General features: G+C 46.7%; 1 protein-coding gene, 1 long non-coding RNA gene and 2 other non-coding genes across 4 annotated transcripts; 3 read left to right on the plus strand and 1 right to left on the minus strand.

Annotated features, from left to right (window-relative positions):
- Positions 1-13511: 13511 nt before the first annotated feature.
- LOC137346913 (small nucleolar RNA U3) lies at positions 13512-13729 on the plus strand. Its single transcript, XR_010968818.1, has one exon. It is a non-coding gene; the product is annotated as a small nucleolar RNA U3 (small nucleolar RNA).
- An 803-nt stretch (positions 13730-14532) lies between these two features.
- LOC137346910 (small nucleolar RNA U3) lies at positions 14533-14750 on the plus strand. The gene has a single exon (XR_010968815.1). It is a non-coding gene; the product is annotated as a small nucleolar RNA U3 (small nucleolar RNA).
- Positions 14751-26613: 11863 nt separating this feature from the next.
- Positions 26614-68882, plus strand: LOC137346799 (heparin cofactor 2-like). Its single transcript, XM_068010673.1, has 4 exons — positions 26614-27539; positions 42547-42820; positions 60729-60876; positions 64106-68882. The coding sequence occupies exons 1-4, from the start codon at positions 26729-26731 to the stop codon at positions 64295-64297; spliced, it is 1425 nt and encodes a 474-aa protein (XP_067866774.1). The 5' UTR covers positions 26614-26728; the 3' UTR covers positions 64298-68882.
- LOC137346800 (uncharacterized) lies at positions 58821-73955 on the minus strand. The gene is made up of 4 exons (XR_010968785.1): positions 73869-73955; positions 73473-73527; positions 64741-65041; positions 58821-64283 (listed from the first exon to the last, which is right to left on the minus strand). It is a non-coding gene; the product is annotated as an uncharacterized lncRNA (long non-coding RNA).
- Between the last annotated feature and the right edge of the window lie 29118 nt (positions 73956-103073).

Consider the following 103073-nt stretch of genomic DNA (forward strand, 5'->3'; position numbering starts at 1 on the left):
GACCTGCGCCACGTAGAGCAACAACGTGAGCGCCTCGCACCTGATGACCAGGTTCTTACCCACAATGGAGAGAGATCGCTGCCCCCACATGCCCAACTTTTGTCGTACCTTGGCTACTCGCTCCTCCCAGGTTTTGGTGCACGCCCCGGCCCTTCCGAACCATATCCCCAGCACCTTCAGGTAATCTGACCTGACGGTGAAGGGGACAAAGGATCGGTCAGCCCAGTTCCCAAAGAACATGGCCTCGCTCTTGCCGTGGTTAACTTTGGCTCCCGAGGCCAGTTCGAACTGGTCGCAGATGCTCATCAGTCTGCGCACGGACAGCGGATCCGAGCAGAAGACGGCGACGTCATCCATGTACAGGGAGGTTTTGACCTGAGTGCCTCCGCTGCCTGGGATTGTCACCCCTCTTATGCTCGCATCCTTCCTAATAGACTCAGCAAAGGGTTCAATACAGCAAACAAACAAGACCGGGGACAGAGGACAGCCCTGTCTGACTCCAGATTTGATCGGGAAACTTTCAGATTCCCACCCATTGATTGAGACTGCGCTACTGATGTTTGTGTAGAGCAGTTGGATCCAATTGCAGATTCCCTCCCCAAACCCCATTTTGGAAAGCACGTCCATCATGTAGGTGTGCGATATCCTGTCAAAAGCCTTCTCCTGGTCCAGGCTGATGAGGCAGGTGTCCACCCTCCTGTCCCGTACGTAGGCGATCGTATATACTTCCAGCAGGTCCGGGCCGACCCAGTCCCACAGGGCCGAGTACAACTCGACCGGTAAGCCGTCGCTCCCGGGGGTTTTACTCGTCTCGAAAGACTCGACGGCCTTTGTCAGCTCGTCCAGAGTTAGCGGCTTGTCCAGTCTCTCCCTCCTGCTGTCATCTAGGACCTCTGTTGATAGATGACAGGAAGGACTGGGAGGCTCTGCTGTCTGTGGGCTTCGCGTCATACAGCCCAACATAAAAGGATTTGCTGATCCTTAGTATGTCGGACTGCGAAGACGTTACCGAGCCATCTTCTTCCTTCAGGCTGCTGATAACAGAGCTCTCTCTGTGTACCTTTTGGAAGAAGTAACGCGAGCACGTCTCATCCTGCTCGATGGAGCGGACTCTGGACCGGAAGATGATCTTGGAGGCCTCCTTGGCAAAGAGCGAGGCCTGCTGGCTCTTCACCTCTTGGAGGTCCTCCTTGACCTCGACCCCCATTGACTGCAACCGGAGTAGATTTTGCATAATTTTCTGGAGTCGGGACAGTTCCCTCTGTCTCTCTCTCGCCTTCTGAACACCTTTGTGGATGAAGAACCTCTTGATGTTCTCCTTAATCGCTTCCCACCAGTGAACTGGAGACTCAAAGAGGGGTTTCACGGTCCTCCAACCATTGTAATCCCTTTTGAGTTCCTCAACGTTCTCTGGGGTCAGCAGTGTCGCATTGAGCTTCCACGTCCCTCTGCCAACCCGCTGGTCGTCCTGTAAGTGACAGTCGGCCAGTAAGAGGCAGTGGTCGGAGAAGAACACCGGCTTGACGTCGGTGGATCCGACCGTGACAGCACGGGACACAAACAGGAAGTCAATCCTGGAACGGGCAGACCCGTCCGATCTTGACCATGTGTATCTGCGCTCCCACATGTTCAGTTTATGTTGTACCTTGGCTACTTGCTCCTTCCAGGATTTGGCGCATGCCCCGGCCCTTCTGAACCACATCCCCCACACCTTCAGGTAGTCTGACCTGACAGTAAAGGGAACGAAGGATCGGTCAGCCCAGTTCCCAAAGAACATGGCCTCGCTCTTGTTGTACATTACGTCTGCTACGAGGAGGCAACCACCCACCACCTCCTTAACTTTAGAGACGGTGAAGTTCCCTCCACACAGCAGAATACTCAGGCCAGAGGAACAGGAATCATTGCCCCTTGACCAGATCGATGGCCCATGCAATCACCAACTTGACCATTGCCTGTATGTGCTGAGGTGTGGTATCGCACACTCCTGCAAAAATAGCAGGTCAGCCGTGACTTTGACCGGTAACTTAAAGTCGAAACACTTTGCGTAGTGGATTTAATGCTACGCACATTAACACAGGCAATTTTCAAACCCGTTTTAGAGATTTTAGATTATACGTTCGAAAGTCTACACAAGTTTCAGTTAATGAGTGTACTCCTGCATACCTGTGGTGGTTATAAAATTGTCCACAGTGGTTGGATTGCGAAAACAATCCTGCTGTGCCACAGGGGCGTTGTACCATCTGGTGACATCGTGGGGCTGGGGGGTCGTGTACTCGGGAAGGGTTTCCTTGTGTTCAGATGGTGTTGTATTTTCATTTTGCTCTTCGTCGAGGATATTGCCGCTCTCCGTCTCCAGGAGTTGGGGGGGTCACTGGTTGCATTGCCACTTCAGGTGTCCCGAAGTAGGTGTTCCCTGCACCCACACCGATTTTCTTTTGAAGTGCTGAGGTGCAGTAAGCCACAATCCTGCAGAAATATTAGGTCGGCTTTAACCTTGGCGAGGTAACCCAAGGTCGAAACACATCACCTAGTGGATTTAACGCTACGCACGTTAATAGAACCAATCTTCATACCCATTTAAAACTGGATGTTGCTTACCACACCAGGTGTCCTTAATAGATCCAGTCCTTGGGTATGTTCCTGAATACCCATAGTGTACACAAGCTGTTGCACATTCGTTGGGCTCAGAAACCCCTCCTGGTTACTCATGGGGGGTTTGTCCCGCTGGGGTGACATGGGTGGGGGGGGGGCGGATCTTATAGGCAGCAAGGTTTGGACTGTCCTCTGCTGGTGGTGCCTTTCCCCTCTGTTCCTCCTCGAGGACGTTTCTGCTCCCGGCTTCCCGGTGCTGGAATGCGCTGGGCATCTCGCTGGGTTCAGCGCTTTGGGGTTGGGGCATGCTGGGCCCATCGCTGCTTCCAGTGCCTGGTGGCTGGGGGACTTTCTCTTCCAGCTCCTTTGAGTTCTGCCGCTTCTTTTGCAGGTGCTGTCTTTTTGGCAGTTCCTCGTCCAATGAGGAGCAGCTGCTATAGGCCGCCTCAGATGGTAGCCTCCTCTTGCCACTGGTTTGGGTGGTGACCTGTACCTTTTTATTGGGGCTTCCTCTTTATGGTTTTCCTGTTGACCACTTGCCAATCATCCTATTGTCCCACTGCTGCCTCCTCCTCTATGGATTCTGTGTGTCGAGGAGGAGTTTCTGGGCACGGGGTAGGTGTTGGGTTGCTTGTTGCAGGAGCCTCCCCTTTCCTCTCCTTCTCAGATGGATTTTCCTCTCTGCGGGAAGGGTTGCTGGTCTCCTTTGCAGCACCAGACGTATTCACCATTCCTTCCCCCAGCCTTTCCTTGGACCTTGCCACCTATGTGTAACTGAGGCAGCGTTTGGGGGAGGTCTTGTAGAGGTGGCTTGCCCCACCACACAGGTTGCAGCACTTAAGGGCAATTAGGGATGGGCAATAAATGCTGGTCTGGCCAGTGACGCCCACATCCCATGAATGAATTTTTAAAAAACTTACTCTGTTTATAGTCCTTGGTCTGATGGCCTTCCTTCTTGCAGTTCTTGCAGATGACTGTGCTGCAGTTGGCCACCACATGACCAGATTGCCACAGGTGTGACAAACTCTGGGCTGCCCAGCATAGACCAAGAAACCTCGACTTCCCCCGATAGCGAAGCTGGAGGGAGGGTGGATGATGGCTCCATTGGCGTCAACCTTCAAGGTGACCTTGACCTGCCGCTTGCTGGTCCAAATCCCAAATGGGTCCTTGACCTCGGTGCTGCTGCCGGCCACCTCGACGTACCTGGTGAGGAAGGTGAATACATCGGAGAAAGGGACACAGGGGTTATAGAGGTGGATTGTCACCACCCGGTCGCGTTGCCATGGCAGTGTGAAGAGTGGCTCCATTGTGAGGATCGACAGCGGCGCCTGGTTTCCCTTCTCCTTGAACACCTTCAGGAATTTGATGCATCCCGCCATGTTCTTGAACGTCATGTTGAAATATCCACTGCTGGGGAAGTCCTGCAGGCAGAAGATGTCCACAGGTTGGAATCCACAGCATTCAATCAGGATTTTCTCAATGAAGAAGGCGCGGTCGATTGGTGCACCTCCTTCTCTATCTTTCACCGTCACCCTAATGGTGTTACGCACCCCCTGGCCTGAAGCTCTGGTGTTGATTGCAGCCATTTTTTGCTTGAAGCTTTCCCGGGACAGGCACTAAAACCCCAACCAACAGGAAAATAACAACCACAGTAAACCTCCAATCACAAGGGGCAAAATGCCATTACTATGGCGCTGAACCCCCCCCCCCCACCAAACACAAAAACCTTAAAAAAACCACAACAGCACCTGCAGGGTCAAAGGCCACTGAGCATGGTGTCTCCCCTGCCAGGTGACAAAGAATGCTGCTCTTTTTTTTTATTTCCAAAATATACTTTATTCATAAAAATCTGTCAAAAAATACATTACAAAACAGGTCCAAACAGCACCGAGTCAAAAAATGCAAACAGTGCAAAGGAGCTCAGTTTCCTTCAATACAGGAGTGAGTTGCCTCACAACCCTTCCATTTCCTTTTTCATGCCATGTACATTTTACAGCAAACAAAAATTTTCCCGATACAGCTCAAGGGGTTTTCCATGGATCCAGCCCCTCAGTTCAGCTTCGTGGGGGGACCTTACACAGTGGTCTTTGAGGGCCTTGAGGACATTCCGTGCAGACCACTGCCTGATGGATTGGTGCTCAAAGGTCTTTCCCCATTGAGTTTCTGTTTTACCATGGCTAAAGGCTCCTTCCATGTTTTGGTGCACGCCCCGGCCCCTCCAAACCATATCGCCAGCACCTTCAGGTAGTCTGACCTGACAGTGAAGGGGACAAAGGATCGGTCAGCCCAGTTCCCAAAGAACATGGCCTCGCTCTTGCCGCGATTTACATTGGCACCCGAACTTTCAAACAAGCACCAAGATGCAGCTTGGCTGGTGGTGAGAAGAGACCTCCCCGTCAGATCCTTCCTGCACGCCCGAAGTCTCACCCCACCACCCCGCCACCCCCCCCCCCCCCCCCAGCACAATGCCCCCGCGGTGGCTGCGGTGGGGAAGAGACGGTTGCCCACCTCCTTCTGGAATGTGTCTTTGCAAAGCAGGTGTGGAAAGAGATGCGGTGATTTTTGTCGAGGTTCATCCCAAGCAGCTCTGTAACACAGGAGTCTGTGCTCTACGGGCTGTTCCCAGGGACGCACACCGAGACAAACATCAACTGCTGCTGGAGGACTATCAATTCGGTGAAAGACGTCCTTTGGTCTGCCCGAAACTTGCTGGTCTTCCAGCGTAAAGAGTTGTCCATGACCGAATGTTGCAGACTGGCACATTCCAAGGTCCAGGACTACGTGCTGAGGGACGCACTAAAGCTTGGGGCAGCCGCAGCAAAGGCTCAATGGGGAAAGACCACTGTGTAAGGTCCCCCCACCAAGCTGAACTGAGGGGCTGGGTCCATGGAAAACCCCTCGAACTGTATCGGGAAAATTTTGTCTGCTGTAAAATGTAAAAATGTATCTGGCACGACAATGAAATGGAAGGGTTGTGAGGCAACTCATGATTGTATTGAAGGAAACTGATCACCTTTGCACTGTTTGCATTTTTTGACTTGGTGCTGTTTGAAACTGTTTGGTAATGTATTTTTTACAGATTTTTATGAATAAAGTATATTTGGGAAGAAAAAAAAAATACTTTGGTTCCCGAGGCCAGTTCGCTTCCGGGGGTTTTACTCGTCTCGAAGGACTCGACGGCTTTTGTCAGCTCATCCAGAGTTAGCGGCTTGTCCAGTCTCTCCCTCCTGCTGTCATCTAAGATCTCTGTGATAGATGACAGGAAGGATTGGGAGGCTCTGTTGTCTGTGGGCTTCGCGTCATACAGCCCAACATAAAAGGATTTGCTGATCCTTAGTATGTCGGACTGCGAAGACGTTACCGAGCCATCTTCTTCCTTCAGGCTGCTGATCACAGAGCTCTCTCTGTGTACCTTTTGGAAGAAGTAACGCGAGCACGTCTCATCCTGCTCGATGGAGCGGACTCTGGACCGGAAGATGATCTTGGAGGCCTCCTTGGCAAAGAGCGAGGCCTGCTGGCTCTTCACCTCTTGGAGGTCCTCCTTGACCTCGACCCCCATCGACTGCAGCCAGAGCAGACTTTTCTGGAGTCGGGACATTTCCCTCTGTCTCTCTCTCTCGCCCTCTGAACACCTTTGCGGATGAAGAACCTCTTGATGATCTCCTTGATTGCTTCCCACCAGTGAACTGGAGACTCAAAGAGGGGTTTCACGGTCCTCCAACCTTTGTAATCCCTTTTGAGTTCCTCAACGTTCTCTGGGGTCAGCAGTGTAGCATTGAGCTTTCACGTCCCTCTGCCAACCCGCTGGTCGTCCTGTAAGTGTCAGTCGGCCAGTAAGAGGCAGTGGTCGGAGAAGAACACCGGCTTGACGTCGGTGGATCCGACCGTGACAGCACGGGACACAAACAGGAAGTCAATCCTGGAATGGGCAGACCCGTCCGATCTTGACCATGTGTATCTGCGCTGCGCTCCGTCTGCAGGTTTGCTGAAGACGTCGTGCAGTTTGGCATCCTTAACTGTTTCTATTAGGAATCTGGACGTAGCGTCCAGTTTGCTGTCGTCACTCTGGATCGTCCAGCCGCATCGATGATGCAGTTGAAGTCACCGCCTAGGATGACCGGCCTGGGCGTCGCCAGCAGCAGTGGGAGCTGCTGGAAGACGGTCAGCCGCTCGCTGCGTTGTAACGGGGCGTACATGTTGATCAACCGGAGCGGAGCGTTGTTGTACATCACGTCTGCTACGAGGAGGCGGCCGCCCACCACCTCCTTAACTTCGGAGATGGTGAAGTTACCTCCCCGCAGCAGAATACCCAGGCCGGAGGAACGGCAATCATTACCCCCCGACCAGATCGATGGCCCGAGGGACCACCATCGCGACCACTGCCTGTAGGTGCTGAGGTGTGGTATTCCACACTCCTGCAGAAACAGTAGGTCGGCTTTGACCTTGGCGAGGTAATCCAAGGTTGAAACACATCGCGTAGTGGATTTAATGCTACGCACATTAATGGAAGCAATCCTTACAGCCATTTTTTTTTAAGTTGGTTGTTGCTTCCCATACCATTTGTCCTTGCTAGTCCCAGTCCTTCGGGATGTTCCTGCATACCCATCGTGTGAGCAAGCTGTTTCACATTAGTTGGGCTCAGAAACCCCTCCTGGTTTTTCGTGCAGGGTTTGCTCCGCTGGGGTGACATCGTGGGGGGTGGGGGGGGGATCTTGTAGGCAGCAAGGATTGGGTTGTCCTCTGCTGCTTCCATCTGTTCCTCCTCGAAAACATCACTGCTCCTGGCTTCCCGGAGCTGAGGTGCGCCAGACGTGTCTTTGCTCTCGGTGTCCTGGAGCTGGGTAGCGCTGGCCGTGTCGTTCGGTGTGGCGCTTTGGGGTTGGGGCACGCCAGGCCCATCACAGCTTCCAGTGCCCGGGGGGCTTTATCTTGCAGCTCCTTTGGGTTCTGCCGCCTCTTTTGAAGGTGCCGTCGTTCCGGCACTTCCTTGTTCACTGAAGAGGAGCTGCCATAGTCTGTCTCAGAAGATAGCCTCCTCTTGCCACTGGTTTGGGTGGTGGCCTGTTCCGCTTTTGGAGGTTTTTTCTTTGTAGTTTTCCTTTGTACCACTTGCCACTGACCTGTTTATCCATCTGCTGCCTCCTCCATTGATTCTGTCTGTGGAAGAGGGGTTTCCGGGCGCAGGGTAGGTGCTGGGTCGCTGGTTTCAGCTGCCTCCCCTTTCTTTTCCTTCTCAGGTTGAAGTTCCTCACTGCAGAGAAGGTTGCTGGTCTCCTTTCCAACACCGGACGCCTTCATCGAACCTTCTCCCGGCCTTTCCTTGGACCTTGCTGCCTGAGCATAACTGAGGCAGCATTTGGGGCAGGTTTTGTAAAGGTGGCCTGCCACACTGCACAAGTTGCAACACTTAGTCTGCTTACAGTCCTTGGTCTGATGGCCTTCCTCCTTGCAGTTCTTGCAAACAACCGTGCTGCAGTTGGCTGCCATGTGACCAGATTTGCCACAGGTTTTTTTTTTCCAAAATATACTTTATTCATAAAAATCTGTAAAAATTACATTCCCAAACAGTTTAAAACAGCATCAAGTCAAAAAATACAAACAGTGCAAAGGTGATCAGTTTCCTTCTATACAATTATGAGTTGCCTCACAACCCTTCCATTTCACATCTGTCCTGTCAGATATATTTTTACAGAAATTTTCCCGATACAGTTCGAGGGGTTTCCCATGGATCCAGCCCCTCAGTTTAGCTTGGTGGGGGGACCTTACACTGTGGTCTTTCCCCATTGAGCCTTTGCTGCGGCTGCCCCAAGCTTTAGTGCGTCCCTCAGCACATAGTCCTGGACCTTGGAATGCGCCAGTCTGCAACATTCAGTGGTAGACAACTCTTTGCGCTGGAAGACCAGCAAGTTTCGGGCAGACCAAAGGGCGTCTTTCACCGAATTGATAGTCCTGCGGAAAACTCTGGGATTTTTTTTTTTTTTTTTATTTCCAAAATATACTTTATTCATAAAAATCTGTAAAAATTACATTGCCAAACAGTTTCCAAACAGCACCAAAAAATACAAACTTTGCAAGGGAGATCAGTTTCCTTCAATACTGTCATGAGTTTCTTCCCAACCCTTCCGTTTCTCAATTGTCATGTCAATTACAGTTTTATATTTACAGCAATTGAGAATATTAACGATACAGTTCGAGGGGTTTCCCATTGATCCAGCCCCTCAGTCCAGCTTGGTGGGGGAACCTTACACTGTGGTCTTTCCCCATTGAGCCTTTGCTGCGGCTGCCCCAAGCTTTAGTGCGTCCCTCAGCACGTAGTCCTGGACCTTGGAATGTGCCAGTCTGCAACATTCGGTGGTGGACAACTCTTTGCGCTGGAAGACCAGCAAGTTTCGGGCAGACCAAAGGGCGTCTTTCACCGAATTGATAGTCCTCCAGCAGCAGTTGATGTTTGTCTCGGTGTGCGTCCCTGGGAACAGCCCGTAGAGCACAGACTCCTGTGTTACAGAGCTGCTTGGGATGAACCTTGACAAAAACCACTGCATCTCTTTCCACACCTGCTTTGCAAAGGCACATTCCAGGAGGAGGTGGACGACCGTCTCTTCCCCAGCACAGCCAACGCGGGGGCACTGTGCGGAGGGGGCGAGACTTCGGGTGTGCATGAAGGATCTGACGGGGAGGGCCCTTCTCACCACCAGCCAAGCTACGTCTTGGTGCTTGTTTGAAAGTTCTGGTGATGAGGCATTCCGCCAAATGACTTTGACGGTCTGCTCGGGGAACCATCCGACAGGATCCACCGTTTCCTTTTCCCGTAGGGCCTTGAGGACATTCCGTGCAGACCACTGCCTGATGGACCGGTAGTCAAAGGTGTTTTTCCTCAGAAACTGCTCCACGAAGGATAGGTGGTACGGCACGTCCCAACTGCACGGAGCGTTCCGCGGCAATGTGACCAGGCCCATCCTTCGCAACACCGGGGACAGATAGAACCTCAGCACGTAGTGACACTTGGAGTTTGCGTACTGGGGATCTACACATAGCTTGATGCAGCCGCACACGAAGGTGGTCATCAGGATGAGGGCCACGTTGGGTACATTTTTCCCGCCCATGTCCAGAGATTTGAACATCGTGTCCCTCCGGACCCGGTCCATTTTAGATCCCCAGACGAAGCGGAAAATGGCTCGGGTGACTGCCACGGCGCAGGAGTGGGGTATGGGCCAGACCTGCGCCACGTAGAGCAACAACGTGAGCGCCTCGCACCTGATGACCAGGTTCTTACCCACAATGGAGAGAGATCGCTGCCCCCACATGCCCAACTTTTGTCGTACCTTGGCTACTCGCTCCTCCCATGTTTTGGTGCACGCCCCGGCACTTCCGAACCAAATCCCCAGCACCTTCAGGTAATCTGACCTGACGGTGAAGGGGACAAAGGATCGGTCAGCCCAGTTCCCAAAGAACATGGCCTCGCTCTTGCCGTGGTTAACTTTGGCTCCCGAGGCCAGTTCGAACTGGTCGCAGATGCTCATCAGTCTGCGCACTGACAGCGGATCCGAGCAGAAGACGGCGACGTCATCCATGTACAGGGAGGTTTTGACCTGAGTGCCTCCGCTGCCTGGGATTGTCACCCCTCTTATGCTCGCATCCTTCCTAATAGACTCAGCAAAGGGTTCAATACAGCAAACAAACAAGACCGGGGAAAGAGGACAGCCCTGTCTGACTCCAGATTTGATCGGGAAACTTTCAGATTCCCACCCGTTGATTGACACTGCGCTACTGATGTTTGTGTAGAGCAGTTGGATCCAATTGCAGATTCCCTCCCCGAACCCCATTTTGGAAAGCACGTCCATCATGTAGGTGTGCGATATCCTGTCAAAAGCCTTCTCCTGGTCCAGGCTGATGAGGCAGGTGTCCACCCTCCTGTCCCGTACGTAGGCGATCGTATCCCTGAGTAGCGCGAGGCTATCAGAGATCTTCCTGCCGGGTACAGTACAGGTCTGATCGGGGTGAATCACCAGCTCCAGAGCAGACTTGACTCGACTGGCTATGACTTTGGACAGAATCTTGTAATCAACATTAAGCAGTGAGATGGGCCGCCAATTTCTGATTTCTACCCTCTCCCCCTTCTGCTTGTAAATGAGGGTGATGATGCCTTTTCTCATGGATTCTGACATGCTACCGGCCAGGAGCATACTCTCGTATACTTCCAGCAGGTCCGGGCCGACCCAGTCCCACAGGGCCGAGTACAACTCGACCGGTAAGCCGTCGCTCCCGGGAGTTTTACTCGCCTCGAAAGACTCGACGGCCTTTGTCAGCTCGTCCAGAGTTAGCGGCTTGTCCAGTCCCTCCCTCCTGCTGTCATCTAAGACCTCTGTGATAGATGACAGGAAGGACTGGGAGGCTCTGCTGTCTGTGGGCTTCGCGTCATACAGCCCAGCATAAAAGGATTTGCTGATCCTTAGTATGTCGGACTGCGAAGACGTTACCGAGCCATCTTCTTCCTTCAGGCTGCTGATAACAGAGCTCTCTCTGTGTACCTTTTGGAAGAAGTAACGCGAGCACGTCTCATCCTGCTCGATGGAGCGGACTCTGGACCGGAAGATGATCTTGGAGGCCTCCTTGGCAAAGAGCGAGGCCTGCTGGCTCTTCACCTCTTGGAGGTCCTCCTTGACCTCGACCCCCATTGACTGCAACCGGAGTAGATTTTGCATAATTTTCTGGAGTCGGGACAGTTCCCTCTGTCTCTCTCTCGCCTTCTGAACACCTTTGTGGATGAAGAACCTCTTGATGTTCTCCTTAATCGCTTCCCACCAGTGAACTGGAGACTCAAAGAGGGGTTTCACGGTCCTCCAACCATTGTAATCCCTTTTGAGTTCCTCAACGTTCTCTGGGGTCAGCAGTGTCGCATTGAGCTTCCACGTCCCTCTGCCAACCCGCTGGTCGTCCTGTAAGTGACAGTCGGCCAGTAAGAGGCAGTGGTCGGAGAAGAACACCGGCTTGACGTCGGTGGATCCGACCGTGACAGCACGGGACACAAACAGGAAGTCAATCCTGGAACGGGCAGACCCGTCCGATCTTGACCATGTGTATCTGCGCTGCGCTCCGTCTGCAGGTTTGCTGAAGACGTCGTGCAGTTTGGCATCTTTAATTGTTTCTATTAGGAATCTGGACGTAGCGTCCAGTTTGCTGTCGTCACTGCCGGATCGTCCAGCCGCATCGATGATGCAGTTGAAGTCACCGCCTAGGATGACCGGCCTGGACGTCGCCAGCAGCAGTGGGAGCTGCTGGAAGACGGTCAGCCGCTCGCTGCGTTGTACCGGGGCGTACACGTTGATCAACCGGAGCGGAGCGTTGTTGTACATCACGTCTGCTACGAGGAGGCGGCCGCCCACCACCTCCTTAACTTCGGAGATGGTGAAGTTACCTCCCCGCAGCAGAATACCCAGGCCGGAGGAACGGCAGTCATTACCCCCCGACCAGATCGATGGCCCGTGGGACCACCATCGCGACCACTGCCTGTAGGTGCTGAGGTGTGGTATTCCACACTCCTGCAGAAACAGTAGGTCAGCTTTGACCTTGGCAAGGTAATCCAAGGTTGAAACACATCGCGTAGTCGATTTAATGCTACGCACATTAATGGAAGCAATTCTTACACCCATTTTTTTCTAAAAATTAGTTGTTGCTTCCCATACCATTTGTCCTCGCTAGTCCCAGTCCTTCCCCTTCGGGATGTTCCTGCATACCCATCGTGTGCGCAAGCAGTTTCACATTGGTTGGGCTCAGAAACCCCTCCTGATTTTTCATGCAGGGTTTGTGCCGCTCGGGTGACATCGGGGGGGTCTTGTAGGCAGAGAGCATTGGGTTGTCCTCAGCTGCTTCCATCTGTTCCTCCTCGAAAACATCACACTCTGGGCTGCCCAGCGTAGACCAAGAAGCCTCGACTTCCCCCGATAGCGAAGCTGGAGGGAGGATGGATGATGGCTCCACTGGGATCTACCTTCAAGGTCACCTTGACCTGCCGCTTGCTGGTCCAAATCCCAAAGGAGTCCTTGACATCAGTGCTGCTGCCGGCCACCTCGAAGTACCTGGCGAGAAAGGTGAGTACATCCACCACCGGAACATGGGGGTTGTAGAGGTGAATCGTCACCACCCGGTCCCGTTGTGACGGAAGCGTGAAGAGCGGCTCCGCTGTGAGGATCGACAGTGGCGCCTGGTCCCCTTTCTCCTTGAACGCCTTCAGGAACTTGATGCATCCCGCCACGTTCCGGAACGTCACGTCGAAGTATCCACTGCTGGGGAAATCCTGCAGGCAGAAGATGTCCATAGCTTGAAATCCGCAGCAATCGAAGAGAATTTTCTTGATGAAGAAGGTGCGATCGACCGGTGCATCTCCTTCCTTGTCCTTCACGACCACCTGAACGGTGTTCCGCACTCCCTGGCCCGAAGCTCAAAGATTGGTTATCGCCATTTTACTCAAAGTCTACCCAGGATCAAAAGGCAATGATCATGGTTTCTTCTCTGCCAAGTAAGCACTGATAAGAACAGATACTACACTTGATCTTAGCCAAAAGGCCGCTGCCTGAGATTGTCACCCACATCCTTCCTGATAGATTCAGCAAAAGGTTCAGTGCAGGAATCGCTTCAACTATTTAACCATGAATAGCAGCGCCCGAGTTCATCAGCGCCGCCCCACCACACTCATATCCTGTTTTGATTGCACGAACTGTCCAGTATTCAGATTAGCAATTGAATTTGAATCTTGTTACAGTTCATTTCTTTTACTCTTCTGCTTCTTTTCTTGTTTAAATATATGTATTCTTTATAGATTTATTGAAAATCCTTCGGATTTATTATGGCTGTGAATTACACATGTGCACTGTGATGTGTATCTCTGGTATTGCCAGGCGAGCTTGGGGTCTTATATTGTTAAGACTATACTCTTAGGGATCATTTCTATAGTTTTTTCCTAGAGAAATGTGTTTCTAAAGTGTTTGGTCTCACAAACCACGAGGAGGATTTATAGTGTTCTCTTCTGAGCAGGAAGTAGACATTGAGTGTTGCTTTTTAGCAGCTGCTCTCTGTCATTGATGAGTGTTCCTTCTCTCTCTTGTGGAGAGCTGGAGGAAGAGAACACAGTCTGAGTGGTTTGCTTTTTAAGGTGCAAAAGATAGTTTTATGATAAGAATTGACACTGTTCCTCTACTCCACTGTAGCAGTGTTGATAGTACTAGAGTAAAAGTTTAGTTTCAAACATAGTTTGGGCCAGTGGTGCCAAGGCCCCTCTCCATCACCTCATTCCTGCATGCTCAGAGTCTCGTCGCCAGGGTACACCATAAACTGAGCATTATGGGTAAGAACCTGGTCATCAGGTGCGAGGCGCTCACGTTGTTTGCTGTACGTGGAGCAGGTCTGTCCCATACCCCACTCCTGCGCTGTGGCGGTCACCTGAGCAATTTTCTGCTTCATCTGGGGATCGAAAATGGACCGGGTCTGGAGGGACACGATGTTCAAACCTCTGGATAAGGGCGGGAAAAATGTCCCCAACGTCGCCCTCATCCTGATAACTACCTTCGTGTGCGGCTGGAAAATTTTTGTTTGCTGTCAAATGTATATGGCATGAAAAATGAAATGGAAGGGTTGTGAGGCAACTCACTCCTGTATTGAAGGAAACTGTATTTTATGACTTGGTGCTGTTTGAAACTGTTTTGTAATGTATTTTTTTACAGATTTTTATGAATAAAGTATATTTTGGAAATAAAAAATGCAATTGAATTTGAATATTGTTACAGTTCATTTCTTTTTCTCTTCTGCTTCTTTTCTTGTTTAAATATATGTATTCTTTATAGATTTATTGAAAATCCTTCGGATTTAGTATGACTGTGAATTACACATGTGCACTGTGATGTGTATCTCTGGTATTGCCAGGCGAGCTTGGGGGCTTACATTGTTAAGACTATACTCTTAGGGATCATTTCTATAGTTTTTTCCTAGAGAAATGTGTTTCTAAAGTGTTTGGTCTCACAAACCACGAGGAGGATTTATAGTGTTCTCTTCTGAGCAGGAAGCAGACATTGAGTGTTGCTTTTTAGCAGCTGCTCTCTGTCATTGATGAGTGTTCCTTCTCTCTCTTGTGGAGAGCTGGAGGAAGAGAACACAGTCTGAGTGGTTTGCTTTTTAAGGTGCAAAAGATAGTTTTATGATAAGAATTGACACTGTTCCTCTACTCCACTGTAGCAGTGTTGATAGTACTAGAGTAAAAGTTTAGTTTCAAACATAGTTTGGGCCAGTGGTGCCAAGGCCCCTCTCCATCACCTCATTCCTGCATGCTCAGAGTCTCGTTGCCAGGGTACACCATAAACTGAGCATTATGGGTAAGAACCTGGTCATCAGGTGCGAGGCGCTCGTGTTGTTTGCTGTACGTGGCGCAGGTCCAGCCCATACCCCACTCCTGTGCCGTGGTGCTCACCCGAGCCATTCATTTTCCGCTTCACCTGGAGATCCGAAATGGACCGGGTCTGGAGAAACACGATGTTCAAACCTCTGGATGAGGGTGGGAAAAATGTAAAATGTCGCCCTTTTCCTGACGACCACCTTCGTGTGCGGCTGCATCAAGCTGTGTGTAGATCCCCAGTACGCAAACTCGTGTCACTACGTGCTGAGGTTTTTTTTCATTCATGGGATGTGGGCGTCGCTGACCAGGCCAGCATTTATTTTTTTATTTTTTTATTTCCCAATATACTTTATTCATAAAAATCTGTAAAAATTACATTGCCAAACAGTTTCCAAACAGCACCAAAAAATACAAACATTGCAAGGGAGATCAGTTTCCTTCAATACTCTCATGAGTTTCTTCCCAACCCTTCTGTTTCACAATTGTCATGTCAATTACAGTTTTACATTTACAGCAATTGAGAATATTAACGATACAGTTCGAGGGGTTTCCCATTCATCAAGCCCCTCAGTCCAGCTTGGTGGGGGGACGTTACACTGTGGTCTTTCCCCATTGAGCCTTTGCTGCGGCTGCCCCAAGCTTTAGTGCGTCCCTCAGCACGTAGTCCTGGACCTTGGAATGTGCCAGTCTGCAACATTCGGTGGTGGACAACTCTTTGCGCTGGAAGACCAGCAAGTTTCGGGCAGACCAAAGGGCGTCTTTCACCGAATTGATAGTCCTCCAGCAGCAGTTGATGTTTGTCTCGGTGTGCGTCCCTGGGAACAGCCCATAGAGCACAGACTCCTGTGTTACAGAGCTGCTTGGGATGAACCTCGACAAAAACCACTGCATCTCTTTCCACACCTGCTTTGCAAAGGCACATTCCAGGAGGAGGTGGGCGACCGTCTCTTCCCCACCACAGCCAACGCGGGGGCACTGTGCGGAGGGGGCGAGACTTCGGGTGTGCATGAAGGATCTGACGGGGAGGGCCCTTCTCACCACCAGCCAAGCTACGTCTTGGTGCTTGTTTGAAAGTTCTGGTGATGAGGCATTCCGCCAAATGACTTTGACGGTCTGCTCGGGGAACCATCCGACAGGATCCACCGTTTCCTTTTCCCGTAGGGCCTTGAGGACATTCCGTGCAGACCACTGCCTGATGGACCGGTGGTCAAAGGTGTTTTCCCGCAGAAACTGCTCCACGAAGGATAGGTGGTACGGCACCGCCCAACTGCATGGCGCGTTCCGCGGCAATGTGACCAGGCCCATCCTTCGCAAAACCGGGGACAGATAGAACCTCAGCACGTAGTGACACTTGGAGTTTGCGTACTGGAGGTCTACACACAGCTTGATGCAGCCGCACACGAAGGTGGTCATCAGGATGAGGGCCACGTTGGGTACATTTTTCCCGCCCTTGTCCAGAGATTTGAACATCGTGTCCCTCCGGACCCGGTCCATTTTAGATCCCCAGACGAAGCGGAAAATGGCTCGGGTGACTGCCATGGCGCAGGAGTGGGGTATGGGCCAGACCTGCGCCACGTAGAGCAACAACGTGAGCGCCTCGCACCTGATGACCAGGTTCTTACCCACAATGGAGAGAGATCGCTGCCCCCACATGCCCAACTTTTGTCGTACCTTGGCTACTCGCTCCTCCCAGGTTTTGGTGCACGCCCCGGCCCTTCCGAACCATATCCCCAGCACCTTCAGGTAATCTGACCTGACGGTGAAGGGGACAAAGGATCGGTCAGCCCAGTTGCCAAAGAACATGGCCTCGCTCTTGCCGTGGTTAACTTTGGCTCCCGAGGCCAGTTCGAACTGGTCGCAGATGCTCATCAGTCTGCGCACGGACAGCGGATCCGAGCAGAAAACGGCGACGTCATCCATGTACAGGGAGGTTTTGACCTGAGTGCCTCCGCTGCCTGGGATTGTCACCCCTCTTATGCTCGCATCCTTCCTAATAGACTCAGCAAAGGGTTCAATACAGCAAACAAACAAGACCGGGGAGAGAGGACAGCCCTGTCTGACTCCAGATTTGATCGGGAAACTTTCCGATTCCCACCCGTTGATTGAGACTGCGTTACTGATGTTTGTGTAGAGCAGTTGGATCCAATTGCAGATTCCCTCCCCAAACCCCATTTTGGAAAGCACGTCCATCATGTAGGTGTGCGATATCCTGTCAAAAGCCTTCTCCTGGTCCAGGCTGATGAGGCAGGTGTCCACCCTCCTGTCCCGTACGTAGGCGATCGTATCCCTGAGTAGCGCGACACTATCAGAGATCTTCCTGCCGGGTACAGTACAGGTCTGATCGGGGTGAATCACCAACTCCAGAGCAGATTTGACTCGACTGGCTATGACTTTGGACAGAATCTTGTAATCAACATTAAGCAGTGAGATGGGCCGCCAATTTCTGATTTCTGCCCTCTCCCACTTCTGCTTGTAAATGAGGGTGATGATGCCTTTCCTCATGGATTCTGACATGCTGCCGGCCAGGAGCATACTCTCGTATACTTCCAGCAGGTCCGGGCCGACCCAGTCCCCCAGGGCCGAGTACAACTCGACCGATAAGCAGTCGCTTCTGGGAGTTTTACTCGTCTCGAAGGACTAGGCGGCCTTTGTCAGCTCGTCCAGCGTTAGCGTCTTGTCCAGTCTTTCCCTCCTGCTGTCATCTAAGACCTCTGTGATAGATGACAGGAAGGACTGGGAGGCGCTGCTGTCTGTGGGCTTCGCGTCATACAGCCCAGCATAAAAGGATTTGCTGATCCTTCGTATGTCGGACTGCGAAGACGTTACCGAGCCATCTTCTTCCTTCAGGCTGCTGATAACAGAGCTCTCTCTGTGTACCTTTTGGAAGAAGTAACGCGAGCACGTCTCATCCTGCTCGATGGAGCGGACTCTGGACCGGAAGATGATCTTGGAGGCCTCCTTGGCAAAGAGCGAGGCCTGCTGGCTCTTCACCTCTTGGAGGTCCTCCTTGACCTCGACCCCCATTGACTGCAACCGGAGCAGATTTTGCATAATTTTCTGGAGTCGGGACATTTCCCTCTGTCTCTCTCTCGCCCTCTGAACACCTTTGTGGATGAAGAACCTCTTGATGTTCTCCTTGATCGCTTCCCACCAGTGAACTGGAGACTCAAAGAGGGGTTTCACGGTCTTCCAACCTTTGTGATCCCTTCTGAGTTCCTCAACCTTCTCTGGGGTCAGCCAGCCAATCAGGTCACAGCTTTCCTGTGACGTCACTTTTTCAGTTTTTTTTCCCCACCCTGCCGAAGCTACCGAATCATGAGGTAAATACTTTATGCTGAAACTTACCTTCCCAGCTGCCCCCTGGCTCGCACTCTCACTGCTACCGTTATTCAAAAAGGAATTGGGACCTGCACGGACCATGACAGCTGGATCCTCCCCCTCCCACTCCAAGTCCCTGTCCAGCCCTGAGCAGATGTCCTGAACCGTGGCACCAGGTAGGCTACACAGCCATTTGGACTCACGCTCTCGGCTGCATAGAACGGTGTCAATCCCCCTCACTATACTATTCCTTACTACCACTACATTCCTCTTTGCTCCCCTACTTGAATGGCTTCCTGTACCACGGTGCCATGGCTAGTCTACTCATCCATCCTGCAGACCTCGCTTTCGTCAACACAGGTTGGGAGCACCTCAAACCTGTTTGACAATTGCAAAGTCTGAGGTTCCTCCACCGCTATCTTCTCGGTTCCTTTACCTGCCTTGCTCACGGGCACATCCTCCTGTCCCTCACTGCTGACCAAAATAGATGACCCTGTTCAAAGAGATGTGACAGTCTTCTGGAACAAAGTGTCTGGGTATTTCTCCCCCTCCCTTATGTTGCGCAGTGTTTGCAGTTCGGCTTCCAGATCAATAATCCTGATCCGGAATTCCTCTAGCTACTTACACTTCCTGCAGACATGTTTGTCCTGGATCGCCTTGGCATCAAAAAGCTCCCACATACCACAGCTGCAACAGAACACCTGTCCTGTCATTGTTAGTTATGCTATTAGTTAATTTACTTTAATTACTTTCTTAATTAACTTAGAATAATTCCTATGTATAGTAGAATTTACTGTGTTTATGATACGCTAGTAACACCTACAACAGAAGTTATACTTTTCTTGAATATACAGGTATATAAACCTTTCTACTGGTAATAAACCTTACCAGTGCTAATAAAGCTTTGCCAATACTAATAAACTTTATTACCATTAGTAAACTTTACGAATACTGATAAACCCTACCTGTTACGACCAGGTGAGATAAGGGTCTGGGGTTCCCTCTCAGCCTTCACCTGGTCCTACCGTAACTGGGTTTAATTTTAAACACACCATTTTTTAGCTCCCCTTAGTGAATCCTTGTTCACTAACTTCCAATTATAAGGCAAATAAACTGTCCAAACCAGGTTTTCTTACGTTTAAAGAAAAAAGGTTGGACTTTATTAAACTTAAACTTTAATTTGGTTAACGCCTACGGACATGCGACGTGCCCATACTAGCATGCATACGTGATACACGGATGTAGATAGAATCAGAAAGGAACAGAAGAAATAAAGTGGAAAAGTTTGAGGCAATATCTGAAGATGGTTTTGGTTACTGTTTTCGAAATCGCTGTAAAATTCTTGATTGTAAGTAGGTCTTGCTTTTTGTTGGGGCCCAGTATTCTTCTTAAACCTTGTTCGATGTAGGAGACTTTTCTCTCTTGAAGTTCATGTGTCCTCAGTGGGACCAGAGGCTTGTGAGATGAGAGCAGACAGGAGAGGTCTTCTCACTCCAGGAGCAAACAGTCTTCCTCAGTTCAAAAACTCTGTGGCTAGTTCAAAAAACCCTGGACCAGCCAGTTATTCATGTGACCAGCTGGTTTAACCAGTCCTGGCTTTTGTGGATTGTATCACCTTAGCAGTCTCTGGAATGCTCTTCCTTACACGGCACAGTGGCGCAGCGGTTAGCACCGCAGCCTCATAGCTCCAGCGACCCGGGTTCAATTCTGGGTACTGCCTGTGTGCAGTTTGCAAGTTCTCCCTGTGTCTGCGTGGGTTTTCTCCGGGTGCTCCGGTTTCCTCCCACAGCCAAAAGACTTGCAGGTTGGTAGGTAAATTGGCCATTATAAATTGTCCCTAGTATAGGTAGGTGGTAGGGAAATATAGGGGCAGGTGGGGATGTGGTAGGAATATGGGATTAGTGTAGGATTAGTATAAAATGGGTGGTTGATGGTCGGCACAGACACGGTGGGCCGAAGGGCCTGTTTCAGTGCTGTATCTCTAAACTAAACTAAACTAAACTACACCTTCAATGTCTGGTGATCAAAATCCATTGTGGGTTGAATGTGTCAGGGAATGGTCCTTGTGTCTCCACAAGCACTGTCTGTTAGTATGCAAATGTTTTTCAGCTAAGTGTCTGGCAGCCCTTGTAACAGGCCTTCTCTTCTTCCCAGCAAGTTTAAAATCAATGTTCATATGACAAAATTAATATGCCTCATTCTTGGCAGGTGGGGGCCTGCATGACACTAATAATACTTATTACAGCTTTTGTATGTCAGTCTTCATCGCCATCCTTGCCATACTCCCCTGTCACTCTGTGGCCTGACTCACTGAATTCAAAATCCTTATCATTCACAAATACCTGCATGGTCTCATCCCACCATAGCTCTTGTGCCTCCACCAGCCCTACAGCCCACCTCATTCACAGTCCTCTAACTTCTAACTTTGTCTTTCCCCTTTCTACTCTTCATTTTAAGTGGCAGAGTCTTCAGCTGTTTTGGCCTTGCTGTCTGGAACTTCCTCTCGAGGTGCCTCTCTCACTCGCTTCGAAAGCTTCCTCTAAACTTCTATCTCTTTGACCATTCTATCGTTCATATCCTTAAGCTGTCATTGTTACTCAGAGTCTCTTTCTCCTGTATGAAGGGACTCTTTCTAAGTCATAACTTGCATTTAAGTAGCACATTTCATGACCTCAGGATGTCCCAAAGCACTTTACAGCCAATTAGGTACTTTGCAAGTGTAGTCGCTGTTGTAATTTTGGAAAGCACAGCAGTTAATATGCTCACAGCAAGCACCCAGTAACAGCAATGAAATAAATGATCAGATCACCAGTTTTAGTGATGTTGGTTGAGGGATAAATATTGGCCAGGACACCAGGGGGAATTCCCCTGCTCTTTTTGAAATAGCACCGTGGGATCTTTTATGTCACCTGAGAGGGCAGACGGGGCATCGGTTTAACGTCTCATCCAAAAGGCAGCATCTCTGACAGTGCAGCACTCCCTGGGAGTATCAGCCCAGATTTTGTACTTAAGACGCCAGAGTGGGACTTGAACACACAGCCTTCTGACTCAGAGGTGAGGAAGTGCTATCCACTAAGCCTTGACTGAAGCAGCCAATGGAACCATTTTAGCTGTTGACACATTGCTGCTACAGCAACTGTTGGATACCATAATTAGCCTCTGTGTCTCCTGGATAGAGAGTAAAACAAAATCATACCAGGTTCCCATTGCCAATGTCTGTCCAGTGATTCCTGCTGAGAATTGTGCAATGACGAGGCAAAACATGGAATCATCACCCTTTGTGGGGACAGAGTAGGTTCCTTTCTGGACTTCAGTACTGCTCCCATGAGAACCTGGTGATAAATTTATTCATGTGATTACATTGCCAGATTCCATTAGCAGCAGCCAAGTAGTACATCTGGCGGAAAAAAAGTCATATGCAGCAGGCTAAGAGGGGAACAAAACAGAAGAATCACTTTTCCAATGAATTAACAGTGATCTCAAAACAGCTTCAGAAAAAAAGTGTATTGACCATCTGCACAGTTCATTATACAGTAGTATTTTATCAGCTAGGATCAATAATCTTTTGAGTGCTGGACAGATAACACTTATCTTGCAGCCCATGCATCTTAAGTTGCTAAGCTTCAGAGCCCATTTTTATCGAGAGTAATGGATATGTGGAGAAGATACTACATGCAGCTAACACGCACTCTGGAGACCGACACAAGGCAATATAACACGTTGAAGGGTTGCGATGATGTCTACTTTGTACATGGGATCTCAAGCTTAAGATTTATTATGGTCATTGAACACAGCTTAGAGTGTGCTGTTATTTATAGCACAAGAAATAGAGGGATTTTACCGTCCCTCAATTTTCTCTCTTCATTTCATGAAGACGGTTTTCTGGGCACTTGCCTTATTTAGGTGCATGTTGTTGGTGTGTGAACCCTGACATTAAGTAGGTGGGCAGGGTGTGGGGTGGGACATCACAGTCATGCCTGATCATAGCTACACCCAGCACTCATACATATACACACTCACACAAACATACAATTACACAAACACTCACACATACGCACATTTTATGACAGGATGTCAGTCACCAGTGAATAATTAGGAGTGGGAATCCTGGCTGATTCTTCCCTCACTCGTTCTATCATCCTTACCAAGGCTTCAGCTGAAATCAGTTAACTCAACCCAAACCAGGTATCAGACCTGGGCTCTCCCATTCCTGAGTAATATACCAGGTGATGCATTCACCCACTAAGGCAGGTAGAGAGAGAGCAGGGAATTATAGACCAGTCAGCCTGACGTCAGTAGTGGGGAAAATTCTAGAGTTCATTATCAAAGATTTTATAGCAGAGCACGTGGAGAACAGTGGTAGAATCGGACAGAGTCAGCATGGATTTACGAAAGGGAAATCATGCTTGAAAAATCTACTGGAATTCATCGAGGATGTAACTCGTAGAGTTGATGAGGAGGAGCCAGTGGATGTGGTTTATTTGGACTTTCAGAAAGCTTTTGACAAAGTCCCACATAAGAAATTAGCATGTAAAATTAAAGCGCGTGGGATTGGGGGTAGTGTATTGTGATGGATAGAAAATTGGTTGGTGGACAAGAAACAAAGATTTAGAAACAAATGGTTTTTTTTCCGAATGGCAGGCAGTGACTAGTGAGGTACCGCAGGGATTGGTGCTAGGACCCCAGCTATTTACAACGTACATTAATGATTTAGATGAGGGAACTAAATGTAATATCTCCAAATTTGCAGATGACACAAAACTGGGTGGGAGGGTGAGTTGTGAGGAGGATGCAGAGAGGCTTCAGGATGATTTGGACAAGTTGAGTGAATGGGCTAATGCAATATAATGTGGATAAATATGAGGTTATCCACTTTGGTAGATAAAACAGGAAGGCAGATTATTATCTGAATGGCTATAAACTAAGAGAGGGGAATATGCAGCGAGACCTGGGTGTTCTCGTACACCAGCCGCTGAAGGTAAGCATGCAGGTGCAACAGGTAGTAAAAAAGGCAAACGGAATGTTGGCCTTCATAGTGAGAGGATTCAAGTACAGAAGCAGGGATGTCTTGCTGCAATTATACAGGGCCTTCGTGAGGCCACACCTGGAATATTGTGTGCAGTTTTGGTCTCCTTATCTGAGGAAGGATGCTCTTGCTATAGAGGGAGTGCAGCGAAGGTTTACCAGACTGATTCCTGGGATGGCGGGACTGACGTATGAGGAGAGATTGAGTCGGTTAGGATTATATTCGCTGGAGTTCAGAAGAGTTAGGGGGGGATCTCATAGAAACCTACCAAATTCTAACAGGACTTGACAGGGTAGATGCAGGAAGGATGTTTACGATGGTGGGGGAGTCCAGAACCAAGGGTCATAGTCTAAGGATACGGGGCAAACCTTTCAGGACTGAGATGAGGAGAAATTTCTTCACCCAGAGAGTGGTGAGCCTGTGGAATTCACTACCACAGAAAGCAGTTGAGGCCAAAACATTGAATTTTGAGTTTTCAAGAAGGAGTTAGATATAGCTCTTGGGTCTAAAGGGATCAAAGGGTATGGGGCGAAAGCCGGAACAGGCTACTGAGTTGGATGATCAGCCATGATCATAATGAATGGCGGAGCAGGCTCGAAGGGCCAAATGGCCTACTCCTGCTCCTATTTTCTATGTTTCTAAGCCAATAGGGGGAATCTCACTCCAATGCTATTTCATGGAACAGAGAATTACTGGACAATATTATCATTAACCCCTGTTACTGAGCTCCATTGGCTCCCATAAAATCTCATGAAGAACACAAATTCACAAAAGAAAGGGTTTTTAAAAATAAAAATGAGGAACACTTGTTCTCTATCCAATGAAACACAATTTATGAACGCTTTTCCAAATTAAATTCCAAAACAGCCGCCCAAGGCTTGGCTGCAGTAGTGGAAACAGCTGGGAGTGGCCCAGAGTATGGACTGACCCGACTATGAACTTCTCTGACTTGTCAATCTAATAAGGACCCTGTCTGGTTAAATATAGTGGTCACATTTCACCAATCTTTTTAATGGTGAGCTATTGGTTATGCAATAGCTGCGACTCAGTGGGTAGCATTCCTGCCTCTGAGTCAGTAAGTCATGGGTTCAAGCTCCACTCCTGAGACTTGGGGACATAATCAAGGCTGGCAGTCCCAGTGTGGTACAGAGGGACTGCTGCACTGTTAGAGGTGCAGTCTTTCAGATGAGTTGATTAAACTAAGACACTGGTTGCCCTCTGAGATGGATGTAAAAGATCCCATGGCACTATTGCAAAGTTATCCTTGGTGTCCAACACAATATTTATTCCTCAACCAATATCACTAAAAACAACCAGATAATCTGCTCATCATCACATTTGTGAGACCTTGCTGTGTTCAAATTGGTTGCCTCATTTTCTACACTACAGTGACTGCACTTCAAAAGTATTTCACTGTCTGTTAAGTGCTTTGGGACATCCCCAGGTCGTGAAAGGGCCTAGATAAATGCAAGTTCTTTTCTTTATACTTCTTTAACAACATGCTTGCTCCTCAGATGGTGGAGTTGATGTGGTGGCTCCAAAACCCCCTCTCCCTCCTACCCAAGCACACACCAGGACTTGAGCCATAAACTAGGCTAATCCTGAATTGCAGTATTGAGGGAGTGCTGTATTGTCTTTACACACTTTCCTTTGGGTAATACATTGAATTGTAGGATTATCTGCATGTTTAAGCAGATGTTAAAGATACCATGGCAACACTCAACAAAGATCAGGCTGCCTTCCTAAACATGGCGAATATTATTTCCTCATTCAACACCACCAGAATATACTTTAACTGGTCATACATCTGCTGGATGGTACTCGTGCAGAATGCCTCCAACCACTGCATGTCAAAGTCACTAATAAATCCAAAAGGGAATTCAGAAGAAATTTCTTTACCCAGAGAGTGGTGGGAATGTGAAAGTTGCTACCACATGGAGTAGTTGAGGTGAATAACAGATTAAGGGGAAGCTAGATAAACATATGAGGGAGAAAGGAATAGAAGGATATGTTGATGGGGTTAGATGAAGAGGGTTGCGAAGAGGCTTATGTAGCGCATAAACACCAGCATAGACCTGTTGGGCCGAATGGCCTGTTTCTGTGCTGTAAATTCTATGTAAAACTAAAGGCCTTCACTGTGTGAAGCACTTTAAGACATTTTAACGGCATGATAAAGCATCACATAAATACAAGTAAATCTTTCTCCTTGCACCCTGAATTTTCCCAATATTGACCCTAACTGAATGCAGTTCTGCTACAAAAGACATCACCTTCCTGTAAACAACTCTACCTTCTCTTGTCCCTCCCTTTCAGGAAGTGTCAGGTCTCTGCTCACCACTTCCTCCACAACAACCCAGCTCAGATCGGTAACGCGAGTGGAGGATTGTGAGCAGGAGCCCACGATTTGTGCTGCCCATTTCTATTTCAATAGAGACACCGCAGAAACGATTGAAAATCAAGGACATTCAAGAACACAAGAAACAGGAGCAGAAGTAGACCATATGGCCCATCGAGCCTGCTCCACCATTCAATATGATCATGGCTGATCTTTGGCTTCAATTCCACATTCCTGCCCACTCCCCATATCCCTTAATTCCCTGTGAGACCAAAAATCTATCTATCCCAGCCTTAAATGTGTTCAATAAAGGAGCATCCACAACCCTCTGGGGCAGAGAATTCCAAAAATTCACAACCCTTTGAGTGAAGTAATTTCTCCTGATCTCAGTCCTGAATGATTGATTCCTTATCCTGAGACTGTGTCCCCGTGTTCTAGATTCTCCGACCAGTTGGAACAATCTCTCAGCTTCTACCCTATCAAGCCCTTTCAGAAATTCCCAAAGTGCTTTACAATCAACGAAGTTGGTTAAAGTATGCCAACAGAATTTTGCTCCTAGTAATCATCGGTAAAATTTGTTGTAAAGAGATTGTCAAAGCCAGGCCAACGCGGAAAACATTTGGCAGCTGTTTTCTTTGGTTTCGACAAAGTAACTACACCCTACACATGGAAATAGTTAGTGATGGAAAAAAAAATGCTACGACTTATTCACTCCTGCACCGAACGCTAGAAACACTTTTTAAGTAAGGAAGTCTTCTTTCTGTCAAAACAGTGCGTAGCAGGATCCTACTCTGCTCTTAATTAATTTCAGTTGTTCTGGCACAGTTTAGGGAATTCTTGAGTGTCTGCCTTTTTCCTCAGGATTTATTTAGCCTACAGGGTCACCTCATGTTGTGCAACAGCTGTGATTAAAAAAAAACAAGATAATTTGGGAAGTGGAGCTTTTCAACTTCAGTTTCATACTAGACGGAGTGGACACTCGCTGCGTTTGGATTTAAAAAGAGGTTCCCAAAAATTACAGACTTTTCTTTACTGTATTGGACTAACTAAACGGGGAGAGTTGGAAGAAAGTAAGATGATGTTTTCTTGCTTTTGCTTTCTTCTGTGTGGTCTGCCTTTCTTCAGCACAACAGCAGCTGCTGCTAGCTTAGATACTGGGCATGTGGTGCCGATAGATAGCAACACTCTGACCAGAGAGCTCAACATCCCTGAGCTAGAAGAGTATGACTACACTGAATTTGAAGACTACGAAGATGAAGAAGACAACTATAGCTTTCCGGAAGACACGTTTGTAAACAAGAAACAATTTGCAGCTCTGAAGAACTCAGATTCCATACGTAAAAAATTTAGGGGCAAATCTCGGGTCCAACGCCTGTCCTTGGTCAACACTGATTTTGCATTCAATTTCTACAGGAGCTTATTGAGGTCCCAGTCAGCTTCCAAGAATATGGTCTTTTCTCCATTTGGGCTCTCCAGCTTGATGGCCATGGTAACGGTGGGGGCTGGGAACAGGACACAGGAGCAGATCTCCCGAGCTTTGGGCTTTGATCATTTTGTCAATAACAAGCCAGGGATTGGCAGTGAGGTCCTACATGATGTCTTCCACAAGCTCATCCACAGGCTCTTCAAGCACGACTTTGGATACACACTCAAAGATTTCTCCGGTATCTATGTCAAGGAAGGGCTGAAGATCAGGAAAACCTTTAAGGAGTGGTTGAAACAATACTACGGGGCGCACGCACAGTCTGTGGACTTCTTGGACCCGAAAACCATCGCCGAGTTCAACCAGCTCATTTCAAAGGCCACAAAGGGGAAGCTTCAGGATCTGGTGCAGGACATTGAGCCCCAGACCGTGATGCTCATCTACCAGGCACTCTATTTCAAAGGTCAGTGTTTCAGGATACAAGTCATCATTCTAACTATTGATTAAGGTATATTTGTACAGGTATATACTGCGCCAGAATTTGCGGTCAAAATAATGATGAGGCTAATGGTGTTGCAATTATTAATGCACAAATGCTACAGCAACATCAGGCCGAGGGGAAATCACCATTAAAAATGGGTCTCCAAGGGGTTGCTGACTGAGGCGCACTGAGTGATATAAAACTTCAAATTTCACATTTCGGAAAGTACAACAGAGATCAGATTTCTTGGAAATAGAAAAACATGAAGTGCCTCAAAATTCCTGCCATTCCATTTTAAGTGCAATGTACATTGGCATTATATAGTGAAGTAACATTTTGATGTATACAGCCCGAGAGGTTTTACACAGCAGGTCCGGGCCGATCCAGTCCCACAGGGCCGAATACAACTCAACCGGTAAGCTGTCGCTTCCGGGAGTTTTACTCGTCGCGAAGGACCTGACGGCCTTTGTCAGCTCGTTCAGAGTTAGTGGTTTGTCCAGATTCTTCTGCGTTCTGTCATTTAAGACCTCCGTGATAGATGACAGGAAGGACTGGGAGGCTCTGCTGTCTGTGGGCTTCACGTCATACGGCCCAGCATAAAAGGATTTGCTGATCCTTAGTATGTCGGACTGCGAAGACGTTACCGAGCCATCTTCTTCCTTCAGGCTGCTGATCACAGAGCTCTCTGTGTGTACCTTTTGGAAGAAGTAACGCGAGCACATCTCATCCTGCTCAATGGAGCGGACTCTGGAACGGAAGATGATCTTGGAGGCTTCCGTGGCAAAGAGCGAGGCCTGTTGGCTCTTCACCTCATGGAGATCCTCCTTGACCTCGACCCCCATCGACTGCAGCCGGACCAGATTCTGCATTCTTTTCTGGAGTAGGACATTTCTCTCTGTCTCTCTCACTTTGCTAACATTTTATTTTTCAAACATATACTCTATTCATAAAAATCTGTAAAAAATACATTATAACACTGTTCAAAACAGTTCCAAGTTGACATTTAGGGCAGCACAGTGGCGCAGTGGTTAGCACCACAGCCTCACAACTCCAGCGACCGAGGCTCAGTTCTGGGTACTGCCTGTGCGGAGTTTGCAAATTCTCCCTGTGACTGCGTGGGTTTCTGCCGGATGCTCCAGTTTCCTCCCACAGCCAAAGACTTGCAAGTTGATAGGCAAATTGGCCATTGTAAATTGCCCCTAGTGGAGAATGGTGGGGATGTGGTAGGGAATATGGGATTAATGCAGTATTAGTATAAATGGGTGGTTGATGGTCAGCACTTGGTGGGTCAAAGGGCCTGTTTCAGTGCTGGATAACTCTATTCCAAAAAGTGCAAAGGAAATACGTTTTCTTCAATACAGAACATGAGTTGCCTCACAACCTTTCCATTCCATTTTACATACCATGTACATTTTCTTTACACAGCAAAGCCATATTTTGGTGCATACAGCCGGAGGGGTTTCCCATGGGTCCAGCCTCTCAGTTCACTATGGTGGGGGAACCTTACACAGTGGTCTTTCCCCATTGAGCCTTTGCCACGGCTGCTCCAAGCTTTAGTGCGTCCCTCAGCACGTAGTCCTGGACCTTGGAATGTGCCAGTCTGCAACATTCGGTGGTGGACAACTCTTTGCGCTGGAAGACCAGCAAGTTTCAGGCAGACCAAAGGGCATCATTCACCGAATTGATAGTCCTCCAGCAGCAGTTGATGTTTGTCTCGGTGTGCGTCCCTGGGAACAGCCCGTTGAGCACAGACTACGGTGTTACAGAGCTGCTTGGGATGAACCTCGACAAAAACCACTGCATCTCTTTCCACACCTGCTTTGCAAAGACACATTCCAGGAGGAGGTGGGCAACCGTCTCTTCCCCACCACAGCCACTGCGGGGGCATTGAGCGGAGGGGGTGAGACTTCGGGCGTGCAGGAAGGATCTGACGGGGAGGGCACTTCTCACCACCAGCCAAGCTACATCTTGGTGCTTGTTTGAAAGTTCTGGTGATGAGGCATTCCGCCAAATGACTTTGGCAGTCTGCCCGGGGAACCATCCGACAGGATCCCCCGAAGGGCCTTGAGGACATTCCGTGCAGACCACTGCCTGATGGAGCGGTGGTCAAAGGTGTTTTCCCGCAGAAACTGCTCCACGAAGGATAGGTGGGACGGCACGATCCAACTGCATGGAGCGTTCCACGGTAATGTGACCAGGCCCATCCTTCGCAACACCGGGGACAGATAGAACCTCAGCACGGAGTGAAATTTGGAGTTTGCGTACTGGAGGTCTACACACAGCTTGATGCAGCCGCACCTGAAGGTGGTCATCAGGATGAGGGCCACGTTGGGTACATTTTTCCCGCCCTTATCCAGAGGTTTGAACATCGTGTCCCTCCGGACCCGGACCTTGCTAGCATGTGTGCTCTACAGCAACCTCTAGAGTACACAATGCGCAATGCAATTGCAATTTCAAAACACTGCAACACGACACAATGTTGTGCTGTTAAACAGCATCTGGCTGTCTGCCACACCACTGAAGTCCATTGAATGGCGTGAAGTTGCTGTATTGAGTGGTAGACCTGAACTAAACTGGGCACAGAAAGTTAAGGCTTGTTCACTTCAGTATAAGTACCCTTTTAATGACGTGACAAGTGTTAATTGCTGCCAAGCAATTATTACAAGCTTTAATTATTGGAAATTTTAAAATTGTCAAATTTAAAAATTTGCCATTCTATAATTTTTTTCCTCTCCCTCTTAATCCAATCTTTCTCTCCTGCTCTTTATTTCTCTGTGTGTACCAGTTTTGACATTGAATTCATCTACTTTAATTTATACTTCCTTCTCAGTCCTTACACTGTTAATTTCAGAAACCTTCGATCTGATTCAGGAGATACAGTTACTTGTCCTGTTTACTCAGGTCCCAGATGCCCAGTTTCTCTCGCTGTGATGGTTTCAGCTTGTACTTTCAGGAACTTGCCATGCAAAAAATGTAAAAAAACTTAAAGGTGCAAGGGCAACTCTAACTAACAGCAAACACCATTACATGCCCTGCCACAGCAAATTATGGCCCATTATTAAAAAGGCAGTAACATTTTCTTGCAGCAAGGTTTCTGGATCCCTGGTAAATGTTTTACACTGTATAGAATGTGACATTTCCAAGTAGTATCCTGGTATATTAGTGTTCCAACATGCTGTGCCCTATGACCATACATAGAATCATAGAAAGAGGCCACTTGGCCCATCGTGTCTTTGCCGGCCGGAAAGCAAGCCACCCAGCCTAATCCCACTTTCCAGCATTTGGTCTGTGCAGCACTTGCGGTGCATATCCAGACATCTTTTAAATGAGTTGAGGGTTTCTGCCTCTACTACCCTTACAGGTAGTGAGTTCCAGACCCCCACCACCCTCTGGGTGAAAAAACATTTCCTCATCTCCCCTCTAATCTTTCTACCAATCACTTTAAATCGATGTCCCCTAATCACTGTCCTCTCTGCTAAGGTAAATAGGCCCTTCCCATCCACTCTATCCAGGCCCCTCACAATTTTGTACATTTCAATCAGATCTCCCCTCAGCCTTCTCTGTTCCAAGGAGAACAACCCCAGCCTATCCAATCTTTCCTCATAGCTGCACTTTTCCAGTCCTGGCAACATCCTCGTAAATCTCCTCTGTACAGTCTCCAGTGCAATTACATCTTTTCCATAACGAGGTGATCAGAACTGCACCTCAAGTTGTGGCCTAACTAATGATTTATACAGTTCCACCATACCCTCCCTGCTTTTATATTCTGCACCTCAGCTAATAAAGGAAAGGATTCCATATGCATTCTTAACCACCTTATCAACCTGTCCTGCTACCTTCAGGGATCTGTGGACATTCACTCCAAGGTCCCTCACTTCCTCTACACCTCTCAGTATTCTCCCATTAATTTTGTATTCTTTGCCCTTGTTTGGCCTCCCCAAATGCATCACCTCACACTTCTCCAAGTTGAATTCCATTGGCACTTTTCTGTCCATTGATATCTTCCTGCAGTTTATAGCTTTCCTCCTTGCTATCAATCACGTGGCCAATTTTCATGTTGTCTGCAAACCTCTTGATTATACCCCCTACATTTACGTCCAACTCGTTAATATAGACCACAAAAAGCAGGGGACCCAGTACTGAGCCCTGCAGAACGTCACTGGAAACAGCCCTCCTGTTGCAAAAACACCTGTCAACAATTACCTTTTGTTTCCTGCCACTGAGCCAATTTTGTATCCATTCCCCTGGATACCATGCATTTTTATTTTTTTAACCAGTCTGCCATGTGGGATCTTGTCAAAAGTCTTGCTAAAATCCATGTAGACCACACCAGCTGCACTACCCTCATCAATCCTTCTTGCTGCTTCTTCAAAAAATTAAATCAAGTTAGTCAGACACCATCTTCCCTTAACAAATCCATGCTGACTATCCTTGATTAATCTATGCCTTTCTAAGTGACAGTTTATCCTGTCTCGCAGAACTAATTCAAATAATTTGCCCACTACCAAGGTTAGCCTGACCGGCCTGTAATTAATTATTCAGTCTATCCTGCACTCCCTTTTTAAACAAAGGTACAATGTTAGCAGTCCTCTATTCCTCTGGCACCACACCATAGTACTGTGTCTGCTATGAATCATGTGCCAAGCAGAAGCCAGACATTTCACCCACAGGGAAAGGGAAAGGGTGGGACGGGGACACAGTAGAAACTATAAAGTAGGAATCATCTCAGGCTGTTTGGCAGCAATGGGAGAAGTCTGGAAACAGGCTGTGCCTGCCTATTCGCCTTAGCAGGTATGAATGGATAGTACAAGAAAATCTAAACAAAGACTGCCTACTCCCGCTCTGTAACATCACCCATCTTTGCCCCTGCCTCAGCCCACCTGCAATTGAGACCCTCCTTCATAATTTTGCCACCTCCAGACTCAATGGTCTCCTTGTCACCCTCCTATCCTCGCCCATCCATAAACTGGACTCAACTCTCTTGTGTATATCCTTACCTGCGCCAAGTCCCGTTCGCCCATCATCCTTGTGCTCACTGACCTACATCGGCTCCCAGTCCTGGAATGCCTCAAATCTAAAATTCTCATCCTTGTGCTTAAATCTCTTCGGGGCTTCATCTGTCCAAATTACTGTAACCTTTGCAGTCTTATAACCCCCCCAGGAACTCTGCGATCTTGCTGCTTTCATTGCCTATGCATCCCCCCCCCCACACCCTTCTCTCCACCTTTGGTGACTGTGTCTTCAGCTATTTAGGCCCTAAGCTCTGGAATTCCCTTGCTAAACCTTTCCCCCTCTCCACCACTCTCTCCTCTTTAAGATGCTCCTTAAAACCTATCACATTTCCCAAGCTTTTAGTCACCACTGCTTTTTTGGTTCAGTAACAATTTTTGTCTAATTACGCTCCTGTCAAGTGCCTTGTGACTGTTGAATCTAGATCATGAATCAAGCTTTTGGTTACCTGCCCTAATGTAGCCTTCTTTGACTCTGTGACAATTATTTTGCCTGATTACACTTTTGTGAAGCACCTTGTGATGTTTTACTACATTGAACTATATGTCTGCTGCAGCTCAGTTGCTAGCATGCTTACCCACAAATCAGAAGGTGGTGGGTCCAGAGAATTGAGCACAAAAATCTAGGCTGACACTCAGTGCAAGACTGAGGGAGTGCTGCACTGCCAGGGGTGCCGTGTCTCAGTTGAGATGTTAAACCAAGGCCCCATCAGGTGGATGTATACAATCCCATGGCACTATTTCCAAAGAAGAGCAGGGAAGTTATCCCTAATGTCCTGGCCAATATTTATCCCTCAACCAACATCACAAAAACAGATTATCTGGTCATTATCACATTGCTCTTTGTGGGAGCTCACTGTGTATAAATAGGCTGCTGCAGTTCCTATACTAAAACAGTGACTACACTTCAAAAGTACTTCATTAGCTGTAAAGCGCTTTGGGATATCCTGAGGTCATGAAAGGTGTTATATAAATGCAAATCTTTCTTTTAAAGGTGCTGTATAAATGTCAGTTGTTGTAGTGATATCCATTAGAGAGTGCAGAAGTGGTTCACAGTGTCTCTCTCTGCCCGTGAGAGCCAAGTTTGATGTTCATTATAAACGACGTTGATCTCCGTGGTTCAGTTTCGCTTCGCCTTTACCAATAGAGAAATAAACACACGACCTTGCTTCATGTATGTTCTGAGAACACCACCTTCTCCAATCTGCATTACTGGAACACACCCAGACGCAATGTGATGTTACCTAGGGGACCATCAAATAGGAAAAATTTAAACAAAGTACTATTTCCAGAAACACGGACATGGGAGTTGGGAATAAGGCAATGGCACAACAAATGTATCTGTTCATAGTGTAATCTGAGAAACGTGGAAAATTCTACTCATATATTACTGCTGGATAGGGTTCAAACTTCACAGATGTTACTGCAGTATATTTATGTGCTGTCTGTCATAAACTGTAGATTGGGGATAAAGCGAAACTTTGAAACATGTTTCCTTTTGCATTTCTAAGCTCGGCTCAGTTGGTAGTTCTCTAGTCTCTCAGTCAGTATGTTATAGGTTCAACTCCCACTCTAGGACTTAAGTGTAAAAATCTAAGCTGACGTGTTAGTGCAGTACTGAGAGAGTGCTGTGCTGTCTTTCAGCAAAGATATTAACCTGAGGTCCTGTGCTGTTGGCTGAAAAACATCCCATAGTGCTAGTTTGAAGAAGTACAGGGGAGTGCTCTGACCAATATTTATCCTTCAACCTTCTTTTTCTTTCTTTCTTTTGGGCCTCCTTATCTCGAGAGACAATGGATACGCGCCTGGAGGTGGTCAGTGGTTTGTGAAGCAGCGCCTGGAGTGGCTATAAAGGCCAATTCTGGAGTGACAGGCTCTTCCACAGGTGCTGCAGAGAAATTTGTTTGTCGGGGCTGTTGCACAGTTGGCTCTCCCCTTGCGCCTCTGTCTTTTTTCCTGCCAACTACTAAGTCTCTTCGACTCGCCACAATTTAGCCCTGTCTTTATGGCTGCCCGCCAGCTCTGGCGAATGCTGGCAACTGACTCCCACGACTTGTGATCAATGTCACACGATTTCATGTCGCGTTTGCAGACGTCTTTATAACGGAGACATGGACGGCCGGTGGGTCTGATACCAGTGGCGAGCTCGCTGTACAATGTGTCTTTGGGGATCCTGCCATCTTCCATGCGGCTCACATGGCCAAGCCATCTCAAGCGCCGCTGACTCAGTAGTGTGTATAAGCTGGGGGTGTTGGCCGCTTCAAGGACTTCTGTGTTGGAGATATAGTCCTGCCACCTGATGCCAAGTATTCTCCGAAGGCAGCGAAGATGGAATGAATTGAGACGTCGCTCTTGGCTGGCATACGTTGTCCAGGCCTCGCTGCCGTAGAGCAAGGTACTGAGGACACAGGCCTGATACACTCGGACTTTTGTGTTCCGTGTCAGTGCGCCATTTTCCCACACTCTCTTGGCCAGTCTGGACATAGCAGTGGAAGCCTTACCCATGCGCTTGTTGATTTCTGCATCTAGAGACAGGTTACTGGTGATAGTTGAGCCTAGGTAGGTGAACTCTTGAACCACTTCCAGAGCGTGGTCGCCAATATTGATGGATGGAGCATTTCTGACATCCTGCCCCATGATGTTCGTTTTCTTGAGGCTGATGGTTAGGCCAAATTCATTGCAGGCAGACGCAAACCTGTCGATGAGACTCTGCAGGCATTCTTCAGTGTGAGATGTTAAAGCAGCATCGTCAGCAAAGAGGAGTTCTCTGATGAGGACTTTCCGTACTTTGGACTTCGCTCTTAGACGGGCAAGGTTGAACAACCTGCCCCCTGATCTTGTGTGGAGGAAAATTCCTTCTTCAGAGGATTTGAACGCATGTGAAAGCAGCAGGGAGAAGAAAATCCCAAAAAGTGTGGGTGCGAGAACACAGCCCTGTTTCACACCACTCAGGATAGGAAAGGGTTCTGATGAGGAGCCACCATGTTGAATTGTGCCTTTCATATTGTCATGGAATGAGGTGATGATACTTAGTAGCTTTGGTGGACATCCGATCTTTTCTAGTAGTCTGAAGAGACCACGTCTGCTGACGAGGTCAAAGGCTTTGGTGAGATCAATGAAAGCAATGTAGAGGGGCATCTGTTGTTCACGGCATTTCTCCTGTATCTGACGAAGGGAGAACAGCATGTCAATAGTCGATCTCTCTGCACGAAAGCCACACTGTGCCTCAGGGTAGACGCGCTCGGCCAGCTTCTGGAGCCTGTTCAGAGCGACTCGAGCAAAGACTTTCCCCACTATGCTGAGCAGGGAGATTCCACGGTAGTTGTTGCAGTCACCGCGGTCACCTTTGTTTTTATAGAGGGTGATGATGTTGGCATCGCGCATGTCCTGGGGTACTGCTCCCTCGTCCCAGCACAGGCATAGCAGTTCATGTAGTGCTGAGAGTATAGCAGGCTTGGCACTCTTGATTATTTCAGGGGTAATGCTGTCCTTCCCAGGGGCTTTTCCGCTGGCTAGGGAATCAATGGCATCACTGAGTTCCGATTTGGTTGGCTGTATGTCCAGCTCATCCATGACTGGTAGAGGCTGGGCTGCATTGAGGGCAGTCTCAGTGACAGCATTCTCCCTGGAGTACAGTTCTAGGTAGTGCTCAACCCAGCGGTCCATCTGTTTGCGTTGGTCAGTGATTATGTCCCCCGATTTAGATTTGAGGGGGGTGATCTTCTTGATGGTTGGCCCAAGAGCTCTCTTCATGCCATCATACATTCCTCTGATGTTTCCGGTGTCTGAGGCCAGCTGAATATGACTGCATAGGTGTTGCCAGTAGTCGTTTGCGCAACGCCTAGCTGTTCTTTGTGCAGTACTTCTGGCTGCTTTAAGTGCTGCGGATGTTAAATCGCTGGGGGCTTTCTTGTAGTTCAAAAGTGCAATGCGCTTAGCGGCTATGACAGGTTCCAGCTCTTCATTATGAGATTGAAACCAGTCTGCATTTCTCTTCGCACTTTTGCCGTAGGTGGTCAAAGCTGACTCATAGATGGCGTCTCTGATGTGGGCCCACTTGGTCTCAGCATCCCCTGTGGGAGTGTTTTGAAGGGCTGTTACAAGTGAATTTAGAAATTTTTGTAACAGCTGTGGGTGAGAAATTCTGCTCGTGTTGATGCGCGGGTGGCCCTTCTGCTTGGAATGATGCAACTTCTTTGGTCTGAGTCTAACCTTGCTGCACACCAGGGAGTGGTCGGTGTCGCAGTCCGCACTGTGGAAGCTGCGTGTGATTTGAACACTGTTTAAGGCGGCTCGCCTTGTGACAATGAGGTCTAGCTGGTGCCAACGACGTGATCTTGGGTGCCTCCATGAAACCTGGTGACAGGGTTTAGTGTGAAAGAACGAGTTGGTGATGCAGAGGTTATGATAGGTACACAACTCAAGCAGTCTCTGCCCGTTCTCATTCATCCTTCCAACGCCATAGCGCCCAAGGCAGGAGGGCCATGAGTCATGGTCGGCCCCAACCCTGGCATTAAAGTCCCCCAGCAGGAATAGGTGTTCGGTGTTGGGGATGCTGCTAATGATGTTATGGAGTTGTTCATAGAACTGGTCTTTAGCTTCAGGTGCGGAGCAGAGTGTTGGAGCATAGATGCTGAGTAGGTGTACTGGACCAGAGGTGGTGAGCAGTCGGATGGACAGTATGCGTTCCGAGCCATTTGAGGGAGGCTCTATCATGCTGAGCAAGGAGTTTCTGATGGCGAAGCCCACTCCATGCTGTCTTGGTTCTTCAGGATCCCTGCCCTGCCAGAAGAAGGTGTAGTCTTGCTCTGCTAGAGAGCCACTCGCGGGGAGGCGAGTCTCCTGAAGTGCTGCAACTTCTAACAAAACAGATTATCTGGTCATTATCGTGTTGCTGTTTGTCGGAGTTTGCTGTGCGCAAATTAACTGCCACATTTCCTATATTACAATAGCGATGGCACTTCAAAAGTACTTCATTGGCTGTAAAGCGTTTTAGGACGTTGAGGTTGTGAAAGGCATTATATTAATGGAAGTCTTCCTTTCTAAAGGTGCTGACTCTTCCTGGGGTACAGCTCTGTAAATATCAGCAGTCCTAAAGCTTTAGCTAGGTGTCAACTGTGCTTACTTCTAACTCTGGAGGCTGCTGGGTTCAGGTCCGACTGCAGCAAAATCTCGGCTGACACTCCCAATGCATTGCTGATAATTGTACTCTCTCACCTGATACCACATAACTCCACATTCCATAAGGAGACGGAATCCTGATCCTAATCTTTTCTCTTTCCCAAGTCCATGAGCACTAAGGCTAATTATGGTGCCCCAATCTGAATGCAGGGACCAAATCACAGCCTGAACTGCGTGGCTCATTAATGCCTCATATGACGCCTTGATGCGGTAGGTTCATGGAAGACCATATGATTTTCATTTTCTATTTGGTGTTAAGGATTGCAGTAGTTTAGTTTGTACATGCAAGTATTACCATGAAGGATTGTAGCATTCCACCCCACAACAATCACTGAGAATATGCACACACAGGAAACAAAGCTATTTCTAATCCTTCTAAGGCGTGCCGCACAGAGGTTCTTTGCCAGATCATACTATCCAACTTCCCACATAGAGGGTAGTTTCTTAAATTCTGACACCTTGATGTTCTGCTGTGCAAATATTAGCTTCCACATACAAAACACTTTCGTATGCAGTTCAAAAGCTTGCTACTTTAACAGAGGCTTCAACCTCTGGAAGAATAGCAGGCAGGGGGATTGCATGGGATCACCTTAAGCATTAATAATCCTGTAATGTAATTTCAAGGCATGAATGTTTTAAAGCAAGAGGAGATTTAAAAGCAAAAAGGTAGGAGGCAGGAACCAGCCTGCAGAGCGCTCAGCAACAGTGAATTTTGTTGAATTCTTGGATGGCAAATTTCTTTTGAAACATGTGTCCCAGCACAGTAGCCCCTGTTTTAATTGAATGCAAACTGGTGGTACTCTCAGTTTGCCTGCTACTCAGAGAAAACCTTTTCACAACATTTACAAAACACTTCCAAACCCTCATAGATTCATGGAATCTTACAGCACAGAAGGCAGCCATTCGGCCCACCATACCTGTGCCAGCCCTTTGAAAGAGCTATCCCATTAGTCCCACTATAAAATCAAAATATTGCGGATGCGGGAAATCTGAAATAAAAACCGAAAATGCTGGAACAACTCAGCAGGTCTGGCAGTATCCATGGAGACAGAAACAGAGTTAACGTTTCAGGTCGATGACCCTTCATCAGAACCTGCTGTGTGTTTCCAATATTTTCTATTTTTATCCAATTAGTCCCACTCCCTTGCTCTTCCCTCATAGCCCTGTACTTTTTTTCGTTTAAAGTATATGTTTAATTCCCTTTACAAAATCACTGTTGAATCTGCTTCCACCGCCCTTTCAGGCAGTGGTTTTCCAGATTGTAACAACTCACGGTGTAACAAAATTTCTCATCTCCCACTCTATTGCCAATTATCTTAAATGTGTATCCTTGAGTTACCAACCCTTCTGCCAGGAGAAACAGTTTCTCCAACAGTTTTTTGCGCTACTCAGGGATACGATCGCCAATGTACGGGACAGGAGGGTGGACACCTGCCTCATCAGCTTGGACCAGGAGAAGGCTTTTGACAGGATATCGCACACCTACATGATGGACGTGCTTTCCAAAATGGGGTTTGGGGAGGGAATCTGCAACTGGATCAAACTGCTCTACACAAACATCAGTAGCGCAGTCTCAATCAATGGGTGGGAATCAGAAAGTTTCCCGATCCAATCTGGAGTCAGACAGGGCTGTCCTCTCTCCCCGGTCTTGTTTGTTTGCTGAATCGAACCTTTTGCTGAGTCTATTAGGAAGGATGCGAGCATAAGAGGGGTGACAATCCCAGGCAGTGGAGGCACTCAGGTTAAAACCTCTCTGTACATGGATGACTTCGCCGTCTTCTGCTCAGATCCGCTGTCCATTCGCAGACTGATGAGCATCTGCGACCAGTTCGAACTGGCCTCGGGAGCCATAGTTAACCACGGCAAGAGCGAGGCCATGTTCTTTGGGAACTGGGCCGACCGATCCTTTGTCCCCTTCACCGTCAGGTCAGATTACCTGAAGGTGCTGGGGATATGGTTTTGAAGTGCGTCAAAAGCTGGAAGGAGTGAGTAGCCAGGGTATGCCATAAACTGAGCATGTGGGGGCAGCGATCTCTCTCCATTGTGGGTAAGAACCTGGTCATCAGGTGCGAGGCGCTCACGTTGTTGCTGTACATGTCGCAGGTCTGGCCCATACCCCACTCCTGTGCTGTGGTGGTCACCCGAGCCATTTTCTGCTTTATCTGGAGATCCAAAATGGACCGGGTCCGGAGGGACACGATGTTCAAACCTCTGGATAAGGGCGGGAAAAATTTACCCAATGTCACTCTCATCCTGATGGCCACCTTCGTGTGCGGCTGCATCAAGCTGTGTGTAGAACCCCAGTACGCAAACTCCAAGTGTCACTACTTGCTGAGGTTCTATCTGTCCACGGTGTTGCGAAGGATGGGATTGGTCACATTGCCGTGGAACGCTCCATCCAGTTGGACTGTGCCGGACCACCTATCCTTCCCGGGAAGGTTTCTGCAGGAAAGCACCTTTGACCACCAATCCATCAGGCAGTGGTCAGCACGGAATGTCCTCGAGGCCCTATGGGAAAAGGAGATGGTGGATCCTGTCGGATGGTTCCCCGGGCAGACTGCCAAAGTCATTTGGCGGAATGCCTCATCACTAGAGCTTTCAAATAAGCACCAAGACGTAGCTTGGCTGGTGGTGAGAAGAGCCCTCCCCGTCAGATCCTTTCTGCACGCCCGGACTCTCGCCCTGCCTCCGCACGCTGCCCTTGAGGTGGCTGCGGTGGAGAAGAGACGGTTGCCCACCTCCTTCTGGAATGTGTCTTTGCAAAGCAGGTGTGGAAAGAGATGCAGTGGTTTTTGTCGCGGTTCATCCCAAGCAGCTCTGTAACACAGGAGTCTGTGCTCTACGGGCTGTTCCCAGGGTTGCACACCGAGATAAACATCAACTGCTGCTGGAGGACCATCAATTCGGTGAAAGACGCTCTTTGGTCTGCCCGAAACATGCTGGTCTTCCAGTGCAAAGAGTTGTCCATGACTGAGTGTTGCAGACTGGCACATTCCAAGGTCCAGGACTACGTGCTGAGGGACGCACTAAAGCTTGGGGCAGCCACTGAAAAGGCTCAATGGGGAAAGACCACAGTGTAAGGTCCCCCCATCAAAGTGAACTGAGGGACTGGATATATGGGAAACCTCTCAGGCTGTATACACCATATATGGTTTTGCTATAAAATGTACATGGCATGTAAAATGGAATGGAAGGGTTGTGAGGCAACTCACTCCTGTATTGAAGAAAACTGATTTCCTTTGCACTTTTTGGAATGTCAACTTGGTGCTGTTTTGAACTGTTTTGTGATGCATTTTTACAGATTTTTATGAATAAAGTATATTTTTGGGGAAAAAAATCTCCCCTTAACCTTTCTGCTATAATGAGAACAATCTCAGCTTCTGCAGTCTCTCAACTTAACTGAAGTTCATCATCTCTCTTAAAAACTCTGGCAAATTTACTCTGCAGCTTCTCCAAGACAACTGACTTATTAGTAATGTTCAAAACAAGACCCCACCCACACTGGCCATTATGTAAACATTTACAGAAATTATTTCCTGCAGCTTAATCGTGCCAATTGCAATAAGAAACATATCTATATGCTCTGAACCACAGAATATTTCTGGAACAATTTCTTTTTTTAAGCTTGCTTTCTTGATGGTTCAGTGGGTAGCCTGAGGCATACAGACCAGGGAAAAAGATCTCAGGATGTCCCAAATCGCTTAAGCCAAAGAAGCACTTTTTTGAAGTTGTAATGTAGGAATCACAACATCCAATTTGTGCACAGCAAGCTCCCACAAACAGCATTGTGATTATGACCAGATAATTGCTATTTTAGCGATATTAGTGGAGGGATAGATATCGGCCTCAAGATCAGGGAGATCTCACCTGCTCTTTTTTGAAATAATGCCATGGGATCCATTATGTTCACCTGAGAGAGCAAGCGGGGCCTCAGTTTAATCTCCCATCTGAAAGTATCTCTGACAGTGCAGCATTCCCTCAGTACTGCACTGGAGTGTCAGCCTAGATTTTTGTGCTCATGTCTCTGGTGTGGGACTTGAACCCACACCCTCTGACTTGGAGGTAGAGACGCTGTTAATGACTGAAGCATGGCTAGCCACCCTCCCACCGACTTCCTCCACCCCGCAAGGTTCAATGTCCTGTTCTTCGTTGAATTAGCTGATCTTAGTGAGATAATAATTGTCTACTCAATGTCCCCAAGCTAGGGAAGAGTAAATTATCAGCTGGAATTTCTACACCTGACTGTTATTTAGCGATGCTTACTACAAAGTGTCTGAAGTTTGTCAAGGACAGGATCAGGCTACTGGGGATCTATTAGTGCTCTGAGACATTGTAGGTGCTGCTGACTTTTAGGAGAGGAGTGGAGAAAATGTAGAAAACAATAGAATCAGACATCAAAGAAAGAGGCCATTCAGTCCACTGTGCCAGATCTTTGCTAGAGCTAAATCCAATTAGTTCCACTCCCCTGCTCTTTCCCCATAGCTCTTCCTTACTATTCTAAAAATAACACCAAGGAGCTTGCTTCATGCGATCAAGAACTGTGATTCTGATGGTGCAAATATTTTTTTGGTGGGTAGTGGGGGAGGGGTTTGTATCATAAAACACTTCAACAATGCTCCTGTTGTTTGTTTTGAACAATACATGCATTGGGAAACGTCTCTACTATCATTTGGATCATTGCACTAACTAATGCGATCATTTTCCACAGCGTTATCATTCTTGTCGCTGTCATCAATCTTAGCTCACAGTGCAATGGTACAAGACTTTATTATTACTCTGCAAATCCATTCTGTTTGCAGGCTCGTGGGAGCATAAATTTATTAAAAGCAAGACCGCCATGCTCCATTTCCACACCAGCAAGACGGCAGTGGTGAAGGTGCCAATGATGTATGTCAGAGCAACCATGCTTGCCACCACAGATCACACCCACAAGTGCGACGTCATCAGCCTCCCGTACAGTGCCAATGCCAGCATGCTGATCGTAGTCCCCTATAAAACCTTTGGCCTGAGGCACATTGAGAGAGACCTCAACTGGGAAATGGTTGACAACTGGCTCAAGGACATGACCAACAGGTAGTGTAGCAGCATTAAGGAGTGCACACTCTTAAATGATGTCATCAATTGTCTGTTCCCCAAAATGATCTGGTTACTAACTGAGAAGATGGGTTATTCATGTATCGGTGCGTCTGTGTATGTTTCTGCAAGTTTGTACTTCATTTTTTCTCCTCTAGGAGGGCGGTGTATATTTTGAACTCATAAACGGAGGGATACCCATGCTGGAGAATGGAATATATTTAACGTTTTTCATCCTGTCTGCCCTCTCAGGCCTAAAAGATCCCATGGCACTATTTTGAAGAACAGCAGGGAAGTTCTCCCCAGTGTCCTGGCCAACATTTATCACTTAACCAAGGTCACCAAAAAGATTATGTTGTCATTACCACATTGCTGTTTGTGGGAACTTGCTGTGCGCCAATTGGTTGCTGTGTTCTCTACATTACAACATTGATGACACTTCAAAAAGTACTTATTGGCTGTAAACTGCCAGCAATCTCTAGTTAACAGCAGCAGTAAACTCCAGCCTAATATGCCTCACTCCTAACCTTTAAAGGGCAGTTCAAACTATGTTGCTTTCAGTGATTCCAATCTCCACACTCATACTGGAAGTTTGGTGCTGTGCACTTATGTTTTATAATGAGCTTATCTTACCCAGAGACATAAGGAAAAAGATGATAGAGGAGTGGGTGAGCTATTAAGCGGTTCTGATAATCAAGTTAAAGTATTGGTTTGGGAAGTTATGGTGACCTAACTGCAGAGCAGGAGTAGAGGAATACAATGCACATAATTGGGAACATGAGATATCTGGATCCAATTTTATTCATTAGTCTGAAAATTAAGCCCTCAGTAATTGGCATATTTCTCTCCTCACACCTCCCCTCTCCTCTGCCAATGTGAATATCCGTCTCTAGTTATCAAATTCTGTCTATCACTGTGGGGAACTCTATACTGCATCTGAACCAAACTGTTTATTCACTGTATTTAGATGTGGTTCAAGCAGCTGGTGTTAAAGATAATTAAAGGATGTAATAGGGTAGATAGAGAAAAACTATTTCCTCTTGTGGGAAGTTCAGAACAAAGGGGCATAGCCTTAAAGTTTGAGCTAGGCCATTCAGGGGTGATGTCAGGAAGTACATCTTCACACAAAGGGGAGTGGAAATCTGGACTTCTCTCCCCCAAAAAGCTGTTGAGGCTGGGGGTCAATTGCAAATTGCAGAACTGAGATTGATAAGATTTTTGTTAGGCAAGGGTGTTAAGGGCTACGGAACCAAGGCAGTTTGATGGAATTAAGATACAGATCGGTCATGATCAAACTGAATAGTGGAACTGGCTTGAGGGACTGAATGGCCTCCTCCTATTCCTATGCTCCTTGATTGCACTATACTGTAACACCGTAGCTTAATTCAGCCAAGGTGACTGCAGTCAGCCTCAATATCCCTCGACTAAAGAGGTGGGACAGAAATCCCCCTCCTTTTCAGTATTCAAGGACTGTGCAAGAAGTTCATACTTGTGGATGTGGGGTGAGTGCAGCATTGGCTTCTCCTTGGATGACCCTCATGGTCCAATAGTCAGACAGCACTCACTTATAGATGGGCAAATCTGTGGAATTGGACCTCAATCTTCTTTACATGGAGAGTTGTGAGGCTGCAAATTCACTTCCAGGGTTAATGATTGAGGCAGAAATGATGTCAACATACAAAACTAGTTTGGATAGGTGAATGAAAGGGGCGGTGGTTCAAGGGATGTGGAAACAGGCTGGATAAATGTGATTAGAACTATTTGCTCACATGGAGGGCAAATGGTAACACAGACTGGTTGGCATTAAGGACCTGTTTCCATGTTATCGCAACAATAAATTTCGACGTGGCACCATCTTCAGGAGAGGACGTCAGAAAATTGGGCACAGTGCAAAAACGGAAAAAGAATTCCACATAACCTAACTGTTCATATGCAAGGTAGCTTGTAGCTGGTCCCTGTGGGGGAATCAATAAAAAATTTATAATTTTAACATTTAAAATTTAGAGTAGTCAATTGAAATTTAAAACCCAATTAACATTTACAACCTACTTTAAAATGGTACAGATACTGATGTAGGACTCAAACTACCAGGCTAACATCAAACTGCTAGGAGCAGGTATTTTATTAAATATTTTTTATAAAAAAAGGATGAGCAACAGAATGATATTTCATCTTATGTTTACAGGCAATTTCATTCTTTACTTCAATTCCCTGAACTATTAAAAACATTTTAGCTATTAAAATCAGTCTTGTGATTGACCCACTGGATCTTCCTGTGTTTTTTAAAAGCTCTGCCCCTCCCCCAAGGCTGTAACTGATGTGAAAGTATAGAGAATGAACTTGCATTGATATAACACTTTTCCTGACTTCAGGATGTCGCAAAGTGCTTTGCAGCCAATGAGCTATGGTTACTGTTGTTATGTAGGCAAACATGAGGTTCTCTGACAGCAAATTAAATGATTGGATGATTTATTTTTGGGGTATTGATTGAGAGTTAGATATTGACCTCCAACCTGGAAGAACTTCTCGCAGACAGCACCTTGGTGTAATGTCTCATTTGAAAGATGGCACTTCAACCAATGCAGCACCCCCTCAGTACTGTACTAAAGTGTTAGTCTAGATGATGTTCTGTTGTCCTGGAATGGGACTTGACCTTTCGGACTCAGTGGCCAGAATGCAATGACTGAGTCAAGCTGACACTCGCTCAAGCAGCTATTCTTTACCTATGGGATAAAATAGTGAATGAAACATAATATAAATGACTTCCCTTTGCTGGCTCAATACCCCACCATGTAGTGCAGATACACATCGAGCCATTGGGAATGAAAGATATTACTCTTTATTGCATTTGATCATATTGTGCTCTTCATGTTTCTTTGGTGTCTAGGTGGCTACAACATTAAAAAAAATAGTCTGGCAATGGATGTGCAGAACCAAGTTGGCCTTCTTGCGGTAGACCAAGTAATCTGATACGCACACAGTTGATAACTGACCAGCCGGCCTGGATCACTAATGGAGCCTGGAGGGGTAGACCAGTCACTGGGTGTTGGCATTCTTCCCATTCATCTCCAGATACCATTCAAGCCAATTCTCTAACTGATGGAGTGGCCCTAACTCGACAGCAGGAACCTTAGCAGCACTCTATCCTGATTTTAGCTTGAAAAATTCCAGCAGTATTCATAAGCACACTTGGGATTCTCTGCGTCTTAGCTCTCTGGATTGAGGTAGATAGTGGGGTCTTAATGAGGAGTGAATGTGCACCCAAATCAGAAAAACAGTAATTTTACATATGCAGATTTATCAGTAGTTTATTTTGTAGATGCTTAATCATGGTAATGGATTTCCCAGTGCATTGGAAGTTCAGCAGATCAAATGGTAAATTCCCCTCATCAAGTGTGCTCTACAGAGTTCCCCTACATTCCACCAGTTCAAGTCTTTAGCCAGAAACTAAACATGTGCTAAGAGCAGCCTGGGATGACAGAGCCTCTGATTTTGCCTTCTTGCCTTAAGGTGTCCAATTTTCTGAAGACCACACAACTGACAGTGGAGTTTGAGTTTCTTTGGTTGTGGTTGTTGGAGGTCAATCATCTCAGTCCCAGGACATCACTGCAGGAGTTCCTCAGGGTAGTGTCCTAGGCCCAATCATCTTCAGCTGCTTCATCAATGACCTTCCCTCCATCATAAGGTCAGAAGTGTGGATGTTCGCTGATGATTACACAATGTTCAGCACCATTCGCAACTCCTCAGATACTGAAGCAGTCCGTGTAGAAATGCAGCAAGACCTGGACAATATCCAGGCTTGGGCTGATAAATGGCAAGTAACATTTGCGCCACACAAGAGCCAGGCAATGACCATCTCCAACAAGAGAGAATCTAACCATCTCCCCTTGACGTTAAATGGCAATACCATTGCTGAATCCCCACTATCAACATCCTGGGGTCACCATTAACCAGAAAATGAACTAGACCAGCCACATAAATGCGGTGGCTACAAGAGCAGATCAGAGGCCAGGAATTCTGCAGTGAGTAACTCACCTCCTAACTCCCCAAAGCCTGTCCACCATCTACGAGGCACAAGTCAGGAATGTGATGGAATACTCTCCACTTGCCTGGATGGGTGCAGCTCCAACAACACTCAAGAAGCTCGACACCATCCAGGACAAAGCAGCACGCTTAACTGGCACCCCATCTACAAACATTCACTCCCTCCACCACCGACACACAGTGGCAGCAGTGTGTAACATCTACAAGATGTACTGCAGCAACGCACCAAGTCTCCTTCGACAGCACTTTCCAAACCCGCGACCTCAACTACCTAGAAGGACAAGGGCAGCAGATGCATGGGAACACCACTACCTGCAAGTTCCCCTCCAAGCCACACATTGTCCTGACTTGGAACTATATCACCATTCCTTCACTGTCACTGGGTCAAAATCCTGGAACTCCCTTCCTAACAGCACTGTTGGTGTACCTACCCCATTCAAGAAGGCAGCTCACCACCACCTTCTCAAGGGTAAATAGGGATGGGTAATAAATGCTGGCATAGCCAGTGGTGCCCACATCCCCCGAACGAATAAAAAAAAAGGTTCAGCATTACTGGAATCACCAATGTGAATCTTTGTCCTAACCTCTGTGCAGCCCAAGATTTCACTATGTTCAGAATTTTTGATGGAAAAATAAGGCAGTGCTATTATTAATGTATTGACCAACAGAAGGTGACCTGGTGCAACGCATTAGAACACAGGATGCAGACCCTATATGTTTCGTTACAGATTTGAATCTGTTGTAAATACCTTCCTGAATTCAGCAGTCACTGCCATAACTGGTCCAGATGTCTTATTTTTGTAGGAGTTCACTCACCCTGTACTATATCTACTTGTATGATCGATAGTGTAAGCCAGAGATATAACATTAGCATCCCCTTGTGATTTGGACTGGATATGTGTCTATTGCATGTGGGTTTTTTTCAATTTCTCCAAAGGCAGATCACTTGGTGAGAGGTGGCTTAATCGGAGTCAACAAACTGCTTTATTATACATCATGTGAAAGTAAGGGAGCAACAGTTCCGATCAGATCCATTTATTTCAATCAATACAACTTGGTTTTGCAAAATGGAATAAATACACTTTATCACATCACTGGGCCATTTTACATAAACTTGGAATCACTTCCCTGCCTTTTGCTGCCTGACTGATTGTGCAGCATCCTGTTACAAAAAACCTGACTCCATCTTTATCTTTCCCCACAGAGATTAAGGAATTTTCCAACACAGTGAATGTGAAGTGATCTTATAACATTCTGAGCGTGCGAACATATTGCTTATTGTTGTGATGAAAACAACTTCTAAGTAGTATATTAATCATCTTTTGGCCTAGGTCCTTATCTCCAAACATGAGAATGCACTTTCGCTTTTAAAAAAAATTAAATATTGCTATATTTTCGAATCCTTTCTGTGGCTAAACATTCTGAACATCCGGAAACATGACAACATCTCACTGAATTAATCAAGGAGAGAAGAGCACTCTACAGAGTGAAATAAATAAAAATCAAAGGACAAATTGTGTTGAGCATTCCTTAGTATGATCACAGGCCTGGAAATTTTTTTTTTATTTCCAAAATATACTTTATTCATAAAAATCTGCAAAAATTACATTGCCAAACAGTTTCAAACAGCACCAAAAAATACAAACATTGCAAGGGAGATCAGTTTCCTTCAATACTATCATGAGTTTCTTCACAACCCTTCCATTTCACAATTGTCATGCCAATTACAGTTTTACATTTACAGCAAATGAAAATATTAACGATACAGTTCGAGGGGTTTCCCATGGATCCAGCCCCTCAGTTCAGCTTGGTGAGGGGACCTTACACTGTGGTCTTTCCCCATTGAGCCTTTGCTGCGGCTGCCCCAAGCTTTAGTGCGTCCCTCAGCACGTAGTCCTGGACCTTGGAATGTGCCAGTCTGCAACACTCAGTCATGGATAACTCTTTGCGCTGGAAGACCAGCAAGTTTCGGGCAGACCAAAGGGCGTCTTTCACCGAATTGATAGTCCTCCAGCAGCAGTTGATGTTTGTCTCGGTGTGCGTCCCTGGGAACAGCCCGTAGAGCACAGACTCCTGTGTTACCGAGCTGCTTGGGATGAACCTCGACAAAAACCACTGCATCTCTTTCCACACCTGCTTTGCGAAGACACATTCCAGGAGGAGGTGGGCGACCGTCTCTTCCCCACCACAGCCAACGCGGGGGCATTGTGCGGAGGGGGCGAGACTTCGGGTGTGCATGAAGGATCTGACGGGGAGGGCCCTTCTCACCACCAGCCAAGCTACATCTTGGTGCTTGTTTGAAAGTTCTGGTGATGAGGCATTCCGCCAAATGACTTTGACGGTCTGCTCGGGGAACCATCCGACAGGATCCACCGTCTCCTTTTCCCATAGGGCCTTGAGGACATTCCGTGCAGACCACTGCCTGATGGTGGTCAAAGATGTTTTCCCGCAGAAACTGCTCCACGAAGGATAGGTGGTACGGCACGGCCCAACTGCATGGAGCATTCCGCGGCAATGTGACCAGGCCCATCCTTCGCAACACCGGGGACAGATAGAACCTCAGCACGTAGTGACGCTAGGAGTTTGCGTACTGGAGATCTACACACAGCTTGATGCAGCCGCACACGAAGGTGGTCATCAGGATGAGGGCCACGTTGGGTACATTTTTCCCGCCCTTGTCCAGAGATTTGAACATCGTGTCCCTCCGGACCCGGTCCATTTTAGATCCCCAGATGAAGCGGAAAATGGCTCGGGTGACTGCCACAGCGCAGGAGTGGGGTATGGGCCAGACCTGCGCCACGTACAGCAACAACGTGAGCGCCTCGCACCTGATGACCAGGTTCTTACCCACAATGGAGAGAGATCACTGCCCCCACATGCCCAACTTTTGTCGTACCTTGGCTACTCGCTCCTCCAAGGTTTTGGTGCATGCCCCGGCCCTTCCGAACCATATCCCCAGCACCTTCAGGTAGTCTGACTGAACGGTGAAGGGGACAAAGGATCGGTCAGCCCAGTTCCCAAAGAACATGGCCTCGCTCTTGCCGTGGTTAACTTTGGCTCCCGAGGCCAGTTCGAACTGGTCGCAGATGCTCATCAGTCTGCACACAGACAGCGGATCCGAGCAGAAGACGACGACGTCATCCATGTACAGGGAGGTTTTAACCTGAGTGCCTCCACTGCCTGGGATTGTCACCCCTCTTATACTCGCATCCTTCCTAATAGACTCAGCAAAGGGTTCAATACAGCAAACAAACATGCCTGGGGAGAGAGGACAGCCCTGTCTGACTCCAGATTTGATCGGGAAACTTTCCGATTCCCACCTGTTGATTGAGACTGCGCTACTGATGTTTGTGTAGAGCAGTTGGATCCAATTGCAGATTCCCTCCCCAAACCCCATTTTGGAAAGCAAGTCCATCATGTAGGTGTACGATATCCTGTCAAAAGCCTTCTCCTGGTCCAGGCTGATGAGGCAGGTGTCCACCCTCCTGTCCCATACGTAGGCGATCGTATCCCTGAGTAGCGCGAGACTATCAGAGATCTTCCTGCCGGGTACAGTACAGGTCTGATCAGGGTGAATCACCAACTCCAGAGCAGATTTGATTCGACTGGCTTTGACTTTGAACAGAATCTTGTAATCAACATTAAGCAGTGAGATGGGCCGCCAATTTCTGATTTCTGCCCTCTCCCCCTTCTGCTTGTAAGTGAGGGTGATGATGCCTTTCCTCATGGATTCTGCCATGCTGCCGGCCAGGAGCATACTCTCGTATACTTCCAGCAGGTCCGGGCCGACCCAGTCCCACAGGGCCGAGTACAACTCGACCGGTAAGCCGTCGCTACCAGGCGTTTTACTCGTCTCGAAGGACTCGGCGGCCTTTGTCAGCTCGTCCAGAGTTAGCGTCTTGTCCAGTCTCTCCCTCCTGCTGTCATCTAAGACCTCTGTGATAGATGACAGGAAGGACTGGGAGGCTCTGCTGTCTGTGGGCTTCACGTCATACAGCCCAGCATAAAGGAGTTGCTGATCCTTAGTATGTCGGACTGCGAAGATGTTACCGAGCCATCTTCTTCCTTCAGGCTGCTGATAACAGAGCTCTCTCTGTGTACCTTTTGGAAGAAGTAACGCGAGCACATCTCATCCTGCTCGATTTTTTTTTTTTCCAAAATATACTTTATTCATAAAAATCTGTAAAAATTACATTGCCAAACAGTTTCCAAACAGCACGAAAAAATACAAACATTGCAAAAGAGATCAGTTTCTTTCAATAATGTCATGAGTTTCTTCCCAACCCTTCCGTTTCACAATTGTCATGTCAATTACAGTTTTACATTTACAGCAATTGAGAATATTAACGATACAGTTCGAGGGGCTTCCCCTGGTTCCAGCCCCTCAGTCCAGCTTGGTGGGGGAACCTTACACTGTGGTCTTTCCCCATTGAGCCTTTGCTGCGGCTGCCCCAAGCTTTAGTGCGTCCCTCAGCACGTAGTCCTGGACCTTGGAATGTGCCAGTCTGCAACATTCGGTGGTGGACAACTCTTTGCGCTGGAAGACCAGCAAGTTTCGGGCAGACCAAAGGGCGTCTTTCACCGAATTGATAGTCCTCCAGCAGCAGTTGATGTTTGTCTCGGTGTGCGTCCCTGGGAACAGCCCGTAGAGCACAGACTCCTGTGTTACAGAGCTGCTTGGGATGAACCTTGACAAAAACCACTGCATCTCTTTCCACACCTGCTTTGCAAAGGCACATTCCAGGAGGAGGTGGGCGACCGTCTCTTCCCCACCACAGCCAACGCGGGGGCACTGTGCGGAGGGGGCGAGACTTCGGGTGTGCATGAAGGATCTGACGGGGAGGGCCCTTCTCACCACCAGCCAAGCTACGTCTTGGTGCTTGTTTGAAAGTTCTGGTGATGAGGCATTCCGCCAAATGACTTTGACGGTCTGCTCGGGGAACCATCCGACAGGATCCACCGTTTCCTTTTCCCGTAGGGCCTTGAGGACATTCCGTGCAGACCACTGCCTGATGGACCGGTGGTCAAAGGTGTTTTTCCGCAGAAACTGCTCCACGAAGGATAGGTGGTACGGCGCCGCCCAACTGCATGGTGCGTTCCGCGGCAATGTGACCAGGCCCATCCTTCGCAACACCGGGGACAGATAGAACCTCAGCACGTAGTGACACTTGGAGTTTGCGTACTGGGGATCTACACATAGCTTGATGCAGCCGCACACGAAGGTGGTCATCAGGATGAGGGCCACGTTGGGTACATTTTTCCCGCCCATGTCCAGAGATTTGAACATCGTGTCCCTCCGGACCCGGTCCATTTTAGATCCCCAGACGAAGCGGAAAATGGCTCGGGTGACTGCCACGGCGCAGGAGTGGGGTATGGGCCAGACCTGCGCCACGTAGAGCAACAACGTGAGCGCCTCGCACCTGATGACCAGGTTCTTACCCACAATGGAGAGAGATCGCTGCCCCCACATGCCCAACTTTTGTCGTACCTTGGCTACTCGCTCCTCCCATGTTTTGGTGCACGCACCGGCCCTTCCGAACTATATCCCCAGCACCTTCAGGTAATCTGACCTGACGGTGAAGGGGACAAAGGATCGGTCAGCCCAGTTCCCAAAGAACATGGCCTCGCTCTTGCCGTGGTTAACTTTGGCTCCCGAGGCCAGTTCGAACTGGTCGCAGATGCTCATCAGTCTGCGCACGGACAGCGGATCCGAGCAGAAGACGGCGACGTCATCCATGTACAGGGAGGTTTTGACCTGAGTGCCTCCGCTGCCTGGGATTGTCACCCCTCTTATGCTCGCATCCTTCCTAATAGACTCAGCAAAGGGTTCAATACAGCAAACAAACAAGACCGGGGACAGAGGACAGCCCTGTCTGACTCCAGATTTGATCGGGAAACTTTCAGATTCCCACCCGTTGATTGACACTGCGCTACTGATGTTTGTGTAGAGCAGTTGGATCCAATTGCAGATTCCCTCCCCAAACCCCATTTTGGAAAGCACGTCCATCATGTAGGTGTGCGATATCCTGTCAAAGGCCTTCTCCTGGTCCAGGCTGATGAGGCAGGTGTCCACCCTCCTGTCCCGTACGTAGGCGATCGTATCCCTGAGTAGCGCGAGGCTATCAGAGATCTTCCTGCCGGGTACAGTACAGGTCTGATCGGGGTGAATCACCAGCTCCAGAGCAGACTTGACTCGACTGGCTATGACTTTGGACAGAATCTTGTAATCAACATTAAGCAGTGAGATGGGCCGCCAATTTCTGATTTCTACCCTCTCCCCCTTCTGCTTGTAAATGAGGGTGATGATGCCTTTTCTCATGGATTCTGACATGCTACCGGCCAGGAGCATACTCTCGTATACTTCCAGCAGGTCCGGGCCGACCCAGTCCCACAGGGCCGAGTACAACTCGACCGGTAAGCCGTCGCTCCCGGGAGTTTTACTCGCCTCGAAAGACTCGACGGCCTTTGTCAGCGGACTCTGGACCGGAAGATGATCTTGGAGGCCTCCTTGGCAAAGAGCGAGGCCTGCTGGCTCTTCACCTCTTGGATGTCCTCTTTGACCTCGACCCCCATTGACTGCAACCGGAGTAGATTTTGCATGTTGGAAATAGGTTTAGCAGTTACCCTTTTTACCTGGAAATGGTGTGTAGATCAAACCAGTCCTTTCATAGTAGGCATGTAAACCTTTTATTACTCAAATCTACCTTTAAATCAGATAGAGTGATCCACAAATTTCAGCATATCACCGCTTTTGACACCATCAAGATCAAATTGCATTGGCCTCCTCAGCCAATCAGTGGAGCACAGATAATAAAGCTGAAAGTTTGCATGCATTAACATGCATTAACATGTATTAACATGTATTAACATATCAAAACATGAGGGAATTGCTAAAGCTATTAACATATGTACATCACAGCAGGAAACTGGTCTGGTGATATTACACCTCCACTTTTGCGTCTTGTTTCCCAAAATACAAGACAAAGAATTATTTTGAAAAAATACAGGGCTGAATTTTGCCGACCCATTGGGGTCCGGCTGTGAGGTAGGAGGGCTGGCAATAAGGTGGGGGAAAGCGTTGGGAGGGGAGCTCAATGTGTTCCCGCCACCGTGGCATATTGTCAGCAGCGGGCATCTCAGCTGTTCGGCTGCCCACTGGGTGGTCAGCTAAGCCCCTTAAGGGCCCAATTAGGGGCCACTTTCCACCCACAGGCATTTTGCCCGTGCCAAGTGGGCATGCCTCCACTGGGGAGATTGCCAGGTAAACCCTGGCAGCCTCCAGGCAGATCCCCCCCTTCTTTGATGGGCACTCCATGGTCCACGGAGGGACCCTGGCTGTAATGGCTGCCCCTGCGGCAATGGTGCTATCAGAACACTACGACCACCCCCACCCCCGCCAGCCCCCAGTCGCTGGGGCCTGCCTGCCTGGCCCTGGCTTCCCCACGAAAGCCCACCTGCTTTTCGAGGGTGCCTCTGCATTGAGGCGCCCTCATCTTGGAGCTGCAGGCTCAGCAGTGGCCACCGCTAGCATGGCACTGCTGAGCTACTGGCCCTCTGATTGGGCCAACAGCTCTCGGGGGCGGGCCGCTATCCTCAAATGGACGGCCATCCCAGCGACGGCCTGTTAATTGGCCGTCACCGGCAAAAATGCCATCCCAGGGCCCCGCCACCTGCCAGAGCAGGGTCGGCTCCCATTTTCAGCCCCGCCTCCACTGAAAAATTTAGTCCATGGTGTCCTGAAGGCACTGCTTGCACTCTCAATATTCTGGCCTGTCTTAAGCTCCATACAAAAAAGACATAATACCAAACTATTCACTATGGGCCTCTGCTTTCACATGACTAACATTTAAAAGGGATTAAAGTCTGACCCTACTAGCTGTAGTGTCCTTGCTGCCAGTTGTGGCAAGGGTTATGGAGGCAATGGTGAATTAGAAACTGCTAGCAATGTTCCACTACAACAAAACGCTAACTGGCTCATAGCGTGACTCTCTCAATCATATCATAGAATCAAAGAATGATAGAGCAAGAAGGAGGCTATTTGGCCCATTGTGCCTATGTCAGTTCTTTGAAAGCTATCCAATCCGTCCCATTAACTTACCCTTTACCCACAGTCTTGCAATTCCTTCCCCTTCAAGTATTTATCCAATTCCCTTTGAAAGTTATTATGGAATCAGCTTCCACCAACCTTTCAGGCAGTGCATTTTAACAAGTTATTTCTTAAAAAGATTCATCCCATCTTGTCTCTGGTTCTTAAATCTGTGTCTTCTGCCACTGTAAGCAGTTTATCATTAATTACTCTGTCAAACCCTTCATGATTTTGAACACCTCTGATGAATCTCCCCTTAACTCCAGCTTCTCTAGTCTCTGCATAACTGAAGTTACGGGAGGCGGTGGCGTAGTGGTAATGTCAACTAGACTAGTAACCCAGTTCTCCAGGCTAATGCTCTGGGGACATGGGTTCGAATTTCACCATGGTGGAAGTTGAATTCAATTAATAAATCTGGAATTAAAAAGGTAGTCTAGTAGTGATCGTGAAACCATTGTCGATTATTGTAAAAACCCTCTGGTTTTGGGAAACAAAACAAATCTGGTTCACTAATGTTCTTTAGGGAAGGAAATCTGCGTCCTTACCTGATCTGGCCTACATGTGACTCCAGACCCACAGCAATGTGGTTGACTCTTAGAAAATGTCCTCTGAAATGGCCTAGCAAACCACTCAGTTGTATCTAACTGCTACCTAGTCTAAGAAAAGGAATGAAACCGGACGGCCCACCCGACATCGACCTAGCCACTGACAACAGCAAACCTAGCCCTGTCAACCCTGCAAAGTCCTGCTTACTAACATCTGGGGGCTTGTGGCAAAATTGGAAGAGTTGTCCCACAGACTAGTCACGCAAAAGTCTGACATAGTCATACTCACTGAATCATACCTTGCAGACAATGTCCCAGACACCACCATCACTCTCCCTGGGTATGTCTTGTTCCACCGGCAGGGCAGATCCACCAGAGGTGGCAGCAAAGTGGAGATGGAGTTGCCCTGGGAGTCCTCAACATTGACTGCGGATCCCATCAAGTCACTTGGCATCAGGTCAAACATGGGCAAGGAAGCCTCCTGCTGATTACCACCTACCGTCCCACCTTTGGCTTTTGAATCAGTGCTTCTCCATGTTGAACACCAAATAGGTGGGGGATTTCAATGTCCATCACTTAGAGTGGCTTAATAGCACCACTACTGGCCGAGTCCTAAAGGACATAGCTGCTAGACTGGGTCAGTGGCAGGTGGTGAGGGTACCAACAAGAGGGAAAAACCTACTTGACCTCACACATACCAATCTACCTGTCGCAGATGCATCTGCCCATGACAGTATTGGTAGAAGTGACCACCGCACAGTCTTTCTGGAGACAAAGTCCCATGTTCACACTGAGGATACCCTCCATTGTGTTGTGTGGCACGACCACAGTACTAAATGGGATAGATTTCGAACAGATCTAGCAACTCAAAACTGGGCATCCATGAGGCGCTGTGGGCCATTAGCGGCAGCAGAATTGTATTCCAGCACAATGTGTAACCTCATGGCCCGGCATATTCCCCATTCTACCATTACCATCAAGCTGGGGGACCAACCCTGGTCCAATGAAGAGTGCAGGAGGGCATGCCAGGAGCAGTACCAGGCACAACTAAAAATGAGGTGTCAGCCTGGTGAAGCTACAACCCAGGACTACTTGCATGCAGAAGCAGCATGCAATAGACAGAGCTAAGTGATCCCACAACCAACTGATCAGATCTAAGCTCTGTAGTCCTGTCACATCCAGTTGTGAATGGTGGTGGACAATTAAACAACTGACAGGAGGAGGAGGCTCCACAACCATCCCCACCCTCAACGATTAGTGAGCCCAGCACATTAGAGCAAAAGACAAGGCTGCAGCATTTGCAACAATCTTCAGCCAAAAGTGCCGAGTTGATGATCCATCTCGGTCTCCTCCTGAAGTCCCCAGCATCACAGATGCCAGTCTTCAGCCAATCCGATTCATTCCACGTGATATCAAGAAATGGCTGAAGGCACTGGATACTATGGGCCCTGACAATATTCCGGCAATAGTACTGAAGACCTGTGCTCCAGAACTTGCCACCCCCCTAGCCAAGCTGTTCCAGGACAGCTACAACACTGGCATCTACCCAGCAATGTGGAAAATTACCCAGGTATGTCCTGTACACAAAAAGCAGGACAAATCCAACCTTGTCAATTACCGCCCTATCAGTTTACTCCCGATCATCAGCAAAGTGATGGAAGGAGTCGTCAACAGTGCTATCAAGCGGCACTTGCTCAGCAATAACCTGCTCACTGTCGCTCAGATTGGGTACCACCAGGGTTACTCAGCTCCTGACCACATTACAACCTTAGTCCAGACATGGGCAAAAGAGCTGAACTCCAGAGGTGAGGTGAGAGTGACTGCCTTTGACATCAAGGCAACATTTGATCAAGGAGCCCGAGCAAAACTGGACTCAATGGGAATCAGGGGGAAAACTCTCCACTGGTTGGAGTCATACCTAGCAAAAAGGAAGGTGGTTGTGGTTGTTAGAGGTCAATCATCTCAGCTCCAGGACATTACTACAAGAGTTCCTCAGGGTAGTGGCCCAGGTCCAATCATCTTCAGCTGCTTCATCAATGACCTTCCTTCAATCATAACATCAGAAGTGGGGATGTTCGCTGATGATTGCACAATGTTCAGCACCATTCACGACTCCTCAGCTACTGAAGCAGTCCATGTCCAGATGCAGCAAGACCTGGACAACATCCAGGCTTAGGCTGATAAGTGGCAAGTATTATTCGTGCCACACAAGTGCCAGGTAATGACCACCTCAAACAAGACACAATCTAACCATCTTCCCTTGGCATTACCATTGCTGAATCCCTCACTATCAACATCCTTGGGATCACCATTGACCAGAAAATGAACTGGACCAGCCACATAAGTGTGGTGGCTACAAGAGCAGATCAGAGGTTAGGAATGCTGCGGCGAATAACTCATCTCCTGACTTCCCAAATCCTGTCCTCCATCTACAAGGCACAAGTCAGGAGTGTGATGGAATACTCTCCATTTGCCTGGATGGGTGCAGCTCCAACAACACTCAAGAAGCTTGACACCATCCAGGACAAAGCAGCCCACTTGACTGGCACCCCATACACCACCTTAAACATTCACTCCCACCACCATAGGCGCACAGTGGCAGCAGTGTGTACCATCTACAAGATGCACTGCAGCAACTCACCAAGGCTCCTTTGACAGCACCTTTCAAACCGGCGACCTCTACCACCTAGAAGGACAAGGGCAGCAGATGCATGGGAACACCACCACCTGCAAGTTCCCCTCCAAGCCACACGCTATCCTTACTTGGAACTATATCAGCATTCCATCACTGTCGCTGGGTCAAAATCCTGGAACTCTCTTCCTAACAGGACTATTGGTGCACCAACACCTCAAGGACTGCAGCGGCTTCAAGAAGGCAGCTCACTGCCACCTTCTCAAGGGCAATTAGGGTTGGACAATAAATGCTTGCATAGCCAGCGACACCCATATCCCCCAAGCAAATAAAAAAATCCCTGATATCATTGCAGTAAATCTCATCACTTTCTATAAGGCTGCAGAGTCTATTGTTCAGAAATAGACTGATTCTCTTGATTCCCAGTAAAAAGGTATCCCTCCACATTTTTTGAATCTTTGATGGGCATCCCATACTCATTGAGAAATTGGTTTCTTGAGTGAGTGCTGACTGAACATGCAACTTCCTCAGGGAATGCAAAGAACAAGATAAGAAATGTGCATTTTCCTATTACAATACTGGTGCAGCAATCCTTCAGTGCTGATACTTTATTCTGTAACTAACTAACAGCAATCTGGAATTGTTAAACATGTCATAATTGCTTCTCAACAAGGAGTCACCAGAGGCTGACAGATTTGTCCAGTGACGAGTTTGCCTACATAACGATGACAACACGTCAAAGTAACTCATGACGTGAAGCACTTTGAAATATTTCTGAGAGAAATGGTAAGAAGCAATGAAAATACAAGTCTTTCTTTTAAATTTATTTACAGCTGAATTTTGCTGCCTGGTTCATGAAATCATCTCATATAAGATCAAAGACTGGCTTACTCAACAACTAGACTCTGTCAAGACACTGAAATACAGGCACAGGCTCATTAAAATTAGGTACTGAAAAGGGGGATACAAAAAAAGAAGCATTGGAAGTCTGAAAATAGTATTTTTGAACCTGTTGGGTTTTAATTTACCCTCCACTGTATAAGGCTCAGATTTATTTATTGGACAATTCCTACTTTCAGTCCAAATTGGGTAACAAAACTCCGGGATTCAGATATCTACTGACATCAAAGGATTGAGACATTAAGCAATGGTCTGAATTGGCTGACATTTTGAATTTTGCTTTTTAAAAGTCTGCAAAGTTATAGAGTACTTCATGTGATTGATGCCCCTGTCACTGGATTGACTCCATCACCATTGCACTGTGGCTGCAGTGTGTACAGGATACACTACAGCAACTCACCAGGGTTTCTTTCATGGCACATCCCTCTTACCTGTACAAACTGAGGAAGACCAGAGTAGAAAGTGATGTGCAAGTTCCATTGTTAGAGCTCTAAGAAACACCTCCAAGTCACACAGCATCCAAACTTGGACATGTATGACTATCCTTCATTGTCGCTGGGTTAACATCCTGCAATTCCCTAGCACTATTGTGGGAGCACCATCATCACAAGGTCTGCGGTGACTCAAGGAGAAAGTCACCTTCCCAGGGCAACTAGGGATGGACAATACAAGCTGGCCTTTGCCAGCGATACCCATATCTCAAGAACACATTTTTGTTAAAAGATGCTTTTAAACAAGTGGCTGAACTGAATAAATTGTGTGGGATCCTGTGCCAATGCTAATATCCTTGTATTCACATGTACAATATATGGAGACATTAACACGAAATACATTTTTTGGTCTATGGTTTTTTAATAACACTTATTGTTAGATGTTCCTGTGCGACCTGCTCACTCCCGGCTAAGAAACCAGTTAGTCAACCTTCTCTAAGATCTCTGTCAATGCCACCTTGACAGATAGTTAAATATGGCATTATACACAACATAGATTGATTTTTTTTTTAAATGGAAAACTTAGGTAAAGCTCCAAGCTTCATAATGTAGGACACAAGCAAGGTTGAAAAGAAAATGGTTTAGGTGATGTCGTGCTTGTGGATGTAAAACTGTGTAGATAATAGAGGAAGAGATCCCCCGGGACATAAGGGGTTTCACATTTTTGACATCCAAAAATTTGTTAAGAGTGTTTTGATTCTGGGTCTGCGCTGAATTAGCTGATTTCAGACAGTAGAAGTGCTACTATTGATCTCAGTCCCCTGGGTTATGCAGTGGGAGAAATATCAGCCTGGGTTCTGGCTGTTAATTGCAATCCAGTAACCGCTCTGGGAAAGTGTATAGGTCTGGTGGGGACTGGATTAGGCATGGTTGATATATAGACTGCCTTATTCACTGCCAAGACAGACATCAATAACACCCGTTTTGCAACGGTTCAGAAGGGCCCCGATGCTTATAGAGTTTTATCTCCAGTAAGGAGTCAGTATCTTTGGAGTGGGGGAGGAGGCAGAGAACATTGATAATGAAGAACAGAGAATAATAGAGGAACCAGAAATGTAACTCAAAAAACGAGATGGTGTGACGAGCGAGGGTCCAGGAACAAATTACAAGTTCATGGCATATCTGTCTGTTTAAGTGAAATATTTTACCAAAAGCATAAATTCTAGTAGAGTGTTTGATGTCTGAATGATTTATGTCTGCTCTTTCACAGGACAAGGGAAGTCTATATTCCAAAGTTCACTCTACATGGCAACTATGACTTAATTGAAATGTTTCAAGATATGGGCGTGATGGATCTCTTCCACAATGAAGCAGATTTGTCTGGTATTTGTGAACAGGGGAACCTGCATGTTAATTCAGTGAGTATTGCAGTCGTGCTTTTACCACATGCTCTGGCAGTACAAGCACTGCATGCAAATGCCATCAAGTAGAGGAGGTGATTAGGCAGCTAAGGTAGCAGGTACAATAGCATAGTGGCTGTTAATGAATTAATGATCCAGAGACAGGAGTTCAAATCCCACTACAGCTGGGGCATTTAAATTCAATTAATTAAGTTCATCTGGAATAAAAAGCCAGTACCAATAATAATGACCATAAAACTGCTAGATTGTCATTAAAACCCCATCTGGTTCACTAATGCCCTTTAGGGAAGGAAATCTGGTCTGGCTTATATGTGACTTCAGACCCAAATGTGGTTCACTATGAATTGCTCTCTGTAAGCCACTGTAGTCAAATCAAAATCACTATGACAGATTGTAGAGTTTCAAAGAAGTGGCCTGCTACCTTCTGTCTGTTTGCAGACTGATGAGCATCTGTGACCAGTTCGAATTGGCCTCAGGAGCCAAAGTTAACCAAGGCAAGAGTGAGGCCATGTTCTTTGGGAACTGGGCTGACTGATCCTTTGTCCCCTTCACTGTCAGGTCAGATTACCTGAAGGTGCTGGGGATATGGTTCAGAAAGGCTGGAGTGTGCGCCAAAACCTGGAAGAAGTGAGTAGCCAGGTACACCATAAACTGAGCATGTGGGAGCAGTGTTCTCTCTCTCCATTGTTGGCAAGAACCTGGTCATGAGGTGCTCGTGTTGTTGTTGTATGTGGTGCAGGTCTGGCCCATGCCCTACTCCTGTGCTGTGGTGATCACCCGAGCCATTTTCCATTTTATCTGGAGATCCAAAATGGACCGGGCCCGGAGGGACACGATGTTCAAACCTCTGGATGAGGGCAGGAAAAATGTACCCAATGTCACCCTCATCCTGATGACCACTTTCGTGTGCAGCTGCATCAAGCTGTGCATAGATCCCCAGTATGCAAACACCAAGCCTCACTACGTGCTGAAGTTGTATATGTCCCAGGTGTTGCGAAGGATGGGTCTGGTCACATTGCCACAGAATGCTCCATCCATTTGGACTGTGCTGTACCACCTATCCTTCATGGGAAAGCTTCTGTGGAAAGTCACCTTTGACCACCAATCCATCAGGCAGTGGTCTGCAAGGAATGTCCTCAAGACCCTACAGGAAAAGGAGATGGTGGATCCTGTCGGATGGTTCCCCGAGCAGAATGCCTCATCATCAGAACTTTCAAACAAGCACCAAGATGTAGCTTGGCTGGTGGTGAGAAGAGCCCTCCCTGTCAGATCCTTCCTGCACGCCCGGAGTCTCGCCCCCTCCGCACAATGGCCTCGAGGTGGCTGCGGCGGGGGAGAGACGGTTGCCCACCTCCTTCTGGAATGTGTCTTTGCAAAGCAGGTATGGAAAGAGATGCAGTGGTTTTTGTCGAGGTTCATCCCAAGCAGCTCTGTAACACAAGTCTCTGTGCTCTACGGGCTGTTCCCAGGGACGCACACCGAGATAAACATCAACTGCTGCTGGAGGACTATCAATTCGGTGAAAGATGCTCTTTGGTCTGCCCGAAACCTGCTGATCTTCCAATGCAAAGAGTTGTCCACGACCAAGTGTTGCAGACTGGCACATTCCAAGGTCCCGGACTACGTGCTGAGGGACGCACTGAAGCTTGGGGCAGCCGCAGCAAAGGCTCAATGGGGAAAGACCACTGTGTAAGGTCCCCCCACCAAAGTGAACTGAGGGGCGGGACCCATGGGAAACCTCTGAGGCTATATACACCAAATATGGGTTTGCTGTAAAATGTACATGGCATGTAAAATGGAATGGAAGAGTTGTGAGGCAACTCACTCCTGTATTGAAGAAAACTGATTTCCATTGCACTTTTTGGAATGTCAACTTGGTGCTGTTTTGTATTGTTCAGTAATGTATTTTTTACAGATTTCTATGAATAAAGTATATTTTTGGGGGGGAAAAAGTGGCCTGCCACCTTCTCCAGAGCAATTAGGGAGAGGCAATAAATGCTGGTCTTGCCAGGGATGCCCATATTCTGTGAATAAAGCAACTTAGGAATCCTATTGATACCTCATAGACCCCTGAGGCTACTAAAGTAGTTCACTGATAGGGCTTCATTTCACAGAGTGATCAGAGATTCCCCTGCAATGGGGGAAGGCTTTCAAGTATAAGATGTTTGTGCTGATAAGGTTTCATGGGAAAGGAAGTGATGATGGAGCATGTCCCAGTGATATGCAACAGGGTGGGAGTATGCCTCAACCTTCCCAGTATGGGAAGATCCTTACTCATGCTGGGTTCTGATTGTATGGATGGTGGATGCCCTCTGAAATATTGCCTAAGTAGCCAGCCTTCATTTATGAATGTAAGAAATAGGAACAGGAGTAGACCATATGCCCATTAAGCCTGCCCCACCATTCAATAAAATCGTGGCTGATCTTCGGCTTCAACTCCACTTTCCCGCCTATTCCCGATTTCCCTTGATTCCCTGAGAGACCAAAATTTTGTCTATCGCTCCCTTAAATATATTCAACGATGGAGCATCCACAACCCTCTGGAGTAGAGAATTCCAAAGATTCACAACATGGACAATGAATGTTGGGAGGTTATTTGACTGAAGTGGCTGGGGATGTGGGGGGTGCTGGGGGGTGATGGTTCACAGCCAAGTCCAATTCTATCCTCATCCGATACTCATATGCATGCACTTTGCTACAGGAATACTGGCAGGAGGGTCGGTAACCAGAGGACACAGATTTAAAATAATTGGCAAAAGAAAGCAATGTTATGATCTGGAATGCATTGCTTAAAAGGGTGGTGGGAGCAGATTCAATAGTAACTTTCAGAAGGGAATTGGATAAATACTTGAAAAGTTGGAAAAAATTGAAGAGCTATGAGGAAAGAGCAGGGGAGTGGGACTGGTTGGTAATTCTTTCAGAAAGCCGGCACAGGCACAATGAGCCAAGTGGCCTCCTTCTTTGCTGTATAATTCTATGGTAAGATGAATCCTGGTTAATTTTTCTCCTCCTTTGGCCAGGGGTTTTGTCACGATTCTAGCTCAGTTAATTCAGAAGAGCTAATTCAGGAACATGGGACCTCCCTGATATATATAACTCAATTCCTCACTGGTTAGTGGTATGCACCAACTGAGATATCCAGTGAGCTGAGAATGTAGGTGCCATATTTGCTGACTTTACCCTTGCCATATGATGTATTCATAATTTTTTCCCTTGTTTTCCACAGCTAAAGCAACATGTTGCACTGAAGGTGGATGAAGAAGGAAGTGAAGTTGCTGCCGTCTCTCTCTCTGGGTTCATGCCTCTTTCTTCACAGGCCAAATTTATGGCTGATCGCCCATTCCTATTCCTCATCTTTGAGCATCACACCCAGTCACTGCTTTTCATGGGACGAGTGATGAACCCTTTAAACCAATAGAGAGAAGGCAAGAGTCATGGTTATGTAAATTCCAGCAGAGGTAAAGGCACACTATGTTTAATATAGAGTCCAGGGAATTCCCCAACTAACCATCACACAATTTAATTATTCACTTTACATTGTCCATGTTACAGTCACAACAGATTGCAGAGTCCAGGTAGCTGCATTGCTGAAACTTATTATTTTCCAAACCTTGAAGAAGGCATCAGTCCATTTGTACAGCAAAATAGTGAGATTGGAAACTCAGAATGGGCGGTGGGGTCGGGGCGTGGGTGGAAACTGAAACTGCAGCTCAGCACCGCTACACAGGATTATACTGGTGTTTAATTATATTCTCCAGTGTCCCTAAATGTACTACACATGTACACGCATTTGAACGTTTCCAAATTTAATTCAAACATTTTCTCTTTTCTTTGCAGAGTAAACGATGAAGGGTCACTGACCTGAAACGTTAACTTTGCTTCTCTCTCCACAGTTGCTGCCAGACCTGCTGAGTATTTCCAGCACTTTTTGTTTGTGTTTCCGATTTCCAGCATCTGCAGTAATTTGCTTTTATTAAAATATTTTATCTGTTTTTTTCGCCTCTCCCAGGAGATCACATGGTTTTGGTTGGGGATACTGGGATACACAAGGTATTGCAATTGCATGGGACAGACTGAATCGACCAAAGGATCTTCTGCTGTCCGTCATTGTCCATATTTCTATTCAATCAGTCTCTTAAAATGAATACCAAAAGTAGTGGCCCTTTAAATGGAGAAATAAAAGAGTTAAATTAGGAGGATATATGGAATGCAGGCCATTCCTGGTAATTCAAAGTTGCTTATGTCAAATTATCTGATAATTTAAATTGACATCATTGCAAGAATACCTCATACGCTGTTTTATTAAAATTATTTAATTTGAACAACTGGATAATTCCCTCCTTCCTTTAAGCAAAAGACCACTTTGAATTATCAAGAGGGGCATTAAAGAAAATTGTACAGGTCACTATAACAATAATTTACATTTATATAGTGTTTTTAATTCAGTAAAACATCCCGAGGCATTTCACAGGAGCGTTTTCAAACAAAGTTTGACACCAAACTACGTTAAAGAGATATTAGGACAGGTGACCAAAAGCTTGGTCAAAGAGGTAGGTTTTAAGGAATGTCTTAAAGAAGGAGTGAGAGGTAGAGAGGCAGAGAGGTTTCGGGAGGGAATTCCAGAGCTTAGGGCCTAGGCAGCTGAAAGCATGGCTGCCAATAGTGGTGCAATGGTAATTGGGGATGTGCAGGAGGCTGGAATTGGAGGAATGCAGAGGTCCTGGAGGGTTGTAAGAAGTTACTGAAATAGGGAGGGTCCTGATGTTCAGTAGTTTCTCTATTTTACATCCTTTTCAGGACTCTACACTGTATTTTACAATTGTGCATTTTTATTTACGAATGTTACTCCTCTGGCCCAAGGAAAGCCTCTTTTATTTAATTTGCTATTATTTTACTCCCCATAACATTAATTTAACTTTTAACTTGCTGAACACAGCACGGTTCAATACATAACAAATTATGTGAGATTATGAGGACTGAAAAGGCAGTCCTTCGTTTTGGACAATCGTTGGCTGATTTTAACTCGCTGAAACTGGCGCGAACAGTCTCAAAGTCAGGACAGTAGACTTACTGCCAGTTAAAGCCACCGATCATCCCACAGCCACTTTTACAAGGGTCTATCGCTGAGCAGCCGAAGCACGTGCCTGTTTTGGGTGGTGTGCCCCTTTATGCACATCGAATGCTAATTCAGGCCAGAACTTGTCAAAGACTGTGGTGTGCTCCCTTCAACCGGTTTCACTGGCGATAGAGCCAAAGAGGCCCCATAGAGGTAAACTTAAATTATTTTTGTGGGGCCAGGAGGAGCTAGAGTGCCCCTTCCAGACCCCACAAAATAATCTAGGCTGCTGCCACCCTGGCCTCCCCATCTCCATGTCCCCCACGTCTCCAGGATTTACTTCGCTGCCCAATAGTGCACAAGGCCTGAATGTGGAGAGCTGCATTGGGATGCCCCCTTGGTGCCCACAGTTCTACTTAATTGAGGCCTAGGCCTTAAAATGGCCTGTTTGCTGATGGAACGCTGTAAGAAATACTGCTGTAGTGCCAAGCCATAGAGTCCAGAAGCTCCCAGGTTTGATTCACAGCCTGTAACTAGTTATCTGATTTGAGCCAGGAAGCAGTTAGGGTGCTTTAATTGGTTTCAGCACTCTTAGCTCAGGAGGGGGAAAATAAATGACCAGGGTTCCTGCTTCTGATTTTTATCCTGCTGATGAGTGTGCTTGTGGATGTCAAGTGAGGAAAGGATCAAGCTTATCTGTGATGCCCTCCATGGCTAAATAGTCTGCTGGCGGTCCACTGTATAAATGTACAGATGAAGAATGTCCACTCAGGTGAGGAACTGAATGGGATATCAGCAGTTATGCAACCATGCCTCTGCAAATTAAGACTCATATTTTATCAAATGTCTGGGCAAATATTTGGAGTAATTAAGTAATAGTTAAACTGGAAAATAACTTCCTTTTGGACAGGGTACGTGACGTATTGAAGTATATTCCTTCTTTATTGTGCTCCTTACAAAGAGTTGTTAGTTTTGATTTGTGCACTTTCTATGCCTCAACATGCAATCATTAGTCAACATGCAATTGTTTCAAATCGTCCTCAATGATATTTGACCATCTTATCTTCATATGATGGGTACGATTGTATAGTGGTTAAGGTGCTAGACTGGCAACCCAGAGCTCATACAGTTAGATCCCACAAAGGAAAATGGCGAAATTGAATTCAACAAATCTGTGGGCCAGCACCAGGAAAATAGCCATGAAGGCTGGTCGAAGAGCCAAAAACCCAACAGGTTCATTAATATCCCTCAAGGATGGGAACCTGCCACCTCTACACAGTCTGGTCTCTACTGTCCCACACTATGTGGTTGACTCTTAATGCCCCTTGAAATGGCCAAGCACACCAATCACATCGGACTGAATTTTATCAGCACGCCACGCTCTGCGGCGGTGCACTGTGAAGTCGGTGGCCTTCCGTCACGGAAGTGCCGCCACACAGCCCCTGCGATATTATGCACGAGGGCTCATTTAAATGGAGGGGGCAGAGCAGCCGCCCCCGATGACATAGAGACATCTCCGGCAACAGTGTTCAGCGTCACTGCACAGGCGCGGCACCATTTTTAAAGGGCTTCATGTCCTTCAGGATATATTAACATATTTAAAGGTGCCGGTATAATTTTTAAACATTAATAAAAGTTCAATTCAACATTGAATCCCCTCTCCCACCCTGCCCACTGAGCTGGCCTGAAAGAGAAGTTGAGGACTTGGGACAGATCAGCCATGATCTTATTGAATGGCGGGGCAGGCTTGAGGGGCTGAATGGCCTACTCCTACTCTTATTTCTTATGTCCTTGTGTTCAACACTTCAGTTGGTCTATCCCCCTGAAAATACACGTTTTGAAATTCCAAACTTCACCCCCCCCCCCGAACTTCAGTATCTTTGACCCCAACCCCTTCCCACCATCCCCACAACCAATAGGAATAGTTTTACCCGCTCACCCCCCACCACCCCCCACCCCGCCCCCCGCCTTGATAATTTTATTCCTCCCCCCTCCCCACCAGTGTCTTGCCTGGTGAGTTGCGGCAGGTTGGCTGTAAAATCGGTGTGGGACAGCCACCGTCATCCGGTAAGTTAATTTGCATTTTAATTATACTAATTTTAATATTGTAATGAAGGCCCCGCCACCAAGATGCGGGGGATGGGGGGGTGGGGGCCACAGTGAGGCCTCGCTGCCGCCGCTAATATTCGATGGGGCCTTCTTGGCGCCGTGGGTCAAGTAGGGCCGCTCCCACTAGCATTTTACTGGCCTCCTCGCCACGACCCACGGTGTCGAGGGGCTGGTAAAATTCAGCCCACCTTCTCAGAGGTGACCTGGCCTGCATCACCCACATCCGTGATAGTCATCTGGACTTTGCAGATATCGGTCACACTTTCTTTGAAAGGAAAAGTATCTTTCCAAGAGAGATTGGCATCACCCACACAGTTTGTTCCCTGTAGCCGTGGTTATAAAACCTTTGCCGAGAACTACAGCTTGAAATAAAAGCACATTGACTTGTATGGTCCCAAAATACACAAAGTTTTAATTGAAAACATATATGTATACTACAGGGTAGAATAAATTTCGGGTTGATTGGTCAACATGATTGTTCAAGTTGGCGTCTTAGATACATCCAGTTCACTTGTTTTTTTTTTGACAATGACCATAGTGGCTTGGTTTACTTCCTTGTTCATGCTACTGGTTATGGTTGAGGCTGTATTTGTATTGTTTGTTAAATACTTACCTTGAACTTACTTTCATGTATGTTTCTAAAATTTAAAAAAACTGTTACAACTGATAACAATGGTGGTTTAAGATGTCTGCCTTCTCTGAATTCATTGTACAAAGAGGCATTGCCTTGTTCTCTAGTTCTGAAGACTCTGCGATAACGATCAATGGCTCTATTTAAATTAAATCAATCGAGTCAGTTTCTTTGTCAACTTGCATTTAATCTGATCAATAAATATGATAGAGAAATTCTAGCCTGTTTACGTGCACTTGATGCTTTGACTCAACAGATTATCACATGTTGACAACAAACCTCAAACTCTGTGTAATTGTGGTGCTTCTGAACATATGGTGCATGTAGGACCTGCAAAATTTCAATCCTGAACCCTAACTTTAAAAAAAAACTGATGCTTCATTTCATGCAGGAGTGAGCAAAGTATAGTCTGTGGCCCATTTTCATCCCTCAAGCTGTGGCAATTTGGGCCACAAAGCACAGACAACTCAGTCCTATTTGCATTTACTTCTTATACACAGATTTGTCCAGTTTTAATTGAGTGCTTGGAGGCTTAGGGAAGGTTGTTCTTAGTGCTGCTGCCCCATTGGTGGATAAATCCTAGTTCAGAACACTGAGTTCTGTTATTATCTGCAGCTTCAGATACGTGCAAATTAACAGAAACCTTGATTTAAACTATATTTGTGGCCCCAAGGCTCTACTTTTGACTGCACAGCCTTTAGCTATATCAGTCCCACTTTGGAACACTCTCCATAAACTCCTGAGCCTTGCTATATCTCTCTCTCCCCTCCTTCAAAAGCCTCATCAAAATCTACCTGTCTGATCTTCATTTAGGCTACTACCCTTAATACATCCCCCTCCACTCCTCAGTGTCCAGTTATTCTCACCAATGTGAAATGCTTTGGGATGTTTTATTGAAGTGCTATGTAAGTGCCAACATGAACTGCTGCAGTCAAACAGCCCATTACTGTGTTGTACTTTCTATGTAATTCTATTCGAATTCAGGTTGTTGCTGCTGCTGGTATTGTGCTTCTTGGTGCTACTAATTTACTGAGTAATTTCTGCTTTTTGTAAAAAGCTTAGCTATTTTAGATCTTTGACAAACTTACTGACCTTGATAACTTAATGAAGGTGGCAGAGCAAGTTGAGAAAAGCTGTTTAAAAAAAACTGTTAACAACCTTGGCTTTATTAATGGAGGCATGGAGTATGAAAGCAAGGAAGTTATGCTAAACCTTTACCAATCACTGGTTAAGAATATAAGAACATAAGAAATAGGAGCAGGAGCAGGCCATTTGGTCCCTCGAGCCTGCTCCGCCATTCCACGAGATCATGGCTGATCTTCTACTGCAGCTACACCCTCCTGCACTATCCCCATATCTCTTGATTTCCCTAGTATACAAAAAATCTGTTGATCTCAACTGAGACCTTAGCTAGAGAATTGCTTCTAATTCTGGGCGCCAGGCTTTAGAAAACACATCAAGGCCTTGGAGAGGATGCAAAGGAAATTTAGTAGAATGGTACCAGGGATGAGGGGTTTCAGTTATCTGGAAAGACTAGAAAAGCTGGGATTGTTTTCCTTAGAGCAGGGGTTATGGGGAGATTTAATAGAGTGTTCAAAATTATGATATGTTTTGATAGAGTTAAATAAGGAGAAACTGTTTCCACAGGTAGGAGGGTTGGTAACAAATTCAAAATAATTAGTAAAGAAGTGAAGAGGGGTATGAGACATTTTTTTTACTCAGCTAGCTGTTATGGAATATCTGAGAGGATGGTGGAAGCAGGCTCAATAGAAACATTCACAAGATAATTGGAGCTCCACTTAAAAAAGGAAAATAAAATGCAGGGCTATGGGTAAAGAGCAGGGATGTGGGACTAATTGGGAGCTTGTTCAGAGAACTGGCGCAGGCACGATGGGCTGAATGGCCTCCTTCTGTGATGTCTGATTCTATGAATTAAAATAACCATGGAAAATCTACTAGGAAAAATGAATATCTCTGATCATCACTTTCTGTGACCTGTTACCCGAACCAACAATAAAGCTGAAGCTCCTTATTCACTGGTCCAATAGCTGAAGCCAACATCAATTCTACTGAGGCCATATAACAAAATACAAGAGCTTCACACAGCTCATCACTCGCATTGATTATCTTCTCCATCCCCCAATAATTCTGGCATTCCAATTGAATTTGTATTTTGGTAACACAGGAACTAAATAAAAAAATTAGATTTGAGAAAGTGTTTTTGATTACATGCCTGGGCAAAGCATTCATTAACAAGCAAGGCATTCATAACTCTTTTTCACTGATGATTTTGCATCTGTGAAGTAATGCAGGCGCTACAGTAAAATAAAAGCATCATGCTGTTTTTATGGAAGTGTTATCGGCTTTAATACATTTTTAATCCGGAAAAGAACTCAAACACAAAGCATACATATACATAGAGCATGAAAACACATATATACACACACAAATAAGAAACACATAATACATATTAATATAATATTAAGCATGCACATAACAAAACAGAAACATCATAACGATAGATTGACACAGAAGCAAGAGAAGCCTTGTTCCTTGTGAGAGGGGAGGCAGGGGTGGGGTGGAGAGATGACAAATACGAAGAATTAATGTGTTGACCTTGGGGCTTTGGCAAGGAAAACAACCACTTGGAAAATGCCATTGCAGAACATCTGCCATTGAGAGTTTAAAAGCCCTTGCGTGTCAATGACATCGAGATACACGACACAAATTCCAGCAGTTTTATGGTATTACTTATAATATATATTGTGGTCTCAGTTGGGCAATACCAATGACAATGATTTTTAGTAGAGACCATATTGGAGTGAGAGGTCAACAGTAAGATGCTGCTGCTGGGGGAAGGGCCAGAGACAAAAACACACAAACCATTTTGAACATGGGCGTAGGAAGGTTGACAGAGACCTTGCTGAGGAGGGAGTGAGAAAGACATATAAAAACATTCTTCTGTGTGCATGTTGGGGAGGGGCGAAGGATGACAAAGAGGGAGGTAGAGAGAACCTGTTGGGGAGAAGGTGGGATAAAGGAGGAAAGACCCAGATAAGAGTGGGAGAGCCACGAGATAAACACAGAAGGTGCTTCAACTGAAATATTGCATTCGTTATTTTTTAATGCTTAATTGACCATCACTTACTATCCAAAATGAAGAACTGAGTGGTAATATGAGGCAGAATAGTGCTCTTTCAGCTCTGCGATCTGGCTTTGAACCCAGCTCAGAAAAATGGTACCGAGCTTTTCTCTCTGCTGACTCCAAAAGTACTAAATGCTATGGATTTGGATAGTTTGAACCCAGATCCCAGTGGGTGAGAGTCCATTGTCAAAAGATAAATTGTGACTTAATATAATTAAATCATCAATTTGTCTCAGAGATGCCGGGAGGATGGATAGTGTGAGCAATGGAAAGAGCACACTGATGTGTTATGGGTGTAATCTTGGGGTCAGGAGAGAAATCAGGCACATAGTTGGAGCAAAGCAGAGCAGAGGCAGCTCTACTTTGCACTCTATCATTATCTGTGGGAACACTTCATGCAGCCACTTAGAGGCAAAGACTGGCTAATGTTCCATTCACCAACAATGATATCTCGCATCATTAAAAAAAAGTAAATGTAAGAAGGAAATTAAACCACAAGCGCATAATTCAAATTTTTGCTAAAATCAGGAAATCGGTCAAAAGAAAGGTTGACCCTACAAGGTTCATGAGATTCTCTGAGCAGACACTGAAATTCAGCTGCTTCATGTATATTTTCTATTCAGTCACTTGTGTCAAGATAATAAGTAGATTCTTAAGAACCTAAGTAACAGGAGCAGGAATAGGCCAGACCACCCCTCGAGCCTGCTCTGTCATTCAATAAGATCATGGCTGATGATCTACCTCAACTCACTTTCCCGCCCTATTCCCTGTCATGCAGGCCCCCACCTGCCAAGAATGAGGCACATATATTTCACCACATGGACATTAAATTTTAAAATTGTTGCTGGGAAGAAAAGAAGGCCTATTACAAGGGGTTACCAAGCCCCTGGCTGGAAGACATTTTTTTTTCATACCAGCAGGCAGTGTTGGAACAAAGGAACCAGTCCCTGCCCCATTTATACAGAAGAGGCCTGGTCAAACCAGTCGGTCACGTGACCACCTGCTGGTCAAATAGGGGAGTTTTAAATTGGAGAAACAGAATTTGAACTCAGAAAGTTGTTTGCTCCTGGACTGAAAAGACCTCTCTTGTGGCTGGCTTGCTGCTGCCTCTCTCCTGTCTGCTCACATCTTCCTCACCAACTTCAGAAACCATTGAAGACATATGAACACCCTGAGAGAGAAACGTCTCCTACTTTATTTTTCTTCTGCTCTTTTCTGTCTCTATTTGCATGTGCGTATCGCCTGTGCATACTAGTGTGGGGCATGGCGTGTATCCGTAGGTGTTAACCAAATTAGAGTTTAACTTTTAATAAATTTCACTTTTCTTCTTTAAACCTAAGAAAGTCTGTTTGTGCTAATTTCTTTGCCTTATAATTGGAAAGCGGTGAACAAGGATTCACCAAGGGGGAGCTCAAAACAGTGCGTTTAAAACAAAACTTTGTTACAGTAAGACCAGGTGAAGGCTGAGAAGGACCCCTAGACACCTTTCCCACCTGGTCGTAACAGAAAAATCCCATATCCCTTAATTCCCTTAGTATCCAAAAATTTACTGATCTCTAGCTTGAATATACTCAACGACTGAGCATTCACAGCCCTCTGGGGTAGAGAATTCCAAAGATTCACAACGCTTCTTGCATTACAGAAATACTTACCTTGTCTGAGATGCTCACGAAAGATGCAACGAATGCGCAGGAGAGTGATTACCATCTGAAATGGAAAAGCGGGTTACATTTCGGATTATCAAAGGAAGAACCCTGCTAGAAAGGCTGAGATGTTGTTTTCTTTCAGACGCTGATTCACCTGGTCACTAAAACCAAGGGCTGAATTTTAAGAAACACTCAACATGGGGATCCGTGGCGTGGGAATGGGGGGGTGCCTGAAGATGGCCCCCGATGAGGCACACCATGGACCCCGACGCCGGGAGGGCCCGCCCTGATCATCCCAACAGCGGTGAGTTACCGTGACAGCCCCACCACCCCCCCGCCACTTGGCGATGAGACCACAATCACCTTATGCAAATGAATAAAAGTTAATAGAGTTGCACGTACGACCTCCAATCTTGAGGACCCACCGCGATCTTCGGCATGGCGGCCGGCACTCCCTCTCCTTTGGATCCCCATCCAGGGAAATGAGCCGCTACCACTGGTGGGGAGGAGGTAAGTTTTTAAAAAAATATATTTTATTCATAAAATTCTGTAAAAAAATACATTACAAAACAGTTCCAAACAGCACCAAGTCAAACAATACAAAGAGTGCAAAGGAGATCAGTGCGGGAAGTGGGGGCAGGGGGTGCGCGGGGATGGGGTCAAATAAACGTCATGGGTGTAGAGGATGATGGGAAGGGTTGCACTTTAAACTTTATGCAGTTGTGGGGGAAGGTCAGATGTTACAGGTTAAGTGTTTTGGGGGGGATGGGCAAATAGTTAATTTAATTGTTATCGGGGGGTTGGGAGAGGGGCAAAAGAAATATATTTATTTGATCTTATTCAATCTGTCTTTAAATATTTAAGTAAGTCGGCAGGGCTGACAGCTCTTTAAAAATGGGGATCATTTAAAAAATATCATTGCTGGGGACGGACAGCCCACCTCCTCCATATGATTGGGGGGAGGTGGTTGTGGCCCACCCTGGCTATTTAAATGAGCTGCTGCGCTTGAGATTGAGGTGGCTCTTTGGTGTGCGGCCCGCCATTTTTGGAGCTCACCGCTGAGATCGGCAGCGAGCTCACAAAATCCAGCGCCAAATAAATGAAATGCAGCACTTAGAAAGCCTCAACGTTCCAACTTTTATTGGCCCGGATTTTACATTTTTAATCTAGATCATTATGACTGTGAAATTGACAGCAATCACTGGTGCCCACACATGCACAGTTAAATGCAGAAATCCAGAAATTGCTGTCAGTGATCCCCTGCTCCTCCACAGGTATGCTGTTGCAGTCCCTGCAGACAGCAATCTTTCAAAAACAGTTGAATTGATGTGAACTTCCCTTTTAATGTTGTAATATCAATGTAAAAAAAGGGAAAAAGTTATGCCTTGCTGAATGAGGTGTAACTGGGTTTTTAACTTCGTACGAAGTCATAACTACCACTAGACAATCTCTCTGGCCCTGAATAACTAATTTTATATTTGTGAATTGTCAAATTTCTACATTATGATAAAAAGTCCAGAAGTTTTTAATATAATAAAAATGATTTTTTAAAAATTTGTTTATATTTCAGTTCCTATCTTATTCCTATGTGCATGTCCTAATCTTTATTTCGGTCTCTGGAAAATTGAAAAAAAGTGAATGGTAATTAGTGCATTTTACTTCCTGGTTTGCTGACTGTGAGTATTTTTCAATGTGATTGGCTGCTTTGCCTGCTTTATGATGTCACTACTGCTAGAGGCCTGGAGATCCCCTAGTCTTGGCACCAATATCAAAGGAATGTCAGGAAAGGGGAAATTCACGCCACAGAGATCATTAGATTTTTGTGGGCAGCCTTCTTCGAGGTCAGTGGTGACAACCATTGCTTTACCGCTGACCACGAAACCTGGGGATTATCTTTTCTCTAACTGTAAATACAATACTCAATGGAAGTTACAATCCAAAGCAGTTTTTTTTTAAGTGAAGTGTTCAACTTTCAATGTGAACCTGTAGATTCTGGTTCTGCTCCAGTATTTTCCATTTTGATTCGAGATTTTTTAAAATGTATTTTGGGGGAGTGGAGGGGTGAGTAGGCAAGATAATGTGCCAGATCTTCCTGGAAAAGTAATAGTGTGTTGATGACGCACGCTGTTATTAATCCTTAAAATATTTTTAAAGAATCTTCAAGTTGCTGATTGTAGCTGGATGTGAAATAATAAATAATAAGGAGCTGAATAGTGAAATAAATTAGAACATGTCATTTCACCTCTGTGACTAGAATTTGAATTTAGCCATTGTTAGCCCAACATGCACACATTAAAAAAACCCAGTGGTTGTGCTGAACACCAATCTGGAACAGCATCTATCTCCTCTCTACAAGCAGAGAGACATCACAGCAGTGTAGTACAAGAGTGGAAATGATTTAAGGATCAAACATTAGTTTAACAAATCTATTAAAGTTTTTTGAGGATATAACTAGCAGCATAGTTGAAGGGAAACCAGTGGATGCAACGTACTTGGATTTTCAAAAGGCATTTGATAAGGTGCCACACGAAAGGTTGTTGCACAAGATAAGGGCTCATGGGGTCAGGGGTAATATATTAGCATGGATAGAGGATTGGTTAAAGGACAGAAAACAGAGAGTAGGAATAAACGGGTCATTTTTAGGCTGGCAGGCTGTTATTAGTAGGGTTTTGCAAGGGTCAGGGCTGGGGTCTCAGCTGTTTCCAATCTATATTAATGACTTAGATGAAGGGACTGAGTGTAATGTATTGAAGTTTGCTGATGATACAAAGCTAGGTAGGAAAGCAAGTTGTGAGGACACAAAGGGCAGAATTTTCTCGCATCCTGGGTGATGGGCTGGGAGGTGGGTGAATGCGTCGGTACAAAGGTCCCCGGTATGTTCACGCCGCTGGTGAATTTTGTTGGAGGTGGCTGGGCTGCTCAGTGGAGACTGTGCTTCTCAGCAGCAGGCAGGCAATTGAGCCTGTTATGGAGCCAATTACGAGGTATTTTCTGGAGGATTTGAAATTTTATCCAGGGTGCCAGTGAAGAACGGAACTTCAGAGCCCCACCATGTATAAGCTGGTGGGAGCTCAGCGGCAGGTCAATGTTGGCTGGAGTTGGCAGCCAGTGTGAGCAGCAGTGTTTCAGTGCAGGGTGGGTGAGAGTGAATAAATCAGAGGGGTGACAAGCTAGGGGCTGGCAAAACCTGGCAAACACTCGGAGGAATAAAGACTGAGTGTTCTCTCTGAGTTGCAACTTATGTATGCAGAGTAAGGGGATTGAGAGGCCTTGAGAAGTGAGTGCTGCAAGTGACAATGGGTTTCATGCACTCCGGTTTTAAGACCTCCATTGAGAAGGAGCACAAGAGAGTGAGAGAGGTGTAGCCACCGGGAGTGGGCCTGCAATGTCCAGAGGGGCAGCAGGATCATGAGGGTGGAAGGGTGTGTGGATGAGGAGGGCACGGAGGGACATGCAACCAATCTCATGTGTGCAGAAGATGCTACCCATCAGAGAGGGTTTATCGACAAAGGCTTTGCTTCCTGTAGATGTTGGAGCATCAGTGGGGCCAAAGGCTGTGCCTGTCCAGGGAGATGGTCACTGGGCTATGCGTTATGATGAAAGAGGATCTGAGCCCAATGGAAGTGGTGGGCACCCATTGTCTGTGGCGATGAAAGCCACAGTGGCACTGAATTCTTATGCCACAGGATCATTCCATGGATCCTCTGGAGACATGTGGGGGGTTTCCCAGTCTGCAGCCCATCGCTGCAACAAGCTGGTCATGAATGCCATGTTCAATAGGGCCAGCCAATATGTTTGGTTTTGCACTGATACAGCCAGTCAGGCAGAGAGGGCTGTAGGATTCATGAGGTGTGGGTGTCACAGGCAGAGGGGCACAGGACCTGCCGTTCACCCCAGGAGTGCCTTGAGAGGAGGGACTTCAGGCAGCTGCTCCTCTATCCTTTCAGGGCACACTTGTCCCTCCCTGTCCATCTGAGGAACATGAGCATCTGGCAAGGAGTCCAGGCATCTTATACCCATCTTGAGCTCCACAGAGCTCATGGAAGAGGTGATGGCATGTGGACCAGCATGTATCTCCTGCATCCTCTGGGTGGTATGCTGGATGTGGCTGTCCATGGAGGAGGCCATGCACACATCTACCAGAGATGTGCCTGCACTCAAAGCCTGAATGGACTCCTCCACCGTCCGTGCATGGATGTGCAAAGCCACTGGGAGCTCCGACAGTTGTCCACAGACCTCACGCTGCAGTTCCAGCATCTGCCAACTTGTTGATGACTCCTGAAGCATGTCATAGCCTGAAGCTGAGCATCGCCATGCCCTTGCACAGTCCTCCGACTGGGAGTGGCCACAACGGTCACTGCCTTCGTCAGCTATTCGGGTGCGTCTCTGCATGTGCTCACCAGAAGGTGCAACCGTTCCTACATACAATTCTGAGAGGGCTTGTCAAGGTAAATGCTGAGAGGCTGTTTCCCCTGGCAGGAGAGTCTAGAACATAGTTGTCCAACCTACGGCCCGTGGGCCAGAATCCAGCCCACCAAAGGTTTCTAACCGGCCCACCAACCTTGTGTGATTGACAGCAGCTGCCCGGGTGGGGTGAGTGCTGATTGGCGAATCGTGGCACAGGCATGCTGAGATTGGCCGCTCCTGCTGTTTTCGGGTGGTTCGGGGAGTGAGCAAGTGAATGGGAATGGCTGCTGTGGGGGAGAGGGAGAGTGAGGCTGAGGAGAGAGCAGGAAGTGGGCCAGAGGAGCAGGGCAGAGCAGCACGGAGGGACCACAGAGAGAGAGAGAGTCAGGCAGCCCTTTAAACCAGCACTGGCCCGGGAAGCAGAGAGAGAGAGGTGGGAGGGGGAGAGAAAGAGAAAGGGGAAAGCGATAGACACAGAGAGGGGAGAGAGATAGACAGAGAGGGGGGGGGGGCGGGGAAGAAAGAGACAGAAAGAGAAAGGGGGAGAGAGAGAGATAGACACAGAGAGAGGGGAGAGAGAGAGGGGGGGAGAGAAAAAGGGGGGAGGGAGAGAGAGAGGAAGAAAGAGATAGACACAGAGAGGGGAGAGAAAGAGAGGGGAGAGAGATAGAGAGGTAGACAGAGAGAGAGGGCGAGAGGTAGACAGGGAGAGGAAGATAGACAGAGAGGGAAAGGCAGGAGAGAGAGATGAGGGGTTGCGGGGGGCAGAGAAATAGACTCCACCTCCCCTAGCAACAAATTAACATCTTCAGCCCCTACGTCACATCTGTCAACAAATAGGCCGAGCTCCTGTGCGGCAGCACCAGGATGGGGAGGGTCTGCGGCAGCTGTAGGTACAAGACATTGACTATGGCAACATAGCAGCGGCTTTACCAGATGAAACATTGTGTAAACCAACATTTAGCAGACATTGACTACTTGTGCAAGCAAAACAATGTCAGGTATCTCACTAAATCAGTGTTCAACATAGTGATGAGAAAGTAAGCTAATAAATTAGTCTCCTCATTTAAATCTTATTTACAAAAATGCACATTTTTGTTGTTTTGATTCATAGTAAGATAAATTTCTAATGCCGTTATCTTTCTGAAATTTGCTCACCGACCCTCTATGTAGGGCAAAAATTGTGTTGTGGCCCCTCATGTAAAAGGTTGGACACCCCGAGTCTAGAACAAGGGGGTACAGTCTCAGGATAAGGGGTTGAGCATTTTGGACTGAGATGAGGAAACAATTCTTCAAGCAGAACTTTATGAATCTTTGGAATTCTCGACCACAGATGGCTGTGGATGCTCAATCGTTGAGTATATTCAAGGCTGAGATTGACAGATTTTTGGACTCTAAGGAAATCAAAGGATGTGAAGATTGGGCGGGAAAGTGGAGTTGAGGTCGAGGATCAGCCATGATCTTATTAAATTGCGGAGAAGGCTTGAGAGCCCTTATAGTCTACTCCTGCTCCTATTTCTTACGAGCTTCAGCTAATGACAAGTAAAACATTGCTCTGTTGATTTTTATGCATAGGAGATTTGATGGTTATGGCAGTCAGAAACATGCAGAAATTTGTGGAATTTATGAAACAGCTGGTTCAGATAAAAAGTACATCTGCTTTTCTTCTTCCATCTCCTCACATCACTTTAATCAGAAAGAGATTTACTGAAATCCATCCTGGACACATGGGGTCCATTTGGGATAATTTGAAATAAAGCTGAAAAAAAGTACTGGCAAAAGTTCAACCTTTGCAAGATAAAGTAACACAGATATCCCTCATCCTGTGCACAGAATGCAACAAAAAATATATAATTTTAAGGGTCCTCTGCTACAATGGGTGAAGAAAGGACAAGATGATAAAATAAAAACAGAAAAAGCTTGAAATACTCAGCAGGTCAAACAGCATCTGTGGACAGAGAAAGAGAGGTAATGTTTCAGGTTGGCGTACTTTCATCAGTAAAAAGTTAGAGATGTAAGTGAGTTTTAGTAAATATCTGATCAAACAACGAGCAGGGAAACAGAAAGCCAACAAAGTTGAAAAAGGTAAGAGACAAACTGAAATCCCATCGACGGGAACAGCAGAATTTCTTCAAGGTGGCTATTTCTGGAAGAGAAGTGGCAGTGTCAGAATTAACATTTCAGGTGAGTGACCTTTCATCAGAACTGGAAAATGTTAGAGACGTAAGCGAGTTTTCGTAGGTGGAAACCTGTTCTGTTTGCTGCTTGTATTCTCCTCCTGGCCCCACTTTCTGCTGCTGTACTGTTAAACAGCAGGTCTCTGGATCAATTCCTGGTTCATGCTGAGCTATCTAATCTCAGTTGGCCTCAGCATTTCTGGGTTAAGGAGAAAGGGGAGGAAATCAGCCAGGTTTTCAGGTCTTGAGTGATCCCTCCTGGGTGTATTTAGACTTCACGCGAGAACAGAATTGGATTCACCCATGAAGAATGGTCGCTTGGGCAAGGCACTGGTTGGGATAATGTGCCCCAGCAAAGAGTTAATGCATTAAGGAAGAGAGAAGAAATTCGATGAGAGATCCACAGAGACAATAAAAAAGTAATTTTAACCTTCTGCTGCTCTTTTGAAAATTTAGTAGAATTTATTTATTTTTGCGAGACATTAAATATTTTCTCACTTCCCCTTTGATTGGGATCCCTTATGCCATCCAAGCTGAGGGAACAAAGAGGCAATCAGGCAGCAAATAAGAATTATTTGTCTTTTCAACATGTACATTTGTTCATCTGAGTAAATATTACCGTATGTTTGTAAATTTGTATAGTGGCTTGTAAGTCATGAAGCTGATATTAATTATACAATTTTCTTCCTTTACTTTCTTCTCTGTAAATTTTCTTCCCTCTTGAAAGCATGGTGTGTATGTTTCCATGGAACCTTGTAGCCCTCTGTTACCTTGTTCAAGTGACCATTTTTGCAAGTGTGAACCTCGACAGTGATACATGCAGACTATTTGACAATATGAGGCATCAATTTTAGGTTTTGCAACTTACACCAAAGCTATTTCTTCTTTTTCTCAAGCTAACCACAGTCTCAGGTCATGTGCATACTTCAGACTTGGAATCTGGTTCTAGATATAGGAATGTACCATATTGCTGGCTATTAAACTATTCTGCTTACCCTTCAGGGTAGTTTCACAACAGGAAGTGTGGGGGGGGGGGGGCGGTGGTTAGTGGGGAAGTAATAAATCTGTGGCAGCAAAGGAAATGGTTGCACCTATGACTGTCACAGAATTATAGAAGTTTCAACACAGAAGCGACCTATATATATAACTTTAGGGACTTTCAAACGGCTTTTAGATAGGTATATGGATAAAGGAGAATGATGGGGTATAGATTAAATTGTCCTTGACAGAGGACAAAGGATCGGCACAACATCGTGGGCCGAAGGGCCTGTTCTGTGCTGTATTTTTCTATGTTCTATGTTCTATGTTCTATGTTCTATAGCCCATCAGTCCTGTGCCACTGTGCAGTGGAACTACTCAGCCCCTGACTTTTTTCCTTATTTGTGACTATGTGTTTATCTAACTCCTGATTAAATTTTGCGATAGATTCAATTTCAATAGCAACTTTTGATAACACATTCCATACTCTGTGTAAAAAGATATTCTTCAAGCCTTCATGTATGCATTTCATGTAATAATCCTGACTTTATGCCACCTTGTTATCAACAAAGAACAAAGATGTCCATTTATCACATCCTTTAGAATAGATTATAGCATTTTCCAAATGACTGATGTAAGGCTGACAGGTCTGTAATTCCCTCTTTTCTCTCTTCCTCCTTAAATAGTGGGGTGACATTTGCTACATTCCAATCTGCAGCAACTGCTCCAGAATCTCTAGAATTTTGGAAGATGATCACCAAAGCATCCACTATCTGCGTAGCTAGCTCTTTCAACACTCTGGGATGTAGAATATCAGGTCCTGGGGACTTTTCAACCAAAGAACAAAAAACAGTACAGCACAGGAACAGGCCATTCGGCCTTCCAAGCCTGCGTCGATCTTGATGCCTGTCTAAACTAAAGCCTTCTGCACTTCCCTGGACCGTATCCCTCTATTCCCATCCTATTCATGTATTTGTCAAGATGCCTCTTAAACGTCGCTATCGTACCTGCTTCCACCACCTCCCCCGGCAGCAAGTTCCAGGCACTCACCACCCTCTGTGTAAAGAACTTGCCTCGCACATCCCCTCTAAACTTTGCCCCTCGCACCTTAAACCTATGTCCCCTAGCAACTGACTCTTCCACCCTGGGAAAATGCTTCTGACTACCCACTCTGTCCATGCCACTCATAACTTTGTAAACCTCTATCATGTCGCCCATCCACCTCCGTCGTTCCAGTGAAAACAATCCGAGTTTATCCAGCCTCTCCTCATAGCCAATGCCCTCCAGACCAGGCAACATTCGGGTAAACCTCCTCTGTACCCTCTCCAAAGCCTCCACGTTCTTTTGGGTAGTGTGACGACCAGAATTGCACACAATATTCCAAGTGTGGCCTCACTAAGATTCTGTACAGCTGCAGCATGACTTGCCAATTTTTATACTCTATGCCCTGACCGATGAAGGCAAGCATGCTGTATGCCTTCTTGACTACCTTATCCACATGTGTTGCCACTTTCAGTGAACTGTGGACCTGTACGCCCAGATCTCTCTGCCTGTCAAGACTCCTAAGGGTTCTGCCATTTACTGTATACTTCCCATCTGTATTAGATCTTAAAAAAGATCTTCTAAAATGCATTACCTCACATTTGTCCGGATTAAACTCCATCTGCCATTTCTCCACCCAAGTCTCCAACCGATCTATATCCTGTTGTATCCTCTGACAATCCTCATCACTATCCGCAACTCCACCAACCTTTGTGTCGTCCACAAACTTACTAATCAATCCGGCTACATTTTCCTCCAAATCATTTCTATATACTACAAACAGCAAAGGTCCCAGCAGTGATCCCTGCGGAACACCACTAGTCACAGCCCTCCATTCAGAAAAGCACCCTTCCACTGCTACCCTCTGTCTTCTATGACTGAGCCAGTTCTGTATCCATCTTGCCAGCTCACCTCTGACCCCGTGTGACTTCACCTTTTGTACAAGGCTGCCATGAAGGACCTTGTCAAAGGCCTTACTGAAGTCCATATACACAACATCCACTGTCCTTCCTTCATCAATCATCTTCGTCACTTCCTCAAAAAACTCAATCAAGTTAGTGAGACACAACCTCCCCTTCACAAAACCATGCTGCCTCTTGCTAATAAGTTCATTTGTCTCCAAATGGGAGTAAATCCTGTCCCGAAGAATCCTCTCTAATAATTTCCCTACCACTGACGTAAGGCTCACCGGACTATAATTTCCTGTATTATCCTTGCTACCCTTCTTAAACAAAGGAACAACATTGGCTATTCTCCAGTCCTCTGGGACCTCACCTGTAGCCAATGAGGATACAAAGATTTCTGTCAAGGCCCCAGCAATTTCTTCCCTTGCCTCCCTCAGTATTCTGGGGTAGATCCCAACAGGCCCTGGGGACATATCTACCTTAATGCTTTGCAAGACGCCCAACACCACCTTTTTGATAACGACATGACCCAGACTATCTACACTCCCCTCCCTTGACTCATCATCCACCAAGTCCTTCTCTTTGGTGAATACTGTTGCAAAGTACTCATTTAGTACCTCACCCATTTCCTCTGGCTCCACGCATAGATTCCCTCCTCTGTCCTTGAGTGGGCCAACCCTTTCCCTGGTTACCCTCTTGCTCTTAAAATATGTATAAAAAGCCTAACGATTCACCAATCAGTGGAAATAATCTTTAATCATTTACCCTCCCAAACCCCTTTGAAAGTATTGACCACTTCCATCACATCTCCCTTAACCTTCTCTGTCTTTCCTGCCTGATCAGCGATTTAGTACTCGCTGCTTAAAATATGATTTCTCATTAACAATAATCCTGGTTAGGGGTTAAAGTGTTTCTTTTCTCTTTAAAAATATAAAGTAAATACCTAGATTTTCAGATTGGCTTTATCTGAAAGCTGGTGCTAACCCATTGGTTTTAAATGAATCAGCGCTGGCATTAAAATGATGCCAATCAGGAATTCCAGGTTGAAGTTTCTAAAGGAATCCTATTCAAATTAAACGACAGTAAAATTGCTACAAGAGAGAAAGCATGTTTCTTTTGTCATCCCAAACTCAGAAGCGCAAGCGGACCAGAATATATAATGATGGGAATCTCTCAACATAGCCTAATTGGAATAAACAAAATGCATCAAAAGAGACTTTCAAGATTTTATAGTCAATGACAGAAAAAAAAACACCTAATTCTTTTCGACTGATTTGGTTCCTATTTGCACCATTAAAAGGGAAGCATTTAATTCTCTACTCCCAAAAATGCAACTCAAAAACATCTTCAAAGGAGTGTCCACACTTCACCATCACTATGATATGTCCATTTCCCACCCCTAAACTCCATGGTATTTTAAATGAGGCCTCCAATTTATGGCAGGGTTATTGCCAACTTTGTACTGTGAGCCAGATCCATTGAGGAAATGGACTGAGGCTAGCCCAAATATATTTCGCACAGCAAAGACTCTAGCAGCTCGTCAAGAGACAGATGACTTATTGAACCCTAGTCCCGGATTTGAAAGGACAGCACTCCAACATATTATACCACCCAGCTCCAATTCCTTCAAATATTAATATACAACAAAGGTTATTAAAAACATTAATGTGTGACACATGCAGGGAAAGGTTCAGTACCGGTGCAGAGAAAATAGTTTTGGCAAAATGCTATTTTTGTTAATACAGCAATGAAAAAATAAATATTGAGCATGTCAATCATATGAAACACATCTGTTCTATGATCACTGGCTACCTGTATTGTTGAGAGGTCAATGAGCTTATTTTGGTAATTAAGCATTGATTATTGCAAGCTGTAATTTTCCAAAACCACAAATATCAAAAATAATTTTATGGTTCCTCACTGGTCGGTAAAAATGAAGATGGTATTTTAGGTTTAAAAAAACACTTGCCCCAAAATGATGCATAAATGCTAATTTATTGCTTCTTGTGTTTAACCAATGTACTGTATCAGTAACAGCTCTCTGTAATTAGAAGACTTTGTGAATTTTAACGTGAATAGTTGTTTAATGATGACTGAAGTTTTAATTGATTTCATTAGTATCAGCATTGATTTCCTGTGGTGTTGCTAAAGAGAGTGAAAAAAATTCTCTCTCAGTGTTTGTTTGCAACTCATTAAATTCTTCCCTTCTCTCCTTATTTCTCTTCCACACCATCCAACTTCCTTTTACTCTGTCTCTAGGTATAAATCTGATGCTTTCTCTTGCTGTTATCTGTTTGTCTATGATTTATGCTCAATCTCCTTTTCAAAAACTGTCTTATAAGCATTCTTTATGGTACTTATCAATGCTATTTACTCTGTTCATTTAAAATGCATCATAATGGTTTTACTAATTAAAGGAACATCCTTAAATAATATCACATTGTCAATGAAATCTAAACCTTCACAATAAATTGAACATAATATTGAAATTTTTGGGACAGCTTTCAATTCTTTTCCAAATTATCATATAGGATAACATAAAGGGCAGATATTAAAACTAACTGGCTCAATGTGATTTAGAGATGAAGTGACTGTCATCCAGAGGGCATTGCAGTCGAGGAGACAGTGGCTTAGTGGTAATGTCATTGGACTAGTGATCAAGAGGGAGACACGTTCAAATCCCACCAAGGCAGCTGGTGGAATTTAAATTCAATTAATAAAAATCTGGAATTGAAAACTAATCTCAGTAAGAGTACCATGAAACTATCATTGATTGTTGTAAAAGCCCATCTTGTTGACGAATGCCCTTTAGGGAAGGAAATCTATCATCCTTACCTAGTCTGGCCCTCCAGACCCACAGCAATGTGGTTGACCAAGCTGCTCAGCTCAAATGGGCAACAAATGCTGGCTTTGCCAGCAATGCCCACATCCCATGAAAGAATTTTTAAAAAGCATCTGTGAGCAGGACCAGACAATGGAGTTTGTGAGCTTTTTTTAGATTTAGAGATACAGCACTGAAACAGGCCCTTCAGCCCACCGAGTCTGTGCCGACCATTAACCACCCATTTATACTAATCCTACACTAATCCCATATTCCTACCACATCCTCACCTGTTCCTATATTCCCCTACCACCTACCTATACTAGGGGCAATTTATAATGGCCAATTTACCTATCAACCTGCAAGTCTTTTGGCTGTGGGAGGAAACCGGAGCACCTGGAGGAAACCCACGCAGACACAGGGAGAACTTGCAAACTCCACACAGGCAGTACCCAGAATTGAACCCGGGTTGCTGGAGCTGTGAGGCTGCGGTGCTAACCACTGCGCCGCCCTATTTTCTGAATTGCTCATTTTGTTTGTTATAAATGTTATTTTTAAGAATATATAGTTGGCCAAGAGGGGATCTTTCATAGCGTTTGCATGCTAGAAAAAATGTTTTGGGCAGAATATGATCCATTTGTTTGTGACTGAGGCACTTAGCAAAGATGGTTCTGTGACCTCTAGTGACTTGGTTTCAGTGCCTCAGCCCACCAGCAACTGATTATTAACTCCAGACACCACTAATTCAATTCTCTCCTAGCTGCTTCCCATCTTCCACCCTCCATAGACTTGAGTTCACCTAATACTCTGCAGTACATAACCTGCACCAAGTCCTGCTCATCCATCACCCTATTTTCCATATCCATGCACATCATCCAACAACTTGTATTTCTATAGTGCCTTCAACATAGCAAGACTTCCAAAGGAACTTCACAAGACTGTTATCAAACAAAACTTGACATCAAGCCACATAGGAAATATTAGGGCAGATGGCCGAAAGCTTGTTTGAAAAGTTAGATTTTAAGGAGCATCTTAAAGGAGGAAAAAATAGAAAAGCAAAGAGATTTAGGGAAAAAATTCCAGAGTTTAGGGATCCTATAAGGCTGCAACGTTTCGGGATTAGGGTGCAGGATTGGTGAGTCTCGTGACCTCTGCTAGAAACACATGTGTGGATCTTGGGTGAGGACAAATCAGGCTCAGCTGAGATGACCGGCCCACCCCGCCACACCGCTCAAACAAGCCATCCAGGCTCACACATGACTAGTGACTACCTGAATCCTGTGGCCCCTTTCTACCCATCCTCCCTATGCTTTAACTCACTGTTCATTGTTGTGTGACTAGCCCCTTTGTTGTAACTAAGTTCTTATGTGTTTTTGCTATATGTGTTTTTACTGTATGTGTTTTTACTTTATGTGTTTTTACTGGGTCCACACCTTGAATACTCACAGGGATAGGCACCAACATGTTGCACCAGGGACATTTGACAAAATTATTGACTCAACCACAGACATGAGGCAATTAATTTGTACATAAAGTATATAGTCAACCTAATGCCAACAAAATACAGTCCGATTTAAAATGCAATTCTCCCTATTTAGTGAGCACCTTTGCTTGCACAAGTAGTCAATTTTTTTTCTCCAAAAATATACTTTATTCATAAAAATCTGTAAAACATGCATTACAAAACAGTTCAAAACAGTACCAAGTTGACATTTCAGAAAGTGCAAAGAACAAAGAACAAAGAAAATTACAGCACAGGAACAGGCCCTTCGGCCCTCCAAGCCTGCACCGATCCAGATCCTCTATCTAAACATGTCGCCTATTTTCTAAGGGTCTGTATCTCTTTGCTTCCTGCCCATTCATGTATCTGTCTAGATACATCTTAAAAGACGCTATCGTGCCCGCGTCTACCACCTCCGCTGGCAACGCGTTCCAGGCACCCACCACCCTCTGCGTAAAGAACTTTCCACGCATATCCCCCCTAAACTTCTCCCCTCTCACTTTGAACTCGTGACCCCTAGTAATTGAATCCCCCACTCTGGGAAAAAGCTTCTTGCTATCCACCCTGTCTATACCTCTCATGATTTTGTACACCTCAATCAGGTCCCCCCCTCAACCTCTGTCTTTCTAATGAAAATAATCCTAATCTACTCAACCTCTCTTCATAGCTAGCGCCCTCCATACCAGGCAACATCCTGGTGAACCTCCTCTGCACCCTCTCCAAAGCATCTACATCCTTTTGGTAATGTGGCGACCAGAATTGCACGCAGTATTCCAAATGTAACCGAACCAAAGTCTTATACAACTGTAACATGACCTGCCAACTCTTGTACTCAATACCCCGTCCGATGAAGGAAAGCTTGCCTTATGCATTTTTGACCACTCTATTGACCTGCGTTGCCACCTTCAGGGAACAATGGACCTGAACACCCAAATCTTCGATACAGGAGTGAGTTGCCTCACAACCCTTCCATTCAATTTTGCATGCCCTGTACATTTTACAGCAAACCCATATTTGGTCCAGCCCCTCAGTTCACTATGGCGGGAGGACCTTACACAGTGGCCTTTCCCAATTGAGCCTTTGCGGTGGCAGGCCCAAGCTTCAGTGCGTCCCTCAGCACGTACTCCTGGACCTTGGAATGTGCCAGTCTGCAACACTCAGTCGTGGAAGTTTAACCACCCTCCTTGCCGAAACCCAGGTACAAGTAGTCAATGTTTTTTTTTATTTCCAAAATATACTTTGTTCATACAAATCTGTAAAAAAATACATTACTAAACAGTTTCTAACAGCACCAAGTCAAAAAATCCAAACAGTGCAAAGGTGATCAGTTTCCTTCAATACAATCATGAGTTGCCTCACAACCCTTCCATTTCATTGTCATGCCATATACATTTCTACATTTACAGCACACAAAATTTTCCCGATACAGTTCGAGGGGTTTCCCATGGATCCAGCCCCTCAGTTCAGCTTGGTAGCTAAGCGGAGAATCCGTATAGATGTCCGTCTGTCAGGTGTAACCGTGATCTCTTTCTCTCCCCTCTTGTTCACTCTATCCCTCTGTGTCCATATCTCTCTCTCACCACACCCCCGTCTCTCTGCCCCTGCCCCTCTTCCCACCCTCTCTCTCCACCCCCCAGCCCCCACCCATGTGAGAGTTGCAGAGAGCGGGAACTCTCCCAGAGCTGCTTTGTGATTGGTCAGTTTAAAAAAAAAACTTTACAGCCAGCAGTTTCACAGCAACATGGGGGGGGGGTGGGGGAACAGCGGCTTCCGAACTCAGGACAAGTTCAGGGGTTTCTGCCGGCTTTTAAAAAAATAAATCAGAACCTGCCGGAAAAAACCCGAACTTGCCCGAAGCTTGGAAGGTGCTGTTCACACTCGTATTGCTGTGAAACTGCCGGCTGTGAATGTTTTAAAGTCGGACTTATCTGGAAAGAAGTCAATGGGAAATTTCTCACCCCTGAAATGACCAGTCACAGACCTCAAAATTGTTTACCATGGACACTGGTGTCAGTGAATGTACACGTTGCTGACCCCTGATTACTCACCAACCCTGACCTCCCAACAATCACAGAATATTGCTGTCTACCTATCTGCACTCTCAGCTGGTGGACGTTGTTTGGTTGAGGTGAGATCTTGAGAAAGTGCAGAGATTTACCAGAATGGTTCCAGGGATGAGAAAATTTAGGTACAAGGTTAGGTTGGAGAAGCTGGGTTTGTTCTCCTTGCAGCAAAGGAGACTGAGGGGAGATTTGATAGAGGTGTACAAGATTACGACAGGTTTAGATAAAGTGGACAAAGAAAAGCTGTTCCCATTATGTGATGTTACAAGGACTAGGGGACACAGATTTAAGGTTTTGGGCAAGAGATACAGGGGGGATGTGAGGAAGAATGTTTTTACACAGCGAGCGGCAATAACCTGGAACTCTCTGCCTACAAGGGTGGTGGTGGAAGCAGAGACGACGATGACTTCAAAAGGAAATTGGATGGGCACTTGAGGGAAATAAACTTGCAGCGCTATGGGGATACAGCGGGGAATGGGACTGATTGATTTTCTCTACAGAGAGCTGGCATGGACTAGATGGGCTGAATGGCCTCTTTCTGTGCTGTAATGACTCTAGAATTGGCCTTTATAGCCACTCCAGGCGCTGCTCTACACACCACTGACCACCTCCAAGCGCTTACCCATTGTCTCTCGAGATAAGAAGGCCAAAGAAGAAGAATGACTCTGTGACCCGGGAGGGAGAGAAACAGAGCATTGCTAAACGGGAAAAAAGGAGCGCACACCTTGTTTATAATTTGTCTTAATTAGTCTTTTTCCCTGGAATCAACATCATTAATAAAGATGCCACCTAGTGGATAAAGTGTGACTAGCAACTCCAGCCTATGGGAACATTGGGTTTGATGCCAATAACAAACTCAACAATTTTCAAAAGGCTGTGGGCTTTTTTTTAATTGTTCATGTTTCATTTAGACTATTTTCAGATCAACATCCATCAATGTCATTGTTACGATCTCAGTGAGATTATTAATGTGAAAAATACGAGATATGAACCCAGACCAATTTAAAGAATTACACAAGATTTCAAGTTTTAAGACTTTTAACAACTAAACTAAATGAAATCCCCATTAACAAAATAGTACTTTGTAAGTAGCTGATACCCCAAATTATAAACAAATGCATTTTCTTTACTGATTAAAATACTTGGAAACCTCACACCACACTTGAATGTTACAGTCCTCTTTGATGGCAAAATCTTTGTGATTAAAAGTCCCAAACTCCTCCCAGTTGCAATAGGTTGGATCTCCCAGACCTTTTCAAAATCAAAACCCGAATCACTCACTTCCCCAAGCACTTTTGACCTGGACGTCTGTGAATAAGGCGATTCCTGGTGATGCTGTTGATCTTTTCCTTCTCCTCCAATTTCAGCTTTCAGAACAGGTTCAAGTCTTCGCAGCCTTTCACTGTTTCAGGCTTCCAAGAATAGGTGTTTTGTCTCTCTCCCTCTCGAAGCTGCTGTCACAGGTTATCTTCCTTACGGCTTGCTCTGAGGCTGTAACTGTTACCTGGCAGAGGAGAAACCATGATCAGTGGCTTTTGATCCTGGGTATGCTTTGAGTAAAATGGCTATAATCAAACTTCGAGCTTCAGGCCAGGGAGTGCGTAACACCGTTCGGGTGGTGGCGAAGGACAAGAAAGGAGGTGCACCTGTTGACCGTACCTTCTTCATCAAGAAAATCCTCATCGATTGCTGTGGATTCCAAGCTACGGACATCTTCTGCCTGTAGGACTTCCCCAGCCGTGGATATTTTGACGTGACGTTCAAGAATGTGACGGGATGCATCAAGTTCCTGAAGGTGTTCAAGGAGAAGGGGAACCTGGCGCCGCTGTCAATCCTCACAGCGGAGCCACTCTTCACGCTTCCTTCACAACGTGACTGGGTAGTGACGATTCACCTCTCTAAAACCATGTTCCAGTGGTGGATGTACTCACCTTCCTCACCAGGTACGTCGAGGTGGCCGGCAGCAGCACTGATGTCAAGGACCCATTTGGGATTTGGACCAGCAAGTGGCAGGTCAAGGTCACCTTGAAGGTTGATGCCAACGGAGCCATCATCCACCCTCCGTCCAGCTTCGATATCGGGGAAGTTGAGGCTTCTTCGTCTACGCTGGGCAGCCCCGGGTTTGTCGCATCTGTGGCAAATCTGGTCACGTGGTAGCAAACTGCAGCACGGTTGTCTGCAAGAACTGCAAGAAGGAAGGCCATCAGACCAAGGACTGTAAGCAGAATAAGTGTTGCAACTTGTGCGGTGCGGCAGGCCACCTCTATAAAACCTGCTCCAAACGCTGCCTCAGTTATGCTCAGGCGGCAAGGTCCAAGAACAGGCCGGGAGAAGGAACGACGAAGGCGTCCGGTGCTGGAAAGGAGACAAGCAACCTTCTCCGCAGCAAGGAAAGTCTACCTGAGAAGAAGGAAGTGGAGGCAGCTGAAACCAGCGACCCAGCACCTACCCTGCACCCGGAAACCCCTCCTCCACAGACAGGAGGAGGAGGCAGCAGATGGACAAACAGGTCAGTGGCAAGTGGTACAAAGGAAAACCACAAAGAAAAAACCTCCAAAAGCAAAACAGGCCACCACCCAAACCAGTGGCATGAGGAGGCTACTGTCTGAGACAGACTACAGCAGCTCCTCTTCAGTGGACGAGGAAGTGCCAGAACGACGGCACCTTCAAAAGAGGCGGCAGAACCCAAAGGAGCTGGAAGACAAAGCCCCCCAGCCCACGGGCACTGGAAGCTGTGATGGGCCCGGCGCGCCCCAAACCCAAAGCACCAAACCTAGCGACGTGGCCAGCACATCCCAGCTCTGGGACACCGAGAGCAACGACACGTCTGGCGCACCCCAGCTCCAGGAAGCCAGGAGCAGTGATGTTTTCGAGGAGGAACAGAGGTGAAGAGCAGAGGACAGCCCAATCCTTGCTGCCTACAAGACCCCACCCCCCCCTGATGTCACCCCAGCGGAACAAACCCTGCAGATGTAATGTACAACAATGCTCTGCTCCGGTTGATCAACGTTCAATGTAGCAAGCGGCTGACCGTCTTCCAGCAGCTCCCACTGCTGCTGGCAACATCCAGGCCGGTCATCCTAGGCAGTGACTTCAACTGTATCATGGATACAGCTGGACGATCCGGAGTGACGACAGCAAACTGGACGCTACGTCCAGATTCCTAATAGAAACAGTAAAAGATGCCAAACTGCACGACGTCTTCAGCAAACCTGCAGACGGAGTGCAGCGTAGATACACATGGTCAAGATCGGACAGGTCTGCCCGTTCCAGGATTGACTTCCTGTTTGTGTCTCGTGCTGTCACGGTCAGATCCACCAACGTCAAGCCAGTGTTCTTCTCCGACCATTGCCTCTTACTGGCTGACTGTCACTTACAGGATGACCAGCAGGTTGGCAGGGGGTTATGGAAGCTCAATGCTACACTGCAAAACCCAGAGAACATTGAGGAACTCAAAAGGTTGCAAAGGTTGGAGGACCGGGGAAACCCCTCTTTGAGTCTCCAGTTCAATGGTGGGAGGTGATCAAGCAGAACATCAAGAGGTTCTTTATCTTCAAAGGTGTTCAGAGGGCGACAGAGAGAAATGTCCCGACTCCAGACAAGTATGCAAAACCTGCTCCGGCTGCAGTCGATTGGGGTCGAGGTGAAGGAGGACCTCCACGAGGTGAAGAGCCAGTAGGCCTCGTTCTTTGCCATGGAGGCCTCCAAGATCATCTTCCGATTCAGAGTCCGCTCCATTGAGCATGATGAGACGTGCTCACGTTACTTCTTCCTAAAGGTACACACAGAGAGCTCTGTTATCAGCAGCCTGAAGGAAGAGGATGGCTCGGAAACGTCTTCGCAGTCCGACATACTAAGGATCAGCAAATCCTTTTATGCTGGGCTGTACGATGCGAAGCCCACAGACAGTACAGCCTCCCAGTCCTTTCTGTCATCTATCACAGAGATCTTAGATGACAGGAAGAAGGAGCGACTGGACAAGCCACTAACTCTGGACGAGCCGACAAAGGCCGTCGAGTCCTTCGAGACGACTAAAACTCTCGGAAGCGATGGTTTACCGGTCGAGTTGTACTCGGCCCTGTGGCACTGGGTCGGCCGAGACCTGTTGGAAATATACGAGAGTATGCTTCTGGCTGGCAGCATGTCAGAATCCTTAAGGAAAGGCATCATCACCCTCATCTACAAATGGAAGGGAGAGAGGGCAGAATACAGAAATTGGCGGCCCATCTCACTGCTTAATGCTGACTACAAGACTTTGTCAAAAGTCATAGCCAGTCGAGTCAAGTTTCCTTTGGAGTTGGTGATTCACCCCGATCAGACCTGTACTGTACCCGGCAGGAAGATCTCTGATAGTCTCGAGCTACTCAGGGATACGATCGCCGACGTACGGGACAGGAGGATGGACACCTGCCTCATCAGCCTGGACCAGTCGAAGGCCTTTGACAGGATATCGCACACCTACATGATGGACGTGCTTTCCAAAATGGGGTTTGGGGAGGGAATCTGCAATTGGATCCAACTGCTCTACACAAACATCAGTAGCGCAGTCTCAATCAATGGGTGGGAATCGGAAAGTTTCCCGATCCAATCTGGAGTCAGATAGGGCTGTCCTCTCTCCCCGGTCTTGTTTGTTTGCTGTATTGAACCCTTTGCTGAGTCTATTAGGAAGGATGCGAGCATTAGAGGTGTGACAATCCCAGGCAGTGGAGGCACTCAGGTTACTCCCTGTACATGGATGACGTTGCCGTCTTCTGCTTGGACCTGCTGTCCGTGCGCAGACTGATGAGCATTTGCGACCAATTCGAACTGGCCTCGGGAGCCAAAGTTAACCACGGCAAGAGCGAGGCCATGTTCTTTGGGAACTGGGCTGACCAATCCTTTGTCCTCTTCACCGTCAGGTCAGACTACCTGAAGGTGCTGGGGATATGGTTCGGAAGGGCCGGGGTGTGCACCAAAACCTGGAAGGAGCGAGTAGCCAGGGTACAACACAAGCTGAGCATGTGGGAGCAGCGATCTCCCTCCATTATGGGTAAGAACCTGGTCATCAGGTGCGAGGCGCTCATGTTGTGGCGGTAACCCGAGCCATTTTCCGCTTCATCTGGGGATCCAAAGTGGACCGGGTCCGGAGGGACACAATGTTCAAACCTCTGAATAAGGGCAGGAAAAATGTCCCCAACATCGCCCTCAACCTGATGACTACCTTCGTGTGCGGCTGCATCAAGCTGTGTGTAGACCTCCAGTACGCAAACTCCAAGTGTCACTACGTGCTGAGGTTCTATCTGTCCCCGGTGTTGCAAAGGATGGGCCTGGTCACATTGCCGCGGAACGCTCCATCCAGTTGGACTGTGCCCTACCACCTATCCTTCGTGGAAAAGTTTCTGCAGAAAAATACCTTTGACCACCAATCCATCAGGCAGTGGTCTGCACGGAATGTCCTCAAGGCCCTACGGGAAAAGGAGATGGTGGATCCTGTTGGATGGCTCCCCGAGCAGACTGCCAAAGTCATTTGGCGGAATGCCTCATCAGCAGAACTTTCAAACAAGCACCAAGATGTAGCTTGACTGGTGGTGAGAAGAGCCCTCCCCATCAGATCCTTCCTGCATGCCCGAAGTCTCGCCCCTCCGCACAATGCCCCCGCTGTGGTGGGGAAGAGACGGTTGCCCACCTCCTTCTGGAATGTGTCTTTGCAAAGCAGGTGTGGAAAGAGATGCAGTGGTTTTTGTCGAGGTTCATCCCAAGCAGCTCTGTAACACAGGAGTCTGTGCTCAACGGGCTGTTCCCAGGGACGCACACCAAGATAAACATCAACTGCTGCTGGAGGACTATCAATTCAGTGAAAGACGCCCTTTGGTCTGCCCGAAACCTGCTGGTCTTCCAGTGCAAAGAGTTGTCCACGACCGAATGTTGCAGCCTGGCACATTCCAAGGTCCAGGACTACGTGCTGAAGGACGCACTAAAGCTTGGGGCAGCCGCAGCAAAGACACAATGGGGAAAGACCACTGTGTAAGGTCCCCCCACCAAGCTGAACTGAGGGGCTGGATCCATGAAAAACCCCTCGACCTTCACATTTATCCACATTATACCGCATCTGCCATGCATTAGCACACTCACTCAACTTGTCCAAATCACCCTGAAGCCTCTCTGCATCCTCCTCACAATTCACCCTCCCACCCAGTTTTGTGTGATCTGCAAATTTGGAGATATTACATTTAGTTCCCTCATCTAAATCATTAATATATATTGTGAATAGCTGGGGTCCTAGCACTGATCCCTGCGGTACCCCACTAGTCACTGCCTGCCATTCGGAAAAAGACCCATTTATCCCTACACTTTGTTTCTTGTCCACCAACCAATTTTCTATCCATCGCAATACACTACCCCCAATCCCATGCGCTTTAATTTTACATGCTAATCTCTTATGTGGGACTTTGTCGAAAGCCTTCTGAAAGTCCAAATAAACCACAACCACTGGCTCCCCCTCATCAACTCTACTAGTTACATCCTCGATGAATTCTAGTGGACTTGTCAAGCATGATTTCCCTTTCATAAATCCATGCTGAGTCTGTCCGATTCTACTACTGTTCTCCAAGTGCTCTGCTATAAAATCTTTGATAATTGACTCTAGAATTTTCCCCACTCCCGACGTCAGGCTGACTGATCTATAATTCCCTGTTCTCTCTACCTCCCTTTTGAAATAGTGGGGTTACATTAGCTACCCTCCAATCTGTAGGAACTGTTCCAGAGTCAATAGAATCCCAGAAGATGACCACCAATGCATCCACTATTACTCAGGCCACTTCCTTAAATACTCTGGGATGCAGACCATTAGGCCCCGGGGACCTATCAGCCCTCAATCCCATCAATTTCCCCAACACCATTTCTCGACTAATACTGATTTCCTTCAGTTCTTCTCTCTCACTAAACCCTGTGTTCCCCAACATTTCTGGTGTGATATTTGTGCTTTGTCTCAGGGTTGCATCACTCTGCTGCCCACTCATGAAGCCAGAGTTTGATTTCCCTTTCTACCCAGGGTAAGACTAGATTATTTTTGCATTATTATGTTAAAAATTGTGTTCTTTACATACGAGTACACAATAAATAGTGCTGTACGTTTCTCACAGATGGCACAGAGTCCCTCAGGTTCCAGGAAGTTCGATACTGTAACATTTGTCAATGCCTCCTAAAATCATTGTAAGACGTTATCAAATTCGTTGATAAATTTTATGCGATTGCCTCTGACTTCTCCCACTCCATACAACCTGTGACATACGTAACTTCATAATAGGCAGACTGCGGCTCAAATCTAGACGCTGTAGCAGAGCGGGAGAGACATTGGAAAAATTGAGAGGCAGATTGGGAACTGAGAAATACAAAAGTTGACAGAAGATGTATGGAAGAGAAAGTAACTAAGAAAGTAAGAGAAGGTGCACCAAACGGTGTGGCTGAAATGCGAAATAGATTCTCAGCTAAATGTGCACCAATTAATTTTAAAAGGTTAGGGACAGGACTGAGGGTTATCAGGACTCCACTGCTCTGGGGTTGTTGACCTTCTAAGACTATGTAAATGTCATGCCAAGAAAGGCAACCGATCAGGGATGAATAATGCAGCTTGAAAGGTTAGAGAGCAATGATTGAGTTTTGCAGCTGGGCAAAGATTTGGAGAGTTTACCCTCAGATTAGATGGGTTTGGTTGATCATAGAGCAGATTATTCATGGGCTGTGAAAAGACTGAGCTGAATAGACCATCTGGCTTTTTCTTATGCTTTACAGTTAACAGACAAGAGTACAATGCCACACTATCAAGCACTGGCGAAAAGCCACAGTCTAAGGCCCTCCTGCTCTAGGACACTAAGGGGCTGGAACCCATGGAAAACCCCTTGGGCTGTATGCAGCAGAGAATGTTTGACATGAAATGTATATTGAAAATATAATCTGTAATCTGTTACAACCGAGGTGTGAGGAGTGCACTGTTTATTCTAGTTCCACTTTTCCACAGGTCACAAAATATATTTACATTTTTCCCACTTACCGATACGGTCAATCATAGACTCTATTTTAATCCCAGGATAAAACACACCAACCAGGTTTCTTTAATAAACAGCAAAATTATCAGTTTATTATAAAACAAGTCTTAACCAGTAATGAAGTAAAGCATAAACACACAGATTGAAATATTAAAGTTTCCTTTCTACCTCAGCCCCTCACACTCACACATACACGGGTTAACCAGAAAAATAAAGGGATTAATGTTTTAGAGCTCTATTACAGACAGAAACAACTTGGGCTGAACACTTGAAGAAACAGCAGGTGAGATACTGCTGCCTGCTTTTCATGTAGTCAGAGCTGCTCATTATTCTGCTATTAACAGTCTCTCTGGACTAATGCTTTGTCTTTCATCACAAGCATTAACACACTCTTTGCCTTTGTCCCAGGACAACTTTGTTATTTAATCTCTCCTGTCCTCTGCCCTATCTAACACCTTCCCCTTTGTTCTCCCCCCACCCCCTCGCCTTCGCTTGCTTAAAACCTCATTCTTTTCTAACCTTTGCCAGTTCTGATGAAAGGTTACAGACCTGAAACGTTAACTTTGCTTCTCTCTCCACAGATTCTGCCAGACATGCTGAGTATTTCCAGCACTTTTTGTTTTTATTACAGCAGATGAGATATGTCGTGTTCCAAGAATGGCATACAGTCTGGCCTCCAAGTACATGTAGACAGGTCACTGGGATCTTTTATAACAGTTCTTTTCAGGCGGTGTTGAGAATTAATTTAGCAGGCTTTTCTTCAAAGACAGGAGACAAGATGAGTTTACAAGTTGGACTTCTCAGGGTCTTTTAGAGAGGTGCTGGAAAGCTGAGCTGGGCTGTGGTCTTCTCTCCTTCCTTGGAAATTCTCTTCTCTCATTGGAAGTTCTCTCCCTTTGCATACAGTTCAACCCCAACTCAAAACAATGCAAAAGCGAAATGAAAACAGGAGGTCAACTTTTTGACCTCCATCAATCTTAACCTGTCACTTCTTTGTAAACAACTTCTCCAGGTGTCCAAAGTTCTCTGTTGTTTATTGAGCTGGAAGTCAGGTAGTTTCCAAGAAAGGTTTGTTGTTGTTGCTGGAAGTCAGGTGGTTTCCTGAAAAGGCTTGTTTTCCTCTCAAGACTTAGAATCATAGAAGTTTAAGGCACAGAAAGAGGTCACTTGGCCCATCGTGTTTGTGCCAGCCAAAAAATGATCCACCTATTCTAATCCCACCTTCCAGCATTTGGTCCATAGCCCTGCAGCTTACGGCACTTGAAGTGCATATCCAGACTCCTGTTCAATGAGTTGAGGGTCACAGCCTCAATTACCCTTTCAGGCAGTGAGTTCCAGACCATCACCGCCCTCTGGGTGAAAAAGTCTGTGCTCTATATTTAATGTAATTCAATATAAATGGTGCAGCAAAGGTACATGAAGTGGAGGCTGGAGTGAGAAAATAAAGAGCTTGGTGAAGGACTTGTACAGCTGGAGGAGGTTCCTGAGATAGCAAAAAGTAGCAGGAGGGTGAGGATTTAAACACAACATTTTACTTTGAGTAAAATAAAAGCAAAATACTGCAGATGCTGGAAATCTAAAATAAAAACAAAAAGTGCTGGAAATACTCAACAGGTCTGGCAGCATCTGTGGAGAGAGAAACAGAGTGAACGTGTCAGGTCAGTGACCTTTCATCAGAACTGGCAAAGGTTAGAAATGTAATAGGTTTTAAGAAAATAAAGCGGGGGTGGGGCAAGAGATAACAAAAGGGGTGTTGATAGGACAGAGGGTCACAGAGAATAACTGTCAAGAATGTCATGGAGCAAAGGCAAAGGGCGTGTTAATGATGTACTGAAAGACAATGCACAGTGGCGCAGTGGTTAGCACCACAGCCTCACAGCTCCAGCAACCCAGGTTCAATTCTGGCGACTGCCTGTGTGGAGTTTGCAAGTTCTCCCTCTGTCTGCGTGGGTTTCCTCCGGGTGCTCCGGTTTCCTCCCACATGCCAAAGACTTGCAGGTTGATTGGTTAATTAGCCATTATAAATTGCCCCTAGTATAGGTAGGTGGTAGGTAAATATATAGGGACAGGTGGGGATGTGGTAGGAATATGGGATTAGTGTAGGATTAGTATAAATGGGTGGTTGATGGTCGGCACAGACCCGGTGGGCCGAAGGGCCTGTTTCAGTGCTGTATCTCTAAAACTAAATTAGTGCAGAGAGGGTGTGAATTGACAGAAAAATGAGCAGCCCTGGTCAAAAGCACAAACATGAAAAAAACAGGGGGCAGGCACATGGCAAAAACATGGTTTCAAGCAAATAAAGCAGGGGTGGGGCAAGACTTTTAGAGTCCTTGGTAGGGTTGCCAACCCTCTAGGATTGTCCTGGAATCTACAGGAATCAAAGATTAATCCCCTGGACACTGCTGTGAGCAACCTTGGAGAAAAGTTGAAGAGGCATTATAAAAATGTTTTTTCCCATTTATTTTGTACTTTTTGAAAACAATATTGCAGATGGGGTAAAAGGCTGTGAAAACATGTGTTTGAAACCTCCAGATATATGTTCAATCAGAGTTGGCAACCTTAAACCTTGAGGGACCAGGAGTCAAGGTAGGACAAGGGTGAAGGATAAGTCACACTTGGTATGGGATAGGACTGGATAGTGGCAACAAAGTGTTTTGGATGAGCTGACAATTCATATTTAAAATTTTAAAAAAACTATACAATCCAAGCTAGAACTGTGTAGGACCCTTGTCAAGCCATGCTTGTGAATCGTGGTCTCCATACTATAATACGGATATAGAAGCATTGCAGAAATGTTCCAAAAAGATTTACAAGGATGGTATCAGAACAGAAAGATTACAGATATTTGAAAAAACTGAACAGGTTGGGATGTATTATTTAGAAAAAACCCTTCCCCCCCCCCCCACTTTTGCATTCACATTGCAGTTGTTAGCCATGGCTCACTGGAGAGCCCTCTCTCCTATGAGTCAGAAGATTGTGGGTTCAAGTCCCACTCCAGAGACTTTTTTTTATTTATTTCCAAAATATACTTTATTCATAAAAATCTGTAAAAATTACATTCCCAAACAGTTTAAAACAACATCGTCAAAAAATACAAACAGTGCAAAGGTGATCAGTTTCCTTCTATACAATCATGAGTTGCCTCACAACTCTTCCATTTCATTGTCATACCAATTACATTTTCACATTTACAGCACACAAAATTTTCCCGATACAGTTCGAGGGGTTTCCCATGGATCCAGCCCCTCAGTTCAGCTTGGTGGGGGGACGTTACACTGTGGTCTTTCCCCATTGAGCCTTTGCTGCGGCTGCCCCAAGCTTTAGTGCGTCCCTCAGCACATAGTCCTGGACCTTGGAATGTGCCAGTCTGCAACATTCGGTGGTGGACAACTCTTTGCACTGGAAGACCAGCATGTTTCGGGCAGACCAAAGGGCGTCTTTCACCGAATTGATAGTCCTCCAGCAGCAGTTGATGTTTGTCTCGGTGTGCGTCCCTGGGAACAGCCCGTAGAGCACAGACTCCTGTGTTACAGAGCTGCTTGGGATGAACCTCGACAAAAACCACTGCATCTCTTTCCACACCTGCTTTGTGAAGACACATTCCAGGAGGAGGTGGGCGACCGTCTCTTCCCCACCACAGCCACCGCGGGGACATTGTGCGGAGGGGGCGAGACATCGGGTGTGCATGAAGGATCTGACGGGGAGGGCCCTTCTCACCACCAGCCAAGCTACGTCTTGGTGCTTGTTTGAAAGTTCTGGTGATGAGGCATTCCGCCAAATGACTTTGACGGTCTGCTCGGGGAACCATCCGACAGGATCCACCATCTCCTTTTCCCGTAGGGCCTTGAGGACGTTCCGTGCAGACCACTGCCTGATGGACCGGTGGTCAAAGGTGTTTTCCCGCAGAAACTGCTCCACGAAGGATAGGTGGTACGGCACGGCCCAACTGCATGGAGCGTTCCGCGGCAATGTGACCAGGCCCATCCTTCGCAACACCGGGGACAGATAGAACCTCAGCACGTAGTGACACTTGGAGTTTGCGTACTGGAGGTCTACACACAGCTTGATGCAGCCGCACACGAAGGTGGTCATCAGGATGAGGGCCACGTTGGGTACATTTTTCCCGCCCTTGTCCAGAGATTTGAACATCGTGTCCCTCCGGACCCGGTCCATTTTAGATGCCCAGATGAAGCGGAAAATGGCTCGGGTGACTGCCACAGCGCAGGAGTGGGGGATGGGCCAGACCTGCGCCACGTACAGCAACAACGTGAGCGCCTCGCACCAGATGACCAGGTTCTTACCCACAATGGAGAGAGATCGCTGCCCCCACATGCTCAACATTTGTTGTACCTTGGCTACTCGCTTCTCCCAGGTTTTGGTGCATGCCCCGGCCCTTCCGAACCATATCCCCAGCACCTTCAGGTAATCTGACCTGACGGTGAAGGGGACAAAGGATCGGTCAGCCCAGTTCCCAAAGAACATGGCCTCGCTCTTGCTGTGGTTAACTTTGGCTCCCGAGGCCAGTTCGAACTGGTCGCAGATGCTCATCAGTCTGTGCACAGACAGCGGATCCGAGCAGAACACGGCGACTTCATCCATGTACAGGGAGGTTTTAACCTGAGTGCCTCCGCTGCCTGGGATTGTCACCCCTCTTATGCTCGCATCCTTCCTAATAGACTCAGCAAAGGGTTCAATACAGCAAACAAACAAGACCGGGGAGAGAGGACAGCCCTGTCTGACTCCAGATTGGATCGGGAAACTTTCCGATTCCCACCCATTGATTGAGACTGCGCTACTGATGTTTCTGTAGAGTAGTTTTGATCCAGTTGCAGATTCCCTCCCCAAACCCCATTTTGGAAAGCACGTCCATCATGTTGGTGTGCGGTATCCTGTCAAAAGCCTTCTCCTGGTCCAGGCTGATGAGGCAGGTGTCCACCCTCCTGTCCCGTACGTAGGCGATCGTATCCCTGAGTAGCACGAGACTATCAGAGATCCTCCTGCCGGGTACAGTGCAGGTCTGATCGGGGTGGATCACCAACTCCAGAGCAGACTTGACTCGACTGGCTATGACTTTGGACAGAATCTTGTAGTCAACATTAAGCAGTGAGATGGGCTGCCAATTTCTGATTTCTGCCCTCTACCCCTTCCACTTGTAAGTGAGGGTGATGATGCCTTTCCTCATGGATTCTGACGTGCTGCCGGCCAGGAGCATGCTCTCGTATACTTCAAGCAGGTCCGGGCCGACCCAGTCCCACAGGGCCGAGTACAACTCGACCGGTAAGCCGTCGCTTCCGGGAGTTTTACTCGTCTCGAAGGACTCGACGGCCTTTGTCAGCTCGTCCAGAGTTAGCGGATTATCCAGTCTCTCCCTCCTGCTGTGATGGATGACAGGAAGGCTCTGCTGTCTGTGGGCTTCGCGTCATACAGCCCAGCATAAAAGGATTTGCTGATCCTTAGTATGTCGGACTGCGAAGACGTTACCGAGCCATCTTCTTCCTTCAGGCTGCTGATAACAGAGCTCTGTGTGTGTACCTTTTGGAAGATGTAACACGAGCACATCTCATACTGTTCCATGGAGAGGACTCTGGACCGGAAGATGATCTTGGAGGCCTCCTTGGCAAAGAACGAGGCCTGCTGGCTCTTCACCTCTTGGAGGTCCTCCTTGACCTCGACCCCCATGGACTGCAACC

Source organism: Heterodontus francisci, chromosome 30 (assembly GCF_036365525.1).
Source record: "Heterodontus francisci isolate sHetFra1 chromosome 30, sHetFra1.hap1, whole genome shotgun sequence".
NCBI lineage: Eukaryota > Metazoa > Chordata > Chondrichthyes > Heterodontiformes > Heterodontidae > Heterodontus > Heterodontus francisci.

Coding starts and splice junctions, on each gene's coding strand:
- LOC137346799 (XM_068010673.1), top strand. CDS start 26,729: ATGATGTTTTCTTGCTTTTGCTTTCTTCTGTGTGGTCTGCCTTTCTTC. Junction 42,821..60,728: donor CTCAAGGACATGACCAACAG/GTAGTGTAGCAG, acceptor GCTCTTTCACAG/GACAAGGGAAGTCTATATTC. Junction 60,877..64,105: donor GGAACCTGCATGTTAATTCA/GTGAGTATTGCA, acceptor TGTTTTCCACAG/CTAAAGCAACATGTTGCACT.